The 121,896-nt window shown below is 41.7% G+C and overlaps 1 protein-coding gene across 1 annotated transcript; it reads right to left on the reverse strand.

Moving 5' to 3' along the window:
- Nucleotides 1-32,974: 32,974 nt before the first annotated feature.
- LOC138606856 (contactin-associated protein-like 4) lies at nt 32,975-109,154 on the reverse strand. The gene is made up of 22 exons (XM_069679324.1): nt 109,068-109,154; nt 100,143-100,290; nt 99,413-99,616; nt 90,206-90,381; nt 88,996-89,142; nt 85,496-85,763; nt 84,458-84,607; nt 81,639-81,810; nt 74,748-74,854; nt 68,815-68,934; nt 68,528-68,728; nt 66,422-66,584; nt 62,142-62,269; nt 61,372-61,542; nt 57,386-57,604; nt 51,299-51,538; nt 47,018-47,242; nt 44,635-44,768; nt 42,191-42,278; nt 35,883-36,098; nt 35,439-35,510; nt 32,975-33,837 (listed from the first exon to the last, which is right to left on the reverse strand). The coding sequence occupies exons 1-22, from the start codon at nt 109,137-109,139 to the stop codon at nt 33,641-33,643; spliced, it is 3,618 nt and encodes a 1,205-aa protein (XP_069535425.1). The 5' UTR covers nt 109,140-109,154; the 3' UTR covers nt 32,975-33,640.
- Nucleotides 109,155-121,896: the final 12,742 nt, after the last annotated feature.

Raw genomic sequence — 121,896 nt, forward strand, 5'->3', positions numbered from 1 at the left:
AAAGTTCAATTAAATGGAGCAACACCTGCGAGCTAGTTGAGACAGGCAACTCGAGCTGCATCGTCACTCTCCACAATCACCTGACAAACACTGCATCTATATAAGCTGCATGATTTCCCTTCATTGCCACCGCTGCACCCTGCACCAGTACTGCGCTCATACTTTCAGCCCCACCACCACCACCCCAGCATCCACCTGCAGGCTCTGGCTAGTGGGGTTTAAGATATTATCTCATCACTCCTCAAGTTTCTGCATGTAAAATAAATCTGCGAGGAGTGATGAGGTCGGAGCCGCGACGCCAAACACAAGCTATGTTGTAAGCTCTGCAATAATTTCAAACTATTACAAACGCGAGTTGTCTGACTGAATAAATTATAAAGCACAAATCCAGAAGCTACGAGCGAACAAAAGTATGTACATATATTTTTAATATGTCCCCTAATTTATTGAGAAGACCTCTCCTACTGTTTATTCACAGGAGGGGTCAAGTCTCCACATCACACGTATGAAAGTTGAATATTGGACGTCGATCGCCTTCCACACTAGTTATGATATACATTATGGTGCACACAGATCATCAAAAGTAAAAGTGCAGTAACTGTGACGTTGTTGTGGATGGAATATGTAAAATCTTAAATATGGAGCAGTTTTCAGCCTCCATTATTATTAAGAAACTCGAGATCCATATATCACTTACATGCTACATCTAAATGCACACCCTGAGCCCGTTTGAGACGCTTGACGTGTTTGGCTCATCCACAGAAGCTCAGCCTCCGTTCTATCAGAGCAAAACAAAACAAAAACAACTGAACTGTACAAACTGAGTAATTAAAGTTAATTTCACGCATCTGCAGTTTGTGATCCAGCAGACACCGAGGCATTAATCATAATTAGTTGAAGCGCTCAGATGCCCTCCAGACCTATCAATCAGCAGGCCACCTCTGGCCTCGTCGTCGAGCTGCAGAGAGACGTGCGCGCGGCTGAGCGGGTCAGGAGCTGTCAGCAGACGATCACTGACGAGTCTAATGCCACTGGCAGGGGGAAAAAAAAGATGGCACCGAGGACTGTTACTAACCTTTTCCACCCAGGCAACCACCTGTTCGAGAAACCTTCCTCAGGGACACAGAAAGCCGAGACCACCTGCTGTGTCAGGATCTTCCTGCCAGGAGCTGTGACCTGACTGACACACAGGCCTCGAAGGAGTCACCCACTGTGAGCCCACACAATCCTGCCAGTTGGCCTTCTTACAGTCGTACATTTCTCTTCTTCCTCTTTTTGTGAAGAGGCTGTTGGGTGAGGATTTCAAATCATAACAGTGCAGGATCGGTTCAGAGCTCCCCTTCAATGTTGCTTTTGTTAAATGTTTTAAAAACGTAATCAACTCACGCATAAGAGGGGTCCCAGGCGGCAAACAAAGCAGCCTCATGGATCAAATAGTAGCTTTAAATACTTCCTGGTCAGACCATCTTGCTAATAGCAAGGTGAAAGTTCAACTGACTGTTAGAGCTGTTAAGAACACCAGTAACATCAATCTTTTCATTTAGGCATTAAAATGTACAAAAACTCTACAACATAATCTGCAAGCTAGAGTTAATTTAACTGGGACTGAAAAAAAAAAAAAAAAAAACAACTTGGTACAGTCCACAACGCCAACACCTGGGCTGCTTCCCAAGTCTCTTATTTGATAGCTCCTCGCTCCTCGTTCCTCGCCCGAACCGGAAGTAGTTCCGGAGCCGCCATATTGAGGACCGTCTCAAAGCTCTTATCGCTGCTCCGAGGAGCGAGGAGAGAGGAGGGAGTTCCGAGGAGCGATAAGCGAGGATACACGAGAGCAGCCTCCACGGAAGTCTTTTACTGGCCGACACGCCCCCATATTAGATATCAGTTAGTGATTGGACGCTGCAGCAGATCGGACTTCTGTGAAACTTCACAACATCACCGGAGTTTCACATCGCAGAGAGGGAGAAGCGGACCTTAAAACAGACTTTACAGGGCGCCTTGAAACCGACTATAAACAACGTCGGTGTAATGAGTTGGTGTTTGACGACCTGAGATCGTTTAGAGCGAAATATTGATCATAACTTGTCGTAAAATATATAAAATGCAGTGAATAACTGCAGATTTGATTTGTTTTCTGAGTCAAGATCTGAGTAAAAATCATGTCATGATCAGTTATTGCTAACTTTTATTACGGATGAATGAATGAATTCAGAGGGAGCAGGAGAGTCTCTCTGTCAGCAGGTAACACTTTTTACGTGTGAGAGTGATCATCAGGTCGGGTTTGATCAGCGTGACGTGATTTCTATTTATCCTGAAACTTTGAGCCTAATCAATAATGTTCATAGTTCATGAACAGACAGTATTTGGGCTGATTAAATAATTAATTAAGATCAGATGATCAGTGATCAAAAATGTAAAGAATGAACAAATACTATAAACACATAGTGCTGGTAAGAAATGTCCGTATGGCTCTGCAGCAGGAACACAGACTGCAGCCTGTTCTTCATGTTCAGGTGTTTGTTAAACAGGTAACAGGATACAGAGAGAAAACACTGTTACTATGTGTTTTATTAGAATTAATACAGAGCACATGTGTGCAGACACAAACAGCTGTTAAAGCAGACTGACAGCTGATCCAGCGGTGATCAGATGACGCGATCATCACAAACGGACGTCGCAGCACGTGACGCTTCATCGGAAAGGACGTCTCATGTCTCTTAAAAAACATTCCCTCGTTTCCTCTCTCCTCTCTTGGTTTCCTCGCGTCTCTCCATGCATCTCTGGTGGGAGGGACTAAGACGCAAGTGAACGACGCAAGTGAAGGAAACATGGATGCAATTTAAGAGACTTGGGAAGCAGCCCTGGTAGAGCATGGGGCATTCATGTGTGCGTGTTCAAAGAAGATGAACGTATTAATTAACTAAAGTGGATCCTTTTTTTAATCTTTTACACACATATAATTAATTATTCTAAGCTGTGTGCCATTCAGCAATCCATTCAAATAGATCTTTGTACCAAATTCAAAGATTTTCCGGCAAGATGTTCCTGAGAAATCGTGTTCACAAGAATGGGACGGCAATAATAGCCAGATGAGTGTTTTTCTCCAGAGCATAATGCCTTTAGCCACGACTGTTTCTTGCGACGAGGTATGACACTGATTTGATGAGGATTTCAGACTGTAACACAGACTGTCATTGTTTGGAAAATGTTATTGTGTTATTAACAAATAATTTATTCTTAACATATTTGGTTCCTTCCCTCTAAATGATTTTTTATCGTACAAAATGTCCTCTCTTTTCTGTAAAATGCATCCCACACTCACAGAGAGCTTCTGTAACTCTCAATACCCTTTAAATTCACAGATTAATCAAATATAAAAGTTTAATTGCTGCTAAATCTTTTTCAACTCAAACAATAACACCAATAAAGATTCTTGTTTCATACTCTTGGTAAACTCCCTATTTTCTCCCATTGCAACAGCATTTCAAAGACAGCACAGAAGAATACTGAGCTTTGCTGCACACCAGGAACACTGTTTTGATCTTGCTTTACCTGTAGACTTCACATTTCACAACAGAAGAGTTGAGTTATCTCTCAACAGGGAGCTCTGCTGGTGGATTCAGCGGCAGATACCTGCTGAGGCCCATCCCAGTGTTTTATTTCCCGCCCCAGATTGAGTTTCTTGCTGTCATTAAAGCAGCCGCTGAGGAAGAAACGGAGTTTCTGCTGTGTGTTACATGCCCTAAAGCTGCAATGCTAGGTTTAGTTCATCTCTGGCTCTGCTTGCTGCCATGCATCAATCTCGCAAAAATGTATGTCTCACTGCAGACATGATCTGGACCAGCCCTGTGGATGGATGCAAAATGTATTTTATTAATCTCAGCTTATATGATATATTAATTTACTAGTATTTTACTATTAAACTGCATTATAGACCTTTTGTGCTTAAAGGAACTATTTGCCCCTGGAGAAAGCCACTGTCAGTCAAAGCTGGTGTTCTCTGTAATCAATAATATTTGAAATTGGTGCCATAGCTGTGGAGAAAGTTGTACAAAGAGCTTGTGTTTTCACCTATTCTACATTCCTACAAAACCCAGCGTGCATTGCGCCCCTCCCTCTGAAGGGAACGGCCCAGCGAGAGACGCTGGAGTGAAATAATACCATTTTCCAGTCATTGATCGCTGCAGGCAACGGCTCAGAGCGGTACAGAATCCAAAAAATGACAAGAATATACCGGTGGATCGTTTAAAATCTTCAGGTCTGCAGTCTACATTTCAAACCTGACAATTTTGAACGAGACATGACATCGGAGCTGGGAGCTTGCTAAACTTCCTCAATCTAGGACGCCGACCGTTTTCCAGGGCCCATTGGAGAAGCGGATAGCGTCCTCCAAAGGCACTGAGCGAAATTGGATTTTCATAAACTATACTATACTATGGCATTAGCTCCACATAATAGCATGATAGGACTGAGGTTGAAAATGGGCAAACTGGCCCTTTAATTGTGCAGTCTTCAGTAGGCCTATGATGATCCACACTCATATTAAAGCATCAATAGTTCTGAAGAGGCTCTGCTGTGACTGCTGGCTAATAGTGACTTTTTCTTCTTAAAGTGTAACTGTACCCACAGGTCTGACCATAACTCCACCTACTGCACACGTTTGAAAAATGCTCAGAGAGGGCAAGGGGCTGAGAGGGAGGTGGAGGGAGGTGGGAGTGTCCGGCAGTTCAGTGACATCCCCTCCCCTGGCACATGTGCCACAGAGAGCACTAGTGTGTTCAGTTTGAACCGTTGGCACCAGCCCTACCAATACCTGAAGCTGGAGCTTTTCGAGCCGAGGCAATGCAAGTGTGCGTGCACCGACTGTGCGTGCAGCCTGTTACAGTTATTTCTGATTCTGAAGAAAGAATGGGCACAGTCTGTGAGTGGTAACGTAATGTTAGCTAGAAGGCTAATGTACAGTGTGCTAGCAAAAACAGTGTAAACTCTAGTGAATGACGTGTCTCGATCAGGGTAAATTTGAAAATGAGCGCGGTTTCACAGACTCCCTCTCAAAGACGGGGCCGGGGGTTGTACCGCCCACCTCTGATCGACAGGCGTTAACATTCCTTTTTTAAACACATTTCATGATCCAGGGCTGATTTAAAGCAGTAGATGGCATGTTGAGCCATTTCCAACCCATGAAATGCCATTTTTTTTTCAATATTAACACCAGCACTGATGTGTTTCATCACAGTACAGCAATATAATTCAGATTACAGCTCAAAAAACATGTTTAAGTGTGCAGTTGCTCTTTAAATCTGTGAGGGGGATTGAGAAACAAGCTGCTGATTTGGTTAAACAATCGCTCCAGAAGTTTTCTGTTTCTTGTGAATTACAGTCAGCTGTTATCCTGAACATCATGCGTGACTCGCTGCCTGCAGGGTCACTCCAGGCTGGGATTGGCTGCTTGAGTTTCATGCTCCGGTGAAAATCGAGCTGACAAGCTTCCCTCAGGATCTACTTGTTGATCTAATTGGGTTTTTGTTACTCTTCACTGTTCATCTTCTGGTCGATCATCTCTTGAAAACATCTGGTCTTGTGTAGTTTCAGTAAGTCAGTGTCATGTCACTGCAGCAAATTGAATTGAAAAAGCTATATTCTTTAGAAAAAGGTACCTGATGTGTGGCAGAAAACCTACTACATTATCCACATGATTGATCAACAGTGACTTATAGAACCATCAGTACTGCTTTCAAACAACTATTATAAAAATTGACATCACACATCAGATTTTATTTAAGAGCCAGCATTGATTTCCTGGTTTCTGACCCCCAACAGGGCACAGAATATACACTCACTGGCCACTTCATTAGGTACACCTGAGAAATCTAATGTAATCCAATACTGTACAGGCTTTTTTCTAAGCTGTCATAGAGGTGTTAATTGGTGGTGGGGCTGTACTGAGCTGCATTTATTCAGAGGTGTTTCTAATACTCCGGCCCCCTCATGTATGTAAATAGGGAGGACAAAAACTTAGACACGCATCTCAATATAATTGAGCTCAGTACGACACAACCTTTAACTCTGGCCTCAGTAATAAACATAATTGAATTTACACACTTCTGACTCTCAACAAAACAAAAGTCAACAAAAGCTTCATAAAAGCAGAATCCATGGCAGTGCTGGTGAATTGAACTGCGTTAGGTTGTACAGGTGTACCTAATGAAGTGGCCGGTGAGTGTAGAAGGGTTTGTTTTGAGCGTTATCCAGGATTAAGACCTGGGTATGTGTGTCCAATCTGTTGTCCAAATATGGTCACAAAGATGGTCTTGATCAAAATATTGCATCAAATAGGCATCAAAAGAGGGGTTAACAAACAATTGGTGATGTCATGGTGGCTATGCCCACTTCCTATATTTAGTTTGATAGCCATGCAGTCTGGCGTGCAGAAAGGCAATGGAATACTAGATGTAGCTCAGCGTTCAGTTCAAGCAGGAAGTTTCATACTCATTCATTCATTCATGTCTCGTTCTCTCTCTCTCCCCCTCTCGGTCCTTCTTGCTCTGGTGATCAGCTGATTATGGGCGTCAACTATTTTAAGCACTAAACCAATCAGAGTTAGCCTCATCCTGCTGCTGTCAAATTTTAAATCTGTTGGGGGCGCTGCTTTGGCTTGGTTGGCGGAGCGGGCGCCCCATGTCCAGAGGCTGCAGTCCTTGACGCACTGATCGGAGGTTCTGCTCCTGGTCTACCGATTATTTGGTGCATGTCGTCCCCCACTCTCTGCTCCCCATACTTCCTGTCCGTCTTCAGCTATTCTATCTAATAAAGGCAAATAAAGCCAAAAATAAATAGAGCAATCTGTTCTCCTCTGTAGTTTCAGTCTAATCACTGCGGCCCTCCTCTACCCCAGCCAAGTCCAGCTCCTCAGCTCATCCTGCATCCTTCCTTCACCACCACCACCACCACCAGTGTCTAGACTCCATCAGGGGGCATCCTATCCTGCTCTCGGCCTCACTTCCCAATCGAGTACATGAAGACATCACGCTGGGGTCTAATCGGCAAAGACATTCCACATTTCTCATCTTGTAAATAAATAATTGTTCACTTATAACGAAGTCTGTCCTGATTGAAATAGTTAAACGAAGCTCGACATGTTGCTCACACGTTCCAGTGAGCAGAAGAAAAACGCAAATCTAAATGTTAGCAGGAACTTCACATGCAGCTTTCTGAATGACTGAAGCAGATGTTGCAAAAAATCAGTCAGAACAATCAGTTAGAGCAGATTAACCATCCGATCCTGAAGTGGAAACTCTGACATGAAATGTAGAAATCAGCGAAACATTTTCCTTTGATTGCGATAGTCAGAGGTCCATGATGGCTCATCAGACCTTCTTTGAAACCGTACCAAGTTTAAAATTGTTTTAAATTCACCGGCAGCTGAAAAAAGAAGCAAATCATACACAACAGAAGAGCCGACTCGTCTCTCTTCTCCAGACATTATTACACTCTGTGGAGGAAATCCTGCTGAAATCATCCAGCAGAGAAGACGGATGTACTGTGTGTGAAGGCGAGGAGATGAGCTGGCTGTATAGATATCTATGGATTCCAGGATTACTGTCTCAGCCCGGTCATTATTCTTACAGGCAAAGCCACATCACAACAAATGACAGGGGCGTATATCTTAAGAGAATGTGTTTGTATTTATATGTTTTTTTACCTGTGTCTACGTGCCTGCTTCTCTGTTAGCATGTTTCCTATCAATCATCCCAGTTTGCTCCCTCTTCATTTATACATGTGGCTCAGTGTTTGACAGCACTATCTATAATAAATCTATTCCAGCTGGCTTTCGTATTTTCATCTGTCTCTTTGAGTAATTCACATGATGCAGCCAGATTCTCCTGTTTCTTGACAAGAGACTCAAGTGCCTGCTGTGTCTTTGGCTGTGCTCTATGGATTTCCAATGTAACACTTAATTCTGCTAATGCAGAGGAACAGCTCCAGGAGCATGTCTTCTGCTGCTCCACGGGGACAGCAACCTGCTCTGAATTACGTTCAACGATGGTTGAAAGTGGCCAAATTCTACACATAGTGGCTCTTAACTTTTATGCCTGGGCAAAGCTGCAAGACATTTTCTGCCACCAATAACTCTTCCCTCGGCCAGGGGAGGGTGTAGAAAATCATGCGGACCTCATGTGCAAGCTTCTTCTTTTCACCTGCGACTAATGAGCTTTGCCGCCTATTGTAACTGTAGATCCAGCCTCTGCTGTATTATTAGAAGTCACAGGTGCAGCGAGAAGGACGAGAAACCTTGCTAGGTTTCTCACCTTGTCACTCATTGCATGACAATGAGTTCAATTTGCAGGTCTCTTCATGCGTGTTCCAACTGTGCAACACCAATTTAAATGTACTGCTCATATCTCACCTCTTCTGAGTTTGAGAAAATTTATGTACATGTTATAATCTTGATTCCAGTAATGATTTTAAGTGTTTGCACCGTCATTTAAAACTAAACTCTTTGTATTGTGCACTTTATAAAAGCCCTTGCCTCTGAGGGGGGATTAATAATGTTTGATTGATGATATGATTGCTTAGTGTCATTGCTGGTTCTTTTTATGAAGGAAATCTGGAAGCACAGAAAAGCTGTTTCTCAATCCAGGGGCTGCATCCTTCAAAGGACGCGGGCTACGACGGATGAGTAGTTAGTAGCCTGTGTAGACCGCTAAGGCTGACCTGACATGAGATGATCTGGTACAGAGAATTTCCCCTTTGCATCACAAGCTGTTCCCGCTCTTGCCCTTGCGTCACTAAATGCTGCTCGTGTCGCCTAGCAACAGGTAGATAGCTGGCTAACTAGCTATCATAGCTAACGTCACGTAACTTGACTATTATTTTAAACAGAAATTGTTTCAAGGCCCCTTTTTTAACATTTGTATCGCTATTCGCTTGAGTTGAAACCAAAAACGTTTACATTTAAAGGTGTATTCCTCGGCCGCGTAAGAGTCCGTCATCTCGTTTGAATGGGCGTGTAATGAATCTCAGGATAAGTTGGGCCACGAAAGATGCACCCAGTGGATCCTTCATGGCCCGGAAAAAGGAGGACACATTTGTCAGGCAAATGTGAAGGAAGGAGCCTTTGCATTGGGACAACCTTCAAAGCACTGCTGTCAGTCAATCGGCCTTGTATACATCCTTCGAAGGAAGCAGCCCCTGAACTGGGAGTCGGATATCGGGTCTCAAACTAAACACTTGCGCAGGAGCATCTTATTAATCTGTCAGTATGGCAGGTGTCTGTCAAGAACTAGATAGATAGATAGATAGATAGATAAAGATATAGATGAATAGAAATAATTAAACTCCAGGTGTACAGCAGAACACAACCAAATCAGGAGTTTGAAGTCTCTTGCTGAAACAGGTTTGCTATGATATTTTTATGTTATAGTACATCTATACAACCAATAACTGCTTTGATTTATTTCCATCTCCTTCTTAGTTGATAAATCAGGTGTGTTTTTTTCTGTCAGACATGCATCAGACCGACAGCTGAAAAAAAATCCTATGAAGACAAGTATTAAATGGGAAACAATCCATTTTTTATAGCAACATCGGCATCAAACACAGATGTGAAAACAATGTGACAACGTGAAAGGGTTCCCTTGTAGTAGCGAACCCACTGAGAGTTTGTTACCTGGAACCTGGTTCAAATGTTTCTATGGTTTAATAAAGGTTCTAATTATAATAAATAAAATCTCTCCAGCATGAATTTTGCTGCTTTAATGGGTTATTCTGACAATGTTCAACATAAAAATGTAAAAATAAGACCTTTTCATACTTTCGCTGAGCTTTCCTTGACTTGACTGACTCGACAACCTCTTCTTCACCCCGAAACTTAGAGCTCGACTTTCAAGGAAACTGCTCTGAAGTTTACTACCAAGAGATTTTTCAGAAAACATGTCCAAGGATGTCAAAATGATGACAACTTGTTCTAAAATATTGAACTTGGAACCTCACATTGTTTAATTATATTTGTAACACAGCAGAGGATCAAACAAAAGAAGTAACTGTTTCACCCTGAGAGCACCCTGACAGCTCGTTTCAAGTCGTCTTCCTCAGCACTCAATCTCCGCAGCTCCTGGCCTGAACCCAGCATCAATTCTGTCCCGGCTCGCACTCCCACATTGAGGTCTTGCACTCTTGCACATCTCCACTCTTCAGGCCGATGTTTCAGATCAGTCTGTTCTTTACTCACAAAACCTCTAAACTCTCACAGGTTTCTCCTCAAGTCTTAATTTCATCTTGACACCCAGCCCTAACCTCCGGCCCTCCGCACCAACCACTCTGTAGGGACTCTTCTCTGTAGTCCACTCTGCTAACTCACTGTTTTTATTTTCCCCTCTCTGTAGCACAGAACAATCTTCTCCACTGACCCTTGTCATCGCAGGTCAAGCATAAAGAAGATGTTACAAGGAGTGATATTTATTTGTCCCTTGACTGTGAAACTGTTTTTCTTTTGTTCTTATAGTTTGACAAAAGCTGTAGTTATGCCCAATTTTATCGTCTGTTACAGATTAAATTTTCTCTTCGGAATCTAAAGATCCCAGAAGCTTTTATTTTGTAAATGATATGTTATTGAGTTTTCCATTATGAAGTGAAAACAAGAAAGAGCACTCAAATTTGAGCAAAGTGCAGGTCTCTGCCAGATGTGTTTGCGAGCATGTGGATGTAGATTACAGTGCAGGGCAGGCTGTGTGTCCAGCTTCTACTCATCACAGTAGTTAAAATAAGAGGAAACTGATTACATTATCAAAGTGTAACCAAAGTGACCTCATTTTTAAACGAAGTCTGGAACAACTCCAACACGATAGACTAAAAGTAGGCATTATGACAGATAAGTGAATCCTACTTTTGTTTTTTCCCAAAACTTAAATACAAAGGAGATAGTGTTGTGTTCCCCATGGAATATTGTGCCCTCTGCCTTTTCTGCCTCCCTCTGTCTTTTACAATCTGTAAACTATTACATGACCCTAATCTCTATTATGTAGGCAGGGACGTGGATAGCAAGTGTTCTAGTTTCCGTTTGGTGAATATTACTTGGACACAAGTGTAGTGCAATCACGTATCAGCAGGCTGCGGCTGCAGGAAAAACAGTCCGTGTGGAGAGCAAAAGCAGGCGGAATGTAATGCGCCGTAATGACATCCCGGCTCCCATCGGCGTGATCTGATGATGATTTAGCTTCTTATTAATCTCTATGAACAGACATTTGAGGAAGTTCAGTTAAGAATCTGCTCTACATGTAAAATTCAACTTTAGACAAATTCCCTTGACGCTGTGTCACGAAAGCCGTTCAACTTCCTCAAATGCATCAGAAATGATCGATCCAATCGCCGTTCAACGAACAAGCATTTTAAAAGTACTTTTGAGGACAGACCTGACAAAGCTTCATTTTGACTTTTTAGTCATAATCGTCATAATGTTGAAATTTAGGCAAAGGTAAGACCCGTAAAGTAAATCACGGTTAAAACGGGTTCTTTTTCGGTGAACAATGCAGCACGCAGAAAAAGAAGTCTTGACTGGAAGTCTTTTATCGCTAACCGCCGGCTACATGTCTGGCATGTTCACCGTTGTCCCCAGAGACTATATCGTTGTTAGACTATAGCCAATGGGATCTGAGATTGACATAACCCCAACTCATGCTATCCTTAACCGTAACAATATTGTTTGAGGTGTAAAGGAAATGTAAATGTGGCCTCTAGACATCTGTTAAAAGGAGTGAGGAAGCACCAACACCAAAAACATAGCGGAGAATTCAGGATGCGTTCACACCTAAAGTCTGTTTGTTTGATCTGAATCAGACCAAACTGTTACCATGTTGCACTTTACCTCGAGTTTGGTTTGTGTTCACACGGCAGCTTCTACTAGCGGACCAAAAGTTTTGTTGCACAATGAAACTGCTCTCTGATTGGTCCGAATTGACACGTGGGAAACTCCCTGAAGTAAACAAAGAGAGAGAGACGTCCTCAATCACAACCCGATCACGGACGTTAATGTATTGTTATCGGACTTTTTACCAACACTGCTCCACTGTTCGATCAATTCCATTCTCCTTAACTTTTTCACTGAGCAGTTTGAACATCTCCGTATTCTTGTGCATTTCGACGAGCATTTGCGAAAGCCCTAAAGTTTATTAGAGCCCTCATACTTTCAATAGAAAAACCCGACACGAGAGCTAAGGCTGAAGTATTTTAGTGGAAGCCTTATTTGTGAAACTGTAATGTAATCACTGTAATCAGATAAATGAAGAAATAAACAAATGAATGATGATGGAATTAAACAAATTAATTTCACATTGACATAAATCTACACTACACTTACCACGGTAAGAATGTATTTAAAAACCTCGTGACTACAAAATGCTGCTAGCCAAAACCAACATGTGCCTTGCTAGCATGAACCATGAGGTGAGTAAAAGATTTGAAAATGAACACATCTGTAAAATAATGAACACAATTTCAACAGAAGGATCTAACTGTTGCTATACTTACAGATAATGCCGAATAAAGTGCAGATTCAAGAGGATGGATGTGGATGTAACTTCTCATCTTTCCACTGCTGTGTCTCTGAGGAGCTGCTCCATTACCAGAGGTTTGAAAAAACATTTCCAGCATCCACCACTAGGTGTCACTGGACACAATTTAACTTGTTAGCCGGAGCCAGAATAGGGTCAGTTATATGAAATGTGTGCCCAGGACAGATGTCATGAATGGAGCTATATTGTTAGCAGTAAAAAACAAAACCGTTTGTACCAGGATGTAATTTACATGGGGCCTAGATTGGACTGACTTGCTTTTGGGGCCAGCCTCAAGTGGCCAGTAAAGGAACTGCAGTTCAGAGTCTTGGATAAAGTTTTTATGGCACACATCTTTTGTTTATTTCAGTTTACTCAGGGTATCCCAACAATGGTTTTATTTTTAGACCGTGCCTTTACATCAGTTAAGAAAGCAAATATATATTTAAAAGTGATTTAAAAAATAAAGAAAGATGAGAAAATGGTGAAAAATCTTACCAACGTTGCTCTGTCTTTTTTGTCTGTCTCTCCAAGTATTTCATACAAAGATGACACATGGTCCCTGCAGTAGCTCGAATAAGGACATCTGAAGGTGATTCTGACTTGCCTGGACCTAAGAAATGACACTAGATGGGCTCTGTGGACTGATAGCAGGTTCACTGTTGGGACAGGCGAATGTTTTGCTCGGCTGTGATGGACGGGTGTGTGAGTACGCCTGAGGGAGGACTGTGTCTGTATTTTCTCTCTTTAATTCTACAGACGGAAAACAAGGAAGACAGACGAAGAGAGTTTAGCTGTGCTGTGTTTTATATGATGACATCTGTAGACCTCATTCTCACCCACAGGTTAATATGTCATCAAAAGCACGGCTGGCAGGCAAACGGTGGCTTATCCAAGCTGCTCCCCTGGTGTCTCTGTATAATCAAACATGATTGTATTTAGTGCTTTGGTGGAAAGAAACCAAGTACACTTAGTCTCAAGTGAAGCACAAGCAGTGCAAAATTATAAATGAGTGTTTCTACAGATTCACATTTTTGAAAGGGAATTGTGAATAATGCCAGACCATCTGCAAAATGGTTCTTGGATGTTGACATCTGTGATAAGAGAGAGAATTAATTTGAAACTTTGCAGGCTCGCAAGAAAAAGGGAAATTGTGTAATGAGGATAAAATTAAATCTGAACCCCTGCTTGTGTAAGAGGAGTGGTTAGTTCCACATATCAAACAGACATTTTACTAGTCAGGGATCCCTTGGGGAAATGAGACCTGTCGAGGCTGATATTAAATCCACACTGGAGGCGGACCACTTTGTTGGTTAAACATTTGGGATTTCAGTTTAACATCGAGTTGGACCCAGGAGGAGACTCAGGAGAGCAAGTGATGGCTTTCTATTAAACGGAGCATGGCAAAGGTTCACATCTAAACACAGAGGCTGAAGATTGAGGCTGAGCAAATTCAATCTCATCTCTCACCTATCCTTTCCTAGAATAAGTACAGGGTTATGCTCGAAAAGAACTAGTTAGTACAAGGTGTTAGCAGACATGCAGCCATACATTTGATTTAATCTGTCTTCTTTGATAGCAAGTACTTTTTGGTCATTATCTCGAGATAACAAAGCTGCACCACCGTAGCGTCAGATGATCATAACTTGTATCCCCAGAGTTGCAAAGGCACAAAACAAACATAGAAAGGCTTAAATTACCTCATTAGTGTGGGCAATGGCAGCATGGCATGTCCTGGTCTGTAATATCACAGTGAACCGGCCTGTTTTGTTTTCTAGATCGCTGTAAAATGACCCCGTTATAATGGGCAAACCAGCTTTGTTATCCTGAGATAACGAAAAAAATAAGTTGAGGTCTCGAGAAAGCAACTGAAATTAACTTACGGGAAAACAGTAAATAAAATGTATGGATGCATATCCACTAAGGGCTTCCATAGTCCAACATGCAAGGGTGCAAAAGTGTTTATAATTGTACCAGAAATGCTGCATTTAAAGGAGCAATTCGCCCCTGGAAAAAGCCACTGTCAGTCAAAGCTGGTTTTCTCTGTAATCGATGGAAGCAATAATATTTGAAATTGGCGCCATAGCTGTGGAGAAAGTTGTATAAACAGCTCGTGGTTTTGCCCATTCTACATTCCTACAACACCCAGCGTGCATTGCGCCCCTCCCTCTGAAAGGAACGGCCCAGCAAGAGACGCTGGAGTGAAATACTACCGTTATTCAGTCAAGGACATTGATCGCTGCAAGCAATGGCTCAGAGCGGTACAGAATCTGAAATATGACAAGGATATACCGGTGGATCGTCTAAAAATCTTCAGGTCTGCAGTCTACATTTCAAACCTGGCAGTTTTGTATGAGACATGACATCGGAGGTGGGCGTCCTAGATTGAGGAAGTAGTTTAGCAAGCTCCCTGGCCTCCGCCAGATGACGTGTTTTACGTAGTCTGGTGGAGGTTTTCCAGGGCCCATTGGAGAAGGGGATAGCGTCCTCCAAAGGCATTTTTTTCCCTACCATAATAGCATTAGCTCCTCATAATAGCATGAGGTTGAAAATCAGTGAACTGGCCCTTTAAAAGAAAGATAAAAATCAGTCCTATGTGTGTCACCAACTCTTCCTGAACAATTGTTAGGCGTGCATGAATGTTGGTTTGCTTTTCTTTTGGATTTTATTTTGTATGCATGAAAAAACTCCAAATCCTAGAAGAATGATGAAGTGACAAGTTCAAGATGACACTCAAGATCAAAACTGTACGGGTATGTGCATCCAATTGTGTCGCTATGATGATGTAAATAATCCCATCCCATCCCACCAGATTTCTTTAATTCCCTTGTGCTGTTATCTTTTCTGCTCATCCATATTCTCTTTCTTACTCCCACTTCTCCCTTTCACAAAACTGAAAGGTGGTTATATGTGCAGTTTTTCAATTTTACATTAAATTTAACACAATTCATACTGTTAGTTCTGCAAGGGTTACTTTTTCAATGGCTTTTCAGTAACCTCCACAATCCAAATAAGAAAAGGCCTTTTCTATTCACACATCCCTCCCACTCCTTCCCGCTATCCCGCTCAGAATAAGGATAAGCATGTAATCACAACACAATGCAATCGTACTCTGTCCTTATTATGTAAAAGCATATGAATTATTCTCCTGCACGACTTGTTACATATTCATACATTCATCGAGCAATGGACCAAATAAGGGATTCTTCGTGTGAATTGTACATTATTGTTGTTGGTTAAATGAATCGCAGCTCTGTCAAACCATCACACATAAAAAGCTTCCGGCATTCAAATCATGCTGTCACGTCTGTGAAGGGAATCTCAGCTGGAAATGACAAAGCACCAATCATCTGAAACCTTCTCAGCTAAATAGACAAGCTCACTGTATTGCGGGTTTGTACATAGCCATTTAAAAGGACAGATATAGGTGTTACTGTGAAGTAAAGATAGCTGTCATGTCAATAAGAATGTGCTTTGAATGTCAAAGAAACAGCTTCTAAGCTTTGGCTCTGGGGAGCTTTTTTGACTGACAGAACCGCTATTGCTCAGAGATAAGCTTTGAATTCTTGGCGTTTTTCCTCTATTGGAAAGTTTGTGTGAAGAGTTTGACAGGAAATTGTGGAAAAATAGAGGATTGTGACATAGAACAAAGGTCACCAGCTATAACTGTTACTGCAATAATGCAATTGAGTCAGACAACGCATGTTGGTAATAGTTTGAGACGTTTACTGCAGCAGCAGAACATAGCTTGTGTTTTGCATCAAGGCTCCGACCTCATCACTCGCTGCAGATTTATTTCACATGCAGAAATTTGAGGAGTGATGATATAACATCTTAAACCCTCCTAGCCAGAGCCTGCAGGTGGATGCTGGGGTGGTGGTGGGGCTGAAAGTTTGTGCACAGTACTGGTGCAGGGCAGCGATGGCAATGACAAAGCAGAGGGAGAGGCGGGAAATCTTGCAGCTTATATAGACGCCACATTGGGAGGAAGTGTCAGGTGACTGTGGAGAGTAACCATAGACTGTATAAAAAGATGGACGACATGACAGCTCCCTCAAAGTGAAGTCAAAACGTTTGGCGCGCCCTCTGCTGACTGGCTGCAGTAAAGGTCATAAAGCCCGCCTCCTCGATGTTAACAGATGGGACATGAGTCAAACTATAAAATCAAACTACACCCCGAATACATTTTTCTCAAACATGGTTTCACGGTTTTATCTGAATCACAAGGGTATTTTCTTTGACTTGGTCTCCAGTTCTCCGTAATATAGCCGTGGTTAACTTCCTGTATGAGTATGGGAAGTGAAGTTCTATAACATATTTATTTAAGGGCTCGCTGACAGGGACATTGGACCATTGAAATTCAAGAAAATTAACCAGTGAGAGCACTAATGAAGGGGGTACAAAATGTATTTTCATCTTTTCCATTAGCGTGCGAGCATGTGAGCGACAAATGATCCACAGGAGTCTCCAAGGATTTGTCGACAAACCAATTTCCCTGACATCTTGATTCGACTCCAGACTCAGAGGGGTTATGGAGGATCAGGAATTACAATCCCAAAATGGAGGACAACTGCATAATGAAGGCTAAGCAGGCGCTCTGAGGCAGAACGTCACCTATGACCTTTTGCTCCCTCCTGGGTCTCAGAGGAAAGGAGCCAGAGATGAGAAGGCCAGTGAGCAGCAGTCAAGGTGAAAGAGACGTTTACTCTTTAAACACTTTCCTCCCTCGAGTGCGTCCATGATCTCTGTCCTTCATTTTTTAACAGCTGTAAAAAAGAAGAGTGTGCCAGCTGAATGTCAGCATGGCATTGATCTGATAGAAGTGGCTGCATGGCACAAAAGTTTTGGTTAAAGTTACCTGGCAGGGAGTCAAACTAACCACCAATATCTTGGAGAGAGCTTAGCAGCGTGTGGTCTTTACAGCGCAAACAGCCACTTTTAATGTTTCATCTGCTCACCCACTAGGCTCAAACAAAGTCATTACAGAACACACACACCCCAACTTAAAGTGCACACTCACACACTCCATAAAATGTTCCAGGTTTAGGTTCTCATCTACTCTCTATCAGAGGAAGCCAGGGAACAGTTTGCTAAACCATGTGCCTCCTCACCAGCTGACACGTCCTCGTTTCTTTTTATTAGTCACACACTGTACTGTACAGTACCTTCCTGTGGGGATGTTAGATTAGGCTGCTCTTGGACTTATTACTTTTATTTTTTACATCTGAGTAAAAAAAGCAATTTGGCTGCAGTGTTTGGACTTTTTTACTACGAAGCCGGCTCAGAGTTGATAGCCACAGTGTGAGCATTCCTAATGAGTTTGCATCCTTTGCTTACTGTGATTGGCGGCCATTAAACTACCATATGTGTTTATACATTTCGCCATTCTGTATCGTACATGCAAAAGGTCTTAAAAAATACAGATCTTATTTTGCACCTGTATTTTGTTTCTGAGGATGAATTTAAATGTTATTAGAGCATCCAAAGTCCCACCACTCTTGCAAGCTAGTACAAAAAAGTGCAAAGCCATCATTGCACATGATCCCGTACACCCCCTCAGTTCATCCTTCACACTGCTCCCGCCAGGTCGCAGATACAAGACTCCGGCCTGTTAAAGGGCACGCTATGGCAGGAGTTTTGTTCCCTCCGCCATACCACCCGGTAACCGAAGGAAGGTCTCATGCTGTTATATGTCATGTCATTATGTTCCTTTTGTACGTGGTCTTTAACCTATGTGTCCGAGATGCACTGTATGGACAGTGGCAACACATTTCCTGAAAAGGACAGTAAAGAATCTAATCTAACCTCCAACTCAGACAAAGGGAAACATTGCGATGCTAAGCCAGGGGCTGCAGCGTGTATGCGTTTCAGGGCATCCTAAAATATAGTTTCAATAAGCAGACAAGAAAGAGTACAGGGTGTGACAGAAAGATGCATCCACAATATTAAACATTAGAAGGAAAAAGATGTAAATTGATTCTCAATCATTTAAGTTTCAACGTAAAAGGCAGACACCACACATGCAAGACTATGTCAACATTGCTCCTGCACTGCTGAGAATGTATTCTCATTTTTACCTCAAGAGACTGTAGTCTTGCTGTTGACTTCTTAAAGCTTTATTACCTGCAGCCCCGACACTATAAATACTACAGCGTTCGACTAAATGGAACCGGGGTCATCTTGTGTTTTTATTCTTGGTTCTGGGAATGGAATTAACAGAACGGCGTCCACAGGGTCTGGATGTCGGGCGTTTCCTTTACAGGTCCCAGAGCAACATATTTTAACCATCTTCACAGAGCACACTGAGCAAAGTATAACATGAAAGGGAAAAGCTAACAGTGGTTTGGTACCAAACTTGACCCCATGCTGAGAGGGGTGCAGGACTTGCAGGTCAATTGGTCCATTTTTATGTCATGCAAATCTGATACTATTTTCTGCTTGAGTAAGTGTGCATCTATTTTCATTTAAATAAATGTCTGTTAAGTCTCTATCTATCACTGAATGAGGTAACACAATGGTGATTGAGCCTATGGCCCACTGATGAAAGCCTTTGCAGTATGACAGACTGGGTGTCTGTGGGGACTTTCACAGAAAAAAATCACAAGCAGCGCCCAGTTAGTGACGCGTTTTCCATCAGCCAGCAGTGGTTGGTCTGCCAGAGAGGGTAGGCGGAGCTAGGCGGCTGCTTTTCGGTCTCTGCAAGTGTTGCAAGTAAACAGTAATCTACTATGGCTGAACAAACAAAGAAAAGATGGATGACTGCAGATACAACTTCAAAAACAAGTGAAAAACGGAAAAGCAACAAATTCAATGCTCAGATGAAGGCAACAGTCTAAAAAGGAAAGCGACCGTCAGCGAGGAAAATCAAGAGTTAAAACCGTAACAACCGTGGACGTCACACATGCAACACTGTCTGGATATCTGGGAAGTGTGCTCCTGCAATTAGATTTTCGAGATTACCACTTTAAGTCCAGGCTGCAGATTTGTATTTGATGCTTTAAAGGTTTGTTAAAGCACAAACTCTTCTGTCACTCCTGTGAAATTTGAATTTCACACTTCTTACTCATAACTTAGCAGTCATCTTCTGGCCTCTTTCATCCCCCTGTGGAGCTTTTTAAAATGCTTTGGGCCTGGCAGGTTTCCTGTGATAAGTGTGCTGCTGATATAGAGGAATAATTATCGCATTAAATTTCCCTGTACATCCTCACTGGGGACACTTGAGCGACACTCAGTGAGGGTGAAGTTTTAGCTGAGGCAGAGAAAAAGACAGAGAGGGAGGAACAGCCGAGACGAGGTCTTTAACAGCAAGGCTGACAAATTCAGTCCGACAATGACATGATACTGAACACACTGGTACTGAATGGAGACTATCTGTGAGCCTGTGGGAACAGGAAGTGAGAGGCAGGCAGCGTAATAGGCATTTTATTTTAGCCAGGGGTAGGATAGTGTCTGAATCTCTTCTTTCGCCCCTCTCCAGCTAGTAAATAACACAATGCAGCACAGCAAACATCAGGGAGGATCGCCATGTGACCGAATCATTATTTTATGGTTACTGCATAAATAAATATTAATGACAAGCATGTTTAATCAATGTCACATTTAATATGGCCGATCAGGGCTTCATGCTCTCACTGCAGCCTTACAAAGCTTGTCGCTAGCTGTGTTTTACTACTTCATTTACATGATTTATAAAGGGAACATTGCGTGCAGGTGTGCATACTTTTTTGTGTATGTATATTTTTCATGTGGATTTTACACACAGTTTTATAAATGAGACCCCAGAGCGTCCTGTGAGCAAAATGAGCTATCATACTGGGTTGTAAACCTCTCTCTCTCTCTCTCTCTCTCTCTCTCTGTGTGCGGGTGTGTGTGTGTGTGTGTGTCTCTGTTGTGGTTTAATAAACATGTGGGCATTAAAGTTTGGTTGTGTCCTATTCTGCCTAACGGGAATTAAGCATGTAGATGTTTTACTAAAAAGCTGTCGTGCTGTTGTGTTATTTATTGGTTCTGATACTTAAGTGAACTTTAAGTTGACCTTTGACCCCTATGAAGATAAGACAGTTTGATTTGAGTAAAAACTGAGTAACAGATACTTTGGTATGAGGCCTCTGTGAGCCCATAGGTGCACACTGACTGCTTGTCACTACAGTTCTATAAAGAGCTCTCATATTTGACACATTCAAAGATCTTAAAAATACATTTATTTGTTGTATGTATGTATGTATGTATGTATGTATGTATGTATGTATGTATGTCGTGTATGTGTAGACATGGCCAAAGACTAAGCACACTTGGAAGGTGAGGGTAATCAGACGCAGGTGTGACTAACGAGACACAGGTGAAAACAATTAGGGCGGGGCACACGATCATAGAAGCAGGAAAACATGTGAAGGCAGGTGACTGCAAAGTAAAACAGGAAATGAAAACTGAACACTGTAACTTAATAATACAAATCTAAATCAATATTGTTACCGTACTGTATACTATATTATATTACACAATAATATATTATACTATAATTGTAATTTACTGTTATATTACGTACGCACTTTTATACTGCACCTTGTGCCATATCATAAACCTTAGAGCTCACACCAGACTGTATTATCTCATCCTGCATACCATGTCACTTTATCACATCACTGTCACTTTAACTTATCACTTACTCCTACTTGTATAACAGTTGTATATACTTTTTTTTTTTTTTAATCTATTTTTATTATTTTTATGTCTTTTATGTCTTTTTTATGTCTGCTGCAACACCCACATTCCCCCCCGGGAATCAATAAAGGATTATCTTGTTTTGTGTTACCTTAAACAGGGATTAAACATAAAGCAATTAATGCAAAACATCCACAATGGTCTGAGTCTTTATGGAAAAGATATTTAATGAATTAAGGTTGTCCAAACCTGCATGTACTTGCAAAAAAGGACTCTAACTCACACATATTGTTCCATAGTAAATATCTTATAATAAAGCTTTTCATAGCAAAAAATAAATAAATAAAATACAGGGATGAAACATGACAGTTAGGTTAAGGAAGCACCATGGTTATGGTTTAAATAGGTAGAAGTCCCACTTTGTTTGGCACATCCTGGGCTCTTTATACTCACCTGACCTTAAGCTGGCCCTTCATCCCGTCTATTGAGTCCACTTTCAAGAGGAAACTGATGACCATACAACAGTCTAGAAACTTTGTTCATCTGTTCGTATCAAGCCCTCCGTTGAGCTCTCAAAGCCCATAGGAGCACTGAACTGTGCAAACTCGGGTCAAAACCCCCAGAGACTGCATCCGAAAATAACAAATCTAAACCGCAGCGTGAGTACAAACCACAGAGGGAGATGTTGGAGGCGGAGGTAACAAGCTCCTTCATTTTGTTTGTGCATTCAACTGAACCACGGCTGAACAACAAGCCCAAAGCAAAAAAACAACTTTCCTTTCAAGTTCAAGGTGGATGCCAAGAGATCTCCCGTGGCATTCAGAGCGTCTTTTCGGGCAGAATGAAGCTGAAACGGCTGATTATCCGGTTGTGAGTAAAGAGCGGCACACAAAGGAATCAATCTGGATTTTGAGATGCAACAAGGCTGGATGATTAGTCGTAACTGAAAAGAAGTGCAGAATCAGTCGTGGATGAACTGCATCGATGCTCTAAGCCCTCAAAAAGCACAACAAAGAAATGTGATTTAAAGGGGATTACTTGTTTTCAGAAGTCTCTTATCAATAGATTACACACGTGAAACACTAGTTATAATTAAGCTAATCGTAGGATTTAACACCGCAGGTGTGGGATTGAGCCTTGTGTTTACTGCTTTTTGAGTGTTCAGATCACAGTATAACACTGCTGCCATATTATAAACCCGTGTCAGAGAAAAGGAGTCTTAGAATGGGCCCTTTTTGATTTGCTGAAATGTGTCACTGTCTCCGAGAGTTCAAAGCCTTGGAAACTATTAATCCATCACAGGCTTGGCTCCGCGGCCCCCTCTGCTCTGACCTTGGGCCATAAACAGCATCACTGATGTATTACAGAAGCACAGACTGAATAATTACACGGAGGAGTTGAGGGAATTTGCTGCACGGCACAACAGGCTGTATGCTGCCAGCTTGGATGGGTATAAATACCGTGTGTCATTTGAATCTAGATACGCCTACAAATCTGATCCTGTGTGGGGTAAAAGCACAGTGTGGGCGGTGGTTATGATGAGTCTGGAGCAAAGAGCTTTAGATGGTTTAGGACCCACGAAGCAAAAGGCTCATCAAGAGCGTTGTGCGGCCTTTAATCCTATAAAGTAAAACTATTGTTTTATCTGACTGAAACTAATCAATTAGATGTTGAAATAGACTTTTTTTGAAACTTTAACTATATTGTCAAAGATGGACGACATGAGAGCTCCCTAAAAGTGAAGCCAAGACCTCTCTATCGCCCCCTGCTGACTGGCTGAAGTATAGGTCATAAAGCCCGCCTCCTACATGTTAGCAAAGTCAAACTATAAAATCGTCAATTGTCAAACATGGTTTCTGTCATTATAGTTAGTTCTTATCATGCTGATTTACATCCAAGTGTTCATTTTTCTGACAAGTTTAGTTTTAATTAGTTATTTGTTGCTATAATAAGAGTCTAACGTCATGATTGACAGCTCTGTTCCGGATTAGCAGAGTAGAGGATGAACAGTGAGCGGGGACGTAACTAACGCTAACATTACAGTCATTAAACTTTCCGTATCCATAAAGAACACAAGAAGCTGCTCTGCTGTTAAAAACGCCAACATGTTTTGGGTAGCTGAAGAGGCGGGACGGCAATAACGTGGCTCCACCAGCCGATCTCTACTGCACAGGCTCTGGCTCCAAATGCGCTAGACGGCAGCGTCTGCTCCGGGGGTATTTTGCTTCCCTTTTGTACAATGAGAGGAGATCTTTATATGCAGTCATTGATTGAGCCCATCGCATTGGTCGACAGACAAAGGAGAGTTGTTGTTGCTGCGATTTCAGCTTCAGTGTTGGCTTTAGGGGAGAAAAATGTAATTCTGTGTAGACACATTTTGATAAAAGGTACCTTTACCCTCCATTTTCAAAAATTTAAACCATATTACTGTTCAACACATTAAACATTTGGGATTGCACATATTTCAACTGTAACAAGACAGCTACTTAGCCTGGCTTTACTCTCCATCAATATTTTTTCAGTAAGCCTGCTAAGCCATCGGCAACTCCAGGGCATTGAAACTGATGTCCATCTATCGATCTGTTATCTATACTGCTTAGAGTCTATCCCAACTGTCATTGGACGAGAGGCGGGGTACATCCTGGACTGATGGCCAGTCAACCACAGGGCCAACACATAGAGACAGACAACCATTCATGCTCAATCTCACTACGGGCAATTTTAGAGTCACAAATGAACCTAACGAGCATGTCTTTGGACTGTGGGAGGAAGCCGGATCACCTGGACAGAACCGTCTCATGCACGGGGAGAAAATGCAAACTCCACGCAGAGAGGCCCACTACATCTGAACCGGGGTTTAGAATCAGGAACCTTCTCGCTGCGAGGCGACAGCGCTAACCGCTGCACCACCGTGCAGCCCTGAAGCTGAAGTGAAACAACAAATCATTCCATCAAATCTATAATAATATTATTTTCACAGATTTCTTCTTTTGATTACTGAACAAATGAACGAAATGTTGGGACTAAACTTACATGTTGTTGTGGATGCGAACAACTTCAACACAGTTTGTTATCATGATTGGAGAGTTCTGTTACTTGCAAGCGATTGATTCTTTCCGTACTGTTTATATTAGCAGCACAACAGGTGTGTGTGTGTGTGTGCCGACGAACAAGGAACCGTTCAATTGCAGTGTTTCTGCATACATATTGATGTGACCTTCTTCCCCGAGTACAGAGGGAAGGAGCAGGAGCAGCATCTATTGTAGCAACAGTTCAATCAGCCTGATGGTGAAATTAAACTGTGTTCTTCAGCTCCACCTGGGCCAGCCTGCTCCTACAGCTGCGCCTCATGTCGGAACAAATGAAGCAAACAAACTCACCCTGACGTATATATTTGATTATGGTTACCTGGGCCTGACATCTGCTGCAGTGATGAACAGCTTTACAAAGGGAATAAACACATTTGTGTCAATCTGTCTAAAAGTCCACATTTGGACTTCATGAAGGTTATTAGTACTTTTTATAAATGTTTGCATGTGCTGATTCATTGCCCTAATTTTAAGAAAATTCAAATGAAATTCTGCTGAGAGGATCTGATACACTCAACAAGTTCATCACCTTGCACCAATTTTTGATCCACTTTGAACCAGATCTGACTTCAAAGTGTCCCTATGATTACATGAGCTGATGTCTGGCTGACTGAGCTCCCAGTGATTTTACCTCGCAGTGATCAAAGTGATCCTGCACTCCTTCATCACTGTGTTATGCAGACTGTGCAATGTAAGCCAACGACACATAGTAAACCTCTTAAACTTCACCTAGCGGGTTTAATTTAATTTATGCTGACCCCCTTTTTGTAAATGTTTGAAATTCAAGCAGCTGTAACCGGCACATCGAATTAACAATGAATGAAGACGATGTGAAAGTGGCACAATGTAAAGGGCTGCTCGGTGTAAATAATCTGCATCGAATCTGCATCGTGCTTCTTTGTTGAGCTGTCTGGTCTTTTTTTCACTCTTTTTTCATAGCGTTGTTCTCAGCCATACAAGGCAGCTGTCTTTGTCAAAGAAAACCCAGCATGGAAACCAGATAATTCTGCAAGCTCATGTCTTATTTAGTCTATCCGACATGATTCAGATCGGCCAATCAGAATCATTCATCTAATATGGGGTGGATTTAATAGAATAACTGTACACCTGTGAGGCACTGGTCACTGTTAAACGAATTGGATGTTAGTTTAAACTAGATGGTAAATGTTGGCAACTACATCATGTCATGCCTAATGTCTCTGCATTAAATTAAACAAGAAGCTTCATTTGATGTTTGAACTAGCTATCAGGCCTAACTGCTACATTAGATATTTTGTTGCTTTAATTTTTTGTAAGTCTATCCAGTTGATAACAGCCCCTGAATATCAAAAATGAACCGATTGATTCAAGACTAATTTGTGGAATATTATTGGAGTCGACTCACCAGATTGTCCTCCACCAGAGAAAACAGGTTTTCTGCTTAAAAGCCTCAGACAAAGAGAGAGATAAGACCTGCATTAAAGACCAGCTCCAGTCATGTTTTAAGACATATGAAATCAAGCTCTGCTTGAAATAATAAATTGTGTCATAATAATACATTTTAAGTACGTTAAATTACCTTGTAAAAATCCTCCCAAGACATCTCCTCCTTCTCCCTCATTAAAAATCCCTGAATCTGCGTAGGCCCCGCCCACTACAAAAATGTCCAACCGCCCACTTCATCGTGAAAACAAAACATGTCTCTGCCATAGTTTAGTGGCAACTTGTTGAAACTTACCAAGCTTGAAATGTAGTAATTAGCAGTAGTAACGTTAACGTTAGTAGTCGGCAGTGAGTTTGCAAACATTACGCTAACAGTTACAGCTGGCTCGCGCGTCGCTGAAGTGGTTGCCATATGATGCACATAATGATATGCATAGCGTCACCCCCTCCATTAACGCTATTGGCTCCTTAGGTTTGTGACGTCTCAAACCTGCCAATCTGAAAACGTGTTGTTCAGCCTGTCCTTGGTATACTGCAGTTTAAACGCAGACAGGCCCAGCCATGTAGATGACTGCTGATGGCTTGTAGCACATAAAGAACACCACATGGAGATGTTTACAAGGTTAAACACTTGATTTTCACTGGAGGGCGGCTCTAACATTGAAAGAAAGGGAAGTTTGGCTAACATTACCACCACATCAATTAAGAATCATCATGCCAATGCCGCAGACGCCAAATCTGAAATGGAATGATTGACATTGAAAAGTGTCCTACAACAGCTGATTTAGCAGGGTGGTTACCACTTTAATGTTCAATGATACTGAATCTAAGTTCTTCTCTCTGTCAATGCATCATATCAAAGCTGTCACACACGTACTGTATGAAACTGCAACACATCCAGACTTCATCACCTGTTAAGACACCTGGAGGTTGGAGAGGTGAGACGGAGGTCCTGCTGACGTCCTGTGAGATGAACTGAAGCAGTGCATGGTCTAAGGGAAGGACTGTTTTCATGCACAATATCAATAAAACATGAGGTGTCACAGACTTTATGTCCGCTCAGATGGATTTTATTTATGGAGCTTCTTTTGCATAAGATGTAATCAGCGGAGCAGCAAAGCTCAGTGATCTATGTCTGTGCTCTTATCTGATCACCTGAGGGGTGAACGCCGGCCAGCAGGGACGAGATGTAGCTGTGTTCCTTAATTAATAGTCTACAGTGTCACAAAGCAGGCACTCCTTCTAACCTCAACCCTGAAAGCCTTCTTGCTCACACTTGGATGGAGATAAGAAGCTGTGGTGATGTTGAAAAATGTTCAAGGGAATTTAATTTATTATCAAATGCTGAAGCTTCAAGGTGGCTCGGCCGTGATAATTGATCTGAATCTAGAGGAATATTCAATCATCTTATGGAGGCATGTGGAGAGGAGAGTGTGGAGGTGATGAGGAGGCCGGAAATGTTCCCCTCTCCTAATGTCCCGAGGACCCTCCAGTTCCTGAGTATTAATTAGGCTGCAAATTATAAAGACACAAAACGTAGCAGAGGCAAAAACAGGCTTTTTTCTGACTAAGCGAATTAAACGTACTTTTGAAACATACAGTATTAACACAGTCGACATACTTTACATGGCACTGAAAAACTCTACTCTCTCTACTAAAAGATAAAAAGTCTTAAGAATAGCTTCTTAATTTTTTAAAGTCTGCTTTGTTGGACCGGCATGCTCGGTAATAAGTCAGGTCACATCTCCGTTATAAGTCGAGCAAGACAAGTGCTCTCATTGCACGGGTCAAGACATTTGACATCCTTATAAATTACCTCAGTTCCCACTTCTAAAGCTGCTGCGAGGAACTTTCAGTTTGTGTCGATTTTGGCGCCCCCTGTGGACAAAGACATACCTATTAACTCTTTGCTGATCTCATCCAGCTTTCCTTTAAGATTTAAGACTTGACACCTACCCCGCGGCAGCAGTGTCGGGCATTAAAAACATCTATATAGAAGTAATTAATCTTGTTGCTGATGGTCTTGCTTGCTGTTGTAGGTCACATAGGTTCATTATTATTGATTTCAGTCTGTTTCATAACCACCAAAAAACTCCTCACAGGAGCTTTAAGTTACACTTATATATTAAAAAAAAGTTGCAAACTGTTTAATTTATAATATATATATATAATATTGATCTTGCTACCATTTGACATTTGTTGCAATCAATAACAAACCCCTATAATTAACAATGGAAATTATAATGTTGCTCTAAAGGGCTCTCAAGTGTGTGAACTTGTGTTCACTCGCTACACAGTGACCTTATGATACTATGTTTGTTTTGAGTTCAAAGTTCAAATTAAAAGTGCACTTCAAAAGTGCTAAAAAAAAACAGACAAAGAGGTACAATAGCATGATGACTAATGTTACACCTATAACCATTCAGGCAAGAGCACACAGCTGTGTTAGCTAAAACAGCTACCTAACTTGTTTGGGACTAAATCAGCCCCAAATTGTCTTTTACATTTCTGAAATATATCAGACAAGTCAAACAAAGCTTCAACTTAACATTAGCTTCCTTGCTAACGTTTGAGCAGCCTTTAAGCTAGCTGAAATGACACATTAATTTCTCTTTCTTTGTGGGTTCTGTAGCGACGGAATAAGTTGAATGTTGTGGTGGTTAAGTCACAGATTTGTTAGCTGCTGATCTCAGCGCTTTTCATTTCCTTCTACAGTCATCTACAAGGTGATGCTTGAATCTAAATTTGAACATTTAACATTGGACTGCAACCTCCATATCAGCCTTGTTTGTTTACCTTTGCTGCTCTGCCACGTCTTAGTTGGATTCCAGGTTTGCACGACTACCACTAGAAATCCATCAATCCATCCATTAGCTATACCGCTTATCCTGTTCAGGGTCGCAGGAGGGCTAGAGCCTATCCCAGCTGTCAGTGGGTGAGAGGAGGGGTTACACCCGGACTGAGGGCTGACACATAGAGACAGGCAAACTCACGCTCACATTCACACCTACGGGCAATTTAAGAGTCACCAATGAACCTAACGAGCATGTTAGGTTGGTACCTGGAGGGAACTCACGCATGCACAGGGAGAACATGCAAACTCCACACAGAAATTGGCAACTAGTCTCACTCGAATCAAGTCATGTGCTTCGAGTCCTGGTTTTAAAACGTGACCATTTTTTGCCACTATTAAAGCCACATTGCTATGCCAGATACATTTCCCCGAACATTTATGATGGATACAAACTGACAACAGAGGCCTGCGACGTCGTTTATAATCAGGTGGGTGGCTGTGCTGTTCCTGCTATCAGCTCTGCAGTCTCATCAGTTCGGTAATCAGAGAGAAGGCCTCTGGTAATTATCCGTCCCACCTCCAGAATGCAGCAAGAAACAGCAGCGCTCTCCACCCGCCGCCTCTTCTCTTACAGCTGATTGCTGATGTTTGGTCTGCCTGAAGAAGCATTAATCAGCTCTCTTCATTCAGGTGAGAGCCCATTTATTCATAACACTTGACACCAACCTTGAGTGAGCACTGAGTTAAATTCAATTATAATTTCAGTGAGTCGGAGAACGCTTCAGCATGCACGTTACATTAGAGACAAGAAAGAAACCCGAATGGTATTTAGCTAATTTTGAATCATGTACGCATGTAGGGATACTGATGCAAACTGATGATAAAAAAATGACAGCAGATTGGAAGGAAGCTCTGTGGGATTGTAAAATAATCTGCATGTAGATTGAAAGGCTGCAGTCGGTGAATCTGAACCCTCAGGATTGTCCTGTTAGAGTGATCAAATGGAAAGGAACCTTGCGTGTGGGAAAAGAAAGTGACATGCTTTGAATACTCTGAGGTCCCTTTTCCAAACTTCAAAGAACTAATCCCAAAGCCTCTTTCTCTGTCAAGTAGACAGGGTTTAATTTGTAGATGGATTATCAGATGAAAAGTCCCGGGGAGTCGAACAGCAGGAGGCTCAGATTTCCTCCGTTATTAACCACCAACCCACTTCTTCATTTCCAGGCCGCTCAAGTAGCTTCTTCAGAGTAGAAATCTGAGAAAAATCACTATAAAATGCGAATCAAATTTTAAACAGTTAACTGTCAAATGTTCTTTGTCTTCAAGTCATTCTTGGAAATATAAAATATGGACAAAAATAACAAGAACCTGTGAATGTAGCTTCACGTATCCGTAGGGGAATGCCAAGGTGCAAGAATTCTCCCCTTGGTTGCCCAGAAAGCAGAAGTTGTTGGTGCACTGCTCCTTATGCATGGCTGTAATCCACCAGTAAACAGAGTAGAAGAAGTAAACTAACAAACCCTTAAAATTATCTTGCCAGATGTTTCTTTGGTGTGAGGTATGTTAAGAGTGATTTTATAGTTTAGCTCAGTTGATAGAACAGGCGCCCCATGTACTCGATGCACTGATCGCAGGCTCGACTCCCGGTCTGCCGATCATTTGGTGCATGTCACTCCATTCTCATCCCCCACATTTCCTGTCTCTATAAAGCTGTCCTATATAATAAAGGCAAAAAGCCACAAGAAAAAATCTTTAGAAGAGTGATTTTATTTCCCCCGAGCTGCTCGGAAGAACGTCGTGGCCGTAAATATTAAACATGTTCAATATTTACGATCCGATATCTTGTTGTGTGGGAGGAACCCTATGGGGAAATCCTGTGGACAGCCGAGCACGCACTCTGTGGATTGTCACATGGGGAAACAAGCTGAGTGAGGAAGGAAGCACAAGTCGAGCTGTAACATGTACTGATCGCTGAACGGCTTCTTTCGTGACACAGCGTCAAGGGAATTCATTTCAAGTTAAGAACAGATTGTTAGCTGTTAGCATGCAGATGCAGATCTCAGATAGAGATTAATAAGAAGGTAAATCATCATCAGATGACCGCTGACGGGAGCCGGGATGTCATTATGGTGGATTACGTTCCGCCTGCTTTTGCTCTTCTCACAGACTTCTTGCATACGCTGAGCCTGCTGATACGTGAACACTTGCCTCCCCGGAAATCTATGTCCCATGTCCCTAGCCAGAGATTACATATTCCTAAATGTCGAGGGGAATATTTAGTAAAAAGGAAGTGTAAGCACAGTATTTAAGATGTTCTGGCTTCATTTCCGATTCGGTCTTTAACCTCTAGCTGCTCGAGTTCCATCGTCATAAAGAATCACTTTGACATTTGCATTTCCTGTATGTTTTAGTGTAAGTCATTTCATCAGCCGCCTTTATCTCCTCTCTGCAGACAGAAGCATATTAATACCCATCAATAACGTCATGTCGTGCACAAAGAGAACCCTCCCCTGAAAAGTTTAGGAGGAACAACAATCTGTGATGGAAATTTATGTTAATTTAATTTGCTCTGGAGAAGGAAAGTGTTGCTGCGTTTCAGCTTCATTTAACAGGGAAACAAAAGACCTCGGCTGCCTCTAAACATTTTCCACCACATTTTCTGCTGAAATAATTATTCTTTTTTCCCCGACAACGGGATTTGAACTTACATGGAATCCATGAAAGTTGACTTTAAGGCCATTAGGACGACTGTAGGTGAGCCAAACTTGTGCTGCAAATTAAGGCTGGCAGCAAAATGTACAGTAAGTTATTTTCAGTACTTGTGAATACTGGATACATTCTGATTAAAAACACTAAGGTAAGAAGTCAGGAGCAAAAGAAAATGTAAAGAGAAAAGAGACTGAATGAAATGATTAGATGGCTCACCTGGTAAGCCATCATATCAAGTGATATGAAGTTGACTTGAGGAAATCAAGGCACACTGAACACTCTGCCGTCTGGATAAATGGGGAGCAGGTAGAGAGGGCTGACAGTTTTAGGTTCCTGGGAGTTCACATCGCAGCTGACCTGGTCCACAAACATCTCCCATCAGGTGAGAGACTCTGCTTCCTCAGGAAGCTCAAGCAGGCTCACCTCCCACAACACCTGCTGATTAGCTTCTACCGGGGCGCCATAGAAAGCCTCCTGGCTTACTGCTGCACGGTGTGGTTTAGCAGCTGCACAGCAGAGGGCAAGAAGGACCTACAGCAGGTAGTGAAGGCGGCAGAGCGGGTGATTGGAACCACCCTACCACCCCTCAGTGAGATATACACTGGCCGGCCCTGTAGGAAAGCCAGCTGCATCATTAAAGATGCTTTTTCTCCCCCCATCCCTCCCTGGGGGGTTGACATAGGACAATAATTCAATGACAAACATGTCTTCTAGTGTTGCCTAGCACCTGTAGGGAGGCAGTGATGCACAGGTATGATCATGTGTTTCGGGGAGTGGCTTTGTCTACTCTTGCTGGTTTTCCAAAGTTGCCTACCTCACCTTTAATCTACTAGTTAAATTACATGTAGTTCATTACCTCCCAACACTGGAGTTAGTTTACCTTTCCCTTTGCATGGCAACCATTAAACAGAACAGTGTTTCTTTTAATTGCCTTCTTTATGGCCATGCACATACATCGTCTATGCTCAGCAGCCATTGCGCTTGCGATTTTGCTCTACATCTCCTGTCAATCAAGCGGTCTCCAGGGCTGTAGCATCTTCATCCTTGAAATTTCTTAGTTGTTTTTTTGTTATCCTCCGTTAATTATCATGCACAGCGGCAGTCGTGGCTCCTGTTAGCTACCCAGGAAATATTACACGCATCGCTTTATTTGCACCACAGGGATTTTCAGAGAGAGAGAGCTACCAGGCAGCAGGTGTTTAGACGTGCAAATGTAAATGCTTCCATCAAGCGTGTAATTATCGTGTGGGGTTATTCTGTGCTAAAGAGTATCAAAAGAGACGTTTATTTATATGAAAATGTCGCACCGTATCACATCAACATCTTGCAGATGGAGAACAGATAGAACAAATAGCTGAACTCTGCATTGATGAGGTAAAATCATTGATCATGAAAGCAGACTGAGGTACTTTCATCCTAAAAAAAGCCCAAAGTATCGCAGAGACAGTGAAGTAAAAATATCCGATAATATTTGGATTGCTCGTTTTCATTTCATCACTTCCTCTCTCTGTCAGCGTCTCTACATTTCTCTCTACTTCCAGTTCTGATTATCTTTTAGTCTACCTGTCAAGCAAACACGGATTAGTGCTTCAGCAGAAACACTTCATCGTCTGCAGGAAGTGACAGTCAAGGTTTTTATAGTTCCTGCTGCTTAAAGCTGCACTGTTTCGAGCTACTTTGAATCTTTTTTATGACAGCTGCTCGCTGCAGGAGGCACAGGCAGGAATTAACGTTTTTGAAAAACCTCGGTCTCATTGTAAAGCTTTTTTTTATTTTTCTCAGGATATAAGAAAACGCACAGGAGGTGACATGAAAGCTTTCTGACTCAAAGACAAAGTGTGGAAGTGAAGTTTTTCGCTTGACTTTAATTTTGTGTAAATATATACAGCAGGTGTGGAAATGATGTTCAGGTATTAGAGATGGATTTCAGTCGGCTCTGTGCTGCTTTGGCTGGCGTGTGGATGTACAACACACGTGTCAAACCTCCCGTCAGTTGACTCAGTCTTCCCATATTTCTCCACACGTTTTATGGCTCTGTCGTCTTGAATGTCGCAGGAGGGTCATCGTCCTTGTAGAAAAAGTGCTTTTTATAAATTAACATGAGGTCCAAAAGTCTAGTTTAACTGCAACAAAGTTGTGTTTGGAACATCACATCTATTTGTTTTTAATAAATTATTTAAACTTTTCATTATGGCAGGGAAAGCACACAAATAAACATTTACATTTCAAAGTATTTACATCCTCAAAATGACAGCAGACGTAAAAAAAAAAAAAGATTAATTGTTCAGTTTTTCACTTCACATCTTGTTGATCCACTGGTGACAGCGGCCGCGGGGCTCTGCGCGTCTCGTGAAGCACTGAGCTCTTTATAAATCAGCTGCACTGTCCAGTCAGGTCGGTGGAGTTCAGGGCTTCCGCTAAATGAAAAACTCCTTCTGGTTTTCACCGGGAGCGCTCTGAGAGTCCGCCTGGCTGCTGAAGGGCAACTCATGGCCGTCTTCGGGCTGCGCTGCTTTTACTTCCTGGTTCCGATACGTCTCCTTCCTGCTGCAGATGAATCTGGCCATGATCGCCAGCCCGGACACAGTGATGAAGATCACCACAGCGATCACCCCTGAAAACACAAACATAATTGACATGACTTATGATTGTAATACATGCCTTAAATAACGTGTATTAAAGGTTTAATAAGTAGGATTTTGTCAACAACACATTCAAAATGGGCCCCTCCTCCTGGGCTCTTTGTCACCCTCACTCTCTCGTGCAAGAACACGCCCACCCCACTGAGCTAACACCGACAGCATCACCGCTACCTTAGCGCTAGCATGCTAACTGCCGGTTAGCTTGTCCTATCCGGTTTGAGGCACCTTCCTGTCCAACAGACAGAAGGCCAACTCTGCATCGCTCTTTCGCCATGTTTGCCGGTCTGAATGGGGCCCAGCTAATCTTTCGATTATTTGCTTGTGTTCTTTTCCAAGAGTTACATTCATGTGAAGGTGGATAAAACTCTGTGCATGACAGGCACCCTGTGAAGTGGGTCTCTTGGTTGGACTTGAACAATGGAGATGAGAGCAGAATTGCAAAAGCAAACTTACACACATTTAGGTTTGTTAGAGAGTAGCAGGCTCTGTAACACGTGGAGCATCTAACGGAGGTTGTAAGGTGCCCTTTCGTAAATTATCGCTTGGATGAAGCGCTTATTCTGTTCAGGGGATCAATATGTGGAATGCCTTACCTGCAGAGATCAGCCTGGACCCTGACTGGGAGCCTTTTAAACACAAACTCAAACAGCTTTTAAAGCAGGCTCTGTAAACTAGTCATGTTTGATTTAGTGCTTCTTGTAGGATATTTTGTATCCTGTATTGTATCTGTTTTATTTGTATGTTGAGTCTGTTTTGTACCGTCTCTTGTCTAGGCCCATCGGGGGACATGCAATGCAAATTAGCCAAGGCTATAAATGCTGTAGAGCAGGGGTTCCCAACACCCGGGCCACGGACCGGTGCCGGGCCTTTGGTCATTTAGGGGCCACAAAACCCAATAGGTGTCTGACATTCCAAACATACACGGAGTCATCGCATCGTCCCATGGACTGTGTGTCCATAACGTGATATGAAACTTTGCTTGATCATGAAGCCTGATGCCTCTACAGCTCTGTGCTATCAGTGAAATATCTGAACTACACAGCATGTGGACGTATGACAGCATGACAGACAAAGTTTATACTTTAACTGTGCACGGAAGCACGGACAGATCGCAACGTTATTGAGAAATATCAACATGTTGGTTAGTGCTCAAGTTTGTCAGAGAAACAATTATTTAAAACAAAACTTTTTTTGCAAGAAAACTCCACAAAGTTTTCAGCTTTACGAGGAACAAACTGCCGTCTGACTGAGTTGAACGCCGCTTTAAGGTGGTTTTAAAATAGAAATAATAGTCAAATCATTTTGTCGGCGATATTTTCGTGCATTTTGTGAATTCTCACACAAAATGTCATCATTAAACAGGCATCCCATCGCTTCTCCTCACTGCCTCCTCAGCCTCCAAGATCAAATTATTCTTCCCTAACTTGCATCCTGTGAAAAAAGATGACACACATCTCTCGCTATTTACAGCGCTTCTTGTGTTTACATAGACAACGCCCTATTGACATCCAGCCGCAGCCTCCCAAATAGTTTTGAGCACACTGTTGATATTTTAATGAATTGCTCTCATTACCTCCAATTAGAGCTGAGTCACTCCTCATGGCGTTGACTAAAGGCTGACCTGGATCCACTGAACCAGGTTGTTCTGCAGAAAGAAAGACAGAGAAGAAGAAGAATCCAAAAAAGAGCCAAATGTTAAACACAAACAGACACATTGTGACTTAGTACAGAAGCATAAAGGGATAGATGAGATGGTAGAGTCAATGTAAGACTCGTCAGTCAGTGCAGACAGTGCTTGTTAAAGGCCACAGCACAGACTTCTTCTACTACAGATGTCTGAATAATCTCATCTGCCTTTGTGCCAACACACTGTCTGCTCACTGAGGAGGATGGTTAATGAGCCCATAAAAAGTCTAATGCACTGCCAGAAGAGAGATATTAAAGAGGGAGGAGTAATAACCTATAGATGTATGTTTAGTAAAGTATATGAAATAAGGGCCGAGTCAGCTTTTTGTACCTGATAAGGAGTGCGTGGTTTCTGCTGTGTAGGGATTAGCTGAAGAGGAGGAACCACAGCTCGACCGCACCAACGGACCGGTGACAATAACGTTGCTGTCGGGGTGCAGCAGAGCAGCTTTCAGAGGACTGATGGAGTTGAAGCTAACACCTGACAGACAGCCGGTGAACCCGAGAGAGGCCAACCTGGCCAGCTCTGCGTCCAGCTCATCAGACTCTAAACACAGAGAGAGACACAGAGAGAGAGAGGAGAGACTGAGTGAGGTGACACATTTGTTATCAGCAAGTTCCAATTACAGACTTGAAATACGGCAGCGATAAACATTATCTTGATGAGACCATGGCTACGATGATAAGTGGTATCCATCTATGCCCAAATCATATTAATATCGTCTTTGATGTTTCAAAAACCTCCTGGGAACGATTTTTCTCAAACTATTTGCAAGATAAATCTGATAGAGGGCGAGAGTGAAAAAGCCTTCATGTTCAAAGGCAAGTTTTTCATATTAAAGAACTTTTTTTGGGAACAATTTTTCCTTACCCTGTTCATGCATGCTGGGAACTGAAACACGTGGTAAAGGTTAAAGAAAGGTTAAATATCCATCCATCCATCCATACCGCTTATCCTGTTCAGGGTCACACAGGGGGGCTGGAGCCTATCCCAGCTGTCATTGGGCGAGAGGAGGGGCACACCCTTGACAGGTCACCAGTCAGGTCATCAAATATACAGATTAGAAACTGTTTGTCTAAGATGAGACATGAATTGTGGTGTCTAGCATCAAAGTCAAATGTATTATATTCTGTGCTCTTGCTGTTTGCCGTGCCACAGTGCTTTAACGGTGCACAACATTTGCACTGGACATAAATCACATCCAGCAGAATCAACTAATATGAACATTGTTAATGAGAATGGCTGATCCTCCCAAAGGCTTTTTACCACTTACTGCTTCTACGGATGTTTGGAGATCAGCACCCCCTCGTTGTTAGTGGGAGTTAAGACCAAAAACTGGGTCAAAACAATGCCAGCGGCTGTTGGTGTGGGTTTGGGCTGTTTGTTTCAGGTACTGTTAGAACAATTATATACAAAAACAGAAAATTCAGTTCTGTGAGTAAGTAACAGATCCAGGTGCCGGATCAAAAACACTGCAGAGCATCGAATAATGTTATTAGGAAGGATGTAACAACTCTGGAAGTTGCTATGGTAACTATATAACACACTGGCCTCATTCAAATGAATAAGGAGGGATGAGTTTTTCACTTGAACAGTTATCGTAAATGTGAGCATATTTAAATTAAAAAAAGGCATATGTTACTGTTTCAAAAACATCTGGAAGAAGTCTAAAACGACACTAGTGGAGACTCAAATGTTACTTACACTGTTAAACATGAAATTGATCGTGAAACAAGCTTCATAACAGCTCTATTTTTATAGTGCTGGTAATGATGGTGCAAAATCAGATGAATTGGTGTTTGAATAGGCTGAACAAATTAATTGATAATCTGCCTTTAACATTATGATTATTATCTTGTACAAGATCATATCTTAGACTGACTCACTGAGATTTAAAGAGTCGCACAACCATAAGGATTCATCCTCTGGGGACCATGTGTATCTCATACACTGTATAAATGATGGACGTAGCCACCGTGACGTCACCCATTGGTTTTTCGACTGCGTAAATGAAGCCTCGAGTTCTGGATGTGGCCGTTGCCATGTTGAATTTCTGGAACCAGGAGACCATATTTGGATGAGAGGGTAGTGCTGGAGAGGAGCGAGGGGTTGGCAAACAGCAAGTTATTAAAGCTAAACAGTCTGTCTGTGGCTGACCCATTAGCTTGTGAATGAGCCAGTTTAACTTTCTGTTTTTCACAGAGGAGATTCTGTTTGTGGTGGTGACTGCAGGTGATTATTATCAGACTGAAGAAGTAGCGGACTCGCTGCTCCCTCACACACACCGGGAAACCTAAAACACTTGTCTTCTCATCACTACAATCTGCCGTAAACTATCCGGGGAAAGGCCAACAACAATCCTGACTCCTATTTACTGGCCGACGATTAAATAAATGTTTGGCTAACAAGCTAGGTATGGCCAGAGCAGTATGCCTGTTACTTAGTGCTAAAAACATATAAATACATTAATACTAGCATTTAACTCACCAAAAAGCTGGAGCACAGACTTCTTTCACGGCCAGAAAGTTCCATAAACACACAGACAGATTATTTGTCCACTTTTTGCATCAAAAAATTCTCAAGGCTCCAATAGCACAACAGGCGGTGTTTCTGTGTCTGTGTTGACGTCTAGCAGACAGCCAGGATCCACCTGTCACTCAAGTGAGCCGCCCCCTATGATTTAAGGTTTAATACAATAAAAACAAGTGCTATAAAAGAATTCACCTTATCTTGAACAATAAAATTTGCTATTTATTACAAACCTGTGCTTTGTACCAGGCTGTAAACATGTTTATTTCTGCTGTAAAAATTGGCATTTTTCCACCTTCTTGTTTTCTGGAGCCTCAAGTGGCCACTCGAGGAACTGTTTTTTTCGCACCTCTGCATTGGATTCATTTTTCGCTTTGTGTATCCTCAGGAAGGCTGAAAAGCTTTGATTTCTTTTAAAATATTTAGGAAAAAATGTTTTGTAGTGCCGGAAATTTTTACCTGAAGATGAACATCTGTGAAAAAATGCTCTGCAGCTGCCGTATTTGAGACACCTACCTGGGAACAGTATACATTTATTGATATATGATCTGTTTGAACACAGCAGACACTATACTTAGAGGTTAAATTTTGTGTGTCTCTTTAAGAAACTATCAGTTATGGCTAACTCACTCACATAACTATTAATAACAGCAGGTGACTTTAAATGTCAGTGTGACCTGGCGATTATCCCTGCAGGACGCTTTAATGAAAGGTAATGATATGCTGTGTAATCAAAGTTATCACCACAGAGAAACAACTTTTTGATCACATGGGAACGGGACACTGCAGAGTGGCCTGGCTGGAGAGGGCTGTTTATCAGCTGTATAAATGTAATCAGGCTTTGATTAAGTTTAAAATTGAATGTGATCCTCTGAGCAGCGAGAATAATTTGATTTTGATTTATATATGTCATGACAAAGATTTATCTATCGAGCAGCCTGCAGGATGAAGGATTGAGATGGGAGAATGTTTAAGTAACTGCTGTAGCATAAGAGTGTCTATAGCTCTATTAAAATGCCAGATTTTATACTTCATGTCTATGAAGATAGACTTTGTCTCTATCTCTAGCTTCCAGCAGCTTTTTCCTTATACATATCCGTACATGTAGACGGAGAAGTTGGCTTTATCCAGCATTTATTGCACGTTTACTTGCCATATTAAGTCAAACATTTTACCTTTACAGGAATATCCAGGAAAATAGACCCCTAAAAAGCAAACTAAATTCATAAAAATGAAAAATCTGTGTGTAAAAGAAAATTATTCTTTATACAAATAAATCCCCAGTATCAATGCTTATAGAGTCTGCCTTCAGGAAAAAGGTGCGAGCTGTCAAACCCCACACTGACAGCACTGGCCTTGTATCCATGAACTGATGATTGGTGTCCACCTCCGCCCAGCTGCTGCTCTTTACCTCCGCCTCTCTGTGTCTCACTATCTCACCCTCCCTCTCTCTTCATTATCACTTTCTCTCGCTCTGTCTTTCTCTCTCTGTGGGCATCTGATTCCCTCCAGTCTTGTCTGGTCCATTAGTTAGGCTGATGGATGACAGCGCTGGCAGGGACTGACAGTATATCAACTATCTTACTGCCTCTCTGATACTGATATGACGGCTCGGGTCCTGTGGCTCAGTAGAGAGAAGGCTGGGTCGCACACTAACATGGCCTGGGTCAACAAAACACACACGCACACACACGCACACACAAATCCAAGCAGGTGAATGTAAAAGAAAAACCAGCATCGATTTGTACTTGTTTCTTGTGCTTGTCTTGTACCATTCAGTGTGGATGGACATGGGCTGTCTGAACTAATATTTCTAGCTGAGAAAAAGCATGACTCCAGTTTTGTTGGAGTTAAGTGCCAGTTTAAGGCTGATAAATGCATTGTGCAAAACAATACAGAATAATATCATCCGTATAAAGTTGGATATTACAGTCAGCTATCCAAGACACAATATTACTGATATAAATTGTAAATAAAACAGGGCCCAGAACAGATCCTTGTGGAACACCTTTTGTAAACACTCTACGTCTAGCTTTCAGAGAGGTAACTCTGATACCCTGTACAAGAAGTGGAGTTAAACCCAATATTACATGCTGTGTGAGAGTGACTGATTGAGAAGAGAAAAGGCGACTGAAAGCTTTTAACAGGTCAGAGAAATAAGCAGCATTATGCTTTTTCTCGTCCGTGCTTGAAACAGTATTAAAAGCAGTGATGGTACTACGCAAAGGTCTGCAACCAGACCGGTGAGGGCTCAAAATTGACCACTTCAACAGAAATACTGTAAGATTCAACTGTGGGACATTCACTTGTAACCAGTGATTCAAGGATTCCTGTAAGACAGGGAAGTAATAATCTCTCTACATAGAAATGTAGAATCTACATAGAAATGTAGAATCTGTAGGCAGGGACGTGAGTTATTAGTACGAGAAGTTTTCCATTTGTAGTAGGCTTGTAGAGTTGTACTGACCAATCACGTATCAGCAGGCTGCGGCGTATGCAGGAAAAACAGTCCATGTGGAGAGCAAAAGCTGGCGGTACGTAATCCACTGTAATGACATCCCGGCTCCCATCAGCGGTCATCAATTTAGCTTCTTATTAATCTCTCGAAACAGACATCTGCAGCAAGTTCAGCTAACAATCTGTTTCAGATCAAAAACTCAGCTTGAGATAAATTCCCCTGACGCTGTGTCACGACAACGTTTAGATTTCCCGACTTCCTCGAATGCATCAAAAATGATCGATCTGACCTCCGTTCAACAAACGAGCATTTTAAAAGTAGTTTTCTTCTCCTCTTGAGGACAGACCTGACAAAGCTTCATCTGTACTTTTTACTTATCTGCATCATGATGTGGAAATTTAGTCAAAGGTAAGACCTGTTAATTAAAGCAAATCACAAGAAAAACTGCTTCTTTTTCGGGTCCATACCGCTGAAGCAAGCCAGAGTGCAGCCTCTGTGTAACTTACTGTTTACACTGAGACTCACCAGAAACAGATGAACGGGCGCTCCTCTGGGGGATGTAATGCACAAATAAATGAAGCCGATTATTTTGCTGACATATCTGGAGAGGGGATTTCATTTCACTTTTGATTTTAACACACGGTCGCTTCTCAAGTTGTAAACTGGACTGTAAGCAATGCAGCGCACGGAAAAAGGAAGTCTTGGCTGGAAGTCGTTTGGTGCTAACCGCTGGCTAAATTCACCGTCACTCCCAGAGGCTATATCGTCATCAGACTATATCTGATGGGCTCCGATATTGCTGAAGTAATAAATGAAGACTCGTGTCTATGTGTATAACAGATTTTGTCTACTTTTGTCTGAGAAGTCTAATAAGACATACCAGATGAAATTACAAAGGCACGTGTGGTACAAAGTCTTCCCCCTTTGAGGGAAGCCTTCGGAGGACTGATCAGGCATGTAGAGGACGACTGGACTGATGTGAAAATGAAATGTTCTGATCAGTACTGTCTGACTTCCTGGTTTAGTTTGACCCCACCCACAGCAGCTCAGACTTATTGGTTGTTATGCTGAATCTCAGGGTGCTGACTCCAATCTTCTAAGTAATTTGTTCTTTTCAATCTCTCCTCATTACCATACAAAGTGAAAGACCTTTTCTAAGGTTATTACCATTACAGCTGTCTGAAGGCCCGCTCAGAGAGACAGACAGAGCGACTGTATTACTCACCGCTTTGCTAACACACATAAAAGTTCAAATTCTTCTGCTGTATTTTCTGAACTTCTACATTAGTTAAAAACAATACCATTTACAGAATACCTTACCCTCCCATTTGGCTCTCAAATGCCTCTTCTGCCACACAACAGCAGCTTAAGTGGGAGGCACCACCTTTTATTCAGGTCCTTTTATGTTGCATCTCTACAATAAAGTGCTGTGTTTGTCACTGTTTGAATATGAATGTCAACTCCTCTGTCTCTTAAAAGCGCCACAGCTGTTCAGTCTGAAGCTTTCCCTCCAGACCGCCCAACCTGATGAATAGAAAACAGCAGAAAGCGGTGGAGCGGCATTCTGTCGCATGAGGCCAAACATCTCAGTGCTGTTATTCAAATGAGTGTGTCTAAGTGCTGGCGTCTGCGCTAAGAGAGCCCCACTTACCCTGCACTCTGCCGAGAATGAGCGATTTGATGCTGTTGAATTCCACATCAGATGTCAGGTTGAAGTCCTCTCTGGCATTCTGGTCAATCTGAAAGATAGCGTCATGTCAGATCTGTTAAGGTAAAAGCTTAGCAGGTAGACAGCAAAAGCTGATAACAGTGACAAACTGTCAGGGACAGAATAGGACAAATGGCTGCAGAGAAGTGTCCTCCCGTGATGTGATCTGCATATTCAAACGGGGATTCACCCCAAAACTGTAAACCAGGAGCCGAGTGCACCAGCTGGGCGTTAAAAAAAAGGTATTTTCTCTTACGTCCGACTATGACTGACTTCTTGATTCGAATTTACACCGAGTGCACCAAGCCTAATGGACACCGGTCGGGGCTGCGCCTGATCTTATGATGCGCGTCCACGTGAACACTTGATGAATGTTGCCAAACAACACACTTCTCCACTTTCTAATTTCTCCCATCAGATTCTCTTCAGAAGATATGGAAAACACAAAACTTAAGTAAAGGAATACCAAAATAAGGAAACTCAGAGAGTTGTTTGCAGAACATAAAAATGTTCTCACAGCAAAGCTGAACACACACACAAACAAAAGATACCAACATGGAAATTCACCACCGCTGCAATAAGTAGAAATAATCAACATGCTGTTGTCCGATGAACATTTATCATGTCTGGATCGGTGTTTTGAAAGGCCTGCTGGCATAACATCTGAGCGGCAACAATCAGCACCTGCAGGGCGGGGACAGCGCCACGTTTGTGTCTGTTGTCGGTCAGCTCACTAGCTGATCACAGGTGACTATCTCTCGTCTTAATCTCCTTTCATTAATCATCCTGTAAACAAGACGCGCTGCCACAGTGTTTTTCTTTTAAGTTTTGTGACTGTTACTTGTTTTACCTTTGATTTAAGTCTTTCTAAACTTACGCCTGCTCCATCCTAGGAGTAAAAGATCCACCCGGGTGCAACACAAACAGGGCTTAACTCTAACTGGTGCACAGGGGGGTGCATTTGGCTCCGGCAGAGCTCTGAGATGCTGTGCCTCTCAGTAGCTGAGCAGAGCAGTCGAAGTGGAGCAGGTTTTGAGGTGGTAAACACCCTTTGTAATGAAACAGAGAGGGCGTGATGTATTGCTTGCAAACACCGAGATTTGGGCCTTAGTGAATCATTTATCACTGAGACATCTGCTAATGTTGATCACCCAGAGACCAAAGTGTAGCCACAGCAAACAGAGAAAGGGAAGGAAGTTTGAAAACTCGAAATGTAGTTTATGATATTTCATCGTGCTGTTTCCAAAAGCTTGTTTGCTGGTTGGAGTGTTTCTGACATTTTGTTGCCCAAGGCTGAACACCTGCAGGTGCGCCTGAGGGGATGGAAAATTTCATTCTAATTTTATACCATAATTTGAAGATTATTGCTTGCTGATGCAGACTGTCATACTGATAATTTAACTGCGTGCTGCTGTGTTTTGGGGCTCTAAAGGTCACTTTCTCGCAAGCTGTTGTCAGAGCTTCAACAAAGCACAGGAGATTGTTTTAGACATCTGTCATTCACAAGGCAAACGAAGCAGATACGTATAAATCAAACACGTGGAGTGGGCCTCTTTAGATCAGCTCAGGACATCCTCAGGACAGATTATTGTTGTGTGTTTTATCTTTTGACTCTAATTTTGGACACACCTGTGCACAGACTAAGTTTACTGTTTATGAGCTCAGTACAAGCTTTGATCATATCCCGATAACCCTGCAAGAGACATAAGTAAGCCTGGTATTCATATCACTTTATACGTGATTTATTTACAGCGCTAAAATGAACTGCAAGGTATCAAAAAAAAACTCCGCCAACAGCATTAATCAATAATGTGACAAGGAGCCCCAATCGTGTCTGTGTTCTGTCTGCAAGCTTCCTCTCATTATCAGATCAGTGCTGTTTTTAGTGCAGTGCGAGCAGCGGCTTTATTTGACAATGTAACACACATTTTGGATGTCAGCATGACAGACTTTTAAAGGTAAGTCTCAAAAACAAAATAATTCTTCCTTTTCTTAAACTCCTGTGAGGAGTTTTTTGCTGGTTATGAAAGAGACTGAAATTAATTCTGATTACTCTTTATGAGCTACGAAATCAAACCAGACCATCAGCGACAAGATTGATTATTTCTATGTAGTTATTTCTAATGCCTGAAGCTGCTGGCAGGGGGTAGGTGTCAGAAGAAGAGATTAACTGCATGCTGCCTTTGTTACATTTTCCAGGGCAAAGGGCTTTGTTAAAAATCTACATAAAATCAGCAGAGAGATACGAGGTACGGCTTTGTCCACAGGGGGCGCCAAAATTAACACAAACCGAACGTTCCTCACAGCAGCTTTAAAATCACAGTTTGTACATTTGTAAAACCATCCCTGCCTGTTGTGCCAGTGTGGATCATTTGATGTGTGTTTACCTGAACGGAGACGTTGTCTGCCAGTCTCCTGATGGTCACTGTGTGCAGATGTCCGTCAGCCAAGTTCATGACTCTGCTCCACAGCACCTCCACATCTCTGCTGCTGTGCAACTTGTACCTCAGTTCCAGTTCATCTGTGCGAGCATGGAAAAAAAGTGTTCACTGAAAAATGTGCAGACTTCAAAAAGCTTGTTCAGAGAAGCTGCAATCCTGAAAGTATTTGTTTATATTTTGTTTTTTTCCTAACAGAGACTTGTTATAAGTATATACTCAAAGAGCTGAGGTTCTATTAGTTTGCATCCACTGCATACAGTGTTAGTGTAACCCTAAAATAAAGTCACTAGTTTAATATAGAGTAGAGGGGCAAATTGAATTTAAGATAGAGATCTTATACAAGCTGTTGCTAAAGTAAACTGTATAAACCAGCGCAATAAATAGTTTTATATACATAAGGCAATGTTATTGTGTCCAAACAGTAAAGCAAAGCCCATGCTATGAAATTCAAGATAACCCAATGTTATCTTTACAGTGTTGCTGATACAAACATGACAAAAAGCTCCAAAAAAGTAAGTAAACAAATAATCAATTTTTCCCGAACATTTCCACTTTCTTCGCTCTAATCTTCTTTGACATGTTTTCATTCTTTCAAAGAAAGAACATTTCATCCAGATATCTGATACTTTAAAGTTATAATCTCGAAGATCTCAGTTTCGTTCTCTTTGGCGGCAACTATGGCGATAAACGGTAATTGCGGGAGCACACTTCCCAGATATCCAGACGGTGTCACATGTGTGACGTCCACGGTTGGCTCCGGTTGTAACTCTTGATTTTCCTCGCTGACGGTCGCTTTCCTTTTTAGACTGTTTGCTTCATCTGAGCGTCGAGTTTGTTTCTTTTTCTTTGGATTTTCACTTATTTTTGAAGTTGTATCTGTAGTCATCCATCTTTTCTTTGTTTGTTCAGCCATAGTAGATTACTGTTTACTCGCAACACTTGCAGAGACCGGAAAAGCAGCCGCTTAGCTCCTCTCCCAGTCTGTAATACTGCAAATGCAAATGCTTTCATCAGTGGGCCATAGGCTCAATCACCATTGTGTTACCTCATTCGGCGATAGATAGAGACTTAACAGAATTTACATGAAAATCTTCCAGATTATTAGTTTAACAAATAATCCATTTTAACTCCAAACATTTCCACTTTCTTAACACGACTCTTCTTCGACACGTCTTCAGTCCTTCAAAGAAAGAACATTTTATCCAGATATCTCACGCTCTAAGATACCGGCTGATGAATTAAGACGCTAGAAAGCATTAAATAATAGGAGGATTAATACCTTATCTATCTGAACACTCCATGGTATCAAATTAATTTCCCAATTCTTTACAGTGTTGAACTTAATCACTCCCACAGTGCTGAGATAATTCAAATGTTCTTAGATGTCTGCAGCTGTAAAGATGAGCATTCATGATAGGAAATTATCTATTTTATTAATCCAAACACATAATGACCTTTCTAATTCCTTTCTAATTACGTGTCACTGTGTTCAGAGTAATAGAGAGCGATTCGGTTATCATGAGAACAAATCTTGGTAATGAAAACAGTCATGCAGAGGGCAAAAGTTATTTCAGGCTGTTAGCAAGTAGTAATGTTTTCATGTGCAGCAGCCGAGCCTTTTGTTACAGCAGCAGGAAAGGCTTTTTGGAAGCATCAAAGAGGAACCTCTTTCAAGGATTAAATTAGACACTTCAGGAAAAGTGCAGACACCTGATGACGACTTGATCAACTATTCAACACCTGCCATCTCTCAGCTTTCTCTGAGGCACTAGAAAAACCTGAAAGATGCTTCAAAAAGCAGAATTTGTAAAAGTTTTATTCATGACAAAGATATAAAAAGTGAATTTCACCCCACTGGTAGGAGGATACCGAGAATAAATTCCATCAAAGGTTTCCGTTTGCTTGTTTTTAGCCGTCATATTGAAGTTACACACAAAGGATAATTGCAAATCCGATTATGCTATGCAGGAACACTGGCATTGCTCCCTGCCAACTGGAGCTACGCAAAGCTCTACAGTGAAGCGAGTGATGAAAATTTGAACACAATAAATAATCACAATGGCAGAAGAACAAGGGAGAAAAGACCCCACACTGAAAACAGAATTATCATTTAATGGTAACTGCACCGACTGTTTTCTTTGAACCTGACACTGTGCATAACAATTAGCCTGCCTGCACGGAGGAGGAGGAGGAAGCAAAAGGATGGCAGAGTGAATCCAGAGGGACGACGAATGGGAAGGAGAAGAGAGGAAAGGAAAGGGGGTCTGAAAATAAAAATAAGCTAATCTGGCGAAATCAAAAGAGAAAAAAACATTTTCAGCGTCCTCACCGTATTTGTTGATGAGCAGGGCCAGGTGCTCCCTGTAGAACGAGCTGATGTAGAGCAGCAGAGCAGGACTCTGACTGGTCCTGAAGCTCAGAGAGATGTTTTCTCCTCTCAGCGTCATATCAGAGTAGATGGAGGAAGGCGCGGCGCTGCTGTTCCTGCTCAGTTCAAAGGGATCCTTGAGGTTGTAGGCGATAGATGTTGTTGACTTAAAGCTGGCTGAAACCTCTGAAAGGTAGAAAGTTATAGTACTGAGATGAGGAACAGAGGAGCGTCCTGAGTTTGGCTGTCACTCTGACTTGTTCCCTGCTACCCCATGTCCTTAGTGGTAATGGCCAATATAGAGGAAAGACAAAAGAAACCTGCATAAAGATAGTGTTGCATGTACTGGAAATATAATAAAATAAATATAAAGTTAAAAATACAAACAGATAAAAGCCAAGTATGCCACATTTATTAATTACACCAAACTAATGTAAAGCTTTAGCACAACCTTAGACATTCTTCTTTTGGCTTATCAAACAGCTAGCCTGGCTCTGTCCCAAGCTAACAAAATCTGCCTCAAGCATTGAAGTGAAGTAAAATTTGGTGTATAAGACGCACTTTTAATACTTTTTTTTTCATCTAAAAAGTGGGCTGCGTCCTATATACCGGTGCGACCAGTATACCAGTATAAAATGCAGAGAGAGGTACGTTATTGTGTTACGGTATTTTACCCAGACGATGGCGCTATAATCTAGCTAAAGCTTTGTCGCATGCGCCACCATGATCACCAGTACAGCCGCCATCCTCACAACAATCAACGTGACCGTAGGCTGAGCTCAACTGCAGCACCGGTAGCTAGCAGGACTGCAAACTCGACATGGTGAAAACAGATGGTAGGCTGTAATTTGTTGAATGAAAATACATTTAAATGATGTTGAAACAACTTGTATACATGTTTTTATTCATAAATAGCTATAGTAAACCTTTTCCCTCTGGGATACCCCCAAAAATAGACTGCGACTTATGTTCCAGTACAACTCATATCCCGACCAAGATATAGTCCCATAAAAATAAAAAAAAACTGTGATACTTGTATACTTGTGTGCATGTTGTTTAATGTTGCTAGTAGTGTAGTGGATGCAAAGCTATTAGCTTACTCGCCGAGTCCCGTGCTTGGGTTCTGGCCGTATCCGAGCGTAGAATAAGTAGTTCCAGCGAGATGCCAGGGTCATGAAACCAAAAAGTTTTACCCTACAAAAACAACACGCAGGCAATGGTGATCCATGTCCAACACAAAATCAGCTTCCCAGGTAAAAAAAAGGCCAGAACTGCAAGTACGGGACTCAGTGAGTAAGCTAATAGCTTTGCATCCATTACACTACGAGCAAGTATTTCATACAACTTGGTGTCCAAAAATCTGAACTATCCCTTTAAAGAAAGGAGTTCAGAAGTGAGCTTTAGAGATGTTGGTAGGTGCATTTTTGGACAGAGACAGGCAGCTGTGCCTGTTTTCAGTTTTTATGCTTAGCTTAGTGTTGCAGCTGCTGGATGCTAAATAGACAGACATGAGAGTGGTATCGACCTTTTCTCCAACTCTGGGCAAGAAAGCAAATAACTGTAATTCCAAGTAACAGCACCAACTGTTGAACTGTTGAACTATTCCTTTTAACATCCATGCAGAAGATTTTTACCACCAACAAGCCCTTGATGCATCATCTGGCAGACAAAAGTCCTTAAAGATAGTCCCGATGCTTGGCCTTCAGGGGAGTATGGACTTATTATGACCTACTCAAATGGAGTGTGAAGAGGACGAGCAGAGCAGACAGTGAACGACACAGACAGACAGGGTCAGTCTGATGTCTGCGGACTGAAGGATCCTTTTCAGAAAGCTGTCTGATCTTTGCTCCTTCCTTCCTCATTTAAGTAGCAGGACATGAAAGATCATAATAATTGTGTTTTGTAAAACTTAGACCTCTGTTAGCTCATAAATGGATAGACATGCTGAAGTCCTCGTTTTTTTCTAGTCGTTTGTCTGAGAGAGTCAAAATAACATTCTGGATTAGCATAATATTTCCCCACCGTGTGTCCTGGATGCTACTTTATCAAGGAGTAGGCTTAAGTTAGTGACTGTTTATCTGTGTTGGATTTGGGGACGTTTACACTCCAGGAGCCAACTCATTATCTAAGACATGAGAATTTGCCAAACACACCGATTATCCTAAATGCCTCTACTCTTATGGCTTAAAAGCAAACAATGAAGAAAAAATGACCTGCCTTGCTTTTCTCAATGTGTTAGCTAGGTTGCTAGCTAAACTTTCTAATCATACCTTGTTATAATTTATAAGTAACTACTTAGACGCTGCAGCACGACATCAATACAGTGTGTCATTTCTGATGTAGGTCTGTTATCAATTACCCCTGCTATCTGCTCCATCTCAAGGTCTGATTCACAAAGCAAGTTGCACTAATGATATTCAAGCACAAACATGCCCATAAAGTGTCGCAGATCCGTGCAGTTTGCTCTTGTTTTGTGTCTGATTGTGGAGAGAAGCTGTCTGCACCTCCACTCTCTGCTGCGCTCTTATGCAGTAGTTGAGCGCACACTGACAGATCTAAACTCCATGCACAGATAGACGGTGAGCAGGGAGAGGCGGGGGCAGCTCTATTAACAGTTTATTGTTCAGTCCAGACTCCACAGGTGTTCACTAGTTTAACTGTCTGTCACGCAGCTTCATTTTTTTAAACAAGCTCCTAACAACAGCTCGTCCATGTAATAATTTGCGTTATGCGTTGCAGCTCCAGACCGTCACCACACATGCGCTGGCCCATTAGCCGGTGCAACAGCCGCGCAATTCTTTAGTGAATCTGTGGCAAAGTAATCTCTATTTACAGGACGGCAGGTGTTCTGGTTTCCGCTGAACTTCGCTTGTAGTCCGAGTAATACCAACCAATCACGTATCAGCAGACTGCGGCGTATGCAGGAAAAACAGTCAGCAGGTGGAATGTAATCCGCCGTAATGACATTCCGGCTCCTATTAGCGCGATCTGACGATAATTTAGCTTCTTATTAAAATCTTTAAACAGACATCTGCAGCAAGTTCAGCTAACAATCTGTTTTAGATCTAAAATTTAACTTGAGATGAATTCCCTTGATGCTGTGTCGCGAAAGCCGTTCAGCGTTCGGATTTCCCGACTTCCTCAAATGCATCGGATCGATCCGACCTCCGTTCGACAAACAAGCATTTTAAAAGTTTTCTTCTCCTCAAGGACAGACCTGACGAAGCTTGAACTTTTACTTCTACTTTCTAATCTGCAGCATGATGTCGAAATTTCAGCAAAGGTAAGACCTGTTAATTAAAGTCAATCACAAGAAAACGGTTTCTCTCTCTGTAACAATGCAGAACACGGAAAAGGAAGTCTCGAGGGGAAGTCGTTTATCGCTTGCCGCCCGGCACGGTCACCGGTGTCCCTGGAGGCTATATCGTCTCAGACTATAGCCCATGGGATCCGAGATTGGTGGTAAAGCATTCCTGCAAGGACGGCCATTTTTAACTGGAAAAACAGACCTTTATTTTGAAAGGCTCTGAATGGGACGCACAGACTGAGCTGGCAAAATAAAAAGCAATAAAAACAGGGAGAATAGGCTGCTATGGGCAACACAAATGTCACGCTGATACCGTATGAGAAAAATAAAACACATTTCTTCTTGAGTCCTTAAAAAATAAGTTGTAGGCACAAAATCTGACAAAAAAGAAATTCAGACAAACATTGAGGTACTCCTGAAATGTGACTTACTTATAGTCACAACGAGAAATGACTTCTTCCAAGAAACATCATACAGGGTTTATAATAATGACATTGAAATGACAGTGTCAGGATGAATGTTATCTTTCAGACCTACAATGCCTGATTATAATAATCCATTTCATTCTTTACTCCATGAATGACGTCTGGAGCAGCTCTATGAATACATCTCGCTCTGCCTTCCTCAGACACAAACCTATAATGAATTCTCTGCTAAATTAGCCTGTCGTCGCTTATGTGCACGGATATGAAATTCACATGGAAATTGTGAGGATGAAAGACTAAATGAGCCCATTCGAAGTTGGAGGAGAGACTCCTTTACATTTTGAAGATGATATGGCACCATGTGTTTCTCAGTTTTTGTCATCTGGTGTTGATATGTCTGTCAAACATAATGGGATGTGTCTGGAGGCTGTCGGATCTTAAAGTGTCTCGTAAACCTAAAACTGTAGCTTGAGAAGTCTTCATGAAAGGCTCCAGTGTGTTTGAATGTACCTTTATGACAGAAGGATCCAGTGTAGGCTGACTGGATGCAGTCGCAGGAGAAGCCATTGTCTCTCTCCACACAGTGGCCCTGGTTCTGGCAGAGCGAGCCGTAGCTGCTGCAGTGACCCGGGCACCCTGGTCGGACCCCCGGGGTGATCTTCGCCCTCTCCTCCAGGTCCAGAGTGGCGCCGTTTAGCTGCAGAGCACGGATGCATCCCAGAAAGCCTTTCTGTCTGGAAGCTGTGCCGCCTGCCAACAACAAAATAAAACATGCTCTAGCAATGGCTTTCTTTTTCTTAAAGGGGCCATATCTTTTAACGGATATTCTCATATTTTGCATTGGTTTCACATTTTTGGGTGTTTATTGTTCACAGTGAAAAACTGAAAACTGCATAACTGTTTTTACAGAAGTACATTGTTGAAGAGGTAGCCTCTGAAATGGGCCGTTCAGAACAATTTATTCTGATGCTTACGTTTGAAAACAACAACTATAGAAGAGTCAGGCAGGAGGAGGGGTTACAAAGTGGTGAGTGGCTCATTTCCACATCCTGATGAGGGACTCGTTATCACATGTTGTCATTTAAAACATTATTCATTACAGTGTGACCGGCAAAAACATAAACATTCAGATCCATTGGAGCTGACTCAGAGGATGATTGATCTGAAATGACCAGGGGTCTTTAAGAGAATATTACTATCAACAAAACAGTTGAAATTTAATGAAGAAATTGAAGCACTTACATGGCTTTTATCACGAGGCCATCACATAATAATAAGCTCTTCTAATGGGAGCAGTGAAGTAGCAAATTAATAGAAATTTTCATGGGGGGAAAATGCAGCCTAAATTTGATGAAGCTTCCAAAAACAATTTTTACCCTCCAAAAATTTCAAAAGAAGCCAGATCACCACAATGTTTAACAACAGTGGTGACAGTCGTCTCCTCATTCTGTCTTCATGACCGTAAATCTGTTGTTTGTCTTCTCTGCAGCAAATTAGGATTGACAGCCACATGTCACCGCAGCACAAGACCATACCTGCTCTGCAGGGCAACCCGACAATCTGACACTGCAGATACTGTCGCAGTGTGGTCGCTGTTGATTGGCTAACTGTGTGGCTGATGAGCCATCTGGAGTCTGATATCCATCCTTCACACTAACAGCCAGGAGGAAGAATCTCTTCCTCCTTTCACCTGACAATTAACGTTGTTATGTACTGCAGAAACTCTCACAATTGACTAAGTTGCAGCTTGTTGAAATGACATTTTTCCTTGCAGTCTGGTGAGGTCTTATTTTATATCCATGTGTGGCAGTTGTTATTGTCTCTCACAGACTTGAGTTGGCAGGGTGCGACTCCCGCAGTTAGAGTCTGGAGAAACTTCAAATGTTCAGCCAGCAGCTTCTCACACCACTAAATCACAAACCCTCTGCGAGGCTCTAGTCTCTTTCCGCAGCACGAGTTATAAACCACAGACAACACATTAAGGGCTCGCAGAGAGAGACAGTTAATTAAGCAATCTCAGAACGACTCAATCAGGAAAAGTTTGATTACACTGAATGAAGCACTCACACTGCAAACTTCTACTAAATGATTATTTAATCAGCAAACACTAGAAGAAAAATATCCTGTTTGTGACTGAAAAAGCCTTAAATTATGAGTGCACTTATATGATAAAGGGAATTTCATATGATATGATATTCTAACAGGGAGAACAACATCATGCCAGTCAGAGTAATTATATCGCAGCCAACAGTTAATTCCTTTTTCTTTACACATAAAACATTTGGAGCCTCAGTTTACTATTGTGTCTCAATTACAAAGTGGCCTCCTTAGTGTAACATTACTAGAATTAACCTGGAGGACTAAAATTCAGACAGTTAAAAAAATAATGACAGAGAATTAATAAAAAGCCACAGTACACCGTTGGGTGCCACAAGCATGATAAAGCTACAAAAATAAAACCTTCCTGGAGCTTCTTATATAATTAACAGCAGCATAAATAATCACAGAGGTAGAAAACACAAATATGTATTTTTACTACAGAGGCTAAAGAAGAGAAGAGTTTAAGTGGTGGTTTTTAACCAAATTTCATCCTGCTTTCTTTAACAATCATATGTATCACTCACTTTGAATTTTTGCCCTGGAAAATGTAAACAAAGGCAGCGTGCAGTTGATTGCTTCGTCTGACACCTACCCCCCTGCCAGCAGCTTCAGGCATTAAAAATAACTTTATAGAAATAATCAATCTTGTCACTGATGGTCTGGTTTGCTTTTGTAGCTCATATAAAGTAATCAGAATTAATTTCAGTCTTTAAATTATGGATTAATAGTGATGATGCAACCTTTTAAGTTTGCTGACGAAACATTAATGCTAACCAACAAACCCAAATCTTGTCTTCCTTCATTTTATTGCATTGTTGTTCAGTTTATGCAGTCATCACTACAAGGCCTGGACAGGTTCGACAACAGCCTGTGCTCCTCCTGGCCTGAAAACTCGGCAGGTGAACCTTTGCAGTGTGATGTATGTTTTACTGGATATCAGCCGAGTGCAGAGTGTCACCTCTCTGGACATGAAGCTCTGCTCGCCTGCAGCCACAAACACACCAGCTTCTTCTTCAAGTGCAACAAAATTTAGCTACAGTAAAATATTCCAGATAATAAATACTACAAATAAAAGTCAAATTTATGATTTTAAAATACTTAATATAAAACACTTATTACAGTAATAAGAGTTAGGGCTGTTGCGAGTAGTCGACGTAATCGATGACGTTGGCTGAAAACTGGTCAACATCATTTTTCATTGTTTTTCTTCTGCAGCATGATGTCAGACGTTTTTTGTTGAGTCATTGGTCTGCTGAGCAGCTCCAGTCAACGCAACGCAGGTTTAAAAATGGCGGCGGCAGCAGCAGCAGGACCCAACTCTGTTGCAGCAGGATCCAACTCCATTCAGAGTGAAAGTTTCCAAAGGTTTCAAAAGCATGGGAATACTTCAAATCATCAGAAAACAAAAAAGGTGGTTTGTGCCATGTGCAAAGTCTCGCTGGCATACCACAGCAGCACTGGTGCTGTGCATGAGCACCTGAGGAGAAAACACACAGGCTCTATTCTGGATGATGGACTGCCAGAAAAGGCAAAACCCCTGCAAGTGTTGTCTATTCATTAGGAGGGAGAGCTTTTTAATATCTTTTGTCCTCGTAGCTGTTTAATACTGTCATAAAGCCATAAAGTCTCCTGCCTGCATCCTTAGAAATTCCATTGAATAAGTGTTTTTTCTGTGCTTATGCTAAGTTGATTGACTTTGTGTGTGTGTGTGTTCCTGCACACTGGGCTTCTCACATGTAGGGCTTCCACGAGTAGTTATTTTATTTCTGCCATTATGTTGAGCACATTTCTTTGTGTTGGGAACGCAATAAAGGAAATAACATTTGAATAACTAATAATTGAGGAAAATTACTCGTCTTGATTAATCGACTAATCTGTAATATAGTCGATAGATTTATCGATAGATAAATAGTCATTAGTGGCAGCCCGAAACAAGAGCATATGCAATGTGATATCTCCATAACAGCGCACACATCTGTTCACAATAGCCAGCACAGACACTGACAACACACTCAGTCAGTAATGAGGATTGTTTAACTGCAGCTTGTACGACGATGTGTGTTTCAGCGTGTACACAAAATTAATTCCTTCCCATGGCAATAAATGAAGTTCACCCAGAATAACTTTGTGTCATATAAATTACCCGAGGCAATATTACGGCTTATTAATTCACACTATGGAATACCCGTCTTATTAAGTTATACAAGGCAATTTTATATATTACAAATGGGACACGTTATTCACAGCAATATAGGTGTCTTAGCAGTCTTATGAGTTATGATTTCGTAGAGTGGAGGCTGCTAACGTTATGGATTTATAATAACTATTTCAATTTGGAGCACAAGGCCCTTCACTTGCTCAAACACAAAACAGACGCAGATGCAAATTGCTTTGCTGTAAATCAAGTTTTGACAAACACAAACAGCCTCTCCCACAGCAGACGATTTCATTATCCCATCACATTTCAATTCAAATATATATGAATCCCCCCGCATCGCCGGTAAACACAGACCAAAACAGAGCTGCAAATATAAGCAGATTGAGTCTTGGTCATTTGCTTTTGTCTGTTCAGAGGGGATTATTAACTTAACACTGCCAGCCAGTCAAAGCTCACCTCCATATTTATGCATCGTGCCAATCTCGTCATTTATTTGTTGGTAGATTTTCTCCTCAAAAGTGTTTGTTTACAAATGAACAAACGCCCATACTATTTGAAGAAAGATAAAGCCTCAAAATATAAGATGGGATTTTGTTCCCTCTAACACAGTTTGGTAGATAAGAGCGAGAGGTTAAACTGAAATCATGAAAGTCTGTGGAAGAGATGAAGATAAGAGAGAAGTGATGTTCAGACGCAAAAGTTTGTTGAAAAGTACCTCAAATCTCTCCTTATAGTATCAAATGATCTGCTTATATTAAAGATAGGGTTTAAGGATTATCTTGATTTTGAAGGTTTCAGTTGGCATTCAATATTTTTCTTATTGTCAACAAAGTGACAATGAACAGCCGAAGCCGGATATATGCCAGATATATTCTCCTTTGTCCCACAGATCTCCATTGTTGTCCAAAATTACATCAGTGAGCGACGACGTTTGTCTTTAGTTTATTTTCAGTCAACACCACACTCAGCGTCCTGTTGTTGTGAATACTCACCAAAGCCCAAAACGCAGGTGAAAATTGTCTCCAACAAGTGCAATATTTCCTTCTCTTTGGGTAGTCATTGCTGAACTGAATACAGCGCCAGCTTTTTGTGGAAATTAATGAACAATTTAGAAAACAGAACAGGATAATTGTGACCTGTTTTTTGTTTTTTGGCTGACTGCCCTTCAGTCGGTATGTGGCTGACTGACTGACTGACGGTATTTTCACAGCCATAGAGAGAGAGAGTTGTGACATCGCAATGGCGGCTCATGGAGCATATCGGTAAATGGTAAATGGACTGCACTTATATTGCTAGCTTATATATTTTCTCATCTTTGCGACCACTAAAGGTGCTTTTACACTACCTATCACATTCACCCATTCACACACATTCATACACTGATGGCAAAGGCTGACAGGTAAAGTGCCCAACTGTTAATCAGTTATCACCTGCATACCCGTTGGCTATGCCACTGGGAGCATTTGGGGTTCAGTGTCTTGCCCAAGGACACTTCGACATGTAGCCTGAGGGAGCTGGGGATTGAACCTCCGACCTTCCGATTGAAAGACGACCGACTCCACCGCCCATATTGGACCTCCACTGACGCGACTCTCTGTCTATACGGCTCTGGATACTTTGTTTGAGGAGTAGGCTGTCCTCACGTACGTCTGCAGCGCGCACCTACTTTCAAACACATTGTCATCGGCCTCATAAGGACAGTCCTTGTAACACATTGCCCACAAAAGCGCGCATTGACCTGATGCGGTCAGCCACATACTAGGTTTTGACCTAGTCTTGTTTTTAATTGTGTCTTCAGTTAGAATAAATGGGTAAAGGTAATTCAGGGAATAGTTGAAGTCTGTGCACACTTTATAGGTCTAACATATGCTATTGTTGCATCTCCTTCTATCCCACTTCTCAGCCCATCCAGTCTGCACCTCCTGCGATTTGAAAATTGCAGCAGGCCATATTGTGATTTTAATTACATTTCCATTAATTGTTCAGCCCTAGTACTCATTGTGGATTCATGTTGGGTCTCTCTCTAAATTACATTTAAAAAGAGTACGGTCTAGACCTGCTCTTTTTGTAAAGTGTCTTGAGATAAACTTGGTTATGATTTGGCGCTATGCAAACTCAACACAATGTCCTCTCCTGCAAGACAAATCTTATTTCTTTTTTGGGGCTTTTCTTTTGCCTTTATGAACAGGACAGCAGAAGAGAGACAGGAAATGTGGGGTGGAGATAGTGGGGGATGACATGCACCAAATGATCAGCAGACTGGGAGTTGAGTCTGCTCTACCAGCTGAGCAAAACCAGTGTCCCAAATCTTATTTCAAAATTACACTCTTGCCTCTCACCTATGAACAACTGGCTGTTGAGCTGCAGATGAATGTGTCCATCAGTAGGCGCCTCCTGCGTGGCGGCAGGGAACTCGTCGACACGGAGCGATGCCTCCTTCACATTTCTCTCTGCTCGCACGCTGTGCCACCGGTTGTCGTTCAGGGGGACAGTCGTCTCCACTCGCACCTCCAGCGGCCCGTTTCCAACGTCGAAAGAGAAGACGACCTCTGAGGAGGCTGGGGAGGAGGGTTACGGTCGGATTAGTATTAGTAGTATTAAAAAAACACATGAGAGAGGGACATTTGTCGTGTTGTGTTCAGGCTGTGTCAGACACATTTGGATGACTGGTTGACTGTCACACATGGAAAATGAGTTTGTCTTGTTCCCACTGAAGTCTAACCTGCTGATTAATAAACCCTCCCTGACACTTTGAGATAATTGTGTCCTCTGATGAGCGAGGCATTGCAAATCCCTCACGTCGCTTCCAAAGATTCCTCTGTGCACACAGATAAACACGTTCAACCATCCATCCGGACAGTGTGCCCAATGATATCACCACCACTGCAGCATGATAAGCAAGTTTTATTTACTTTACTTTTTTACTACCCTGTCTCTTCAGTTGTTGGAGGAGTGTCAGGAGTTCCATTCTTCCTCTTTGTGTAAAAAATGTCCCACCAAAAGTTTCAAGAATCATTGTTTACCTTCTTTATCTCCCCTCCATATGTCAGCTGTTAAAATCTGACAGACCTAAATAAATATTGGAGTGTTTTGTTTCATTGTTTATTGGAAAATGCTTTTCCTCAGTGTTGCTTTGGACTGTGCCATATTTCACTGAACCCGTTGGCTGGTTTGTTTTCCATCATGTTGGCAGAAGTGTGAATTGGCTTCCCCCTTCCGTCCATCTGTTTGCAGGACAGACAGACAGCTGGACACAGATCTGAGCCGGTTCAGAGATCAGTCCAAGGCAAGGAAGGATGCTGTAAGTTGCTGTGTTGGAGTGTGTGTGTGTAATGAGGCTATAATTTGCTTGTTTATCTCGTTTGAGTGTACTGGCGTTAGAAAGTTATGTGAGGCTATGATTGTTCTACTTTTGTATGTCCAAATACCTGCAAACGTAACATTCTCATCAGCCTGAGCAGGACTTTATGTTTTGAGCTAGTTAGCCACTTTTAGCTCAAGATTTTAATATACATTGATTAACAAATAGTTGAAGCCTCTCACTGAAATGCTAAATCTGATTTGACTGACCGAATTAGTCAGGTTCAGTGAGAGCCGCCGTGGGGGGGGGGGGGGGGGGGGGGGGGCGAGTGACAAATTAAATTCTTCCTTTTTTAAATGTCTTTTCTTTTTCTCAGCACCTGACTCATGTTTACGAAATCTGTCGCGCTCCTGTGCCGCCAACATTGTTTCCACGTCTCCTTCGTCCTGGCAGTGAGCAGCGAGATGGAGCACGCACTACGTAACGATGCAATATCGAAAATTAAAAAAACATGAATAATTTGTTCGGTTTGATTTTTGAGTATGAACAATGGAATTGACAAACAGGAATTTCAGAATCATGGTGGGTCAACAGTCTTGAAAGTATTATATAAAGTACATAAAAAATGCAGGATTTAAAGGGTTGCCAGGTGTGCGGTTTTCCTGCAGATTTGGGCTACTTTTAAAGTGTTGCTGCGAGGCCCTTTCGAGGCGCGAGGCCCTGTGCAGTTGCACACTTTGTACAGCCCAACATTTAACCCTCTAAACATCAGAAAGTTAGCAAGTCATTGTGATCATGTTAGCATGCAGCTGCCAGCGTTTAATACAAATGATAACACACATTTTTAGCAGCAATTTTACCTCCACTTTAGCTAACCTGCAGTACTAGTAAACTTCACTCCACTTTATTTTTGCATCACACAAAGATGACATTCAACTTTGTAGCTGAAAGCAAGTTAAACAAATTAGAATGAACTTTCCTCATCTGATAGTCATTAATGAAATGTTTTAAGTACTGTTTGTGTGGTGATCCCAGCAGGACTGAACCTCCAAACCTAATCTAGGTCAGCATACTGAGTTATTAACCTTCAGAGTTTACACAGCTCTATCAGGTTAAAAACTGAACCTACAATAAAGGAAGGTTAGCTGAAGGCTGCACAGAGTCAGTTCATCCATCATAACAACTGCCAGCGTGCCCACGCTCCACATTTAGGGGTGAAGTTAGCGGAGCGGTGACATCTGTGCACGAACGCATCATCATCCCTCACGGACGATGCTGACAGAGGAGGGAGAGCTGTGCCGCTGTGGGACTGTGGAACCGTTTGATAGAAAAACCCAGAGGCATAACTTAATTTAGAAAGTGCTCTCTGGCCCGGCTCCAGTCATGTTAACAGCAGTAATAATGATACACAGTCATCTCAACACCAGCTGTCATAATAACAGCGGTAATAGTGCTGCAGCGAGATAAGAGACGCGCTCTGCTGTGACAATGCCGGGTTTCCCCGAGGAGGAGGGCTGCCATTTGTCCCGTGTTTGTGTGTGTGTTTGTTGGAGTGAGATACAGAGAAAGAGAGAGGGAGATATTAAAGAGAGATTACACTTTAGCTCATATAGATCACCTCTCAAACAGAGTGGCCAGAACTGTGGCATGTGTTTGTTTACTTATTGCTATAGGATTCCTCTTCTACTTATATCTAGCAAACAGCAATAAAATGATCACTTTATGTTCAGCTGAAGGTAAAGCACCAGCCCTTCTCGCTATCGCTAAAGTGTGGTTAAAAATCATGCTCTTTTTTTTGGTCTACTTTGTTCAATTTGTGAAGAGTAAGGAACAATGACTGTATATATAGATGAACGACGCCTCTCCAAGCAAAAATACCCCTTGTGACAGGCGCCGCCATCTTGTGATGGTGACGTAATTTGGAGCTAAAGCTGCACAGTAGAGATCGGGGGTTGGAGCCGCCGTAGCCACTTCCGCTAACCAAAACACACACTTGACTGACTGAAAAAACCCAGCAAGGATCCCTCACGCTGGCGTATTCAACAGCAGAACATGTAACTTCTTTGGAGTCAATTCTTATTGTAAACATTAAAAAGGTTGATAGCTCTACTGGCTCCCGGTTCAGTTCCGTATTCAATTCAAAGTCCTCCTGTTAACATTCAAGGCGATCCACTACCTCGTCCCCCCATATCTGTCCAACCTCCTCCATGTTCCCACTCCCTCCCGCTCCCTCAGATCCTCTTCCTCCTTACACCTGTCTGTCCCCTCCGCCCGTCTCACCACTATGGGGAGCAGAGCATTCAGCCGCTCTGCTCCCCGTCTCTGGAATTCATTACCATTCACTTTTATTGTTTTTTTTTTGTTTTTTCTCTCTCTTTTAATGTGTATTTTGTGTATATATATATATATATCTATGTACGGTGTCCTTGAGTGCCGAGAAAGGCGCCATGTTAGAGGTGCATTGATATTGTATCTGAAATACCCCTAACCAAATCGATATCGAATCAGATCGGAAAGTGAATTGAATCGGGACCTTGTGAATCAAATCGAATTGATAAATCTTTATCGATACCCATCCCTATTTGTGACGCTGCTGGACCCCAGCCTGTTTGTTCTAAATTTTGATTCTCCCGCCTGCCATACCTGGACTCTGTGGGCCTTTTGTGTTGTCATTAAACATCTCTTATGTATGCACCTACCTACCTGCCAGCATATGCTCTGTGCCTGCATTTGGGTCCAGTTTCAAGGATCTATTCAGGCACACATGTTGTTTTGGGGTTTTTTTACGCCCCAAAAAAAGATTGAGTTAACAACTTATTCCTTCCTCTTCATTGAAAAATCTTAAACTCTGATGTAAAGTACGTGCAGAGTAACAATAACACATTTTCCAGCGAAGATGGACAAACAGATTTTAGCTGATGCTGCTGTTTTCTTCGGGAGGAAACTCTCCCACTACTGTGAGAACAAACACATGGTTTTTATTTATATGATAATGAGGCAGAACATTGTTTAGTTCTTACTCACAGCTGAGTTCGATCCGGATGAAGTCCTTGATTCCCAGATTTTCCAGGAAGACCCCGGAGGAGGAGGTTGTTTTAAACAGGAAGGAGATGTCCGCGTTAAGCTCTCCGTGGAAGGTGGGAAAGTGAAGGTAAGACGTCTCCTTGTCGAAAAACGCTGCGTTCCAGAAGTTCCCTGAGAAACAAACAAACACTTCTTATCCCTCTTTCCTTTTTCTAATATAAAGGGATATAAATCTCACTTCTAAAACGTGAACAAATATCACTCTGGAACAAAACTTATTAAAGGAAACCTCATTATGATGGCTGCATAATGAAAATTGTGTGGTAAACAAATGAACCAACTGTTCAGCTAATTAGCTAAGAACCACGGCAGAACTCCAGCTACGCTATCTCATTTATGTTGATTTATCTCGCATGCCGTTTATTTATTTACTCATTAAAGTGAAGGCTGAAATTAGAAGCAATTAAAGGAAGGTAAAATATAGCCCTCATGTTCATTTATTATATAGAGTGTCTTTTCATTACAAGCGCTTAGTAAAGAGCATAAAGGGAGTCATATTTTAGGTGCTGGTCTGCTAATTAGGTAGTGTAATTAGCCGCTGACTATTTTCCCATTAACAAACTAAATGGCAGGAGAGAGAATGAAAAGAGGAATCCCTTTACTTCCCTTCACTGTGTAATTGCATTAAAACACCCTCATTATGAATAACACATAACATATACAGAGAAAAACAAGCCTCAACAATGACATCAGAACTGGAGCTGACTCACGGTCTCCATGACAAAGCAGAGGCCCCACCCTGTAGGCAGCCTCGGACCCCGGCCGCTGGATGTCACCCAGCACCAGAGACCTGACTGGGAGGGTCTCCTTATGGGTGAGAAGTCCTGAGTCATTCGCCCTTTAAGAGGAGAAGAGAGAAATGAGACCAAGGAGGAGAAGGGGGAACAGAAAAGGGAGAAGGGCGAGGAGAAGGGGAAAGACAAGATGAAGAAGGAGGAGGAGAGAGAAGGACAAAGGGAAGCAGAGGGAGAAGAGAAGGAAGCAGGACCACAGAAGAAGAAGAGAAAAATGAGAGAGAGGCGAAAGGGGAATATAAAAGGGTGAAGAACGAGGAGCAGGAGAAAGACAAGGTGAAGAAGGAGGAGAAGAGGAAAAGAGAAAAGAGAGCAGAGGGAGGAGAAGATATATAAGAGGAAGTTGAAGATTGAAGGACCACAGGAAGAAGGAAGAAGTGTAAAAAAGAGAAGAACAATGGCAGCAACAAGGAGAAGGTCGAGAAGAAGAGACAAATGGAAGCAGAAGTAGAAGAAGAGGAAGCAGGACCACAGGAAGAAGGATGAGGAAAAGCAAAAAAGAGGAGGACAAGCCAAAAAGAGAGCAGAGCGAGACGAAGATATATGAGAGGGACAAGAAGAGGAAGAAGGACCACAAGAAGGAGGACAAGAGAAGTAAAAAATACAAGAAGAACATTGACGGCAACAAGAAGAAGGTCGAGAAGAAGAGAAAAATGAGACAAAGGAGGAGAAGAGGGAACAGAAGAAAACGAGGAGAAGGAGAAAGACGAAGATGAAGATGGGGAGGAGAGAAAAAGACAAAGAGAGCAGAGGGATGAGAAGATATTAAGAAGGACAAGAAGAGGATGGAGGACCACATAAAGGAGGATGTAGAGGAGTAAAAAAAGATAAGAGAAGGGGGTGGAGGAGAAGGAGAAGGATAAGAAATTAAAAAGTGGATGAAGGGGGAAGAGAAGAACAATGACAGCAAGAAGGAAAAAGTCGAGAAGAAGAGTAGGAACGAGAGGGTGATGCAGGAAGCAAGACGAAGAAAAAGCAGAAGAAGAGGAAGGAAGAGGGGAACACCCAACAGAAGAAGGGGAAGGTCGAGGAGGAGAGGAAAAAGGTGAAAAATAAGGTAGAAAGTCAAGAGGGAGAAGAAGAAGAAGAAGGGGTGTGTGGAGGTGAAGAACAAATGAGAGGACGAGAATGGGGTAGGAAGAGTTGAAGAAGAGAGATAAGAGGAAAAGAAAAGGAGAGCGGAAAGATCAGAAGAAGTAGGAGAGAAGCGAAGGAAGAAGATGAAGAAGAAAAAAGAGTAGAGGGGAAGTAAAAGGAAGGTCAATGATGAGGAGGCAGATGCAAAGAGGGGGTGGTGGGTGAAGAAAAAGTATGAGGAGTTTGAGAAGAAAGCAGAAGCACGGAAGAACAGGATAAAGGAGTAGAGGAAGGAGATGGATAGAGGAACAAGAAAACAAAAGAGAAGAGGAGGAGAGATTAGAATGTGAAGAAGAAGAAGAAGAAGGAAGAAAAGGTGGAGAAGAAGAGGAGGCGGTTGAAGAAAGAGGAGGATGTGGAAAAGGGGATGAAGAAGATATCAACATTAGACAATGATGATCATACACACTATCAGTTTATAACTAGACTGAGTGAATGCAGGTTGAGTGATCCATCTACACCTCCTCCACTCTCTCTCTCTGCTCTGTGGCGTTTAAATTCCAACAATGAGCTTTGTTACTGTGAATTATTGTTGAAAAATAAACCCAGAACTGTAGGCGCACACACACACACACACACACACACACACACACACACACACACACAGCGCTGATAAATCTGATGAGATATTGACGGCAGGAGAAGGTGTATAAAAATAGAGCAGGAGTCAAACAGATTTAGGCAGCGCGATAATAGAAAGGAGGACCAGTAGCTGGATTGGTTACAATATGGTGAAAAGGGTCTGGCTGCAGAATCGGCAGCAGGTTTGGAGAATGTGACCTAAATACAGAATTGCTTGGATAAAAGGATTTAAACACGGGGAGGAAAGTATAAATATCTTGGGATTTGTCCCAGATGTCTCATGTTTCTTTCTGTCCACTATGAAAGGATGTGACAGTAAACACTGAATTATATTAATCACTTAATTAAACACAGTAAGACACATTCACTGAATCATTCTATTGATGTCTTAACAGCAATGTTGTCTTTTCAAAATATATCTTAAAAAGAGACATTAATTTTTTAAATGCTGCTTATCAAAGCATTGTTTTTATAGACGTTTAAGTGGAGTACTAATACATATTTAATCATTCACTGTGGCACAATGCAGATTTCACCAGTTTCATTTAAATCAAGACTGCAGCCGATGCTCGTACATATATATACACATGGGCTGTAATTACACACAACAGTGCATTGAGCTTAATGGTTATGTCGGCATGCAAACATGCCCACAATGATAATGGTAACGTGATGATGTTTTGCATGTATAATGTTTAGAAGTGTTCACTATTTTATTTGCTAATGACACAAACTACAAAGGAGGCTGATGGTATTTCATCAGTTCTGATCACTTTGATCTGATGAGATTACAAAGCCAGAATCATGTCGGTACCATAGATTGTATTAAAAGATGGACGACATGACAGCTGTCCTGGGAGTTGAACTAGAGTCTCTGGTGGAAGTGTCCGAGAGCAAACTCCTCAGTATCGTGGACAACACCGCTCACCCCCTGCGCGCCACACTGGAGTCCTACCAGAGCACCTTCAGCGGTAGACTGAGACCACGGAGGAGCAGAGCGCCACAGGAAGTCTTTCTACCTGTTGCCATGGGAGTGTATAACTCCTCCCCGTTCAGCAGAAGGACAAATGGAGCATGATGGGACTTTTATCAACATGTGCAACTTCTGACATCATGTGCAATAACACTTTCAATATCAGGCAATATGATGTTCATTATGTGCAATAATACTTTTCTACATCTTGTTAATACATCATACATTTGATATTTTCACTTATATTTGAGTTGTTTTTGCATTTTGTATTATTTGTAGTGTACTGAATTTTTTGAGCTATCTGGCACTGTCATTTCCTTCAGGATTAATACCGTTTTATGTTGTCTCTTATCTTATAGCTCCCTAAAAGTGAAGCCAAAACATTTAGAGCGCCCCCTGCTGGCTGGCTGCAGTAAAGCCCGCCTCCTCCATGTTAACAGATGGGACATGAGTCAAACTATAAAATCAAAATACACGCCAAATACATTTTTCTCAAACATGGTTTCTGTCATTACAGCTAGTTATTATCATGCTGATTTAAAGTGTTCATTTTTATGACAAGTTTATTTTTAATTAGTTATTTGATGCTGTAAAAAGGATGATTGACAGCTCTGTTGACAAATATGGCTCCTGCAGCCGATCTGTTCGGATTAGCAGAGCAGAGGAGGAACAGTGAGAGGAGACGCAACTAAAACAATCACTACAGTCATTGAAGTTTTCATATCTGTGAACGTCTGCTTCAGACCAACACAAGAAGCTGTTATGCTGTTAAACACGCCGACCTGCGAGGTCTTCTACTAAATTTCTTAGCAATCTACTTTTAAGTTGTTGAGATATTTCTATTAAATTTGTTTCATATTCATGGGACCATGATTGTCTGTACAAATCCAACATATAGATGTGGAATATTTCACGGGATAAGAGGCAAGTCTGGCTGGTGGCACTTCAGGAAAAGCAACTGAAGTGATGCATCTTTACCTTTCTAAATAAGGGAACCTCAGCATTTGATGCTATGGCTGTGGAAACTAAACCACAAACCTGCTGATTGTCTGACAGTCGTTGTACACACAGGTAGCCCCCTTGAAACATTTTAAACACCTATATCAATAATTTAAATGCTGTCGCTGATCCAACAACACTTATCGTGGGTTTGAATGGCTGTAAGAACTGGATGGATGACAGCTTGAACACGGCCTGTCACTGTGTCATTTGTAAGTGGTCATTGTGTTGACACGATGAGAAAGCAGTCCTGATGTGTTTTTCAGCTTAAAAGCATTCTGTATTTTAAAACGGTATATCAGGACACCTTGTCGTATATAATTACTGACTTGATACAGAGGAAGCTGGATTGTAGAGACATTTTCATGAAGACATACAGGTATGAATAGTGTTTTTAGTAACACTGGATTAATTATTGTTTCTGCAGAACGTCCTTACTCTCTGTAAAACAATAATTACTTCATGGATTAGAACTAAGGACACAGAACATAATAAAGTACCGTACCATTGGTCGTAGTCAGCGTCACAGTTGCAGTAGTGATTTGAATCCAGACAGTTGTCCTGCAGGCCACAGGCACACTGCCGGCTGCCTGGCAGAGCTCCACCCCAGTAGGTGTGGACCTGACCTGGATCTGGACCTCCCACCCACCAGCTAAACGGGGAACCCTCTGAAAAACACACAAAGATACGCACAGTCAACCACTAATACTTCTTGCACTTCAGGAAACAGTTAGACAGCAACATTGTATGGGAATCACCCCATACATAAAACAATTAATCTTAGTTACCAATAGTGGAAGGAAAGAGATTGGTCATCATCTATGTCTTTATCATAATACATGTTGTAGATGTATCTGTTATATATTAAATGGTACATAGGACAATCTTTCTGTCTTCTTCCCTTCCCCCGTTCCATTTCCCTTCTACTATCTTCCTGTCTAACAACAGCTGTCTTTTAAGAATTTCAGAATAAACCAACGCTTCCTCTTTTTATTGAACACTTACAGCCATGCCATGCCATAAACACTACCTAATGGCTGTTTTTCCCACTAGAAATGGACAGATAATGGACGGCTACTTACAAGACAGTTCTCCCTCATGTGCATTCTGATAAGTAGGCTTTTAGAGCGTGCTGTGGTTCAAAGAAAGTTTTAACATCTCGACTCTTCTGGGAAAGAAAGACAAAGACTTTGCATATGCCTACATCAAACCTTTATACTGTACATACATTTCTGCTGTATTTAAGTCCTTTTTAGATCCTAACCACAGGCAGTGGGGTAAGGAGGAGAAAATACTCAACAGAACTGTACTTGATGTTTTAATTAGGTGCTAAACTGACTCTCTTGTTACAGACATAGATCCCTCAGGTACAGAAAAGCCTATGCTTTTGCCACCAACGCTTCTCCACCGCAACACCATCAAAAACACCTCAACCTTTAACATCTTAAAATCCTCCAAAGTATCCCATCTCAGCAGCTTATCCTGTGTTGATGTGGTTTTCTGAATAATAAGAAATATTGGTTCCCAACTGGAAAAAATTCACGTGAGCGCCCCCTTAAGTCCGAAGGAGTCAGAGAAAGTTCTGGTACATAACTTGCCGAGTTGACGTCATATAACACAAAAACATGGTGGATAAAGAAATGTTGATGCTAATAAAGTAAGCGAACATTAACAAGTAATGTGACCTGGTTTAGTTAAGTTATTTACCAGCATTAGCCCTGATACAAAGTCAGGTCCAGCAGTATTTTAGTAGTTTTATTTGTTTTGAATGAAAGATACTTGTGCCCTAATGATAAGCGCTCAGTGAAGAAACCCTTCCCTTTGTCCCCTTCTCCCAATACTTATATTGAACCTAACCTATCACTGCCACCCAAGCACCAATGCGAACTTCAACAGACCCAGGCTCCATTCATGCAAGCTCCAGGTATTGACAACGCTGATACTCTATTACATGGCTTCTACTGGCCCCCACATTTGATTTAAACACACAAGAGAAAAACATAGAGAGAAGGATAGAGAGAAGAGTTTGTAGAGAGAGGTTTGTTAGACGGAAGACGGGGAAGGCAGAGCCAGGGTGAGGTGCCCTGTCTGGGGCTAGCACTCACTGGGCTAGGCTATACGCTGTGACTCCCCCGACTCCTCCATTTTTATGAGGGAAGAGAGAGCAACTCAAACGTGGAGTTTGATGGGCAGCGAGAGCGAGCACATCAACAGGGTTATCAAGTGGGCACCTCAGTCACCACGACACCCAGAGCACCTCTCTCCATACTCGCTCTCACTGCCCATTAAAACCTTGTGCTATCAAATCCTTTACTGCCTTTTGCAGACTCTGTTCACGCACTCCCAGCTCCCAGAGATAGTTGATCGTGCTCTGTCCTTAGAGAAAGTACCGTTGTAGCAACAAGTTTTGCACAAGTCACAAACAATGCAAACAACTATCAACGTATTGTTTAAATGCTTTGAGCGACAAAATATTACACATCTTTTTTGTAGAGTCCATTTTGTTTCCACATTACAGTCAGAGGTCAGAAGAACTCAGGATATAGGACCATCCGAGGAGCACGTGAATGTGTAAGATACAACAGAAAGCATCAGTAAGCGTGGGTCTTACCTGGTGTGTTTAGGAGGCGGGACTTCCTGCAGTGGTAGGACAGTTCCTGCTCGCAGTGCTCTGATTGGCTGACGATGGCTGCTAACTGCTCCTCTTCAGAAGCGTAGTCGAAGTGGGCTGAATGCTGGATTCTGTCAGGGGACGGATGCACTCTGGTCAGCTCTGTGTTGTTGTGCTGGATCACCATCCACGCTGTGTCCTCTGAGACGAATAAGAAGAAGGAAATGAATGGTTGCAACAAAAATCTCCTCCAGTTATCTGTGTATGTTGGTGTATGGGTGCGTTACCTGTCATGTTGCAGTAGATGAGCTGGGGTTTGATTGGTCCGCTGCCGTCCACGTCTATGTAAAAGTGTCCTGATGTGTTGCCTTTGTGTTTGTACGCCTCACAAGACTGCTCGTATGTCGCTGTGAGAGAAAATGCCAGTGAAGGCGTAAATAACTTAAATAACTTGAACTTGATTTGGTGTTTTGGTGCCGAACAATAAACACAGAAGTAGAATTTTAAAAAAGTAGGTAGCTAGGAGCAGCAGTTCCCCTACTTAAATAGAATATTATAACAATAAAGAATAAAGAATAAGAATATAAAAAGGGGTGTAATAGGTAAATAAAAAACTTTTGTTTTTCCAATCACTATCCCACGACGGTGTATAAGGGCTATTGTGAAAGAAATACATTTTAAAAAACTGGGGAAAAAAACTCAAACTCAGAGATTTAAGTTGTAAATTTGCCAGAAAAAAAATTCAAATTTGTGAGAAAATAACGAGCAAATATATGAGATTATAAAGTCATAAATTGCAAGAAACAAAAACTAGTAAAAAGGTGTTTATAGGAGAGTTTAAAGTAGTATATTTTTTGTCCGTAGCCATTATGAATGCATACTGTAGGGTATGTGTGATGGTGACCCCTGGGGCAAACAGGGAGCATAGAAACGTGTTTTTGCAGCAGAGGGTCTCTCAATCTTTTTCTGCTCTGAAGTCAGCTTGTTGTGCGCAGAGAAAGTAGGCTTAATGTGCGCTGAGCTCCAGGCCATGTGAGCCTGTGTAAGCAGCGGTGCCAACAGGGCAGAGCATCGCAGGTGAATCGAGAGGGAGGGGGCCGTGAACCCCAACCTTCTCACAAATTTGCTCTTTCCTCTGAATATTTTTCTTCTCCTCCAACTGCACTTTTTAAAATGTATTTATTATAGCCCTAATACACCGTCGTACTATCCAGTAGCCACGGTTGCATATCTCCAACTATTTCTGAATCTAAGTGAGCTCCAAATGAATAAGAACCAAGAATCTGGGAGAAAAGTTGCCGATATAAATTCCTTAAAGACAAGTTTAGGGGTTATAACACTTCTTTCAACATTGCAGACTCGCTTTCAGTTAGAGAAACTTTGCTTTCAAAGAACCAGGCAGCATTTAAGTGTTTTCTTGGAGAAAGTTGCTCCTTTACCCGGGTGTGATTTGCTCGGGGAGGCTGACTGAGGGGACGAGATTAACAATAACACAAAAGAACTGAGAACTGAGGAAGCCTTTCGGATGAGAAGGGAAACGTCTTGAAGAACTTCAAGTAAGTCCGGTTGCTTTTTTGGATTAAACTTAGAATAACAAGAAGGCATGAATCAATTAAAAACTGTTACGTAACATAAAACTGGCAACTAATGCAATGAAATAGGTGAAAACAAATTATATAAAGCCCTGCGGTTATATCAGGTTCGCTCTGCAGAACACACACACACACACACACACACACACACTCTCTCTGCAGCACAGCACAGGAAAACAAACCACAGGAGTCAATCTATGAACTGTAGAAGAAAGTTTCCCACTTTGTGTACACACGTGTTTCTTTTCTTTTTCTCACGTCAGTCAAAACCTTTCCCAAGACGGTCCCTTGATGCAGCTTGAGAAAGGTTTTGACCCAAATATAACAATCAATCACAAACGTGTGTGTGTGTGTGTGTGTGTGTGGACCTGAGTTTGCCGTGATCTAGCCTGGAGCTGATCGCCGCCACCGGAGCGTAAAACAGATTCAATCAATGCTTGGCAGTGTAATCAAAGCCAGAATCTCTTTAAGTCCTAATTTGACTCACCTAAAATACTGCAGGCGGTCCCCAAGTTTAAAATCCATTTATGTAGAAAGAACAGCCTGCCTCAGGAATCACTCTCCTGCTCTGACACGCTTTCTGCCTCCATCTCCTCTGCTGCATGCCTCTCTCTTCTATCATCATTTTTGTTATCTTTCTCCCTGTATGGCTTCTTCCAGTCTGTTTTTTTGCCATCTCTATATCTCTCTACACCCTCTTCCATTTCATCATTTTTTCTGATAATTCAGGGCAGGGAGCTCAGACAAGCAGGGAAACAGGGCAGAGCCTAGTTCAAAAGTCCTGACCTATTTAGCAATACTTAAAACAGATAAGAACAAATAAGTGTTTCATATAAAACAGTGTGGTTGCTTTCGTGACTCAACAGAACCGACTGGGAGGGATTTCTTTCAGCACACACTTAAAAGCTCTCTTATAAAAATATTGAATAGGGAACCCCAGGGTTCTTTTCCCAAAGTTATATAACCTTTGCTACACAAAAGTTCAATACAAGTTTTGTACAGAAAATAAACCCTTTTATGTTTGTTCTTTGAGTTTCTCGAGGAAAGCTGCGGCGCTGTGCCTCCTTGGTAAACACAATTGTGGCAAACCCAGTGGAAGCTGTTTAATGTACGTGTGTATGTGTATCTCATGAATTAAGTTTGATGCAGAGGATGCATGGATTGAATTATGCTCCAATGTGTCAGTTAAAAGTTAGTTAAGGCTAGCTGTTACTGCAGCTAGTGACGTTTACCTTCTAAAAAGTGAAAGTTATAGATGAAGATCTCAGTTTGGTTCTCTTTGGCGGCACCTATGGCCATAAACGGTAATTGCAGGAGCACACTTCCCAGATATCCAGACAGTGTTGCATGTGTGACGTACACGGTTGGCTCCGGTTGTAACTCTTGATTTTCCACGCTGACGGTCGCTTTCCTTTTTAGACTGTTTGCTTCATCTGAGCGTCGAGTTTGTTTCTTTTTCTTTGGATTTTCACTTATTTTTGAAGTTGTATCTGTAGTCATCTTTTCTTTGTTTGTTCAGCCATAGTAGATTACTGTTTACTCGCAACACTTGCAGAGACCGGAAAAGCAGACGCTTAGCTCCGCCTACCCTCACTGGCAGACCAACCACTGCTGGTGATGGAAATCGCGTCACTGACTGGGCGCCACTTGTGATTTTTTCTGTGAAAATCGCACCAGACACCCAGTCTGTAATTATGAAAATGCAAAGGCTTTCATCAGTGGGCCATAGGCTCAATTCAGCGATAGATCGTGACTTAACAGACATTTATTTACATGAAAATCTAGGCTAGGCTAACTGTTACTGTAAGCCACCAATTAGTTAGCTTACATAAAGCAACAGTAACATTATTTGAATAACGAGAGGGGTCAAGAGGCAGCATATGGTGTGTATAGTAGTGTAGAAATGGCTACTAAAGTTTGCATTTGCTCAGTAAAAAAATCCCCTAACATACATTAGCATAAATTCATTTGACTGTATCTGCAGCTGTGTCTCAATTCAGGGGCTGCAGCCTTCAAAGTATGCGGTCTACGAAGGATGAGTCATTTGTAGCCTGCGTAGACCACTAAAGCCGAACTGAACTGGTCTACGGAGGATTTCCTGTTTGCGTCACCAGCCGTTCCCGCCCTTACCCTTGCTGCTCCAGTCACCTAGCAACAGGTATCTAGCTGGCAAACTAGCATACATCTAAGCTAGCTAACATCACCAACGTCACATACTTTAACCTATTAGTTTAAAGACCATTTAAAGTTTCAAGGCCCCTTTCATTTTTTAACATTTGTTAAAAAAGTTTATTCCTCGGCTGTTTAAGGGTCCGCCATCTTGTTTGAATTGGCGCATAATGAATCTGGAATGGATACATTGAGCTACGAAGGATGCACTCGATGGATCCTTCGTGGCCCGGGAAAAGCATATGTCGTCCGCACCTGAACGAGCCTTTGAAATGGGACAGCCCTTGACGTGCGGCTGTGACACAATCCTTCAAATATGGCCTTCAAAGGATGCAGCCCCTGAAAAGGGGCAGTGTGTGTAAGTGTCATATTCTCTGTTAATATTTAAGTGGTTGAAGTGATTTTGGTCATTATATAAATAATAAAATATCCCAAGGGTTCACTCTCCATGTAAAATGGTTGTGTATGCACCATATAGGGAGGCCATATAGAACCTAAAAAGGTTCAATATAGGACGACTTTTTTTGAAGGTAAATCCATGTTTTTCCTCGGTTCTCGGTCGCTTCGTTTTATGCTAACCTTTTCTAATGAGCCACCTGGAAACATCAAACATCTGAAACTAAATATTCAGCAAGAACAAAGAAGTTCACTCCGCCTGCTCTGAAGCTGTAGCTGACGTGAGCTGTTTGAAGTTTCAAGTGGGTGAAATTTCCAGCTTTCATCTCAATCAGAATTTGATCCCTTTGTTCTTCCTTCAGCTAACTCTCTGTGGATAAAGTGACACAATATTTCTCCATTATTATAACAAACCAGGCTGTATTTGTGAAGAAGGAGAATATCAAACTTATCCACAAGTAAAGAGCCTAAAGGTAATGCATATCTTTGAGCAAGAAGACAAGACTTCACTTAGGATTCACGTAGGATTAAAAGCTTGTTTATCATAATTGTGAGTGTTTATGCAGTTATGAGTTAAATGTGTAACTTTATTCTGAGTTGCTTTAATCATTTTCTGTATTTTCTAAACTGCAGCAGAAACAGTCGGGAAAAATAATCAGGTCATTTCTCAAAACTGACAGTTTAAGTGACGGTTGTTTGATTTCGGCACCAACCTCAGCCTCATCTCGCCCAGTGGGACTGGAGTGAAAGCAGCCAGTCACATCACTTTACAAACTGGGTTACACACTGTTACACACACGCATATGTATCACACAACACTATGCACGCACATTTGAAATAAACAAATAAAATAAAACGAGCAGAGATAGCCGGCTTTGTGCAGGCATCACAAAAGTTTAAGGTTAAATGGAAGTGTAATTTCCTCAGCATAATTTAAGAACACCAGTCTGTTTAGCCGATTCCCGATTGAACACGGTTAATTAAAGTCCTGAAACAATGTAAGAGGGAAAGAACACAAAAGGAGATTAAGCGTTAGGGGGCATGGGGTCTCTGTTATAAATTAGATGCATTGAGAACATGGCTGGAATACTGCATTAATCCTGCGCTCTGTTAATCGAGGGCTCCACCTTCATTCTATTATTATTATATTCTATGTGTGAAATTAGAAAAAAAAAAAAGATTTTCCACTTCCTTATTTTTTTATTCTTCTTACATAACTCAAATGTTAAGCTAAAGGAATCATATAAGAATGAAACTTACTGCTTTACTTACTTACTATAACAGCAAGTCAATGAAGACAGAATCAGACTATTAAACATCCAGAATATCCTGTTCAGGGTCGTGGGGGGCTGAAGCCTACCCAGCTGTCATTGGGGCGAGAGGTGGGGTATACCCCGGACTGATTACCAGTCAATCACAGGACTGACACATACATACAGACAACCTCTCACGCTGACACCTACGGGCACTTTAGAGTCACCAAAGAACCTAACGAGCATGTCTTTGGACTGTGGGAGGAAGCAGAAGGCCCACTCTGACCAAACCGGGATTCAAACCAGGAACGTTCTAGCTGTGAGGCAACCCGGAGCATTTTAGCATCTTTTAGCTTTTTGTTCTGTTTAAGTGCCCAAAACTTTTCTTTGCTTACTTTAAATGCTTTACGTAGAAAAATGCAATGTACACTACCTGCCCAGCACCACAAAGCAGACAGAACATGCTAGCCAGCTACTAGCTGATAAACATAGTCGAGCATTTAGCAAATAAAGAGACCAAAAACAGAGATAGAAGAGACTAAATAGTGGATTTACACTTACTATGTGGCCAGGCACAGGACATTAAATACATTCAATGTAACTGTTGGCTTAATGATTGTTGTTAATGGATCTAATGTAAAGTAATGTAATGTAAACTAAATCAAATGTGATCTTTAGGTCCCTATAGTGTGACTAACCTTTCCTTAAAGGACGATTATTTCAGAAAATAAGGCCATTAAAAACATTTATAACTTCTACTTTCATCACTATATTCAAAGACCTGCAGATACCCTGTTGCTGGTTGCTTACAGCTGTGGCAGGTGGCTCCTCTGTAGCCGCTGTTGGAGCAGTTACAGTGGAAGGTGGTCCATGACTGAGTGCATTTTCCTCCATGTTCACAGTGACTGGGGGAGCACCTGCGAGACAGACAGAGACACAGATACAGACAGAGAGAAAATCTGACTGTCAGTCAAAAGTTCTTTAAAACTTTCTCAAGGATGTTGATATGAAGGCTTTGGCGCACCTGACCGTCTGATGAGCAGGTGTGTGGGAGGGACCTGAATGAAAGCAGCCTTAAAACAAAACAAAGCCTGAATCCTTTAAAAGACAATATCACAGGTCGTTATTTTGGAGTGGAGCACAAACGCATGTTCTGAGAAAAAGCTGGATTAAAACATCCCTTTGTTACTATTGTAGACAAAACTTTTGAACTGCATCCAAACCAGCCTCTCAAAGAACAAAGACACCGTTTATCAATTATTTTCATTTTTAATTACATAAAACAAACACCTTTTTCCAGACATAGGACCACATTTCTCTCCATAATCTGCTAGACGTGGACTCTCTCGGATGACGATGTTTCTAATTTACCTGGCTGCTAAACTGACTGATAGAAATGTATCATTCAAAATGTGAGTTGCTTCTGCTCGTCTTTTCTATTTTTCCTTTTTGTGTTTTTCCATCTGTAACTACCTGTTTTTATTATGCTGCTGCCTGTCTTGTCCAGGACTCCCTTGAAAAAGACATTGTTAATCTCAATGCGACTTTTCCTGGTTAAATAAAGGTTATTATAAAAATAAAAAAAACTAATACAGAGTATACTCTAAATAGGAAATACACTTTGACCCATTCAGAATGAGTGAAAAATGAAATGCTTTAAACAACATTCTCCCCCAAATTTCTTTAGTTAGGTGCGTACACTTCAGAGTATCAGTAGCCATTTTTAAGATGCGGTTCCACCACAGCGTTGTAACGAAGCTCTGTCGTTATGCCGCCTTTGCCATTTTACACTGGACCAAGCAACGGAAAGTCAAAAGTGACACCCTGCTCCGCCCTGCCGGCTCCAACTGTACACAGACGCTGTTTTGCCTCTGTTACTCTGTGCGTTTTACACAGAAGACAAGGCGTAACAGAGGTGTAATAATCCCGCCTTGAATAGGCAGTGTAAAAGGGGCTATTAATAACATAATGCAACCCCTTGCCTTAAATGTAATACTTAGCAAAATGACTAAATTCCAATCCCAAACCTTCACGCTAACCTTATGTCCACACGCTCAAGGTCCTCACAAAGATAGGAGAACAAGATCACCTACACACACTGAAACAAAATGTTCCTCAAGCACAGCTATAGGTATCCAACAGGACGAAAGAAAGGATGTACATTGAGAGGATTTAGGAATTAGGAAGCATGAATTGTGCAGGATGCTGGAGGAGAAAGAGGTACAGAAGGTGGGAGGGACGAGGTGAGACAGAGGGCGGAGGGTGATGGAGGGGAGGGTGGATGAAGAGAGCAGCAGAGAGCTGGAGGCAGCGACTGGATATCAACTGTGTTTGGACAGTGAACCTGAGGAATTGGGGTCAGGGGACTGTAGATTGAGAAAGGCTGAAAAAGAAGCTGTGTTCATACCACAGAGTTGAGAGATGAAGCTGGTTGGGATCATGGCAGTCAATAGTAATGGATGACTGATTTCTTACTGCCAGAGATTAAGACAAACAAGAGGCACAATGTTCCTGTTATGGTCTTTAAATGTGTTATAGCTACCAATCCTGTCAAGTCCTCATCCAATTACTTTTCCTCGTGACCCCGCACCACTCCACAGTATTCATTTTCTAAATGTATTGTTACAAAGGTTCAGAGCCAAGTCTTGGCAAACCGACGTCGTGCTGGCGGCCACAACTGCAACGAAAAGACTTAAGAAGAAATATTTTATTTGGGTTTTTACATTCACAATTGTTTTGGATCTCTGTGTTTTCTATAGGGTTTACTGACTTACATAACCTTTTAGCTTAGGTTGTACAGGTGCTGTATAACCTAAAGAGCATTTGATACTCCAAGAAACTACTTCAAAATAAACAAACACACTAATGTAGGTACTGACGGAATATTTCTATTGCAAACTTTACAGTTTTGAAGACAAAGTTGAACAATTTGGGATATACACAGAAGTGCTTCCACACTGGCAAGAGGTATTTCATGACTCTGGTGTATATGAGTTTACAGCCAGCAGCCAGTTAGCTTAGTCTAATAGACAGGAAACTGAGGCAAAGAGTAAGCCTGGCTCCGTCCTGACGAAGCATCAATGAAGAAAACCTCAAGTTTTGGTTTTATAGTGAATGACGGGATCAAATTATTTTCTTGCAGGATGCAGGCTCCATTGATTGCACTCGACCAAGAAATAGTAAGACCCCAACATGTACTAAAACAGCAACATGTTGTTAATAAACGTTTTTAACATGGTTTTTGTTCAGCTTAAGAAAGCAAACGGGTGAGCTTGGGACAGAATGTTTTTCTTTGTTTCCAGACTTTATGCTAAGCTAAGCTAGGTAACTGCTAACTGTAGCGGTATATGTATCATACTTACATAAGTGATAAAACAGCAACAATATGACTCCTGCCTACCTGAACGCCCTCATCCAGGTCTACACTCCCTCCCACCCACTACGCTCCACCAATGAAAGGCACCTGTTACTCCCATCACAACAGGGCCCTAAGTCACTAACTAGACTCTTCTCCCCAGTAGTCCCCACCTCTGCACTTAATGATATTGAAGCGATTGATGATGATGGCATTGTGGTTGTTGTTGATTGGGATATTCATGATGATGATGATCATGACTATATTGACCCTGTTAATGCTGATAATGATGGTTAAAAAATAAAGAATTAAGCCCTGTGCACTGCCAGTTGGCACCTGTGTCCGATCGCACTTGAAGCTGTTTTTTGGCACTTACTGACTCTGTTCCCTCCTGTCTTGATCGTTGCTTGTGTTGTATTAACTCTTAGATGTACGTCGCTTTGGACCAAAGCATCTGCTAAATTAAATTTTAACATTGTAACATTGTAAGAGGACATAGTATAAGTAATATCTTCTCATCCAACCCTCAGCTAAAAAGCAAATACTCATCTAACAATATCAAATAACTAATTGAGGAGGGTAATTACTTGTGTACAGTCTCCATCCTGATTTAAACTGTTAAAAACATGTTATTTTAAGGCTCTCCAATGTTCAAGTAAACACAACTTTTCAAAGATGTTCCCTTTGCCAAAATGCTTAATCTTCAAACAAACAGATGCACCCATTTTTCTGGATTTTCCAACATCCACTTTGTCCCTCCTCCTACTGCACTCTGCAAAAGTTCAGAAAACACAACTTTTCTTGGCAAGAGCCATCTGCAGCCACAGTGGGCCGCTCTATCCAGCAGTGTTGGCGGAGCTTTCTGTCATTGTCTCAACATCCTGTTTGCTGTCGGCAGAGTACTGCCACATGCAGCCTTAAACAGGAACACACAGAGAGAAAATATAGACAAATTAAGGAACATGAGCCCGGGTCAAACACTGAACTGAAGCCTGTATCACATCATCTACAAGCTGCTTTTTTCAGGGTTAAACTTTATTATTACTTACTATTACTTTACTATTAACACTTTGTCCTGGAGAAATCTTTAGAGAGCTCCTAGCTTGACTAACAATTTGCAATGCAAGACGGCAGCATACTGCACCACCGCTTAGATCACAGGACTCTGAGTTAAACTAGCAAAGAGACTTTGTAGCTTATCTAAAAGTTTCCAGCCTGGTGTGACAGTGTCCCATAACGTAGCTTGGATCACAGCGCTCGCATCCAATCTCCCTGATTTCCACTACTGCCTCAGGCTAAACCAACACGGTGCAGCACCTCCCCTGATCTGCACACCATTACTGGACAGGTAGACTGGGATGTCCTACAAAGGCTTCAAATATCTGCAGTCTGCAGAGCAGCATGACAGAGGTAAGTTATTTTATCCTTGCAGTCTGCTCTGCACCTGGTCTTGGATAAGCTGCCACATCACAGACACACACACAAACTGGAGAGAGTCTGGGGATGAGTGCATGATGGGTAAGATGTGCAGTGTGTGTGCGTCTGGTCACAGTGAAAAACAAACATGTCATAAAGTCACTGGCTGGCAGACAAGCAGATACACAGACAGGCAGACACAAGAAGAGGAGTTGACCTTCTGATGACCTGCGTTCTTTGTATTTGTGTGTGTGTGTGTGTGTGTGTGTTTTGACAAGGTGTATTATTAAGTTGTCAGAAACATGACAGAAGAAAGAGGTCAGAATTACTGCCTTCTGACAGCTTAATCTATCTCCCTTGAAAATATGAACTCACACACACTCATACAGGGAGGAGAGAGGAGGCCTGGACGTGGAAGTAAGTTCACAGACTTCACTGTCTTGGAAAGAAAGTGTGTCCAAAAGGTGTCAGTATGTGTGAACAAAGTGTTTGTTGAATCGCTGAACAATTGCGTTGAACTGAAAATCCAACACTTTTGTATTTTGTCTCCATTGTTACATTTTTTATTGAACTCTTTTCTCTATGGTAGTAGACTTTGCACCCTGCCTTTGAGCGCAACCATTCACAATAGTGTTAACCAATTTTGCTTGTCGACATGGTCGAAAGAAACTAGTTTGTTTCCTGCATACTCAGGCCTAGCAACTTTTCCCAAACTGTCAAACTATTACTTTAAAGGTGATCCTGTATTTTCATTTTTCCATTGCATGCTTTGACTACTGCAACTCCCTACTGGCAGGCCTCCCTGCATGCACATTCAAACTTCTGCAGATGATCCAGAAAGCAGCAGCGCGACTCGTCTTCAACCAACCCAAAACAGCACACGTCACTCTACTGTTCATATCCCTCCACTGGCTCCCAGCAGCCACAACAAAAACAGCTCCTGCCTACCTGAACACCCTCATCCAGGTCTACACTCCCTCCCGCCCACTACACTCTGCCAATGAAAGGCACCTGGTATTCCCATCCCAACAGGGCCCTAAGTCTCTAACTAGACTCTTCTCCTCAGTAGTCCCCCGGTGGTGGAACGAGCTACCAAACTCCACTTGGTCCGCAGAGTCCCTTTCACCTTTAAGAAGAAGCTAAAGACCCAGCTCTTTATGAACACCTCTGACCTTAATGATATTGATGCTATTGATGATGATGGCATTGAGGAAGTTGTTAATATTGACCTTCTTTACGCCCCGTGGATTTCCTGTCGGCACCAGTGTACGATCGAACTTGAAGCTGTTTGTTTGCACTTACTGACTTTGTTCCCTCCTGTTTTGAACGTTGCCTGTGTTGTATTAACTGTCAGATGTACGTCGGTTTGGACAAAAGCATCTGCTAAATGAAATTGTAACACTGTATCGTTGTAACTACTTGTGGACCTCATAATGTGTTTTTCACTGTATTTAAGTATGAATAAAAAAACCTAAAAAACAGTTTCTGAAAGTTTCCTCCATTGGCATCTATCAATCTCACCGTGTAGCTGTCCCCTGTCGTTGCATTCCTAAATTCTAATCTCTCTGTGACAATTTAGAAAGCGCTTCTTCCCTTTTATGGCTTTGATAATCACCTTGAGTGAACAAGGAAATGAAATGCATTTGCCTCTCAGTGATTTTTAATCCACTTAGCAGCACAGACAGTCTTTTAGTCTCTCCTTAGGAATGCACTTCGGTCTAGCCAGTGTGTTAAGTGGCCAAGAATAGGATATCTTTGCATTAATAAATGGCTACTGGTGCTTCTTTTTAAATCCCTGATTTCCCCTGTGCCTCTGGGAGGGATTTTTCAAAATGATCTTTTTCATTCTGTGCTATAAACAAGTGATTTAGCCGCCCCAGAGAGATGGTTCAGATTTGGAAACTTACATAACTGTGTGCGGAGGGAAGAGTGCGGATTATGATATTATCCTCCCCTCGAACTTTTCCTTGAGTGAAAAGCCCCTGTGAGCAGGCTGTCAGATGGTATTTTTTGACATCTCAATTTCTCTTTGCACTCTTTAATAAGACTGTTAGGGGACACCCATCAAATGCAATATTTTCTACTCACCTTTCATTCACCCCTCCACTTCCTATCCATCTGTCCTTCTGAGCCCACTAAAGAATAATCAAGAACTTTGAAATGTATGCTTTACACTTTATATAACATAAATATGTACCTAAATAGCATGAACAGATTCACAAAGATACATTTTGCTTGTGCAGTAAACTCTGAAGCGAGAGTTCAGCCTGCACACTGCAGCGCTCTCCAAGGTCCTGATCCTGCAGTTAGTCAGCAGCAAAAGAGCTGTCCAAGGTACCAGCTTTTGTCCACACTGACAGCCGCTGGGATGCTCCAGCCAATTTGGCATGTATAATATTGATTTTATCCGTCTGGCAAGTGAATCTGCTCCGTGCTGGTATTGTTCTGGTTGCTGAGTCTTAAGTTCGCTTCCCTTATTTCCTCCTTTGTACCTCAGTGTCTCTCAAACAGAGTCACAGACTCACAAGTCTTGTGATATTCTATATTTTTGTGCCTATCGACACTTTACATAAACAGACCAAAAACAAAATTGGATTCAGGTGCTTTCTTTTCAGTCCCAACGTCATTCATAACTCATGAAAATGTAATATTTATGTGTCATGAACAGACTCTCATGCTTCAAAAGCTAATTTGTTGGTCACTTAGGAACTTTTCGGTGTGTGCAAAAGTCTGGCTCGTTTATGTCGAGAAACTTTTTAAGGAGTTCCAGGGCAGAGAGGATTATTCTTCTGATACATGGACAATACTTGATAGTAAGATCATATGGTAAACCATAAGAAAATACAATTTCACATATCATTTAAATCTTAATCTAAAGAATGTCTAGTTGTGCATTGTCACTTGTGCTAACTATAAAATAATAGACTCACCTGTCGATGATGCCACACATATCAATCAGCAAGTGGCTGTAGTTTCCCAGCTGCCTTTCTTGCACCTTGATCAGGTCAACAGGTTGATCATCCAGAGCCAAGAGACGCATGCAGCCCTGAAACACTGTGAAGGGGTTCACACACTGCTGACTGCTCTCCTGGGCAGGACAACCTGAGGAGGAAAACACGTGACAATCGATCAGTGCTTGAAGCTACAGCTTTGCAATAGTTTTCTTGGAAGGATCATCAATAAACATGGAATAAAATTCATCTTAATTAACTAATTTCTCCCCCCAGTCGCCCCACTAACTTATCTTAATTACATTTTCCTGCCTGATGGAAACTCATGGAAACTCTGCAGACCAAGCTCACCCACAAACACACCATTAACTGTGTGATCACACTTCATGTAATCTGGATAGAAAGCATGTTATAATTAATTAAAATCATTATAAGTTCTTTGGACCCTACGTGAAAGTATCGTCAAAATAGTACTAATGACATGGTAAATTTAATGTATGGATTTGCAAGTATTTGTATTTAACACAAGTAATATATTTATATATTTATTATCATCATTATTGTCTTTTTGTCTTGCATCTTTTTTATCCATCACTTGTTTTATCCGTCCTTTACTTTGAGCTGATAACAAGTGAATTTCCCCCAATGGGTGATCAACAAAGTCTATCTTATCTTAAGTAAATTCTAATGTCTTTGAAATGATACATCTTATTGATATCAATATCTCTATGATGTATTGAGCTGAAGCACTCTGGCTGGAGATGCTCTTAATAAAAACATTTTGGTCAGGTGGCACCAGAAGGATTATCACTTCATGTTGTAAATTGCGGATGCCACCTTTAATATAAGGTTTAAACTTGTGATCAACCTCAGGGAGTTAAAAACCACCTTAAAGGGTGTTAAAAGTGCTAATGAATTTTTTTTTAATTCCATGCGTAAAATGCTGCCTGCGAAAAACGCTGAATATTTTTCCACTTCGATGCAAGTTGAGAGTTTTTGCCAACAATGTGACCTTGTGACACAGCATGAAAAAGACTATCACTTGGAAATGGCTATCACAGGAGCGCCCAACTTTATATGGATGTTAATTACAATGGACATTTACAAAATAGAGAGGATAACAGCATTTGTCAATCATAAATTGAAACAATTTACTTCATTTCGGGAAAAATTGATTCACTACGTAACTCCCTTTAGGCCTTATTATAATAAATGACTAACTGTGCTGTAAAGAGATCGCTCCCCACCTGAACACAGTTTTTTTCTTTATTTGCTTGTTTTCCTGTTTTGTATGCACACAGCTCTGGTAAGTACCTTTCGGGACTCATGGCAAACATGTATGTTTGATAAGTAAATGACTAACACACTTGATTAAGAAGTCTGCTGAACATCAATTAAAAAAAGGCCACGATACACTTAAACTGTAACCACAAATAATTATGATATTGTGAAATATTCACAGCTGGACGTCTACTCTGAGTTTTTCATTTTACTATGGATCACCATTACGCGCTACAAACGTGTTCTCCCTCTACTGAGGGAGACTGGATCAGGTACAGCTCAATTAATCAGAGTTGCATTTTTAATGTGGTCACAAGGTTTATTATTCCATGACTGTTGCAGAATTTGTTTTTGTAACAATATCAATATTAAAGTGCGTTTTCATATCACCTTTCATATAAGAACTGCAGCTCAAAGTGCTTTACAATAAGTGAAATAAATGCACATGACGAGGTAAGGAAATGGAATGCATAACATAAAGAATCGGTTCATTTTCCAAGTGTACATGATAATAACCGCCATCTAAGTCCCCTGAAATTCAACCACTCTCAGACAGAGCTTGTTGCTGAACTCCGTTTTATCCATCAGTAAATCATACTCGAGGTTGATCCTGGATGGTGGCATTCTGTGGCCAAATACAGCTCTCCTGCTCCAGGCTCTGCATTGCTCTAATTACAGCCAGCCCGTCAAGCGCACATTTCGACACCTCCCCACAGAGGAGGGAGGAAAGATGAGTCACTGTGTACTGTCACTTTGAATTTTTGAGAGCTCAAAAGAAGATTTTGTTGGAGCTTTTTTTCTTCATGGAAGTAACAATGACGCATGGAGAAAGTTTTTTAAATGCTCAGTTAAAGCACGGGAGTTTCATCTATAACTGTCACTTCTATTTGATGATTTAAAATAGCCTTAAATCACAACTGGAGTCAAACTCAAAGTCATTTCTTTCACTTTGTTCAATAATCTTTGTGGTAGTGGTTAATAAGGACTTTAAGCAGTGACGTACTGTATAAACCATGACTTCTTGGAGGGATAACATATATACAGGAACTGCAGAGTAAGGAGAGGGAAAAATGAAGGACAGGAGACCTTGAGAAGGTGATTGGAGGAGAGGAATATATCTAAAAAGGAAGAGCAAAAAGTAAAATGTAAAACGGGGAAGAGGGAAGAAAAAAGGAGAAGAAAAAGATGACTTGAAGAAAGGAAAGAGGTGGAGGGAGTAGAGAGGGACAGACTGAGCAGCTTTATGACTTCATCCCTCTCTGGGTGGCACTAAACCTCCAAAGGAGTTCTGGAGATGATAATTATAACCTGAGTACCTCCATGAATTTTAAACAGTCCTAAATTTCCATGTCAGCAAAATACTTGAGGTGCATTTTATAATGTTTGCCAAGAGAAGGCTTTTAGTTGATGATAAACACTGCTTGGCAGCTGTCCTGAGCTGTGCCTATAATGTGTTGTGCCACCAAAAGAAAAAGAAATGGAAAGAAACAGCATGCATGTGTTCTTTCATGTCTTACCACCGAAAAAGAGTCGACTCTCTGTGGTCAGAGGAAGTGGGATGCTGGTGTGAGCGGTGGCTCCTTCGTCTTTGTCCACTGTGATGCTCAGCTGATCTTGTCTGGAGTTCAGCTCCACAGAGTGCCACTGGCCATCGTTCAGACCTGAGCCTTCAAGCACACACAGACACAAACATAACAGCAATCCGTTTTTGAATTTTGATGATCTAGCATTGATTTTATGTTCTTTGAAGTCTGTATTTGGCTGCAAATCAGGAGCTCCTTTCATTAACCTTTATGAAGGTGTTTCATCCTCATGGAGCTGTAAAGATTTTTGAATTTGAGGTAAGTTTGGGCGTTCTATTTAAATCACTGCACGAATGACTCGGCAAGTATGGAGAAGCACGTATGAAAAAAAGGATTTTTATGAGCCAGAAGCATCATTTTGACCTTGCAAAAAGTCATCTCTCAAGGTCAACTTGTTAGCTTTTCCTGGGGCTAGAAAGACTGTGACATGTGATTCAAATCCTTTTTGTGTTGAAATGTATTACACATGTTTCAGAAATGACTCCAGAATGGGGAATAGTTTGCACGAGGTAGCAGTAAAAAACTGCAAAGTAAGAGACATCTGATTACTGGGTAACCCAGTTGGAGATAACGGGCATCACAAAGGTGGTTGTGAACTTTATCTGTTAACCCAGGCTTCCTGCTTCAGGCTGTGTGTCGTTTTACACGCCGTTTGACACTTCTGCCACACAAAAATGAACGATCTTCGGATGTCTGCTTCAGTCAGACTGTTTAAATGAGAAGCGATGATGAAAAGTAATCTTTAGATGCTGTGTCCTCATCGTTATTTTACTGTGTGGGTGATCTGCTGAAATTTAAAGTGTTAATTTTACCTGAAGCAAGCAGGTAAAAACGAGAGAAGAGGAAGACTGGAAAATGTCACTAAAACTAATAACCATTAGATATTAGACTAAATCTAAGATAGCTGCCAAAATGACATAACCGAACAAAAAATAATCACTTTTACTTTAAAAAACATCAGGATTGTCTGACCTGCGCTGAGCTCCAGCTGGGCCCTGCCAGCTTTACTTATCTGCAGGCGAAGCCTGGCCTCACTCAGGTACAGCCACACCGTGCCCTCCTGCTGCGGGAGGTCAAAGGTCAACAGAAGCCCCGCCTTGTTCCACGTCCGGAACTGCAGTGCCACAGAGACGACACCTGACGACCACGACTTCAGTCCCGGCAACTGCAGGAAGCTCTGGGGGTTGGTGAACGTCACAGCGACTGAGACTGGCTCAGCACAGGAAAAGGTCACATTGCCCTGACAAAGAGAGAGAGAGAAATGATTATGAAAGAGATAATCAAACATGAATATTCATTATGTGCGGAGGCTGACTCAGTTTGACTCGATGTCACTTGGATGTCACAGAGGTCCCATCAGCAGCTCTCTGTGAAAGGACACCTAACATATTTCCATATTGATATTAGCTGAGAGGCTAAAATAAGCCAAAGAACCTGCGGCATCAGGGTCACACAGCATTAGCACCCATTATTCAGTATTTGTCTCACAGCTCCGACTCCTGGCATGGCAACAGGACAAAACTAGAATTACCACCTCGCGGTTGTATGCCTCTGCCAGCTAGTCAAGTTGAAGTTACATTTCTGCCTGTGTAGACTCTAGATGTTGGAGTTATTAAACAAAAAGGCATTGAGTGTATGTTTTTCCCAAATGGAAGTTAATACTAAAGCGACAGTGAATAGATTCCAGCGAGAAATATGCTGCCCTCACTGAGAGACTATTTTACTGATAGTACTGATAAAGAGCTTTGACACATGATGAAATTATCATCAGCTTAAGTTGAATATTAGCGAGATCAAAGAGCTTTTTGTGGATTACCAGAGGAACAGGAGGCCCCAGGTCCTGGTTATCATCCAGTTAGAGGATGTGAAAAGGGTGGATTCATACAAGTACCTTGAGGTCTAAATCAATAAGAATCAGTTTGATATGAAGCATTATGCTGTCACAGTGAAGTTGACCTGTCATCTTCTGGGTATAAAATGTCATCACTTCATCATTTTAAACCTGCTATAAATGTGTGTGAAATTTTGTCATAATTAGCGTATGAATTCTTGAGTTGTAACCAGAAACGTGTTTGGTGAGGTCACAATGACCTTTGACCTTTGACCATCAAAATCTAATTGAGTCCAAGTGGACAATTGCGCCAAATTTGAAGAAATTCCCTCAAGGCGTTTCTGAGATATTGTGTTTACAAGAATGGGACGGATGAACGGACGGACAACCAACCACGGCTTTCCGTGGCGCGGAGGCATAAAAAAAATACAATGAATACCAACATGAGAAATAACAGAAATGTTTTCAGAAATGTTGATCCTAAGTTTAGAAGCCTGATTAAATTTTCCCGAACGCATCACAAAATCCAAATAACCTATGGAGAGAAACAAGGCACTGCGCATAACGGAAACAAGATATGTTTCGCCCTTTTTTATAATGCACTCAGGGTAATCTCTTACAAAGCTCAATGTGAGGCACAAACTGCAGATCTTCCCTTCGTCCTGTCTCTTTCTTTCCTTACTTTTCCTCATCTTTATTCTCCACCTCCTCTCCCCCCTCCCTCATTCATGTTTCTTCTTCTAAAAGTCTTATTTATATTCTTTACGAGTTTTTTTTTTGCTTAGGGCTGTGTTACTCCAAAATGTGCAAGTGATGACACTCGTGATGATAATGAGGGAGATTATAGTGACGCTGGTGGCAAAGATGATGATGATGATGATGATGACGGGTATAAAAGTTAAGATGATGATGATGCAGATGATGAAAATAACGATAATGATAATAATAACCATGAGTGACCATTAGCGAAGTAATGACACTGATGTAGAAAAGGGAAAAGGAGAAAACAGTGGGAGGAAAACGGCTCAACTTGGACTAAAGTTTCACATTATGTCAGCTTTTGATTATGTTGCTGAGAAACTGGCATATAGAAATAACAAATAAATGGCATGCTCAAAAGAGCAACGCTTTACCAGGATCATGCAAAGGTACCAAACCATTTTTACTTTGTAACTTGTAGCTTAAAGTCGAGGTGAAATGAAAAATGTCATTTTAATCCTTTTAGATCACATCCCCGGTAACATTGTGCATCTATTTGACAATATAGGCCCAAAGAAATACAGAAAATCAATTTCTTCGTATTCTTATATCAAAAGCCGATCATTTTTTCTTCCTGTAAAACAAAATATCACGTGTGCTTACGTAAGCTAGTACCAACCGATTTCAACCAATAATATCATGACATCCACCTGTCAATCAATGTGCAACATTTAGCCGCAGAGCGCCAAGGATGATATGACACGCCCACTTCTCAACGATCAAATCATATCCCTCTAATGATATGTCCCTGTTTGCGTCACCAAACGCTGCTCCCGTCGCCTAGCAACAGGTAGGTAGCGGGCTAACTAGTTAGCATAACTAACTTCACGTAACTTAACCCATTACTTTAAAGATCATTTGTTTCAAGGCCCATTTAGTTTTTTTTAAACGTGTAACGCTAGCTATTCCATCGAGTTGAAAGCAATAACTTCTACATTTAAAAGTGTATTCCTCGGCTGCTTGAGAGTCCGCTGTGTCGTTTGAATTGGCGCGCAATGAATCTCGGGATACGTTGGGCTGCGAAGGATGTACCCGATGGATCCTTCGTGGCCCGGGAAAAGGAGGATGCATTTCTCTCCCGCATCTGAAGGTTTCTTCAAAAGGGACAAGGACTGTAGCCTCTGTATATGGGCTGTACTTATTTTATAAGATCAAACAGCACGTAACACAACATAAGCCTCATATAAGCCTCAGAGAAAAACTAAAGAGCCCCAGGATGTTCTGAACGCTTTAGTTTTATAATCATTAAAAACAAGGTAGAGCACACATCGCTACAGTTACTTTATTGACTGAAAGTTGATCAAAAATGCATGTTTGAATTGATTCAAGCTGCAGAATTAATAAACTGAGCTGTTTACGAAAGCCCTCCAGCCATTGATTTCTGCATTGCTGAACAGAGGTTCTGTCCCTTCAGGCTTCTTGTGATTTATATTTGACTTCACTCTTTTTATGCTTTAGATTCACACCAATTCAAGAGTTAAAGGCGCTCCTGTGACCAAACACTGTTCATGGCAATGGTTCCCAGCCTTAGGTCGGGCCTGGCTTCAAGGAGGAATTTACTCTTCCTGATATTTGTAAAATGTTTACGTACAATGGAGAGTTGTGAAGCTTAGCATAGCTATTACATGCTGTTCAATGTAGACACTGTTTTGCTTAAAATTATCAAAAGGCTGTAAGGTTGGGAATCCTTATTCTGTAAGAAATTATACCAGGACTAACTGATGCCCACTGCCCCATAATTTAAGCCTTACCCCACCTTGACCTATCGTCTCCCCCACTCTAAACTAACATGTCTCACCAGTCACCTTTAAGTCATTCTGATGCCTGCTAAATTGCAGATTTCTATAATGGTGTTAAAGAATGCTGACAGATGAAAACTCACCACCATAGAGACCTGGTGGTTGCTCCTCTTAGCCAGGTCTATCAGGTTGAGGTCGTTGTACAGCAGGTTTTCCAGGCAGCCGTGGAAGTTTCTGTTGGACAGGATGGGTTTCTGCAGTCCGTGGCTTTGGACAGCGCCGAGACTTAGCTGCACAATAGAAGCAAAAATATAATAGAGTGTGTGTAGGAAGTAATGCATAAGTAACCGTCACACCCTGTAAGGCCACAAGCTTACTGTAAAAAGTTTGAGAATGACTTATCTCCATTCTCATACGCCTTCAGACAGAAGCTGTATCTTCATGTTTCATTTGGACAGGTGAGAACACGCATCCGAACTCTGGTGCGCACCAAACTACGGGACCATGGTCCGCCAGAAAAGATGGAACCAACCAAAAAAACTGTGCATTGTATGTTATTAATGGATGCTAATACTGGCAGAGACAGCTACGCAGCCAGGCAGCAAGATGAGTAGAGGACAGATGTGGGGGAGTGACGAGGAAATAGAAATACGGGCTGAAAAAAGAATTTCACAAATGCTTGTGGAAACACAGAAGAACACAGAGGTATTTAAACTGTTCAGTGAGAAACTAAAGGAGAAAGGAACTGATCGAACTGTGAAACAATTTCGGTTAAAAAAAACTGCGACAACAAAACATAAAAGTCTGCGATTGTGTTGAGTGTGATTGAGGAGCGTGTTCGCTCTCTCTGTTTACTTCAGGGAGTTTTCACACATGGAAATTCTGACCAGTTTCCTTGCGCATCAAAACTTTGGTCCGCTGGTAAAAGCTGCCGTGTGAACAACTTTTTGCCAAAAGTTGCATGCAACATTGTAACAAAATGTCTGCACAACCCGGTAAAACGTGTTAGTGGGTCAGTTTGGTGGTTTTATCAAACAGACTCTCATCTCAACTTACTTTTTCACCGCTAAGAAGAAGTGGCCGTCTTGACTCTGCTGTGGGGTTTAATTAATGAGATAGGACCTCATTAAAGTAAGTAATAAGTGCTGTTCCTGTGAGGAAATCAGTAAACTACTAATGCGAAACTTCAGACTAGTAAACAAAGTGTAGGCGGCTGGAGAACTGAACTACGCTACAGGAGTGACTAGAAGCCTTCTTCATGCACCTTTCAACTCATCAGGAGATGAATGTTTGACACATTATAACATTAAAACATTTATTTTTGTTCCCTAAATGCTGCCAGTCTCCTCTCACCTGGTGAATGTCCCAGTGGCTGAGCTCAGCTGGGATGTGGACCTGCTGAGTGTTTTTATCCACGGTGAGGTTGAGGTGAGCGTTGAGCCGCTCCAGCTTCACGTGGTGCCAGTGCTGGTCATCGAGCAGGCTTCCCAGAGACACAAGGAGCTGCCCGCTGGAGGAGGAACTCACACCTGCAACACAGGTGGAAAACAGTTATGGCATCATGACGTTGCAAACTACAACCTAAAAAGAACTGTGTCTTACAGCCAACAACACTTTTTGGATATATTTGCCATCTCATCAGCTTAGCTTTGAATCAAACTGTGATCAAGGTTGTTGAAACTTATGTTTCTAGTACTATGAGTCACATAAAAGCAAGTGTGCAGCCGCCAGGAAGTTGGCTCAAAGACTGTGAGGTGAAGGCTGCAGCTGGCATGGCTGTTTCCAAAGTTCAGAAATACATCTGCAACACGTCTTGAGGTTGCTAATTAGCATGTTCTATAACTTTTATTTCTTTCAGTACAAAGGAATGTGTTGATGTTTTTGATGATACTGCTGATCTGCAAGACACAGATCATACTCTAGCTCTTCAACTATTGTTTTTTTTCTGTAAAGTGATTAAATAAATGAGATGTGTTTATGTGTGAGCATTAGATGTGTTGGAAACAGCTCTTCTTTTATTATTATTTAAAGACCCCCTCCAGTGAAAATCAGGTGTTTAACCTTGTAAACATCTCCATGTGGTGTTCTTCATGTGCTACAAGACACATCAGGGACGACATCAGCAGTCATCTCCATGGCTGGGCCTGTCTGCTTTTAAACTGCAGTGTACCAAGGACAGGCTGAACAACACGTTTTCAGATTGGCGGAGATAAGGAGCCAATCATGTTAATGGTTGGGGTGACGGTGTGCATGTCATTATGTGGCAACCACTTCAACGATGCGCGAGCCAGCTGTAACCATCATTGTAATTTTTGCAAACTCACTACTGATTACTAACATTAACGTTACTACTGCTAATTACTACATTTCAAGCTAGCTAAGTGTCAACAAGTTGCCACTAAACGATGGCAGAGACGTGTTTTGTTTTCGGCTGTATTTTTACAGAAGGAGAAACGTATAGTGGGAGGGGACGACGCAGATCGGGGAATTTTTAATGAAGGAGAAGGAGGAGATGCTTTGGGAGGATTTTAAGGCAATTAAACATATTTTGCAGAAAAAACACATCAGACACACTTTATTATTTTAAGCAGAACATTCTCTATGTCTTAAAACATGCCTGGAGCTGCTCTTTTATGGTCTAATTATTTATTTAGGTTGGTGAACTTAATTCAGCTAGTTTTTATATTCTCACAACTAATGAGGAGGCAGAATGGATTTTAAAGATGAACGAGCTGAAAATCTTTTAAAGTGTGCATATATTCATAAACTTCAGACTGAGCCCCCTGTCTTATAGTGTTTATGCTATGCTATGCTAATCACCTCCAGGCTCCATCTCCATGCTTTAGGACATGAGAGTTCATTTCAGTGTTTCCCAAAATGTCCATCCCTTCCTTTCATTATTAGGCCGTTTCATAAGGCAACATATTTGGTTACAGCATGAACAAGAGGGAAAAGAGAGGAAGCGGTCGATACTAGAAGTCTGAAGGCAAACAGTTATACAACACGAGCATTTCATTCATGAAACTCCTCTCTTTCTCACTCTGTCAGTCTTAATTTCCCTCATTCCTCCCATCCCTGCATGCCTGTGAGGACTGTGTGAGGCAATAATTACTTGATTTATCCGTTCTGAGTGGACTGATATTGAATGCTCCTGCCTACGAGCTGTGGAGTCTGCGCTGAACATTATAGTTTCCACTCTTCAGGAGTCTGCTGTTCCAGACAGCTCCCTGGGGCAATATCACCTTATCATTCTCTGTCTGCTATTCCATTACGGCTCTTTGCTCGAGCTCTAAATCTGTTTATGAAGGACGACAATGACAGCTCTTATCAGGAGACGGACTGTTGTAATTGTTTCAGCGTCACTTGGTGCTACGATTTAAAAGAAAAAAAACAGCTTGGCTGAATAAAAAATAATGTACTTCCCCGAAACCAATTCTCAGCTTTAGTCACAGTTGGGAATTGATTTCATTACCATAAAACAATCTGAAGAAAAAGAGAAACAGCAGAAACACTGATATTCATGGCAAGAGTGTTGCAAATGAATGCATACATAAACAGAGTTAAAGTGAAAATCTCGAAGATTTTAATTTACATAAATGCCTGTTAGATCATTATCTATGGCTGAATGAGGTAACACAATGGTGATTGAGCCTATGGCCCGCTGATGAAAGCCTTTGCAGAATTACAGACTGGGTGTCGATGGCGACAATCACAAGCGGCGCCCAGTTAGTGACGTGTTTTCCATCACCCAGCAGCAGTAATCACGATGTACCTGGTTCGATTCAGGCCGTGTTGCACGTCATCCCTCCTCTCTCCCCTTACTCTCTGTCACCTCTTCACCATCTTCTATCAGGAATAAAGTTAAAAGTGGCCAAAAATACACCAAAGTTTGCAGTTTATCTCAGCATGTCCTCAAAGGAAGACAGAGTCCTCAATCGTTCATTTCCCTCTTGACTGTGTGCATCTGATCATCTTTTTATTTTGAGATACAAGCTGTGTTCCTGCTGCATACAGAGGCCACTTGTTTAACAGGAGGGGAGTGTGTTACAGTCGGAGTCCCACGAGTATCTTTGCAGTTTCAGGCTCCTCTGAAAAGACGGAGGCTGCTGACTGAAACTCTTATGAGGCTGTTTACAACAGAAACTCCTGCAGGCTCACTGTAAATTACTGTGGAAATGGTGGAGTGGAGTAAGCAAATGCAACAGTAATCACTACAATTCACTGTCTTCTGTCCTGAGAGATTCACCTCTTTTCCCTGGTGCTCTGCAGACGCCTGAGGAAACGTGTGGTATCTGTGGCTGCTCTGTGCGATTAGTGGAAACCTTTGTGCTCATGCTGATGTTTTGTCACTGTAAAATCTGAACTATTACGTGTCTTATCGCACCGAAACACAGAAACCAGCCACTGCATGTCCTTATTATGGGGCGTACAGAGAAATGACAGGCTTTCACTTAACATGCAGCGTTGCCCTGCACGCCTCTCTGATGCCATCCTGATTTAGTCAGCGATACTTAACGCCATTCGTCCAGAGCGCACTGGAGCGGGACACACTCGCCCTCGGTGTATTTACTGCTGTGTATTACAGCCTCCCGTTGACAGTTCAGAATTGAACTGAATTATGAAGCGGTGAGCTACACTATAACAAGCTGACATTTTGATAAATGTAAAGCAGAGAGGAAATGAGATGGTTTTGGATAGCCGACATAAATCTTAATGAGGCAGCCAATTTATTGCAAATGCTTGCACAGCCACGGGCGGATAGCGCGGGTGTCTGACTGTTTATCTGTTTGTTTGCCAGTCCACATGTCTGTCTGTCTTTCTGTTTTCATTCATCATTAATTTATGCTAATGGCTGTTACACTGTGTCTAACAAAAATACATCTGCTCTGGCTCGCACTTGTGTGTTTTATAAGCTGCATAGATCCCTGATGCCCAGTGTTAACCGTCATTAGCTCTCCTGCATCGCAGCCAGCTTGTATTTTCCTCCTGATGCGACATGTATCACCACTAAAGAGAGGCCCGGGACAGACAGGATCAGGCTGCCAAACGGGAGAGATAAGTATGAAGAGCCTCAGAGAACAGCTCGCAGTCTGGAGCGGCGGAGATAGTGCATCTAAATCTTCAGGTTTTATCTCTGCTCGCCTAGTCTGAACTTCTCCTCTCTTCTCCTGAGCCAACAGCTGACGGTGGAGGAGCATGCTGTGGTTCAGGGTGGATGCTCCAAGCTATTGATCTAAATTACACTGTCTGCCGACTGCAAACTCCTGGGAGAGTGTGAGGGAGGGAGAGAGGGAGGAGGGGGGAGGTGTGAAAGAAAGAGAGAGAGAGAGATGAAAGAAAAACAAAGAGCAGGCAATTGAAAAAGGCAAATAATCACCTCTGAAAAAAAATGTAGCAGGGGCAGAACTGAGGCGACATATGAGAAAAGCTGAGATAAATAACAATAGAGAGAGAGAGAGAGAGAGAGAGAGCGAAACAGAAAAGGCAGAACAAAGAGAGGGTAAGAGGTTGGCCGGGCAGGGAAGGGAACACAGAGAGCCAGATGCAGAAGCATGCAGTGACAGTGCTGTGATGGAGGCAGAAGATGTTATTTTATTGCTGTACCGGCTGCTTCTCTGGATAATCGCCTCTCAATCTAATCTCTGCTTCCTTTTCCAAAAAAACGAACAGTGTTTATTTTCATTCCCAGCTACCCAGAATGCTTTGAGCAGTTTGTTGACTACCAGCTCGGCGGGTCTAGCAGGGAGATGTGACAGGCGTCACTCAGGGAGCTGGTGTCAGACTGATGGCTCTCGCAGATAACACGGCTCCACCGCTGGCAGGCGGACAACACCAGCAGGGATTTTATCCTCTTCACCTCCTTTGTAAACAGAGGGAATTGGACTATATTCTGCTTTTATTGTTGGACTGCAGAGAGGAGGGAAAGGGAGGTTGAGATTAGTTTGGAGGGTGGAATGGTAAAAGAAGCACAGAGAACATCTCTCTCTCTATCTATCTATCTATCTACTTATCTATCTATACTCTACACTAAAGACTGTATTTACTGAATGAAGGATGTCTTTATTAAACATCACATTACTGCCATGCAACAGCTCCCTGTATATACTCCTTTCTTACATTAATATGCGATCACTACCTTTATGTAACTGGAACAACTTTTTCATTGCAGCAATCTCTTCCTGGCATCTCCATTGTAAACGATGAATAGAACTCCTAAATATGCCAAAAACTAATAACTTGGAACTAGCTGCCAGACAGCTCACTTACTTCAAGCTTCATTTAACAGGTACCATGCATGCTATATGACGCCCTAACACTGCAGGTAAGTGTCCACTTAACACTTCTCTGAAGCCTAGATTCTCTGACAGGGCAGAAATGTTCCCACACAGTACTTCTGTTTGCTCACTTCATTTTGTTATGGATCTGTGAAATACAAAGTTATTTTTCCATAAAAAGAAAATAGCAAAAGCAGAGCAAACTTTGTTGGAATAATTTGTTTTATTATTTGTTAACCATTTAAAGGAGCAATTCGCCCTGTTAGTCAAAGCTGGTGTTCTCTGTAATGGATAGAAGCAATAATATTTTAAATTGGCGCCATAGCTGTTTAGAAAGTTGTACAAAGAGCTCATTGTTTCGCCCATTCTACATTTCAGCTGTCTTATAAATAAAGACAAAAGCCAAAAAATGTATCTTAAAAAATAAATAAATAAATGTTATTTATTAAAATCCCGAGCCAAATATGTCTGTAGCTTTATCGAGCCTCTAACTACATCAAATGATGCCGCTGGTAGTTGGAAGAACATCTGATGTTGCAGCTGCCCCTAACAGACACGAGCCCTTTTTACACTGTGATTCGGCAACAGCGCCGTAACAAAGCTCCGCCGTTACGCCGACTTTGCCATTTAACGTTGTACCAAGCGACAGCGGTGTAAAGCTGTCCCAGTGTGTGTTTTTACATGCCGCTTTGGTGTCCCTGAAGCAAAATAGCACAAGCTTCACACACACACGCACACACACGACATTGTTCCATCCTGCTGGCTTCACCCTTCTCACTGTTGCCGTTTAGCCTCTTTTACACCTCTGTTAATACCGCCGTTGTTGGCTAAGAGGCGGAACGACATCGCCCCATCATTCCACCTCCCCGTCTTTGACATTTAAGACGAAGCGTAACGGAGCTGGAACAATCCCGGCTTAAACTGGCAGTGTAAAAGGGGCTGCGGTGAACATCAGCAATAACTGCAGATTGTTTTCAAACTACTACCAACTCTAGTTACAGAATTATTAGGATGTAATAATTTAGAAATTTACAGATCAAGGTAGGAAAGGACCGGTTAATGAGAAGAGCACACTGCAGCAGGCAGATGGGATGGTTGATGAGATGGGCCATATGGTGATAATACGACGGCCTGGCACTGCGACAACACCTCCGCTTTACCCTCGTTTACACCAACACAAACATGCACATGCACATTTCCTCCCTACAGTCTCCACAGAGCTCTTCTCTGTGCAGGTAGAGGCCATGGATCATGTTATGCTGCGCTGACCCACTGTGCTCTGCAGAGTCCATCCTTAGCACATGTTGCTAGCATCCATCACTGATTAAAAGAGAGCAAATACTAGACGATGTCAAGCTGAGAGAGGAAAGAGAGAGGGATACAGGGAAAGTGAGGAAAACGTGGGAAACATACAGAGCAGAAAGAGAGCATATTTTTGTCTTCCTTCAGTCAATCATGAGCATGTATTCTCTGTGTATTGACCTGTAATTACTACACCTGTGCAATCCTAAACTGCACCAATTCCCCAAAGTTTCTTCACAACTGATTAGTTTTGTCTGAGACATTGCTGGAGACATATGGACAAACAAGTAAAGACTGTATTGAGATAAACAGCGTAAGCAGAAAGAAGCGTGATTCCCCAGAGTTTCCGCAAAATTGGATCAGTGGTTTTTCAGAAATCACATCAGACAATCACGCAAACAAACCAGCAGATGGAGGGAGACCCAGATGAAGCTCCCTCGTTTTCAGTGTGGGGACAGAAAAATGCCAGACATTAAATTCCTTACATGGAGACGGGAGGAGGACTCTCTGGAGGCTGAGAGCATAATTACACAGTACGGTATAGGCGTTTAGCTGACAGTCTGAGAGCGATGAAAAATGAATGAACACACAGCTGCAGAGTTTGCCAGAAAAGGCGTCCAAGAGAAGTTCAAAAAATAATTAAATTCTGAATTTCTAAAGTTCGACATCACAGAGTTTCATCCCTCCTTCTCAGGAAGTTGGCTGCTGCTGTTGTTTGTCCTGCTAAAACCTGAACTGCATTCACTCATGTAAAATGCTCCAAATTGCATCTAAATTAAAGGGGACAACCTTTTCATCAAAACACTGACCAAAGCTAGAAATGTGTTAAAGAGAATCCAATCCAGGTTTTGTTTATGCTAATGTTAAAGATACAATCTCTTTCTGGAAGAATGCAAAAGTAAACACTGAGTAGGGCTGCACAATTAATCGAACATTAATCCCGATCACAGTTTTGGCTTCTCACAATAAAAAAATTGATTGGTAGTGATACTGATGTTTAAAATGTGTGCCCCCTCCGTAGAAAACTCTGCTACATGTCAAATCAAGCGCTCCCTAAACTAACAGCCACTCCTCCAGGGGGCGATGGAGAGGTTTGGCTTTACTTTTGGGGGAGCTGGCATGTCGTGTCATGAGCGCAAACTGTGCAGAGGCAGCTTAAAGTAGAAGAGTAAACAACAGAGACCAGAGTTTCAGTTCAATGAGTGACCATGTTAAAGATATAATCTCTCAGTTTTGATCTATTTGGGGGCACCTATGGCGGTAAAAAGGATACGTCCCTTTATCACGGTTGTAACTCTTGATTATCCTCACCGACGGTCGCTTCCCTTTTTAGACTGTTTGCTTCATCTGAGCGTCGAGTTTGTTTCTTTTTCTTTGGATTTTCACTTATTTTTGAAGTTGTATCTGTAGTCATCCATCTTTTCTTTGTTTGTTCAGCCATAGTAGATTACTGTTTACTCGATTAAGCAGCCGCTTAGCTCCGCCTACCCTCTCTGGCAGACCAACCACTGCTGGCTAATGGAAAACGCGTCACTAACTGGGCGCCGCTTTTGATTTTTTCCGCAAATGTTCCCACAGACACCCAGTCTGTAATACTGCAAATGCAAAGGCTTCATCAGTGGGCCATAGGCTCAATCACCATTGTGTTACCTCATTCGGCGACAGATAGTGACTTAATGGACATTTATTTAAATGAAAGTCTTTGAGATTATTACTTTAACTGGCGACTTTAAGCTGAATGTCTGTGGTTGTCGTGGTTACAGCAGCTGTTGAAAACAGGAAGAGAATACGAAGCTTTCCAAGTGAATGCCTCTTTGTTGTTTTTCATCACAATCTCTAAATAAAATTATCTTTTACGTCTTTGACGTGTTGTTTGTGGAGACCCGTCATGTAGGCTACTGTCGCTCAGAGTTTTGAAAGTCGCTTGTTGTTACTCTAAAAACAAGAGAGAAAGTCACTTATTATACCGAAACACCCTTTCCCCGAAAAGGCTTGTTATTGGTTGTCTGCAGGTATTTCGGGTTTAGCGAAAATGATGTTAAGCAAGAAAATATAAGATGCAAAGAGTGCATGAAACCTGTGTCTGTGCCGTGAAGCAGCACAACTAAGTTGTTCAAGCAGCTGAAAAAATACGACAAAGTGCAGCAGCATGATGAGTGAATGAAGGCGAAGAGGAATAACGTTGTTACTCCCCGTTCTGTCCAGCATTAAGTCCGACATACATAACAGCTGTACAGCCCTATCAAAGCAACTCCCAAAGACACACTGAAATTTCCAATGATGCAACAATGCAAAGATGCACTAAATTCAGGTAAAAAAAACCTAGTTGTGACACGTGTGTTTAAAGGAAACCTTTAGTTTTAATGGCTGAACAGGAACCAAATCTGTTATAAGGCACATCATTCTGCCATGATGCCCCCACTCTGAACTCATTTCAGTTTCGGAGCATTAAGTGAGGACCCAGCAGCTGACAATAACCACCAGCAGCAAAAATTAACCACCCACATCCTCCTAAGCACTTCAGCACTACCACCTAAAATAGACAACCGCAAAAGACCCTCAACAACCGCAGCCGTCACTAAACAGCCGCACCAACGCAGCATCGGTACGTAGAATTGTTCCCTGCTGCTGAATTCATTCTTGGCACTGGCTGTAATTTTCAACCTGTTCCTTAAATACTATTTGTTCTGCCGTGCTGGTATTTTAAATGTGATGCCTGCTGTGCGCTGTAGGAGCACTGACTGACGCAGGTGAAAGAATGTGTTTTATTACTGCTTTAAGTGTGTTATGGCCTTAAAGAAGAAGAGGTGCCGTCATGCTTGTCTGAGATTGTACACGTGCAGCAAGTTTGATGACATTTGCATTCATGTATTAGTAGTGTGCTGCTATCTTCCTCTCACATATTGTTAAATAGAACAAGTTAAAATTTGGGGACTGTATTATAACATTGTATATAATTTATATATGAAGAATAATGTTGCACCTTGTTGGTGGTAGAGCAGCAGCCGTCCTTTCTCCAACACCAGAGTGAGGCTGTGGTCTCTCTGTCCCTCTGCATGGAGCAGCGTCCCAGAGTTCCTCAGGGTTTTAAACTTCAGAGAGATGACCTCCATCTCCGTCCAGCTGGGCCTCACACTCAGCCTGTAGACCAGGCTGCTGCTGCCATCGAAGTTGGCCACGTCAGAAGCTGCAGAATAACAAGTGGTGGGAGAAAGATCTGCATTATGCAAACAACAGAGATGCAATCATTGTAAGGAAACTTAAATTTAAACCTAGTTTAACACAGAATAATGCCTAATAAAGGCAACATCAATACAAAGTCCCAACACAAGGTCTGTCTGCCAACAGCTGTGAGCAAAAGATGGACTCTAAATCATCAGATCTTTCAGCACCATCTTTTCAAGCATAAAAAATGTTGTTAAGCTCAAGTGTGTTGTGTTCAGCTTACTAATAACTCTCTATGTTTGTGTATTGTGAAGAAAAATTAATTAAAATAGTTTCAATGTTAGAGACAGAGTCTTTGACACACGTCACTTCATGCCTAAATTCAAATTCAAAAGTTGTTGCACAAAAAAACCTTCTTTGCCCAAACAGGAACATTGAAAATACAGATACATAATTTGACCGTTACATCTTCATTGAGCAAACATTGTTTTTATATTAAAAGATTATATAGAACTGATAAAGAAGTCAAATAGAAAGAGTAAACTTACTATATCGACATCCGTAAATCTCCAGTCTCAGTCCAATCCTCCCAGTGGGGTTCCAGTCCAGAGGAAGCAGCCGTAGGTAGCGAGCTATCACCGGCTGTTCGAGTTTGTACTGGACCACAGTGTCTGCATTACTGTTGCCTGGAAAAGCCTGGAACAACAGAACAACATTACTTAGAACAACATGGATGGTTGGATGTTAAACTGTTTACTGCAGCTCCGAAGATCTGAAGACAAAACACTTCAAGTAATTAGTTCCTGGAGTACCATAGACAGAATTTTGATCAAGCTCCTTACAAAGTGAATGAGTTCTCTTTTGTAGTTTCTGAGCCATCCAAGAGGCTAAAAGCCACAATCTCCTATTAACAAAAAGCATAAGAAAATAAAACCATGTTTGTAATGAAAAGTTTTTATAACTGAAGTTTAGGCAAAAGGTCCACATGTGCACATGCAGCGACTTCCAGGGGCCAAGAAATGAAACAAACGTGCAACTAACAAATACTGCAGTTCCTCGAGTGGCCACTAGAGAGTGGCTTCAAAAGTGACTCAGTCCCAATTAGGCCTCATATTAAATGCCCAACTTGACAGCAGAAATAAACATGTTAACAGCCTGTTACAAACAAGGGTTTTGGTCTCTTCAGCTCATTTCTCCCTTGTCATGATAACTTTAACCTTTATAAAACTCAGCCGTTTGAATTATATTAAGGCTGAGAGTTACGCATAATTAGGGGTGTGGTCACTTTAAGTGACAGGGGGTGCAGCTAGCTGTCTGCGAGGTGTCACCTCAGCTAATTCAGTCACTGAGGTTGGTCTGTTTGTATTGTTGGTGCGTTTTGGAGTTTTTTTATGCAAATATATCAGACAAATATATGGCTTACTGTGCGGTGTACACCAACAGGCACTCCAAGAAGCCTGTGCTCCAGTTTTTTTCTGTGAGTAAAAATCTATAATTGTATCATGTATACTGTATATGTTAGTACTAATTGGTATGCGTGGGTGATTACACTTCTCTTGCCTGGCTTGATAGCTCGTACAGTGTGTCATAAAATGATGTATGCTTGGTGGCCGTTGCTTAGATAGGCCGTTAGTGATGAGAATAATTCCGACTGGTAACTCTTGTCATCTACCACCACACATAGCATCTCATTCTGTGGGATCCCAATGGCTAACTTGCTCATTTACCAGTTTGTGACCTAGCCATTAAGAAGAGACCGTCTAAACATAGTAACTTCTGGCTCCAGAAAACCAACATGGCCATGGCCAAATGCTGAACTCAATGCTTTAAAGAGGTAGTTCAGAAACCAGTAGCTGACGTCACTGAGGCTCCTTCCAGTACTCACACAGTCTAACCCTTTCTCTCCTGTTTGTATCAGTTCTCACGACCCCATCTCTCCTCCTCCCTCTTATCTCTCCTTTTCTCTCAGTACAGGATCCACGGGGGAAGCTGAACCAGAAAGCTTATCAAAATGTGCCCAAACTTGAGTCTTTACCCCCAGATTCTTAGCTGCTACAGCAAAATCCCAACTGCAATCGACCCCATTAATCCCCTTAAACTGGACCCCTTCAACGCCCATCCTTGATCCAAAGCATCCCAAACCCCCCTGATAATCGGATATGCTTCTTGTAACACCGTACAAAGACGTATGTTTGTAAAAGGAACTCTAAAAGAAAAAGATGCAAGTGGATTGTGGAGAAAAACTCTCCCCAACCGCCTTCGTGCATTTTCAAACTCTGAGCTCACAGAGGCCATTGATCCTAGCTGCTAATAACGTCTCTCCCCTCTCTCTGTCCGGTGATCAATAACTCTGGGACCTATTCTGTCTCCGTACCAAGCCTCCCCTAAAGAGACTAATGGCCTCTATTTTCCCAATCAGCTGCCTGTGAATCCTGCAGCTGATACACAAAGAGTGCACACAGAGCAACACATGCATCTTTAAGGGTAAAAAAATACAAGAAGCATTTGTAGTTTAAGTGTTGAACTGCATGCGCGATGCTGATGTCTGTCCTCACAACTTGAGCGTTTGTGTCTGCACGTGTGTCCGCTGAGTGTGTACTGATCAGGCTGTGTGAGGGGAATTGGCTTCCCTGGCGCTGCATAATTGTGATCTCAGCGCCGTCTTCAGTGCTTTGATGGGCTGAGCCGGGCTGGCCAGCGAAGCGTTGAGCTTAACAAACGGCTCTGTTTCCTGCTGAGGAGGCTGAGGAGAGTGGCATCTCATTTACCTCCCTGTGCATGTTTTGAAATATGAGCAGCCTCTGACGAGACCTCAGTCAAGGAGAGAGAGAAGGAGGGTAGACAATGAGACGAGGAGAAGGAAGGAAGGCATGAGTGAGAAGTCGTAGAAGAGGTAGTCAGGTCCTTTACTGAAGCAGAAATGGCCAAACAACTGTGTTACGATACTCAGTCTAAGCCCAGGCCATGCTTTGAAAGTACAGCAGCCGGTTGTTCCTGGTATGCTCACTTTCAAACAAAGCTTAATTAAAGTTTACAAATAAAAATGAATTGCACTATTCTAGTTTGTAACAACATAAGAGTTACAGTTGCTGGTATTGAAGGAGAAGTTTGGTATTTTTAAACCTGGGCCCTATTTTTACAAATCTGTTGACTCATAGGAACACAAACTTTTGGAATCGGTCCAGTAGATAGCCTCCGCTGTAGCCGCGATACGCCCACAATCCCCTGGCAATACGCCCGATCAAAGTACGTCCACCAAAGGTGCTTGTTTTTGCCACTGACAGGCTCAGATTGTAACTCCAGGTGTCCGACAACATTATGGAAATGATCCCTACAAAGATCGTCCTTCTTTTAAAGAGTAAGATCCCTTTTGTGCAACCAGAAACAGAAGTCTCGCTCAAGGAGAAGTCTCGCTCTGAAATCTTCTTGTGGGTGGTGAGATGTTACCTGAACAGGACGGAGGAAACGTGAGTTTTAGTTGGATAGAGGATTTGTTTACGTAGAGGACTGCCAGCAAGAATATATTTCAAAAGCAGTGGCTGAATATTTATGTGATTGACCATGAAGATGAGGCATTTGAACAACCCATCTGTGAACGTCTGCTTCAGACCAACACGAGAAGCTGCTCTGCTGTTAAACACGCCGACATGTGGGATTTTTGTTGTTGTTTTTTGCTTGGTTAGCTGAAGTGGCTACGGCGGCTCCACCCGCCAATCCCTACTGTGCAGTTCTTGATCCAAAAAGCATTACCAGTGCCCGTCATGCTTCAATTTTGTACAATGAGAGCAGATGGAGACGCGTCATCCATCTATATATACAGCCATTGCCTTAAACAGACACACAAACATACAATCTATAAAGAAGTTGTTCATAAAATATCATTACATTTTACAGCCTTATAAAGAGCTTGCAGTATGGATCCAGGCTGCAGAACTAACGATGATGGGAAAGTCTGGAGAAGAGCCCAGTCCAGTATCACTGGATCCCAGTAGGTAACAGAAGGTTGTTTAAAGGCCAGACAGCACTTGACAGAAATCTCTGATGAAGGCTGATATCTACATAATGTGTGCAACGGGTGTGTGTGTTAAAAAGTTTTGGACTGGTGTATTCCAGTAAATTTGTGATGCAAATAAGCTTGTTGTTTGTTCAAGTCTGATCCTCTACTTTGTAAAATATGGGTATGTCTAGACGGCCTGATCAATAAGAGGCTGTCAGAATTTTGTGCTGTTGCCAAAAAGTAGATTAATTCTTTTAGCTTCATCCATACAAGAGTGACTACTGTGCTGTTAAAACTAGCCAAAGTTGGAAAAAGTAATTAACATTTATACTGACTCTATAAATAAGCAATTTTATCATTGTTGCCAATAATGTCCGAGAGAAAAGAAATGTCACAAAATGAAAGTGTTTAATTTTTAATGAGACCTGTAGACATATTTATCACAAGCTAATTTATGATCAGATTAAGAAAAACAAACCATTCATCTATTTCTGTTTGTGTGTTTTCGTTTTGTTTATGCATTTGTTTGTTCACTTTCTTGCTTTTTATCTGTATAAAGATGTTAAAAATAATAATAACAATCAAACCCTCTGTGTAATCCAAAATAGAAATCAGTCTTTTGTGAAACTTCTGACAACTCATGGACATCTAAGAATAGAGGAAGAAGTATTCAGATCCTATTGTTAAGTAAAAGTAACAACAGCACACTGTAAAAATACTTCATTACAAGTCTTGCGTCAAATATGTCAGCCAAACAAATACGTATAAAGGACCCTTTGATTGTTGTGTAAGTCCCCCATGTTTAAGGAGACGCACTTTTAATACTTTCATTTTTCATCTGTAAAGTGGGCTGCCTCCTATATACCAGTGCGACCAATATACCAGTATAAAATGCAGAGAGAGGTATGTTATTGTGTTACAGTATTTTACCCAGACGATGGTGCTATCTGGTTGATAAGTGGTGACATTTCATCTCCGTAATAAACTGTTTCTGGGTCCAAGCCGCTACAACGTCTCCTATTTACAATATGCTGCAGTGCTGTTTTGTGTTATCCTCTCTGTTTTAAGCGAGGAAAACTAACTTAATGGTTGCTAATGCTTCCTCACGGACATGCACCATCATGATCGCCATAGCAGCCACCACCCTCACAACAATCAACGTTACCGTAGGCTGCCAGCTACCGCTAGCTACAGCACCGGATTGCGAACTCGACATGGCAAGAACAGATGGTAGGCTGTAATTTGTGTGTGTTTATAATGTATTTTAAATGAAAATACATTGAAATAGTGTTGAGATCACTTTTATACATGTTTTTTATTAATAAATAGCTATAGAAAACCTTTTTCCTCTGGGATACCCCCAAAAACAGCCTGCGCCTTACATTCCGGTGCGACCTATATTCAGGATTTTACAGTACTTGAGTTAAAGCTCCTGTGAGGAACTTTAGGTTTGTGTTAACTTCGGCGCCCCCTGTGGACAAAACTGTACCTCTGACCTCTTTGCTGATTTTGTCCTGTACATGCTTAAGTGGTGGTTTTTAATAAAAAAAATCTCATCCTGCTTTCTTCAACACTCATATGTATCACTGACTTTCAGCTGTTTCAGGCATTAAAACATCTACCCCCCAGCAGTGGTTATAGGCATTAAAAATAACTATAAAGACATAATCTGTCTTGTCCCGGATGGTCTTGTTTGCTTTGTAACTCATATACAGGCTTCATTATTAATTTCAGTCCGTTTCATAACCAACTAAAAACTCCTCACAGGAGCTTTAAGTACAGGTACCTCAAAATGTCACTTTACTCCACCTAAAAGTGGAGATAATGGGACCCAACTACAAACATCTTTGTGCAGGATCACAAGCTTTGTATGACTTTAAAATTGTATATGACTATAAGTGACTATAGCTGTCATATAAATCTGTGTTTAAAATATAGAGGCTTGCAAGTATAAAGTAGCATCAAGTGGGAGCACTGTTTAGCTCAGTCGGTAGAGCAGGCGCCCCATGTACAGAGGCTACAGTCCTCGTCGCACTGATCTCAGGTTCGATTCCCGGTCTGCCGATCATTTGGTGCATGCCATCCCCCACTCTCTACTCACAACATCTCCTGTCTCTCTTCAGCTGCCAGTCAATAAAGCCAAAGGCCAAAAAAAAAAAATCTTTAAAAGTAGCATCAAGTGGACTTATTAAGTAAAAGTTCATTAAAGTTGTTCTTAAGTAAACACTTGTTTTCTGGAGGGCAAAGGGACACTAAGATGAGAAGCTGCTGCTGAAGCTGACAGCTGTTTCTGCAGTCAAATCTCCTCCTCAACCAACACTCTAAGCTGGCCTGACTAATATATGGAGCTTTAAAAACACTCTGAGAGCTGATCTGGGTTTATCACCCCTCACGCTGAGTGTCAAATCAACAAGTTTTTAAGCTGCAAGAACTCATACCCTGCACTCTTTTTTTCCCAGTGATGACTCCCCGGCTTCACAAAGTCTGTATCCTTCACAGACAGAGAATCGCATCCTGTCAAATCGGAATCAAAAGCTGTTCTCCAGGCTGCTGCTTTAACAAGACGGGCGCACTGTCTTCCATAAAGGAGATGCCTGGCTGCCTCTGAATCACATCTATTGTTGCTCGATCATCAGAGGCCTTCACGTCTTCCTGTCATTCTGACACACAGTAGTTTGCTCAGTGGTGATCAGTCACTCTGCAGTCGAGTATTCTCCGTCTTTACTGAAACACGGAACACACTCGAGCTTAAAACACGCTGGAAAATGCTGGAAAATAACGATTTTTAGATAGAAAAAAGACAGACACAGGAATATGTGAAGGTGTGAAGGAAAGCAGGAAAAGTTCCCTGAAGTCTGTGGGGGGAACTTTGCACATGAGCTGCACTACAGAATATATATTTAGTCACCACATGCATGTTTCAGCCAGATTTCACATTCATTTGCATTTTAGGCACTGTGCTGACTCTCTTATCGAATGTGTCTCACAATGCCAGAGCTGGCGTGCATTCCATCAGACCGTTGATGGACACCCTCGCTGCTGCAGGAATCAAAGCTGTGACTTCTTGAGCACCAGGCAGTCTTTCTAACAACAGCACCAGCCTCCTGTCAGCCGAGGTTTAACTGTTTGACAGCAGCTCCGTGCAGCCGACAGAGCCCTGCCCAGGTTCCTTTCATTGTTCCATCCATTATTAATAAAGAGTGAAAGGCTCCTGGTGAGCCCGCTTGACGCTGCAGGCAGTACCAGTCCCCACAGAAATGTAAATTATGTCTGTGACAGTGAGGCCAAATGTGTTTTAACTTCAATCAACCTGCGTTTTGAGCTGTGCTCCCTCCCAGGCTGTCTGCATAGCAATTACAATACACGATGTCAATTTGCATTTTCCCCCCATAAAAACGACCTATTAAATATACTTACGCCAACTTCACCACTGGTCATTTTAAAAACAAGTCTATGGATAACTTTTCTTTTAGCAGCCACTGTTTTCAGTACAAAACCAACTTGCTACGATGAGACTTGAAACAGCGTAATTAAATCATGTTTGTTTGAATGTTATTTAATTTTTGTTAAAGTCATATCATGAAGATTTTCATTTAAATAAATGTCTGTTAAGTGACTATCTATCGCCGAATGAGGTAACACGATAGTGATTGAGCCTATGGCCCACTGATGAAAGCCTTTGCATTTGCAGTATTATTGACTAGCTGTCTGGTGCAACTTTTGCAGGAAAAATCACAGACGGCGCCCAGTTAGTGACACGTTTTCCATCACCCAGCAGTGGTTGGTCTGCCAGAGAGGGTAGGCGGAGCTAAGCGGCTGCTTTTCCGGTCTCTGCAAGTGTTGCGAGTAAACAGTAATCTACTATGGCTGAACAAACAAAGAAAAGATGGATGACTACAGATACAACTTCAACAATAAGTGAAAATCCAAAGAAAAAGAAACAAACTCAACGCTCAGATGAAGGCAAACAGTCTAAAAAGGAAAGCGACCGTCAGCCAGGAAAATCAAGCCAACCGTGGATTTCAATATTTCAGTTGTCTGAAACATAATCTTCATATTACATCTAAATAAACTTTTAGAGTCTAGATATTTTTGATTTTCTATTTCGAGGAGACAAAAGAATTTGTAGCGTTTTTGACAACCATGCTCGAGGACAGGGAGTGAAGCCAGAAACAACAATCATTTGAACATGGGGAAAACAGCGCACAAAGTCAGGCTTAGGATGACAACCGTTTGTGGAAGGTCTTCATATTGTTGCACTTGTTTTTTAGACAAAAAAAGTGACGGAAATTGTTTTGTCAAGAAGGAAATAGCGCTAGAGAGAAGTTCCAAGTTCCTAATGAACGATGTTCCTTCAGATGACCAACTCATTGTGTTGTTTTTGTATTACAAAAGTTTCTTGGCCTTTGGTGGTCTCTGAACACAGTTTCTTCCACTGACTCCAAACTTTAATACAAAACTAATTTCCATTAGTTAAAATCTAATCAGACTGGCTTTCCGATATCCATGCACATTAATTTAATGCAGCCTTGTCTCTTAGAAATTATGCTGGTATATAATTAATATGTTTTCCAAATGAGGTCTTGCTGGATAGAATAATTGCTGCATGGATTATGCTCAGTGGCAATGCTTCCTCTAATTAGAAAAGTGCTACATTTATGTACAACACACAAATCACAGGGTGGTGGTTGGGGTGGATGTTGAACTCTGGCAAAAAACAGTACTTAAGTCAAGGTTATAAAGATTGTGTTTTGATTAAAGGTCATATTCCAACTATTTGGATACCAAAGTTCTGCAAGTGCAAGAACGTAACCACACAAGAACTTTTAAAAGCTTAAAGGGCCAGTTCGCCGATTTTCAACCTCAGTCTTATCATGCTTCTATGGCGAGCTAATGCCATTATGGTAGGAAAAAATTCAGTTTCGCTCTGTGCCTTTGGAGGACGCTGTCCGCTTCTCCAGTGGGCCCTGGAAAACCTCCACCAGATGATGCTTTTTACGTAGTCTGGCGGAGGTTTGTAGGCCTAAACTACACTTCCTCAATCTATGACGCCCCCCTCCGGTGTCATGTCTCATTCAAAATCGTCTGGTTTGAAATGTAGACTGCACACCCGAAGATTTTTTTAGACGATCCACCGGTATATTCTCGTCGTACTTCGGATTCTGTACCGCTCTGAGCCATTGCCTCCACAGCTATGGCACCAATTTCAAATATTATTGCTTCTATCGATTACAGAGAACACCAGCTGTGACTGACAGTGGCTTTTTCCAGGGGCGAATCGCTCCTTTAAGATGCTACGAGCAGATATTGTTTAGCAGTGTGATATTTACCAATATATATTTTGAGACTTGTCAAACATGGTATATAAAAATGAAATACAGTTATTCTGGCTTTTGAAACATTTTGCTGTTTCAAATCGGTTGTGCTTTTCCTATATTTTGACTGTTTTAGTAAATGATGAGTGCAGGAGAGTTACCCCTAAGCTGTCCTCCTGCCGGTGTTGCCTCCAGTTGTGTCCTGTGTCGCTGAACATCAACAGGTAAGCCATCAGCCAATCAGAGCTGCCGTAGCGTCCCTGCGTGGCCACAGCCGTGATCTTGGTCCGCCTCCCCAGATCGACCTCCAGCCACTGGTATCTGTCTGAGACGAGAGGAGACCAACCTCCAGCTCCTGCACAGAGGACAGGGACAAAGAGTCACTTTTCATCCTTCATAATAAGTGTGTGTGTGTGTGTGTGTGTGATGGAGATGCAGAGGCTGGCAGAGATGACAGAAAAGACAGCGAGAATCGAGAGACAAATTGTAGCAGTGAAATGTGATTCATTACATTTTAATCTAGTTGAAATGAAAGTCTTAAACTGTGAATTTATAGTCTGGAGTCGCCGCGCCGTGCTCTGATTTTAAAGCTGGACGATAATAAATCTCACACATTGCACATGAATGCAAACTGCTCGTTTATATGTTTGAGTAATGTCCAGAGATTAGTGGTGAGGGATTTACAGATGGCAGGAATGCCAAAGAGAAGGGTTAAGGTTCTGGGAAAGAGCTAATGCACGGTTTCTACGGTTATTAGCTGTCAGCACATTAAGAGGAAACCATTCTTTTAAGATGTAATGTTGCAAAATATAGTGTAAACATAGTTTATCCCATTTCTGGGTTATACTTATGCGCTCACATTTTAACACCCTGTCAAACACTTCCTCTGCTTTCATGATGATAAATTATAAATCATCATAATTAAAGACTTTAAGTGGAATTTATTTGGATCACAAACACTTGACTGAAGTGTATCAGACTGTGAAGCACCAGGGTGGTATTTAAAGCAGTTTGATGACTCTCCACAGCTAAGTGTCAGGATGTGTCCTGCCATTTAATGTATCCGCTCTGGTTTTTATGGGACCATCAGGGTGACTGGAATATGCTGAGAAATCATCTAACAGCTTGTTCATTAACATTTTCACACTATTATGACCAGAGCTGGGTTTAAAAAATGGATTTTTCAGATTCAAATCGATTGTCATTTGAATGACCCAATATCGATTCATACTGTAAATCCCAAGATCGGTCGTGTAAAAACGTGTCTGATCATTCACGTTTCTGAGCGCCCCTGAATGCAGCACGACTCAGCGCATCCCCCCGAAATGCGGCAGTGAGGGAGACATGCCCGGACTTGTTTACTGCACCTACTATGGAGACTTCAGTGATCTCCGACTGACTTTTTTTTATCATGTGGGCGTCCATGAATATGTGACTTAGTTTTGCACTGTGTGTTTATGTTACTCTCTGTTAGCGTCGGCTTTGCTGCAATTGTATTTTTGGCATGTTGTTATACAATATGCCTTTCCCCATAACTCTTAGTCTCGTGTGGTTTTGTTCTTTGTGCTGTGAGATCTCATGGCCAAATCTCGCACAAGTTGAACCCCAGTTAATTTAATCAAAACCATGAGCCAGATGTTCAGACTGAAAATCTGAAACTGGAAAAAAAGTTTAAAAGCTGTCTAGTTAATAGAATTGTTAATATCGTGTCAACTGCTGTGTGTCTGTCATGTTAAATAAAAAATACATGATGTAACTTCTTTGGGGTCAATTCTTAATGTAAACATTAAAAATGTTGCACCATAATAATGCACCAGGTTAGATGTGCATTTATACTGTAACTGAAAGACCCCTAACCAAATCAAATCAAATTGAATCTGGACCTTGTGAACCTTGTTTGTCTCTTCTACAGTGATTTGCAGAGCTGACATCCCTCCTATGTTTTTCAGGGTAACATGCTCCCTCTGTGTCCTGGCGGCAGCTGTTGCAGCAGCTGTAGCGGACATCCAGCCGTGTGTGAGGTTAGCTCACACTGTGTTCATATTGCAGTGTGAAAAAAGTAAGCCCATCATGTGCAACAAGGATGTCTGTCACTGCATGGCAAACATTATCAAAAAATTTACAAGTTTTTCAACATCTTTTTAATTTAAAATGCTTGAATGGACACATGATTGATTTATTTATGTGATTTCCATGAACAGGAGGCCAAGAAACAAAACGGGAATAGTTCACACATGAACTTATAAAACCTAATTTAAATACAGGACATGAAAGTTTCACACAGATGAAACGGCCACGTCAGCGGACACGCAGACCTTTATAAAAAAAGTATTTTCTTCTCCTAAAAGTTTTCAAGTTTTATTGAGTTACATGAAATTAAATTAGATCTGATGTGACTCTTTTGACATTAAACAGAAAATTACCACTTCTTATCATCTTATGACATTTAATGTTAAACATGTAAATGTAAAGATTTTCATTTAAATAAATGTCTGTTAAGTCACTATCTATTGCCGAATGAGGTAACACAATGGTGACTGAGCCTATGGCCCACTGATGAAAGCCTTTGCATTTGCAGTATTACACACTGGGTGTCTGGTGCAACTTTTGCAGAAAAAATAACGAGCAGCGCTCAGTTAGTGACGCGTTTTCCACCAGCCAGCAGTGGTTGGTCTGCCAGAGAGGGTAGGCGGAGCTAAGCGGCTGCTTTGCGATACAGTAATCTACTATGGCTGAACAAACAAAGATAAGATGGATGACTACAGATACAACTTCAAAAATAAGTGAAAATACAAAGAAGAAGAAACAAATTCGACGCTCAGATGAAGCAAACAGTCTGAAAAGGAAAGCGACCGTCAGCGAGGAAAATCAAGAGTTACAACCGGAGCCAACCATGAACGTCAAACATGCGACACTGTCTGGATATCTGGGAAGTGCGCTCCTGCAATTCTTGTTTATCGCCATAGGTGGCACCAAAGAGAATGAAACTGACATCTTGGAGATGACCACTTTGATGTGAAAACTTTTCACTACAAAATTATTTAAATTAGTTACAAACACAAAATACTAGTTTGTATTTGTCTTTATTCAAGTCAGTAACTTCCACATGTTGACACTTTTATATTTCCTTATTTATATTTTAGAAGCAGTTTCTTCTTGCAAACGATCAAATAATATCGTGCATTAAATCACTGCAGAGTAACAGTAAATTATTCATAAAGAAACATTGTTAGAGGGATACAAACCTGCATTTTGATTCTGTTAATTATAAATAAGAAGCATCTGTTTTACATTTTTAAAAAGTTTCTGAAAGAAGTACGTTGTTAAATTAATTTCACCTGAATATAATTTTCTTGGAATAGCACCAAATAGTTTTCTGCCTCAAGGAAACACTGTCCATCAAGTTTAAAGCGTACACAGGCCTTTTAAACAAAGAGAGGTGGATATACAAGTGATTATGTACCATCCGTCCATTAAAGGTGCATAAAAAACAGAGTTTTGAGTGATGCTTGTCAATAAAGAGGAGAAAAAGACCAAGCGTCTGTGAGTACACTGCAAGAAGTATTTTAAAGTCACATTTCTACCCTGAATCTTGAACTTTTCACTTGTTGTAAAAGTGAAATTAATCAGATTCATGGATATGGTCAAGCTGCACATTAAATTGCTTGTGTCCAGTTTATATCCTCGGTTCATATTGAATCTTTGGCGCAGTCATCCTTTTAAAAAGAGAAATAAATGTGCGTGATATTTAAAAGTGGTGGCTCAGCAAAAAGCCAAGCGAGTGATAAAACAGCTCGATTTGAAATAAGAAGAGGTCTCGGTTCTGAATTAACCTCGCTGAGGAGTCCAGCTTTATAATAGGAAACAAACAAGGAAATCTGAAGGCTTTACACAGTCTGAACTCCACTCAACTATATTCTGCATTTGTGGGATATTTGAAACTTCTGAACCTGTTGCAGGAAGTCGGAGGGTCAGAGGAGGGGAGAGAAAAGATAGCGGAGTGGTTTGTGACATTGAAGAAAAAGAGGGACAGCAGAGGAGGAAACAGTAGCTAACTTTGCAGAGAGACACAAAATTCATCCAGCTGCAAATTTGTTTCTACTCTGGATGCTGCTGGTATCCCCTATTCAAAGGAGTTTGTGTGAGTGTGTGTGCGAGTGACAGGGAGAGAGGGAGGGAGAGAGATTTGACAGAACCTGATTATGAAGAAACATTGGAGGTGATGGAAAAGGCCGCTACAAGATAACAACACTTTGAATACTGAGAAGGACGTGTCTGTGTGTGTGCATGTGTGCCTGTGTGCCTGTGTGTGTGTCAGAAAGAGTGCTGAGTCAGGCTAAAGCAAATCCACGGCGCCTGAACAGCAGATGGAGGGATTTCTCCCCTACAGAGCACACACACACACACACCCTCACGCATGATAAGACAACCAGCCTAAAGAGCGCTTGAGATTGTGTTGCCAAGGTGATGTCATGCTGACACTAGGCCAATACAAATCAATACGGCAACACTTCAGACACGCAGCCTGAAGTGGACACATTCCCATCTCATCACTGCTATTATGAGGCTGCTTTACACTTTAATAGAAAACGCTGGCGACAGTTACATTGTTCCACATAGTGTGCTGCTTTACTGGTGGAGGTGGTGGAGCAACAGTAAGTGGTTTAAGTCAGTTTAAAATAGAGCAAAATATCTAGACGACTAAAGACTCATAGCAAACATCTTTACTTGTTGCAGCAGAAACACACACATGTACAGTAACTAACAGCCTCAATAGTTCCTGCAATCTAAATCGAAAACTTACTTTTCCTTTTACTATTGTTCAGTAGACCTTAAATAGTAAGTACTTTGCATGCAGTATGCAATGGCACATATATCTACTCTACATCGTAAGCTTACTTCACCTATTACTTTGCCTGATTGTCTAACGAACAATCCAAGCCAAAGTGTTTGAGCCGGGTCCAAACCTGTTTTATCAACCCTACCTGCACCTTCTGCCTACCTGTTACTAACATCTGGCTTCCTTATAGACACAAAATACTCTACTGTAATCTTCCTGCCTGGTCTGACTGTTTTGAAGTTTGCTTTCTAGAGTTAAGTTTGTCAGAGAAGCTGACTGACGACCACTGCAGCCTGTCCAGTCAGAAAACGCTGTGGTTATGTGTGGTTCATATAGAGGAGATGACATACAGCAACATCAACGAACTGTTACAGCCACTACAGTGGCACTTGCTGTAATATTTTGTGGCATACAGGACTCCAACAAACGTATTCTCCTCACGCTCACGTTTTCAACACCACCTAGTACTCATGCGTAACTCCGTAGTAATACAGGGAGCCCTAAGGGACATTAAACATATACGTACTGCAACACTTGCTATTTGCATTAGTTCTAAATATGTCTAATGAACTCAAAACAAGATATTGCCATGATTTAAATGACTTGCAATAGCTAACAAAAACACCTAGCTACGAGTATTGTAATAATTGAGCCAGCCGAGCAAGGCTAATTGGTTAAGCTTATGATGCTGAGCTAGCAAATAAGCTAACAACATAACAACTTAACTGAAAACACTAATAAACAACAAATGAATAAGTGACTTACATTTTGCTGCACACACAGACAAAACTCTGAAAAGTAGACATGGCTAGTCGATGAATAACCACAGGAACATGCAGGAACACACGGCATCCTATCATGAAAGTCCCGACTGAAAAGGGAGGTCCTAATTAGGTGCCCTTAATTATGCCTAACTATAAATGTCCAGTAAGGGGCGCTGTGCTATGTCTAAACACTGTTACAGCCTAAACAGGGGAAATAGCTGCTCTTTTGAACACTGGCTCTCCTATTTTGAGGCAAAATCTACAATCTTTAAACAGCATGGTGTCAAAGTTTTAGTTTTGTCATTTAATAGTTAATCAGGTAATATTTATGTGAACTATGATCAATTTTAAATAAACAAACACTTAAATAAAGCCATTAAGCCCAAAGCACTTAGAATTTTTGGTTGACTGGCACATTCGTCTTCCAGGTGACAGCATGTATTATAATAATAATCATAATAATAATAACTTTATTAGTATAGCATCTTTCAAAACGCAGTTAAAAAGTACATTACTATACCAACGGAGCACATTTAGACACGGAAATAAAACAAGCTTAATAATAAAACACAAGAGAGGACTAAAATGTCATAAAGCTTTTTTAAAAAGTGAGTTTTGAACAGTGATTTAAAAGATGAGACAGAGTTTGCAACCCTGATCTCCTCAGGCAAGTCATTCCAAAGTCTAGAAGCCCTGACTGCAAAGGCTCCATCACCTTTGTGCATCCGCCTGGACCTTGAAACAACAAGTAACGACGCATCTGAGGATTGATCTCGGGGAGCAGGAGGGGACATGGGGCATGAGGAGATCAGATAAGTAGCTTGGGGCGAGGCCTCTCAGGGCTTTGTAAGTCATTAATAAAATCTTGAAATCAATTCCAAAAGCAACAGGCAGCCAGGTGTGGAGGTGCCAGGATCAGTAAAATGTGGTCATGTTCCTATAGTCCGATTCCAAGTCAGAATCCTGGCAGCAGAGTTTTGGATGAGCTGGAGGTGGGAGAGGGATTGTTTTTACTGATACCAGTGAGCAGGGAATTACAGTAGTCTAACTCAGATGAGTTTTGGAAAGAAAACAGCTTTCACCAAACTGCATCATGCTGTTATCTTCTCACTTTGAAAGTTGTGAAGTTGTTTTTCATGTCATTGTGACATTTTCTCTGACATGACTTCTTCCTGCATATTGCAGCAAAACACATCAACCATAAAACCTTAAGATGTCAACAAAAATTGCAATATATCTTTTAAAAAAACCCATCCAACTTCAACATGATTTGTTTCTGAGGTCGTCTCATTTCCTCTTGCTTCTGTGAAGTTTTTCCAGCTGTGTCGGTGCGGTGCTGCCTGCTCGTTAGGGCAGCAGCTAAAGGCCACAGCTAATAAGTATCTCAGTAACAGACAAGAGCACTGACAGCACAACAGGAGAGAGCTGACACACTGACCTTTACTCATTACAGCCGGACTGGAGAGAAAAGAACAGAGACAAAGGTAAGAAAGAGTGAAAGAGTGGCAGAAAGAGAGAGAGAGGACGGTGAACTGACATCTGCAGGGTGGCAGAGGAGAAATCAGGAAGTGAGGGAGAAAAGGGGATTCAAAGACAGGGAGGGAGAACGAAAGAAGGCAGAGAGAGCCTAAAAATTATATAGCCTACTAAATCCACTATTGTCACAGCATATTACTTGTTTGATCATGTTTACCTGTCAGATCTAGTCCCGTAAATCGCCTGTTTCTCTCAACCTAACTGTCAACGACACCAAAGCTTTTCCCTCTCTGAGGATGGTAATCAGGGTTAAAAACAGGTCAGGAACATTTCATCTCGGCTCTGCTGGACATTTAAATTAGCACATTACCACAATGAATTTGCCAATCACACGATCATGACTTTTGAGGTCAACCACATCAAACGACCAATCAACCAACACCTTCCAGGGCAGGCACGGTCAGGGGTTGGAGAAGTGGGCTGGAGGGCCATCAATCAGTGTGTGAATTATGCTTCATCCTGCACTTACAACTGTTTTTAGGAGCAAGACACTCATCTGTTCACTGTTATACAGTACACGTCATTGGTACAAGCAGATCACTTCGGCTCCATGTGAACACTGTAGCGTGTCAGCAGGTGACACACTACTTATCACTTGTTTCACAAAATACACAAACATGCAAGAAAAGTCATCGCTTCACGAGCTACCAGTCCTCCAGCCAGAGGAAACCCTAGAACAGGTAAGTCATTTCCCTGAGTTGGCCCTTTTTCAGTGTGTATTGATTTTCAAAACGTTAAAAAAAAACAATCTCCTGCTGCCAACTTTATGCCTTCATTTACCGCACATGACATCATCAACCAATGCCAAAATAATGACACCAAAAACATTAGCCTTTGGCTGCAAATACAATCAAGTCGCGAGCTATTATACTTTTTATATTAGACAGATTTAGGGGGTAATCTTAACCCTTGGTTCTCAACTGGTGGGTGGGGACCCAAAAGTGGGTCATGGAGCTGTTTTCATTGGGTTGCGGATGTGTGCTTGAAAAAAAACTTTTATTTTGAAGGACATGGGTTTACTATGACGTGGGTGCAGTAGAAGTGTAGATTATTCACACTCCATGTGTCCATTGATTTGATAATCCCAACTACAGTTACATCTACACTCTTGAAACTTGATGAGCCCTACAGTAGTTGCATTTAGTTTTACCTTTTCAGTTTCTTTTTGTTGGGAAAAGGCTGTTAATTAAATGAATTGTAGAGAGGATATTTTCCTCGCACTGTTACCTGCTGGTCAGGTAGCCGTCTCAGGTCCAAACTACACCCTTTTTTATTAAATACATTTGAGTGGTTAAAAATTTCAGAAATTCAGGTTGCAGATGCAGATAAGGAATCATTTTATTTCAACAATGTTGCTGGAATTAAAGAAAGGCTGATGAATCAGTCCAACTTTTGTGCGGTTTCATCACCTGTTGCATTATAATTGATACATCCACCCATTTTTTCATTTCCGGGGGTCACGGGGGTCACGATGGCAGCAGGCTAAGCAACTTAGCCCAGACGTCCCTCTCCCTGGCAACATTTTTCAGCTCCTCCTGGGGGATCCCGAGGCGTTCCCAGGCCAGGTAGGAATATTTAATCCCTCCAGTGAGCTACCCCAGGGTCTCACTCCCAGTTGGATGTGCCCAGAAAACCTCCACAGGGAGGCGCCCACCTCAACTGACTGGCTGTACTCCAAGTCCCCTTCAGATGTCTGGGCTTCTCTGAGGCTAAGCCCGGCCACCCTGCTGAGGAAACTCATTTAGTCGCTTGTGTCCGCGACCTCTGATGTGTGGTATTTTTTATCTCTATTAAAGAGAATTTTTTATTTCAGTAAAGAAATGTGCCTTTGGTTGAAAATGATGTTTTAAACTATTTTGTTAATGCAAAACCCTGCCACACTATAGGGCACTATAGTAAATATTAAAGAAAACTATTAGGAAAGCCTGGGCAGCAAACAATATTGCTAGTAATTGGCACTGGGATTGGTAGGATGTAAAAAAAAAAATCCCAACTCATATAATTGACTCTCAGACACCTGGAGGGGGAGGAGCTGCAGCACCCTCTTCACCTCACTCCAGCTCGGGCTGAGTGTGATGTGTGTCAGTGAGCAGCTGAGCCTCATGTGCTTGATTCATCGATAAACCTTGGTCAGAAAAAACTCTACATACTCACAAGAAGTCAATACAACAAGGTTAAAATATTTCTAACCTTTTTTTCACATTTTAGAAAAGTAATCTGAAATGAATTTGTATTGTATGTAGTATTTTATTTTCATGAAAACATACAGTATATCTAAAATTGAAACCAGGAACTCTAAGTTTAAAGTTGATCTGACCAAACTTTTTTGGGTACTTGACAGTGTTTTATACTCCGCACCTCTGACTAATCTTTATTTTATATGAAAAAGAGTTTTGACATTAATTTTGACAAATAGAAGAGATAAAGACAAAAACTTAATTAAATGTTTCCCGTTTTGAATTATAGGCCCAATTTCCAGCGAAAGGTCTCTCTAACAACAAGCTTTGGAGTGTGACCTTCTTGTTTTCAAAGGATCTGTATTCGCCAGTTGCTGGAGGACTGTGCAGTAAAAATCAATGCAAGTTTGATTAGTACACGGTTGCTCAACAGAAACAGATTTTAAAATAAACCTTGAGAAATTGCAGTATTGAGTTCAGGATGTTTTATTATTAAAATGTATTCATCGAGAGTCTGATGAAAACAAACTGTTTCTCTGCTAAAAGGTCAGTCCTGTGCTAATCCACTGAGTGTGCATGGGGGATTTTGGTGTCCAGGCTCTCATTGACTTCATTAAGTTTTCTAACAACTCAAAAAATGAGTGCATTCCCTCAAAATATATGTCATTGCTGCAAGTTATACATGGATATTTTTTGGGCTAGCTTGAAAGCATCAAAGGGAATGTTATTTTGGATGCTTCCTCCTGGCACTGTGTTCGGATACAGGCCAAGGACGTGTGGCATCAAGGCTGGATTATGAGTTTTTTATGGCGGCAGGGTGGGAGATGGAACAGAAATTGTCTGATAACAAGTCCAGTTCCCACTGCAGTGAGATCAAGCCCACTGGACCACAAGTGTTTTCAAAGCGACCTTGATTTTTCTCTCAATAAGAGCTCAGTTGCTGACATCCTTTAAAATCAAAATATGAATCTACATTTGTGGAACCAACTAGAAAACCTTTTGAAGGACAAAATTTCAATTGCATTCATTGGACATGTATACTTACACAGTAATACTATTTAAATGGTGGCCTGACCTGCCCTGATGGATCACAGGGCTGACACAACCTACTGGACGTAGAGTCGCGGGGGATCCTGACACGCATGTCTTTGGACAGTGGGAGGAAGCCAGAGTACCTGGAGGGAACCCACGTATGCACAGGGAGAACATGCAAACTCCACACAGAAAGGCCGCCTACAGTGGAGTATACTGCTTTCGGTCTCTTTTCTGCTGTGTCACTGTCTGATGTCACAAACACGCTGGACACAGGTTTAATAAAAGGTAAAGATGTTACAGTGGTTAGGTCTAATCTATTACACATTTGGAACGATGTTCGAGCACTGCTCAGATGGAGACGGGCGGAATTTGTAGCAGAGATGTCGAGGAGTGGCAGAAGTTACAGACGGAGCGTAGCATCGCGCTGGAAAGGGGTAGGAGGTTAGTGTGTCGACAAGGGTTTTATGTTAGCGGGTGTTAGTAGGTTTTTGACCAGTGCAAAAAGAGCTTTTGTAACCAGAGGCTTGTCCCACTTTTCATATACAGGCCATGGATTTTACACAAAAACTTAGTGATGGATTTATGACTAGCTGGAACAATTCAATCCGCTTTACAGTCTGTTTTATAAGTAATGGAGGCTGGACCACAGAGAAACCCTCGAAGCCATCAGCCAGCTTGTAAAACCCCACACCCACAGCTACACGACTCCCTCAACAAGGAGAATTAACTTCAGCCTTTGTCTCTCTTAATAAGACAGTAAAAGAACACAACATCCAGCCCATGATTTCTATCCTTTCTCTTCTAATTGTAATCTCCACTGTGTTAGTGTCGCCTGGGAAATAGAGGCCGACACAATGCTTGTCAGGGCAATGGCTTCACTAGACCGAGCAGATGTGTGCGCCAAATAAAAGTAATGACCGGGTAGCACGGATGCAGTGTTGTTCCATCCAGTGCTGGGTGAAAAAGAGGTGAGACACCAAAGGCGACGGCAAGAAAAAAAACTGGACAGATGGGGGAAAAGGATGCAGGCCATTACAGGAAGCAAAGTCTCCAAAAATCTGTGACAAGCAGTGAGACACAGACAGTATCACCAGGATAAGATTTGTAAGTGCTTCCGTGTGGGCTTCAGGGGATTTGAAAGGACTTTAAGCTGATTGAGCTGTGCAGTGGATTTTAGGTAAAGCTTAACATGTTTTTTCTGACAACCTGGAGAGTTAACATGCAACTTTATATATGAAACATTGTTCAGCACCAGAGCAAACCGCCTTAAACCTTCCCAGAGATGGGAGGCAACACTTTAACAAAGGAAACAAGACCCTAAAGGAGCAGACTATAACATAGCAGGGCACCGAAACACGTGTTCAGGTAATGTCTATTATAAAGACCTTGAAAACAGGTAAAGTAATAAATCCAGGTTTAGGGGTCTTAGCCAACAGAGTTAAATTAGGACCGGCCCCTGGAGATGCTGGCTGTTGGGAATTTCATCTAAATGTGGTAGGCAGGTGGAGGATGTAGTAAAAGGATTTCTAAGTGATGTGAGTCAGACTAACAGGGAGTTTATAAAGGAGAACAAATCAATGAAGGCTGCAGCTCGCAGAGGCATCAAGAGTGTTTTCTTACAAGACGTCTAGGCAACAGAGCTGATGGTGACATCATAAAGAAGTGAAAGGTTATTATAGCTAAATGACAAAACTGGAAAACAAAGTGGACTTGTGTCTCCCTAAAGAACCTTTTTTGTTTTGTTAAGTTGGAAGGGGCTCTCTAAAAAAATATTGTATTTCACGTGTATGTGCGTGGCTTTGCAGGATGTAACAGTGCACGCGTTGGCTAGCTTCGTGACCATCAGCCGTCTCAACGTTAACTGTTAGCAAGCTAACTTTACGTTAACAGGTTTCCTTTGAAACAAGCCTCACGTGCCTCAAAGCGCTTGGTAACGTTTGCCCCATGGGGCTATAAAGAATTAATTTACCTGAGTCTATTGTTAAGGTGGGTTGAATGCTACAACCCTAACGTCAGCAGTTTGTCAACAAATTTAAAGTGAATCGCATCTTGTGTATGTACATGGAAGCTGCCCTGTAAGCTCATCTGGGCTGGGCATCTATTTATGCAAGATACTACACTGACGTCAACGTACAGACCCAACCTGAGTACATTTTTGATGTTGGACGTAATTTAGTCTAAATGTCAATATATTTTAGCACTCTTTAGTTGTTGTCATATTTTCCAGTATAACGTTATGATGGTCAATTTGATAATGTGTCAACACGGTTGTAGCCGTGCCAGCATGATCTAGAGTCTGTACCTTCATAAATCAGTGATCACAAAAAACTAAAAAATCATCTCTGTTTGAAGTTACAATCAGGTGCGAGGTCTCCTGTAGGTTTAATCTCGGAGTTAAAGCAAAAATTAGGATAATAACAAACTTTATCGGTTATGGTTTTGCGAGCATATCCGAAAACTGAATGCGAGCTGAAGAGAACACGCATCAGACATACAACAAGCACTCTGTGTGACGCAGGACATAAGGCACCACCCCCCGGGTGAAACACCATGTTTTTAGGGAGTCCCTTTAATCGATAGGAGAGCTGAAGATAGACAGGAAATGTGCAGAGAGGGGGGGAGGACATGCATCAAATGA

This window comes from Semicossyphus pulcher, unplaced genomic scaffold (genome assembly GCF_022749685.1).
Source record: "Semicossyphus pulcher isolate SPU_LCO1_2020_fin unplaced genomic scaffold, fSemPul1.0.p SCAF_4, whole genome shotgun sequence".
NCBI classification, from domain to species: domain Eukaryota; kingdom Metazoa; phylum Chordata; class Actinopteri; order Labriformes; family Labridae; genus Semicossyphus; species Semicossyphus pulcher.

What these genes read in the sequence shown, in the direction of transcription:
- LOC138606856 (XM_069679324.1), bottom strand. Translation starts at nt 109,139, where the DNA reads ATGGCTTACCTGTTGATGTTCAGCGACACAGGACACAACTGGAGGCAA. An exon ending in GACGCTGACTACGACCAATG is followed by an intron (nt 62,270 to 66,421) that starts GTACGGTACTTT and finishes CTCCTCTTAAAG; the next exon opens with GGCGAATGACTCAGGACTTC. An exon ending in CAGACAACGTCTCCGTTCAG is followed by an intron (nt 42,279 to 44,634) that starts GTAAACACACAT and finishes GCTATCTTTCAG; the next exon opens with ATTGACCAGAATGCCAGAGA.